Source organism: Varanus komodoensis, unplaced genomic scaffold (assembly GCF_004798865.1).
Source record: "Varanus komodoensis strain SLA01 unplaced genomic scaffold, ASM479886v1 scaffold1, whole genome shotgun sequence".
NCBI classification, from domain to species: domain Eukaryota; kingdom Metazoa; phylum Chordata; class Lepidosauria; order Squamata; family Varanidae; genus Varanus; species Varanus komodoensis.
Window position 1 is genome coordinate 37,508,875 of NW_025335268.1, and position 144,179 is coordinate 37,653,053.

General features: G+C 42.7%; 3 protein-coding genes and 1 long non-coding RNA gene across 6 annotated transcripts; 3 read left to right on the forward strand and 1 right to left on the reverse strand.

Annotated features, from left to right (window-relative positions):
* The first annotated feature begins 42,099 nt into the window (after window positions 1–42,099).
* Window positions 42,100–66,133, forward strand: RGS17 (regulator of G protein signaling 17). Of its 2 annotated transcripts, none has more exons than XM_044448802.1 (4): window positions 42,100–42,230; window positions 60,653–60,742; window positions 64,594–64,828; window positions 65,945–66,133. In XM_044448802.1, the coding sequence occupies exons 1-4, from the start codon at window positions 42,112–42,114 to the stop codon at window positions 66,131–66,133; spliced, it is 633 nt and encodes a 210-aa protein (XP_044304737.1). In that variant the 5' UTR covers window positions 42,100–42,111. The 2 variants fall into 2 exon arrangements, with proteins under 2 accessions (XP_044304737.1, XP_044304729.1); XM_044448794.1 differs by having other exon boundaries at window positions 42,112–42,230; window positions 60,665–60,742.
* A 6,777-nt stretch (window positions 66,134–72,910) lies between these two features.
* Window positions 72,911–76,745, reverse strand: LOC123019562. Of its 2 annotated transcripts, XR_006413938.1 has the most exons (3): window positions 75,210–76,745; window positions 74,182–74,258; window positions 72,911–73,142 (listed from the first exon to the last, which is right to left on the reverse strand). It is a non-coding gene; the product is annotated as an uncharacterized LOC123019562 (long non-coding RNA). The 2 variants fall into 2 exon arrangements; XR_006413937.1 differs by lacking the exon at window positions 75,210–76,745 and having other exon boundaries at window positions 74,182–74,515.
* A 262-nt stretch (window positions 76,746–77,007) lies between these two features.
* MTRF1L (mitochondrial translation release factor 1 like) lies at window positions 77,008–85,794 on the forward strand. Its single transcript, XM_044422538.1, has 7 exons — window positions 77,008–77,312; window positions 80,269–80,348; window positions 81,491–81,674; window positions 82,674–82,837; window positions 83,068–83,185; window positions 83,950–84,086; window positions 85,579–85,794. The coding sequence occupies exons 1-7, from the start codon at window positions 77,021–77,023 to the stop codon at window positions 85,792–85,794; spliced, it is 1,191 nt and encodes a 396-aa protein (XP_044278473.1). The 5' UTR covers window positions 77,008–77,020.
* Window positions 85,795–95,493: 9,699 nt separating this feature from the next.
* On the forward strand, window positions 95,494–100,755 carry FBXO5 (F-box protein 5). The gene is made up of 4 exons (XM_044422550.1): window positions 95,494–96,131; window positions 97,030–97,120; window positions 99,393–99,581; window positions 99,900–100,755. The coding sequence occupies exons 1-4, from the start codon at window positions 95,494–95,496 to the stop codon at window positions 100,149–100,151; spliced, it is 1,170 nt and encodes a 389-aa protein (XP_044278485.1). The 3' UTR covers window positions 100,152–100,755.
* Window positions 100,756–144,179: the final 43,424 nt, after the last annotated feature.

Consider the following 144,179-nt stretch of genomic DNA (forward strand, 5'->3'; position numbering starts at 1 on the left):
CCCAGTACTTGTTGCAATTGCTGCCAGCGGCAAGCTCCAGTTGTGTCTTTTTTTTCAGGTGCCAAAGGCAATGCAGAGCTTGAATTTTTGCCTCATTGGATGATTTCATAGTGCTGGCAGAAGCAATATCTTGTCACCACCCCCATTCCTGCAAAGCTAACAAACATCAGGCAATCAGTCTCAGTTAGAGGAAGATGGTGTAGGAAGAACCAGCCTCATCGCCTGGTCCCTGTGGCAGCCCTGTGGGCTGTTGCAGAAGTACTAGGACAAGCCTGTGGGAGAACCTGGTCGTGGGGTTCCCCCATCGTGCCTCATGTGACCCCCCTGCCAGCCCTGACATGCAACCACCCGGCCAGCTCAGCGCAGTTAGGGTCAGTTCTCTTAATTGCTTCTGGGGTTTATGTACTCTAAAATAAACTGTCGAGGGCCCAGCCATTCTTCCCTGGCTGCTCCCCTCTTTAAATTTGCTGCAGCACAAGAGGAGGGAGGGAGAGAAAGAAGTCTTCCTTGGCCCCAGTTCTTACAGTGCAGATGGGCAGGAGCTGAGGTTGAGAAGAGGCGTCTCTAGCCCAGGGCGGCTCCCAAGTTTCCGAAACCCTTTGGGCAAGACTGCCCTGGCTACCCCTCCATCTGTGGGCCTGCCTCCTCCTCAGCTCTGTCAGCGCCTGCCTTTCTTATCATGGCTGCCACTTGAACAGACAGTGAGGCAGGAGCAAGCCGGCAGTGGCTCTTCGCCTCCTCCTTACCTGGGCAGGTGGAGAAGTAGGTTGCAGTGGTGAAGAGGAAAAGCAACTCCGGGCTCTTGTCCTTCGACACCAGCTTACTTCAGCCCCATCTTACGCATGCATTCACATCAACCCCCCAGCCCTGCCACCGTGGCCACCAGGTTCATTGAACCTTAAAAGTGGTTAAATGTGCAGCCTTAACCCTTTCAGTAAAGCACAGCACACTGCGTGTGTGTATGAAAAGAGGAAAGCTCTTGTTATGAATGTGGGAAAAGGAGAAAGCACGGCCAGTGGAATGGAGATGCATGGGGTCCATCATAGGCCTCTGCCTCCTTTTGTCGTAACCTCCAAATTGTATCTAGGTAAAAAGACATTTATCGTTGAATGTAGCTATTATTCATGTATTTTTTAAAAAATAAGACTGGAGCTCAACTGCTGTCTTATACATCTGGCTGGTCAAACATGGGCTGTGTTTAAGAACAAAGGCCAGTGCAGACCTCCCTCATGTACTTACCTAGGAGTAACTTCGTTCAAGACAGCAGCCCTCTCCTAATTCCACTAGGATTGTCTCAAATAATTCATTTCATATGAAGCTATTCATAGCTGGGGAGTGAGAGATCGGATAACAACAAAATACAAATGAAGACCACCAGAGGTGGAACACATGTGTGGTAAGAGATCCCACCCATTTTGCACCACTGGAATGTCCCCTTGAATGGTTTTTGGAAGTCAGCTTTTAGGCTGAAGGAGGCTCAGTGCCTTGCTCTAAAGTAAGGCCCGGGGCCTGCTCTAATTTGGTTGCCAGCATGGTTTTAATCCTTTGTCCCATCACTTGTCTTACTGCGATCATAGTTAGGGAAGAGGCCCTCTGCATCTCTGCTTCACTGCCCGCATGCGATCCACTGCTTTCAATGTGCACTTCTTTGGAAGAAGAATTACCAGGATACATCCTGTAGAGCCCACCTCATAGTCATTTTGATTCTAGTAGAACATGGTCCTACTGGATAAGAGGATACTCTATTTTCCATTTCAGATATCAAAGTATTATGCAGTTTGGGCTTCTTTTCACACTGGTGCCTTTCCAGTATGAGCCATAGGGCAGAGTTGTGAAATGGACTACTTCTAGGAAATCGTGTTACTACTATTCTTTTTGGCAGAAACTTCTACTTTTGCAAATGAAATGCTTCTTAAAATTAACTTGTAACATAATGAATCTGCACAGTGCAGGTCAAACTGGGAAACTGGAATGGATGCAATACTAATGAAAATCAAAATCATCATTTTAATTAACTGTTCATGTGATTATTCTAAGGAAGCACATTTCTGCACACTGCTAAAATCACTGTTTCCAGTTTTCTGTGCTTCTATTTTTTCTTTAACATATAAATGGTGTAAATATAGATTAAGTGTATGCTGTTGAGTTGTCTTTAAAAATAAATTTGTATGAATTTGAATTCATACAAATTATTATTGTTACATAATTTACTGAATCATTTTTCCACTCATCAAATATTTCAGTTCAACTAATTTTTTCTATTGGAGTAACTTTTCAGAGATCCATAAACTGCAAAATGAGATGACATTTTCTTTGCTAAATGTAACTGAACTCTAATTAAACAAATCCAATTGATTTTAAAGTGATGCATAAAAATCCTATTCAAAATATTCTAGCAAACCCACATCTCTGTCACAGGATGGAAGCCCCCCTGTTCGGGTCCTGAAATCCATACAGATGGTTTCCCATGATGATGTTGATGTGAATTTTCCAAAGGAATTACTAGCCTTTTCCCAACTCTTTATCGAGGGTATATCAGCCCTCAGAATTCAGTGGAGAAAGTGCCCATTTTAATTCTCTGAAAATGCCCCACTCATGAAATAACGTATACTGCATCAGTGTTGTACACCAGATAAACTTCTTGAAGATCAGGCTGCCATAAAAACCAAGTAAGCCTCAGGAATTATAAACCTGGGTCCTGAAGCTCTGCTTTACACAGTAGTGTTGCGTCAAAGTGTTGTGTTGTCTCCAAACTTTGGAAGGCCCAGGGCAAGATGGCCACCCACCTTGGACTCCTCCTTCATTTCCACTTTCCACTGCCATTGTCTCAAACTATTAGGTTGTCCCCATCCTCTTTGTCACCATTGCTGCCACTTGCTTGTTTGACAGGAAGACAACCAGTGAGCATAGACAGAAGACCTGATTCAGACAACCCTAAAGCCCACTGCAGATTAATTAACCCTTGAGGAGCCACTTTACATACCATCCACCATTAGGAATATGGCTTGTTGTTCATTGTAAATCTAGCCAGAGAGAATTATTGGAGGATTAAAGAGTGCTTGCTTAATCCTGGAACAGACTGTGGATTATAAGGCGGTTCAGCAACCCTTCACAGAATGCTTGGCACAATCTCCAGCTCTGTCTTGTATATTTGTAATGGGAGATGGCTCCTAAAAGATTAATTAACCCAAGATGGTCTGTGGGGTCATTTGAACTGGCCCAGTGGGCATCTCCTTGTTTGCACCACCACCGTGCTCTGGGCCCTGGCAAGATGTAAATGGACAAGGAGGCCGCAATGGTGAATGGAAGGGCGCAAATCCAGGAAGCTCTTGCCAGTGAGCTTCTGCTGTGGTGTGAGCCCTTGGCATGTGCCCAGCCATGATTACCCTTGGCGCCAGCTCTGCCTTGGTGTTTTGCACTTAAAAAGATATGAGGGGTCCCGCAGGCACAGTGTGAGTGCAACAGCACCTTCCTGCCCAAGTTCCCCGGCAAGTGCTGTACAAGGGTATACTTCCCGGTTGGGTCTCGCCAACCCGCAAGCATTCTAGCCTGGAATTGGCATTGTTGTCTCCTGGAAAAAGAGGCAGATGAGAAGATGCGGGCTGTAATTCCTGTGCATAAATGGATAGATGAATCAATGCCTGATTGATGGGCTGGGGAGTGAATGAAAAAAAAAGTGGTGAGCATCCTTGCGGTGATGCTGCATCTTGGTCTCAGGAACACTTCACGTAGCGGTTTGCATTTCTCTTCCTGGCAAGACCATCACAGGCTTCCTGATAATTCTCTCCTCCAGCAGACATTGGCCTGATGTGATATTTGCCTGATTTGAAGAGCAGGTTCACTGCCTGATGTTTTTCTCCATTTGTGTCAAACACAAGCTGAGTAGCAAATTTAGTTCAGTTTATTTAGCACATGTGTTAAGTAGTTCCTAGGGAAAATCAGTCATTTGAATTCGTTTCAGGAACTGCAAAATGCTGTATTAGCTGGCAGTTCCTTGAAAAGTGAGACTGCATTTTAATATGTTACTAAAAAAGCCATGTTATAGTATTGTTTTGTTCACCCATTTCATAGAATGATTTCAAATTATTATATTCCCTGCTTAGCACTGGTAAAGCAATTTAGTGTGTTCAAAGCACTTTACATACATTTTCCGTAGTGCAGTGTCCGATTGCCACATAAACAACGAGGCGCAACCTTGTTGTGGGTAATAGCTGAACTCAAGCCTGTAACATTCACAACAAAGCCCAGACAAAACTGTGCAGATGTACCCTCTAAGCCTGAGTCCTCTACTCACAATCAAAGTGATGTTCCAACACAAAGCAGCAGAAGAACTTTGGGTCTTCTTGGATGGAGACAGCTATTTGGATATAGCTGTGTATTTCGATCCTCGTTTTTGGCCTAGTTTTGAAACTGAACCAGGCACTAATGGGAGGACAACAACCCTGTAGATTCTTCCTGGTCCTCCCAGTGGCTTTCAACATCACTGGCCATTTGTAGCTGTCTAAGCCATATAGCTGAGAAGAGGACTTGCACGTACCATTTTGAGATATCTCCAGAAATGTGGTCACTGATGAATGATGAGTAGGTCCCCGCTGAGTAGATTCCAAAAAGTAATGCTTGTAAAAGTGTTGTTTCTCCACCGCATTAACTTTGGCATACAGGGTGCCTTGGAGGCCCATCTTCATCCCATATTTAACATATACATGAAACTACTAGGGGCAGTGAGGGCTTGGGCATCACCAGTATGCAGGTGACACCCAGCTGTTTCTTTCATTTTCAACTTATGATTCTAGGGAGACAGTGGAAGTCTTGAACTGAAGTCTGGCAGCTGTTTTGGACTGGATGAAGCTGAACAAGCTGAAGCTTAATCCAGGCAAGGCTAAGGTACTGTTGGCTAAAGGTTCTCGTTGCCTTGGTGTAGATGTGCAAGTGTACTGTTCTTAGTGGGGCTGATTCTTCTTGAAGCTATCAGCTCACAGTTTGGGGAGCCTATTCCTGGATCTGTCCAGGAGTGCTTTAGACCAGCTTAATTTTATACAGCAGCTGTGCCTTTTCCTTGAGAAATCCATTCTTCTAGGTTAAATTACTCTAATACACTGTATGAAAACAAGTTTCTATTGATTTCGAATGTGGCTTCTACTTTGTTGCTGTTTTTTATATAGAATAGAGTTAATGGAGGTCACTTAGGCCATCAAGTCCAACTCCCTGTGCAGGAATCTCAGCTAAAGCATCCCTGACTGATGATAGTCCAGTTTCTCCACTGATGGAGAGCCCACCACCTCTGTAAGGAGTTGGTTACAATGTCTGACTGCTCTGACATTAGGATAGTGTTCCTGAGCTTGGACTTCAATGATAGAGAACTGGTTGCAGCCCTCTTCTGCTTGGTAACACTTTAAGTATTTGAAAAGTGCTATCATATCCCTTCCCTTCCCTTCCCTTCCCTTCCCTTCCCTTCCCTTGGGTAAATACAGTGGTACCTTGGCTCATGAACTTAATCCGTTACACGACTCTGGTTGTGACTCAAATTGTTTGTGAGCCAAGTCAAATTTCCCCATAAGATTCAATGTAAATAAGGTTAATCCATTCTGGCCCCTCCGAATGTGGTTGTGAGTCAATTTTTGGTCACGACCCATGTCAAATTTCCCCATAAGGTTCAATGTAAATAAGGTTAATCAGTTCTGTAACTTTTTTTTAATCAGAAAAATTTGAAACAAAGTGACAAAGAACAACAAAGTAACAAAGTACTGTACAGTACAGTGGAGAACACTAACCTAGGTGGGAGGAAGGTTATTGTTTTGAGGGACAGTCTCCCCCTCCATAAGGACATTATGGAGATCCCTTTCAGGGGTTTTCTCTCTTCTTTGTCTCTTAGCTGCAGGGTCAATTTTGGTGAAAAATCAGTCTATAGTCACTTGTTTTTTCCTGTGCTGCATAACCCTCCGGAAATGAGAGACCACGTTATCATTCATCAGATTCAACACTCTGTTTGTTTCAGTTAAGTTGGGGTGGTGCTTCTCAAAGAAATCCTGGCACTCATTCCATTTTTTCATAATGGATTGTGTCACATCACAGCTAACCTCCTCCCTGCCTTCCTCTTCCTCAGTGGAATCCCCCTCAGCAAGTGCTTTCTGCTGCTCACTCTGGAGTCCAGCAAGTTCTTCTGCCATCAGCTCCTCTGTGTCTTCCCTGCACAAACACAACTGCGATAGTGGCCATCTCCCCACTCGGAGCGGTGGGGGGTGGGGAGATGGCCACGATCGTGCTGGTTGGGAGAGGAGATGGCCAAGATTGCGCCCGACTTCCCTGCACAAATGCAACTGCGATCGTGGCCATCTCCCCACTTGGGGGACGGGGAGAGATGGCCGTGATCTTGGTTGCCACCCAATGCGGAGTTTGTGACCCAAGTAAACATTTTCATGAAATTTTTGTCCGTGACCCGATTTGGTTGTGAACCAAGACGTTCATGAGCTGAGGCACCACTGTATATATGTTGCTATGCCATGCATTAGTTTTACCTTAAGTGTTTTAGGTTGTCTTTCATTGTTACATTAGTTTTATTGTTTTTTGTTATCTAAATATGATTATTGTATTGTTTTTACATGTTTTAAATTTGTAAACCATCCAGAGAGCCCAGTGGGCTATGGGACAATATAGAAATATAATAAATAAATAAATATACCCAGTTCTCTCCATTTTTCCTCAGTTTCCACTCCATTTTTCCTCAGTTTCCACTCCATTTTTCCTCAGTTTCCACTCCATTTTTCCTCAGTTTCCTCAGTAGTCTCAGCTTATCTATGTTGACCTTTACTGAACTTGTTCTAGTTCATCTGAAGTCTCCTTAAACAGGACAAAGTATTTAAAATGAGGTCTAAACAGTACAGAATTATCACATCCCCACTTTTTTGAAATTCTACTTTTGTTGATACAACCTAAAATCGCATTTGCCTTTTTTTCTCAGACACAACACAACATTGACTTATATTCAGCTTGTGGTCAACTACAACTCCAAAATCCTTTGTACGTGTACTGCCAAAGCATTCCTTGACATCCTGGTTAGCAAACTAGCAAAAAGTGGGCTAGATGGATCCACAGTTAGTTACAGAATCAGACTCAAGGAGTGGTACTTTCTCAAACTGGGGAAAAGTAACAGGTGAGTAACAGGGGGCTCAGTCCTGAGTCAGTGCTCTTTAAATAACATTTTTATTAATGACTTGGATGAGGGGGTGCAGGGAATGCTGAACAGATTTGCAGATGACACAAAATCTGGTGCTGGTACCCTGGAAGGCAAAAACAAATTCAAAGTGATAGACTGGAGCTTAAGTTTAATAGGGACAGATCCCAAGGTCTACACCTGGGAAAAGAGTACCAAATGCATGGTTACAAGATGTGGGATATTTGCTCAACAATACTACAAGTGAGAAGGACCTTGGCATTGTTGTAGATCACAAGCCGAATTTGAGTCAACAGTATGCTATGCCTGTGTTGTTTTGGGCTTCATCAATATAAGTATAGCTTCCAAATCGCATGAGGTAGTGGCACCCCTCTATTCGGCAACATCTGGAGTGTTACATCCAGTTCTGGACACCACACTGCAAGAAGGATGTCAAAAAGCTGGAGGGAGTTCAGAGGAGAGTGTCAAGTATGATCAGGGGTCTGGAAATAGATCCCAGGGGAAAACAATGAAGAAAATGTCGTGTTTCGACCGGAGAAGAGTAGACTGAGGAAAGCGCTGATGGAACTTTTGAAATACTTGAAAGGCTGCCACACAGAGGAGGGCCAGGGTCTCTTCTTGATCATGCCAAGCTCCAGAATGCAGAACAATGGGCTCAAGGTACAGGAAACGAGATTCTGGCTGGATGTCAGGAAAAATGTCCTGACTGGTGGAGCAGTATGGGAATGGAAGCTATTACCTAGGGAGGTCATGAGCTCTGGAAGTGTCCAAGAAGCAGTTAGATGGCCGTCTGTCAGAGATGCTTTAACTTGGCATCCTGCATTGAGCAGAGGGTTGGAGTCAGACTTATAGGCCTCTTCCAATTCTACTATTTCCCCCATCTCATACATGTACTTTAGATTTCTTTTATCTCAATAAGAACTTCCAGTTTTTACGCCAGTTTGGGCTTCTAAGATATTAGCTCTCCAGCCCAGTTTTGCATCATCTGCAAATCTGATAAGCATTCCCCTGACCTCTTCCTCCAACCTTTTAATAGAAATACTGGAGTACAGAGTGCAGAACTGTGCCCTGTGACCCCCTACCCCAGTTTAATGAGGAACCAGTAAGTCATGAGTATTCTCCAGCTTGCTGTGGATCTACCTAGCAGTACTCCCATTCAGCCTACCCTAACTTGCTATTCAGGATCACATGGGACATGTTGTCAAATACCTTGCTGAAGTCAAGATATATTATCTGCACAGCATTTCTGTGATCTAATAAGAAAGTTTCCTTACTAAAAATGCTATAAGATTAGGAGAAGAGTTAAGGTGCCTACAGAATTTTCCCAGGTATTGATGTCAGACTGACCAGCCTATAATTCCTCAGATCTTCCTTGTTGTCCTCTTTAAAATTAGGGGCATTTGTACTTCTACAGTCCTGTGGTACTTCCCATGTTCTCCAGGATGTCCCAAGGAAGATTGTTAGATGTTCAGTAAGTCCATCCATTGGCCCTTTCAACACCCTTAGATGCAATTCATTATTTAAGGTGCTTAGATATTCAAGCGGCACTGTTATGTTCTCTGCACATTTCTCACATATGCCAGATGGGGGAAGACTAAGTGTTTGGGGGAAGACTAAGTGAAAATAGGAGTTGAGCGCTTCTTCCTTTCCAGTGTCACCTGCTGGCATTTTGCCATCTTTGTGGAGTAGCTGCTCTGTCGTTATGAGAGTCCCTTATTACTATTCTTGGCTTTCCTCATTCTGTGCTTTAGCTTTCCTGACAGAATCACTGCAATTCTAGACTATCTGTTGTGGGTTCTTATTGGCTGGTTCCCTTCTGTATCTGTTAGAGGTGTCCTTTTCCAGTCATTGCTAAGCCTCTCGTGTAGCCACACTAGCTTCTTGTATAGCCATTTTATCTTCATTATGATTGCTTGACTACACCATTAACACTGTCTTTTTTAGGAACTCCAACACTCTTGAACCCCTCATCCTGTTAGGTTCTTCTGGCATGGAATTGTTGCTCTGAGTTGATTAAATATCAGTTTTCCAGAACTCCAAAGTATATATTGGACTGCATTCTGATTTCTTGTTTCTTAAAATCAAGAAATCAGGTGTACTTTTTCCTGAAGTTTCCCCTACTTTCACCTCATCAGCCAAGTTTTCCTTACTGGTCAGGATCAATTCAAGGATGGCTGACGCACTTCTTCCTTCTTCTACCCTACTCTTGCTACTCTTGGAAGCAAGGCAAGAATTTCCTGTAGAGCTCATGCCTGGCCGAATTTGCTTCCCATAAGATAGCAGGGTAATTAAAGTCCCCCATTACTACTATTTCATGCTTCTCTGATAGACCCCACACACTTTCCACAGGGTGGTCCTGTTCATTCTGCGAAAATGGATAAATTTTTCACATATGGAACAACTCCACCCCACTTTCTATGTTCGCTGTTCTTTTTGAACAAGTTATATCCTTCCATTGCTATAGTCCAGTCAGGGGAGTCATCCCACCCAATCATATCATTAAATCATATTTAATTTCTGGAATGAAGACTTCAAGCTTGTCCGGCTTCTTTCTGATATTCCGAGCATCACTATGAAGAAATGGAAAGCCACAAACTTTATGCCTCTCCTAAGATTTAGTTCCCGGGAGTAAAAGCTTTGCGCTAAAATAGGCTGGCGTTTTTGCCGCTGCCCCTTTTGACACCCCCTCGCCTTACCTTCTGCCCACTGGAATGCAGCCCCTGTGAGCTTCTGGGAAATGTCGTTTCACCCTTGGACTGAGCAGGGTTCTGCAGCCTTGAATCAAGACACTGCATATTTTACAGCTTGCCGCTTCACACACGGCATTTGCTGTATATTTTGAACTGTTGAAAACATATTCTAGGGCATTAAAATATATAATGTAACTTTAACCCAAAGATTAAGTGTCCTCTTTGCTTTCAAATTAGCATGGAACAGAATCTTAGCAAATACAGCACACCGGAAGCCAAAAGAGCCTACAGCAACTCGTTATAAAAGGAGGAGGGTGCTCTGGTTGTGATCCGTGGTATAAGAATGGGGGAAGGTTAAATTCAAGTTCCTGTTTTCAACTATGAGATATTGGAGGTTCTATGAATCAAATCCTGCTGTTTCTGACACTTAAAAATAGAACAATTATCCAGTTTAGCAGCATAATTATGAATTGTCCTGCTAACCTCAGATGTATTTGCAATCCTTCCCGTTTAGCACTGTGTGCTGACCTGATGAGCACATTCTCTATTTGGAGGCCCAGTCATTAGCGGAAACAATGAGCCCATCCTGGCCTGGGACTGATTCAAAGGGAATGTTCACATTTGCAATCTTACGCCCTCAATAAGAAATCAGATTGCTAGATTGCAATTGGGGTGGGGTGGGCTCTTCAGACAGGAATGTCAGGTTTCTGCGATCATGATGTGCCCAGCTTAACTTCTAACCAAGAGCAAGAAAAGGGGGTGCAGCCCTTTTCAGTGAAAGATATAAGCAGGACCCATTGACAAGTTGCGCCTTGCTACATATGAACCTATGCACTTTTGAGGGATGGCTTGTAGCCACTTAACAAAGTTCTAGGGAAGGTGGACTTCAGGTTAGCATGGCTATAGCTGTGTTGAGAAATGAGACTATGAATTGTTTACCCTTGGAATTATACTCTGCTGCATATCTGTGCCTATTTAGGCAACTGAGGAATATCTCTAAACTTTTGACATATCATTTATTTAAAATTCTCAAAGAGCAGACACAAAGTTGATTCCTACCAGATTATGAAAAAAATAACCAGGAGTGAGGCATTATGCAAACCACTAAACCAACAGTTTAGGGGGGAAATGCTTACAAATCAATTAAATTGGATTACGGAAAGCCGAGTTGTGCTGCTTACTGGAAAATGATGGTATTTTGCAACTGGCATTATTCATAACCGATATTTAGGCAGTTCAGCTTGTGGTTCCTGTGTCTACGAGTGTTTTGTTTGATTCTGAAAGGTATCTTGTAGGGGATTGTGTAATTTTTCCTCTCTCTCCCTTCCTCCTGCATGTGCCTCCTTTCATCCATTTTCTCAAGCCATAGACAGGGGCACTGGCATGTGCATGCATGCACATGTGTGTTGACTCTCGGGCCCATAGGCCAAATCTGGCCCAGCTGATCAGGATCCTGGTCTTGTCCTCTAGGGCTCCCCAGGTGGCCACAGTCCTTCTCCCTTCCCTAACGCTTCCCTTAGCTTGCAACCATTTAGTGGCTTCCTGGCTTTTGTGTGAACATTTCCCCTGTTCTCAATGTGGAAATTATTATTATTATTATTATTATTATTATTATTATTAGAACATTTCTATGCTGCCCCTTGCCGAAGCCTCGGGGCAGCTTACAAACACAATAAAATACAATAAAATACAAAAATAACAATATAAAATTAAAATTAACAATATAAAATAAATAAAAATATAAAATATAAAAGAAATGCCTCTTCTATGGCTCAGATCCTGGCAGGAGGAACCCTATGCCAAGATATGGCTTTATTTTGTCTCCCCCCGCCACGCACACACACAGAGACACTTCGGCTTTGGGCCTGATTACTACTGGAACTACTACTGGAACTACTACTGGACTACTACTACTACTACTTTGCAGCCTTTGCAAAGCTCCCTGAAACTCAGAACAGCCCTTGCGTAGCGCTCCCTGAATAATGATATGACATGTTTGTGGATGTACAAAATCTGATGAACATTCACATATGGTTGTTGAGAAATGCAAATGGACATTGTGAATGTCCATCAATAGGCTCTCCTTGTCTTAGATGTTCACCTTAATGCAAGCACAACTCCAGGACTTTTTTCAAGCAGGACTCATGATGTCATCTGCCAGCCCAGGGGAAATACATTTACTTGGCAGGGACCTTTCTGTGTTATTTAAAAGACAGAAGTGACGCTAAACATATGTTAGAATCTAACACAGTTGTCCTACAATCGGTTTTCAGCAGTTGGAAATGAGACTCCTAGGCTTGTGAAACAGCACACAGTGGGCTTGCGTTGTAGTGCTTTCATCATGTTCATATTTGTACTCCTCCTGTCCTCCACTGAGATCAGAGTCATATACTTCAGTGTGGGTTATCCCATGTTGTCCTCATAATAACCCTGCAAGGTAGGCTAGCCTCAGTGACTTGCTCATGGTTCCCAAGGGGGATCTATACTGGACATTTTCTCGGCGTTGCCAGGCCTGACTCCCAAGCATGTCACATGATGCACACCCCAAAATGACCTCCTCACATGGTTTCTCCACTGTATCTTGGATTTCCGCAGGCCAGTTCTCTCACCACTTTTTAAATATGTTGTGTTTTCCACAGTATGTATCACAGCATGTGTTAAACTTTTGGTGCCATTCTGGTGGAGTGGCTTTAGCAGGGCGATGGGCTGGGTGAGAGTCACGTTGCAACCAGGAAGTGTCCTTTTGGGCTTTTAAAAAACAAAAAAACAAAGCAGTGTTTGCTAATTTGTACATGCCAAGGTGTGAATCTGTGAAAACACAAATCATTCAAATTGCTTCAAGTGCTAGGTGAGGAACAACTCACTGTAAGCATTCTATATGTGTGTCCATTCCAGATTCAATCACACTGCCTGCATTGGTTCTTAGTCCTGCAAAAGCCAGCATGGGGCAGAGTAATGTTTTGGCTTTGGGAAGAAGCTGCAAATTACTTTAAAAGAATCCTCTGCTCCTTCACACCATAAAACTTGCGCATAATGGAACTAGAAAAATAAAAATCAAATGCAACTTAAAGGGCCATTTCCCAGCATGCACCACCTTCCCCTATTTTCCCTACAATTCCATTTTTCCTGTGACACACAACACAATACTGCACTGCATGTATTACCATATACAGGAGAGCCAGTGTGGTGTAGTGGGTAAGAGCCTGGGACTGGGACTCAGGCGATCTGGGTTCGAGTCCCCACTCAGCCATGGAGCCAACTGGGTGACTTTGGGCCAGTCACAGACTTTCAGCCCAGCCTACCTCACAGGGTTGTTGTTGTGGGGATAAGATGGAGGAGGAGAATGATGTAAGCTGCCCTGAGCCCTTTGTAGGAGAAAGGCAGGATATAAATCGATAAATAAATAAACAAACAAACTCCAACAATACCATTTACCTTCAGTGGCATTTGCAGTGGCAAATGAGTTTTCCATAAATGAGCTCCCTGAGCAATGGAAAGGGCACTCTCTAGTGACCCCCAGTGAACCTGATGCGTGGTGAGGCTTGTCAGCACCAATATAGGATCCGCAGCTCAGAATCCTATGGCTGCCAGCTAACCCTAATGGTTTGGGTATTTCACTGCTCATCGCTACTTTCTGTGAGTACAGATATAGTGATAACCTTCCTCCATGTGATGCCCTCCAGATATTCCAGGCCAGTGCTTCCCAAACTTTTCTAAGTCCTGCACCCCTAGAAAATGTTTGATTTATGTTCACACATTCTACAAAAGTAGTATCTCATTTGAAGATAAGAGTTCAAATTTCTAACTTTTGAACCACAAATTGAACCACATACAGTACTGTGGGTGAACAGATTGAACTAAAAAAAAAAAGCTTTTAACTCAGTGTATAAAATTCAAATATAAATTGAGCAATCAGAAAAAGGATAAACAGTAAAATAAATCCCAGCTGTGGACATTAAATTCAATGACTTCTTTCTTCCTGCTTCTCATTCATGATTTTGTCAAAACATAGAACTTCCTTGCTGACTGAGATCCTCAAGTCTGCCTGTGGATTCAGGCGATTCCTAGATTTAGTCTTGATTGACAAAAGAACTGAATCTTTGCAAACAAAATAATAATAAATAATTTTATTATTTGGGTTAATTTTTGGTGAAAAAGTAACAATTCGCCAGTTTTGGCAAATCACGACACAGCCTTCCTCTTTGTCACATGCCCTGAAATCCCATCTCACACCACAGTGTTTGGGGTGGCACACCATGTTTGGAACCCCTGCTTTAAACTGTAACTCCCAGAATTCCTAAACATTTTCCATGCTGGAGGCCACATGGACGTATTCAGAGTATTGCAGTGAATTGCAGCTGATAGTGTGAGCTCTGTGTAACCTCCCCACCCCATTCGATCTGAGCATATTCCTCCAAGAGAAACTTTATCTACATGATTGATCCCAGTTGTGGCTCCTCAGCTGCTTCCCAGGCCTCTGTATTGATGACTTCTCAGGTTCTCTGCTCACCTGCCTGCTTTCGGTTTACCCAGTGGCACTGGGAAGTGACCACAAGCTGTCGCCATGGTTTTCATTACCACAATGCCATAGAGTGATGCCGAATCTGATGCTAAAGTGGCCCATGTCCCTCAGCCACCCCTCACAAAGCCGGAGTTGCTGCTTTTAAGCCCACTGGGTGGGCAATGAGGTTGAGGAGTGATCATGCCAGCAAAGCGGAGGGGAGGGGGGGTCAAACAATTAATCACTTCATTGTAGCCCTGAGTGCTACGATGAAGGAAGAAATGGCTGCATACTTGTGCAAATCTGCCTGTGATCCATTCCCAGCAAGCACATGTTAATTTGTTTTGTTCCATTTTATGTCTTTGCTGCCCATTTGGTAGACTCTCAGTTTGAGAGAACTGTCTAAAGTAGACAGACAGGAGGGACAAAGCACAATCAGGCATTCCGATTGAAGGATGGGGCCCAAACATACCCATAAGGGAAGTTCCTAGAAGTAAATACTGGATTGGGTTCAGTGAACTGCTCTGTGCGTGCTCAGCAATTCCTTCTGGGTGTTTGTGCTTCTGGAAAATGCTTTGGGCAATAAAGAACATTTTGCAAGAAAGGTCTGTGGCTTTGAATGTGCGAAGGGAGGAGACCTATCCCATGGCACTGATGACTTTCTTGAGGATTGGCTTGCATCCACAGAAGCTATATGAAGAAACGCTTTTCCTCCTGGTCAGGGGAACAGAATTTGCTTATTCACCAGCACTTAGCAAGGAACTGCATATTTTGAAAGAACAGTTTGGATCCAAAGTTTTCGCTTTTTCCATTCATGGAACAAAAGTATAGAACCTGAGCTATGAACAGGCAGTCTGATTTGCCATCCAGTTAATTAATTTCAGCTGATTTTTAGAGCTGCAAGCAAGCTAGCTTCGCTATGATAAAATTGACTCCAGTCCAAATATGTCATCTTAATTGTGTTATTGTTGCCATTACTATTAACCATAGAAACCATTAACATCCATTGTCACCCTGATTTTTGTGAGATACTCATTTTTGTTTGCATATTCTATGAAAATTAATGTATTGCCCATTACATTTTATGAAAAGATCTTATTTATGCTTTTTATTACTTAGCATGTTTTATAAGGCAATATGATGGGTACGGTGGAAAGGAACTAATCCTATCAAAATTATATTTTGTCCATTTTTTTCTTTTATGAAAGGAGCATCGCTGTAATTCTTCTAGCACTTTATCTATACATTGTTATTCTCCTGCAGAATGAATGTATTAACTGACTGCCACATGTGAATACACTATTGGAAATAAGAGATATTGTGGTGTATTTAATACAATTAAATACATAAAATATTTGAATTAATGCAAAATCAGACTGGTTTTGCTTGATTGATTAGTATCCCTCCCTTTTTGACTAAAAATAGCAGTCAAGACAGCTAACAACATCATTCTCCCTGTTCAAGATCTCCTCAGATTTTGCAGTTTTGCTCCAAGAGCCATCATTCTGCTTTTGCATTCTGAATGTTGTAGAGAGCATTGTGCTTGTATGCATTTTTCTGCAACTTTCCATTCCCATAGTTTATTTTGCACCCCTTTTATATCACCAATATGCTTATGTCGTTGAAACACTGGAGAATTACCATTTTAATCTGACTGTACTTAAGGGTCATACCAAGTGTCTGTCTGTGTGGTGCGTTACCCGTGAAGAGGGCTGCATGTGCATATTAGGGAACTACTGCTCAGAGAGACAAGATTGTACCAAGACTGCCTTTGTGGGGGGTGTATACTGTGGGGTGGGGAAAGAATATGCAGGAAGTGAAAAATGCAGGAAACGGTACCTGGCCCAATCCCAGAATTAGTTTTTGAAAGTCCCCTGATTCAACCAGAATTCAGGGGTGAAGCTGGAACGCAGGGCTGATATCACAGTAAAGCAGGAACAGGAAAATTCCAGACCTCTGGATATTGTTGGGCTACAGCTTCATCCCTGACCATTGGCCAACGAACCCTTGCTGGCTGGATCAGATGGGAGTCTGACTACATCTGAAGGGCAGAAGTTCTAGTGCTGGTAGTGAAGGAACAAATTGCAAGAAATTGTCCCACGCTGAGCAAATGTTTTCAATTATGTGAATATATGCACATTAATATATCCAGCTGCTGCAATAGTGGTGGTGGTGGTGGTGGTGGTGGTGGTGGTAGTAATAATAATAATAACAGAAGATCATGAAGATGGCTTATTTCTGTCCCACACTTTCTCAGGAGGGGAAGCCAGCAAGTCATGTTCTCTGAACTGATTGTTCAAGCCTAGCGCTACATGTTGCAACCGATCTAGCCCTCCACCGTCTCAGGAACGGCTCCTTCTAGCCCTGTTTCCTGGAATGTTATGTCCTCTGCCACTGAGCTATTGTCACTCCAAATCTGCAGATCGCTGGGCGATTGCTGGCACACCTGACTGGCCCCTGCAGGCTCCAGCACATTCCGTCAAAGGCGGTGTGCACGGTGGCCGTCCGAGCGTTGCGAAGGGGAGCCGCTGCTGGTGCCTCGGCGGTGTTTTCCCCAGCGCAGAACTGATACGATGCCAGCACCCCACACGCCTTTCCTCCTCTTTAAGCAAATCCATGCTGTCATCGTGTTTTCCTTCCACTCTGGCACTGGCTCAGTTTGCCTGCCTTTGCATCTTTGGCAAAGGCCATTGTATCTGCAGCTACTTTGTATCCTGAAGGTCCTTTGCCGTTTATCATGGGTTGCGGGGCATGCATGGGAGCCCTGTCAGAGAGGAACATCCAGCTGAAAACAGCAGTGCCATGTGGGAAGGGTAGCTCCAAATCATATGCCTGTCTACTGTGAACAAAGGCTGTGATCACTGTTTCGCCCTGCTCAGAAATGAACTAAGAAGCTGCAGTCCATTCATATGATCTGTCAAGCATGCATTGCACTGAACTGAGATCCAGATGCCTGGATGTAAAATGGCAACTGGGAAGAAAGGGAGAGAGAGATTTAGAATTCCATTTCCACTTTTCTGTTGTTGTGAAGCTGACTTGAGCAAGCCAGTGTGGTTTAGTGCGTAGAGTGTTGAACTGGTGATCCGGAAGTCCCAGGTTCTGGTCCCCATTTGGCCAGGAAGCTTATTGAGTAACTTTGGGCCAGTCACCGATTCTCAGCCTAACGTGCATCCCAGGGTGTTGTGATTCCAAAATGGAGCTATGTAGATTGCCATGCGTTCGTCACAAGAGGAAACCAGGCAGAATATAAATGCAGTGCTATAGCAATGATAATAGTATGTGGAAGTGCTAGATGTGGACAGGGGAGATTCGTGTTTCTATCACTAATGCACTGGAGCTTTCTAGACAAACCTCGAATAGCTACAGTCTCGGCCTAAGCAGCCAGGTTTGATGATAAAACAGGTTAATTCTGTTATATAACACAATGAGTTTCTTGGAGGCGCAGCAGGATACAAATGTGCCAGATCATCATTATCCTCTGAGTGTCATGGTCTCGTGTGTTTGTTTGTGCCTGCAGGAACTGTTCATTGTAAAATCCCTTCCATCTGGTCTTTAACTGGGGTCATTAGTTTGTTGTGGTGTTGCAAAATGCCAAAATCTTTGCGGGATAAGTTGGGTGTATTGCATTGCACTACATAAATAACAGTTACAAAATTATCTCAATTTGGCAGTGTCTTGACTGCTTTCCTTCTTTCTGTCTCAGCCATGTCTGCAAATGATAAAAGCATAGACACAGATTTAGCTGAGCAATATCTGCCCTGGATATGCCCTCTCAAACAGTTTGCTTCACAGTCCAAGTAGTTTAAAAAATCAGGAAAAAACGTTTTGGGTTGAAGAAAGAAGTCTGAGGGCCAACACAGTCATTCCTTTACATGTGTGTCCAGCAGTCATGTCTTACTGACTTTTTTACTAGAAAGTGGCACAGGGCCTTGATTCAAATCCACTGCACTGGTATCCTAATCTAGATTGGCGCCTGTGCCCCTACTCCAGATTAAAAATGAAAGGAGACTTAGCTGCTGGGCATACATGTAAAGTAATGACTGTTGTGGCCTCGATGCCGCATGTTTTGAACACGAGGCCGTAGCACATGGTTTCTTGTGAAATGCCACCTGTGCACATGGAGAATCATGCAAAATCTCATTTTACTTTCCAGCTTGGAGAATGTCTTTTGAGGAAAATGCTATGCAATGTGTGATCCATTTAAGCATCAGTAGCTAGATAACTTTACATTCTGAATGTCAACAACATCATTAGTGTGAGCTAGCAGAACTTTGATGCAGCCCACTGAAATTTCTGAGATCACGTAGGACTTTCCAGCTCTCGTGCTTATGGAAATCTCATCCGGTGGTACCATTTACCATGAGACATATGGCGTCGAATATTTCACAGATAAAAATTGGGGCATGCCAATTTTCGCACATCAAATCATCATACTGTCTAATCCGCTCCTTCCCACTATGGTTTCTAAAATTTCATATTTTCTGCTGTTCAGTTATGCAGCAAAAAGGTATGCTGCACTGGAATCTGATTATGCATGTCCCTGTGCTGAAAGTTTCCTTTTTATAGTTAACAAAATTTCATATACTGTTCACTCTAGATTAGCTATAGTCTAAACACATTTGGCACAAATTGATTGATTTATGGTTATGGGAGAAAGGGAAAGAAAGCCATGCACTGGCACTTTGTATTGATGTTTATGCATTAAAATCCTATGCACATATACCAAGTAATCCCCACCTGTACCCTCATACACATGGAACAATTGTCGATAGGAGCTTGTTATTCCAGTATTTCTACCTTTGGTTTTGTTGCAGAACTGAGATCCAAACTCTACACCTTTTCCTTTTGTGTTATTATGTATATATGTATGTATTTATCACATTCACACCCTGCCTTTTTCCTGCAAGAAACCCAAGTCAGATTATATCATCCTTTTCCTCCTCTCTATTTTATCCTCACAACAGCCCTGTTAGGCTGCGAGTCTGTGACTGGCAAAAGTCACCCAGGGAGCTTCATAGCTAAGTTATAGTCTAGAACTCATATCTCCTGAGTCCCAGTCATATAGTCTAGCCACGGTGCCATGCTGGCTCTTTTCCATTACATAATTTCTAGATTACACTTTGCTGTAAAGGAACAACACCATTACACCAGTAGGAAAATGCTTTCTTTCTCTACTTTCACAAATGCTATCCCTGACCGCTGCTCTAAAAAAGGGGGGAAATGCTCTTAAAAAGCAAAACTGGAGAGTCACCTGGAAACAACAATAATTAAGCATTGATGAACATACAATAAATGTCTCGTGTGGAAACACTCACACTCAAGATTAATTTGTAGAGACCCTAGGCTGGGTTTAAAACCTTTTCAAAATAGAAACTTCAACAATTTTTTTTAAAATTTAAAAATCCTTAAAACCTCTCCAAAACCAATATGGAGAGGTAAATTGCCAAGAGCAGGTACAGAAAAAATGAGGATGTGCGCAGTAAAGATTGAATACTGCCCTTTTTGTACCTGGGGATGATGGGAAATTCTCACACACAGGGAATAGTTGTCCTAAGCTTTCTCTGTGTGGGCTATATGATTTAGGCTCAAGGAAAGTCCTTTCTTTGTTGCTATTTTAAACAAGGGGGATTCAGAAATCTTTGCAGAAATCCACTGCAAATCAGCCAGTCCTGATCTGCCTTCTGTCTACCCGTGTTGTAAACAAACTGCAAGGACAGTGAAATTCTGAGGGCATGATAGGTGGATGACATAGAGGTTTCATGACCCCTATTAAATCAAATTGTATAGAAGCAGCTTTGATTCCTGTCCCCCTTTGATCATGCAATAAAAGGTATGGTTATGCCCATGCAAGCAACTGAAGAGGCCTAGTCAAGATAAGAAGGCAACCTGTTGAAACTGATAGGCTGGGCACCAAAGCTTTTCCAAATGAGTTACAATTTTATTGATAGACTTGTTATGAAAACCAGTTCCTGGGTACTGCAAAGAAAGAACCCCTTCCGTCTGTGTCTGAAAGAGCATCAGATGAGCTTAGTGTTCGTGCAACCATGACTCACACATGTTGTTGCATCTTCCTTTTGTCTTGCCATGGGTTCGGAGATCCTCTCCAAACAAGTCAGAATCACTCAGTCTCGCTGACGTATGCAAAGATGATGTTAGTCAGCTTGATCAGGAAGCTGAAATCCAGATAAGAAGTGCACAAATCTTGTTGTTGGGATATGTGGCATGAGGTCTGTGGAATGAACAGCACACGTCACTGGAGGGTCCTGCCAGCTGTATGACACCCTTCCCCAGTGCCAAACCTCGGGCATTGGCCATGATGCCTGGGAATGATGGGAGTTATCATCCCAGACATCTGAAGGACACTGGTTTGGGGAAGGCTGTTGTAGGATCATTGAAGAGATGTGTTGCATACTCAAACTGCCCCAGCACTGGCAACTCTGGGTTGGTTTGCGAATCACAGTTAGCCACCCTGAGAACAAACCACCATGGCTGATCACAAACCTGCGAGTATAACAGCAGCTAATGGCTACGTTCACATGTGCGAACAACCCATGCTGAGCCACGGTAGACAGTTGGGTTCATAGTGGGCTGTCAGCTCCTTCCTTGCCGCTTGGACCTCTGGTGGGTGCCCCAGGGAGCACTGCAGGGGGAATCCGCCTGCCCCCGCCCCCTGCCCAACACCACTGCAAGGCATCTGGGGCTCTCTGGTGCTTTATTCCCTTTAGACCTGTTTTCCTTTCCTGGGAAGCGCTCAGCCTGGCTTTCAGACTCCCTCCCTGCACAGCTTTGAGCAGTCCCTTCAATGTGCCTCAGCAGCATGCTGGAGGGGTGACCCATGGCCTCCCAGGTTATTATTATTTTTTTACATTGTGCACAAATATGTATGCAAAAGCATTATTTAATAATGTGCATGCATAATAGTTCCCCAAAGCTTATTTGAAAACAATCGCAGGCTTTCCATGACCACAGAAATTTCTAGCCTCCACTGGTGCAGGGTCTCGTCAACGTGCAGAAGGTTCAGCAGATCTGCTCCCGGTGGGTATTACTCCACCCAAGGCTTGAAATCCCCAAAGTTGTGCTGCTTTGAAAGATCCCAGCTGCACTGTTGCAATAGCAACTTTTAAAAATAATGTTTGTGCACAGTCACTTGTGCAATTCTTTTTGCATGCAAGTTTGTGCCTATTTTTGAAAGTTCATGGGGGTCCATGAGCAGCTCTTCTGTTGTGTTATTTGGGCCCTTTGAAAGACTGCATATAGTTGTCCAAATAGCTCTTGCAAAAGCCGGGTTGATAACCACCTTCTGTGATCACACAGGAAAGAGGATTCAAAAGGAGCTCTTGAATACGGAGGGACAGCGAAGCCATCGCCAGCTGCCCCGCAAGTGCCACTTCAGCCGCATGACGAGAGTGGCAGGAGCACTTTGCCTGGCTTGCTGTGGGATTTGTTCTGGCCTGCAGCCAACACACAAGCCACCCTGGGGAAATTGGTGTGGGTTTGCACAACAGAACAGCCCACAGAGGGTTCTCATGTCATGCAAATGCAGTCTATCAGCATCACCGAGGCTTGCCGTGGCTGGTTTCCAATTTACTCCTTCCACCCACTCCTTGCCTCTGCCTCAGGAGCTTTGCTGCACAGCTCCTCTAGGCTCCTGCTGAGACATCCACCCGCCTTTCTTCCCTTGCCTAGCACCTGTTTTCACATACACATGCCGTATCTTCAGAATGGCGCGGGGGACTAACCTTACATTTTAGGATAAGGTGGCTGATGATTTTCTTTCTTTTCTTTCTTTAACACTGGAAAAGTAAAAGCCTGCTTCATGGCTGCTTGCGGCCTCTTCTTCCTAGCACGGCTATGCATGTATGCATGATTGAGTTACCTCTGGGTAAGTTCTTGTGCTCCCGGTCTGAGTCCATGGTGACTCGGAAGAGGTGATTTCAGCTGTTTTCATGCCAAAGTTCTTTCCTGACAGATCTTTCTTTTTAACCATGAGGGTTTTATCATGAAAACAAGAGGGGTTAAGCTGAAATCCCCCTTCCTATTGGCATGGACACACATTGGAGGCACACACGCCGAGGCAGGGCAGGTCAGTCGGACATCCATGCACAACTATGCTAGCTCAGGTCACAAGCGAAGGAAGTTGATTGCTGTCTCACGAAGCACCAAGCAGCAGCAGGAGGAAGCTGCAAGGAATGGTTAGCTCTCCGTTGTTGCCAAGTGCATCCGTAGACAAGCCATGAAGAACCCACACTGCCAGGGTCACCCATCCCAACAAGCTTCCCTGAAAACAAGCCACCCCAAACAACCCAGTGCCAATCCATGAGTTCTCATTTCGCATGTCAGTCCAGCCCAAACTAGAGATGAGCCACTGAGGTGGGTTGTTTGCTGGACATGCCATGCTGTGTCCAGCAGATGGTCTGGCTTGCCATGGACTCTTGACCCCATTCCCCTCTGCTTCACTTTGGTCTTCCTGAAGGTACACCAGAGAATCCCATGGTAGGACTGATTTTTCTCCCTTCTCTCTACCAGAATCACAAATGGCTTTTAGCTTGCCAGGGCTTTTTCATACTTTCTTTTTTTCCCTGTAGAATTCAGTCCATAAAAGCCCTGGCTAACTAGCTGTCAAGACGATTAAAGCTGCTTTCTCCCAGAAAAAGAGGCAGGGACCACCTTTGCGCTTCCCTGAGTGTCTGGAGTCTTGAGCAAAAGTGCAAATTGTGCCTCACCCTGAGAATGTCAGGGTGAAAAGAAGTATGATCTTGCCATCAAGGGGCATAAATCACACAACCTCTTTTTCATAAGTAGATTATTCACACTTTCAGTTTCTTTTGATCGCTTACTTTTTGACAGCTCTCAAGGGAAACTAGTGCAGGGGGGCAATTTGGAGCCTCTTTGCGGTTATATCTAGGGTTGGTTGCCACACCCAGAACATTAGCCCAGCCGAGCTTTCTCATTCTCACAACTGCAGACATCTGCACTTGCACACGTGCAGCCTTTCTTGTTCTTTTTCCTACGTGCAGTCAAGCTGTCTCCAACTTATAGCAATAATTGTTCTCCAGAATGTCCTGTCTTTCACAGTCCTGCCCAGGTCTTATAAACTCAAGGTTGTGGCTTCTTTCATGGAATTAGAAACATAGAAACAGAGCAAGTCAGAAGGGGTCTCCCAGGCCATCTAGTCTGACCCCTGGCTCCAGCCAGCTCCACTCATGACATGCCCACCATGTGCATGTCCAGCCTATCCTTGAGTACCCTCACCGATGGGGCCTCAGCCACCTCCTGTGGAAGCCCATTCCATACCCTTGGGGTCCTAGCTGTCAGGAAGTGCTTCCTGGCATCTAAATGGAAGCTTGGTTCCCTGAGTTTTGGTCCATCAGAGCGCATCCTGCCTTCCTCTGCAGGGGAGAACAGGTCTCTACCCATCCATGTGACATCCCCTCACATACCTGTATGTCATCAACATATCCCCTCTGAGTCTCCTCTTCTCCAGGCTGAAGAGACCCAGTTCCCTCAGTCTTGCCTCATACTCCATCCCCTGCAAACCGGCCACCAACCTTGTGGCCCTACGCTGTACTGACTCTAACCTGGCTATATCCTTCCTGTAATGAGGTGCCCAAGACTGAACACAATACTCCAGTTGCGGGCACACCAGAGTCTTATACAGTGGCAGTAATACCTCTATTGATCTCGAAGCCACACTTCTGGCTATGCAACCAAGGGTGGCGTTTGCCCTCTTGACCACTGCATCACACTGGTGACTCATGTTCAGCCTGCAGTCAACCAGCACCTTGAGGTCCCTTTCACAAGTGCTGCTTTCCAGCCACTTGTCCCCTTACCTGTACTTATGACACATATTCCTATGCCCCAATTGCAAGACCTTGCACTTATCCACATTGAACGCCATCCTGTTGTCTCCGGCCCACTTCCATAGTCTGTCCAGATGCTTTTGGATCTGGAGTACCTGCTCCTCAGTTGTGGCCACTGCCCCAGTTTTAGTATCATCTGCAAATGTGTCATTGATGAAAAGATTAAACAGGATCTGTCCTGGGGACCCCGCTTGTCACTGGCTGCCATCCCGATGATTCCCCACTAACGGTTACCCTGATTTGGTTAAGGACCCACTTGTTCATCTTTCTGTTGGCTCAGGGCATTTTCAAAGCTCTCCTCTAGCACCATGTTTTGAATGCATCTTTTTTCAAAAGAGAAGAAACCTAGGTGAGAAAAAGAAAGAAAGAAAGTCTGCCAGCCACTGACAAGGTGCCACTTTAAAAGGGCTGTTAACTGGCTGCCAAGAGAGATCACAAAATTCAGCTGTCAAGGGGTTTTTGTGACTTGCAATCAAGATCAACTCTTAGTAGCCAATCTCTTGTAAGCATGATGGGATCAATTGCCTTCATTAAGATGACATGGGTACAGCAATCCCTAGAACAACCCAAAGGTTGTCAGAGTGGTTTGTTGCCCTCAAACAAGCCACCCTGTAGGACTTGGTCTAGGTTTGTGCAACATGGCAACTCACTGTGGGTAGCAGTGCATGATGGGTGATGGGTTGTCATGTTATGCAACCCCAACTGAAATGTTGTTTGTGAAAACTGAGCCTCCCGGAGGAATCATGCTGAGTTCAAACATCATGAGAAGCAACTGCCAGTGATAACCCAGGGTGCTATATGTTGCGATGTTGTATGAAGCAGGTTGTTGGCCTGTTCTAACTAAACAGCAGATGCAGCAGTAAAATTGTTCTTCTGCAGTAGTAGTCCAGCTTGCAACAGAGACAGCGTCTGTTTAAATGTTCCCCAACATTAATAGCTGCCCAAAAGTGAGAGGAGAGAGGAGTGCTCCAGTTTAGGCAGTGGCCCAACTTTGATTGGGTATGGAACATTTTCAAAAACTTGACGATTCTGAGAGTCTCAAAGACGTGTTATTCCCAGTCCTCTTTGCTTGAAAGTGAAGCTGCTGCAGGACTAAAGAAAGTCTTAGTGAATCAATTGAATGAGGTTTATTCAATTTATCAACCTCAAGTGCTAGTTGGGACATGCTGGACATTCTGGGGCATATTTCTGTCTAAACTTGAGTGGGACTGCACCCTTAATGGAGCAGTTCAGCTAGCACATGCTGGAAACACTCATTTTGAAGTGAAACACATGCATAGTTGGTTTCTGTTTTATTTACTGAAAATAATTAAGCCCTGTGGTTCAGCCGGAAAGGATCCCATGGTGGCTTGCACTTCAGACAAGACAGTTTCTGTCCCCAGGTTGACCTACTGAAAAGACAGGACACATAAGCATACGAATGGGGAGGGGAGATGGAAAAAAACCACACACACACACACAAACAGGCACTGATTCTTCATGCTATCTTCAATCTGTGCTGAGAAAGCAACAAGAAAGACTTCTAGAAAGCAGTTTGGAAGTGCCCCTCCTCCTGAAGAAGCCTTTCAGCAGCTCATGGGGACCTCCCAGAGCAGAACTGGGCAGAGGCACCTTGTGTAAGTGGAGCTTAAAAGGGCAAGGTTTGGAGGAGGGGGCTCCATTCCTTGCAGCATCTAGACACAGTCCTATGCAAGGACCCCCCACCCTGTGCAGCAGCTATGGGGTGCCTGCAGAGAACGGCGTGGGGAGAAGCAGTGTAGAAGCCTTGTGGTGTGCACAGCCTTTTGCACACCCATCTTGGTTCCCATCCACAGTTGGTGCCAAAATGCTGATTTTTGTTTGTTTATAGTATTCTCTTTGGGTATTAGAGAGAAAAGCATAGTTTGGCAGCCTGAAGCATAACAAGCCTGTCAGATCTATGAAACTGGCTGCTCCTTGAAAGGTTTCTAAAGCTTGCTGGTCACTGGATTTCATTGCTATAAGTCTAATAGGGAAAAGGAAAAAATGGCAAAGCTAGTAATAATCAAATCTGTATATTATTAGCTGCCCACTGGGGTTTGATGGCTGTGTCTGGGGTTGCCTGATATTTAGGGTCTCCAAATCCTAGAATTTCTAAAGAAGTCTGGAAGGAAATGAAATATGATTGTCCAAGTTTTTAGCAGTCTAAAGAACTATTTGTAAAAGTACTATATGTGTGCTTATTTGCATGACCAATCTGACCATATTTGGACTGCAGGTGTGCTTTCAATGTACTGTGCTTTCTGTATAGAAATGTCACTAATAAACATTCCTGGAATGTCAAGGAATGATAAAATATGTGTTTCACCTGGATGACACTTCTTCAGTTTTCTCCAATTTTGTCTGAAATTGCACCACAGGTGAAATTTGTTGACAACTCAAGGGAAGGCCTTCTTGTTCTAGTAGATCTTGTAGCCCTTGCGATGCAAGCAGGTTAAGACAAGAGGCAAATTTACAGCCAAGTCTCATGCTTACTTAAATCAAGAGCTACTGCTACTGTTTTCAGTGACTCTTATAAATAATTGTTTGTTATATATCCTTCAGAAAGCAAGCCCAGGGGCTGGCTACGTAAAATAAAATCTCATTCCTGTCATTTTTTCTTAATACCATGTTTTGTTTTCTTTCAAGATGGATTGGGGGGTTTTTCTTGTCGGAGTTTGACTTAAGAGTGATCACATGAAAGGGTTTGTCTTTCAGTAAATGGGTATTCCAAGAGGTTTTCGTTTACCTAGGGGACCATAGCACACAGCCAGTCACAGGACTGATCCTAGCCAGAAAAAATCCCCTTCACTAGGGGGAAAAATGGGATAGTCTCTTCTCTTCATTAAATGTTCCTCATTATCTGATAAGAAAGAAAATGACAATTCCATAGCTGTAAAGCAGCACAAAGTAAAATTCCTAGGCATGCAACCGTCATCATTTGTTCAGTCTATTCCGGAACATTTTTTAAGCATGCTTTGTTACGTTCTCTGTAGTATATTTAGGTGTGCAATTTATTTCTAACTGTGATATGTCAACTTAACTTTTGTGAGTAAGCTAAGCATTTTGCATACTTCAGTACAAATAACTTGTACTGGGAGCTTTTATTTATATTATCATGTTTATATAATACAATATTGATGGTTTACTATTCCATATGAGCTTGGCTGGGATTAAAATCTTAGTGGGGATGTAAAAACTCAAGGAGAGCCCTGCTGGATCAGGCCCAGGCTGCATCTAGTCCAACATTCTGTTCACACGGTGGCCAGCAGGGATCTCACAGAGAATATGAACTTGGAAGCAGCCTCTTGCCCAGGCTCCCAGGAACAGTGGCCACGAACTTGTCAGTTGTCCCTTCAAAGTCATCCAAATTGGTGGCCATCACTGCAACTTGTGGAGGTGGCTTCCATAGCTTCGACCCTTCCTGTGATTGGTCCTGAATCTTCCGCCAGGCAGCCCCACAGGATGGCCACGGGTTCTAAGATTCTGAAAGCCGGAGAACATTCTTTCCCATTCACTTTCATCACACGGGAAGAATTTTGTATACCTCTGTCATGCCTAGAATTATGTGTGGAATCTGTTTTGGGGGTGTCTGTCCAACAGATGACCCGGACTGGACACCCTGGACTCTGGCCTGCTTGAGGAGACTCTGAACCTGAGTGCCAGGCAAGCTCACCCAGCACTTGTGTGGCACTCGCCAGGAACTGAGCCCCACACAAACACAACGCCAGCAGTGTCCCTCTTCCTCTGTTTTTCCTGATGCATGTGACACAGAAGAAGTTTGCCGGATGTGCGACTTTTTTTTCTGTGTGCATTCGCAGACTTTTTTTTTTTAGTTTGGCTTACCTACAAGGACCAGGATCAACAGGAATTCAGGACATCCCATTTTTATAACTGGAACCCTTTTTTTTTTTTGAAGGGGACAGAAAGTGGCAATCTGGGGGGGCTCACCTACGCATTGACACTTGCAAGCATTCCATTTGGGGCTCCTGCAAAGGCATCTGCAGGGGTGACCCTAAGAGAGGCCCACTGCGTTTTGCAAACTTTATCCCCCCTTCACAACCTACACCCCTTCTTAGAGTGATTTCTCATACACCCCTCTTGGGAATGGATGCAAAACTCTTTGCCAGGAGAGAAAAGGGGATGCACTTTTGTTGTGGAAGCAACTGGTCAATGTCTGTTCTGCCCAAAATTCAGCTGACTAGTTGAGAAACAGTGTGGGTGAAGATGGGAATGTCCATCCTATGAAAGTAATGCAGTGTAAGCAGATAATAGCTGTGTGTTGTACTCCCTGGGATGCAGATCTGCACTGGATTGCAGTTATTGGCCATTCTGTCTGCAAAACTGGCGCTGGGATGTGTATGTAGGTGTTCTAGATTGATCTAGATTGAAGTCAAGTATTATCAAGAACTGGTAGGCAGCCAAGGTGTGTGCGAATTCCTTCCCCTCAACAGTCCACTTTTCCTATGGAACTGCAGACCTCATGAAAATCTACAACAGCACTATATTCAGTTGCTAAATTATGTCAGCTGATTTTAAAATGTCAGATTCACCTCACTATGGTGGAGCTATATTCCTGTGATCAAACTAAAGTGGTCAGAGTCTATCATATAAAAATATAGCAATTTAAATAACAGTAAAACAGTGAGAACAAAAATCTTCTAATAAAGGCAAGACTTTCTCAATTATATATTTTTAAAGGACACTATAGACCTGCTGTGTTTGTTCTACTTAAATTTAGTGTTTTAAAATACTGGACATGCAGTATATTCTACATAGCTACAATGTCCAGGAAAAACAGGAAATACTTCACAAGACCCATTAGAAGAAGGAATATTTGGCAAGTTGAATTCAGAGTGTAATCTATCTTGTTCCTGCCACCAGGGTTGATTGGAGCTATCATTTATACTTTAGCTGTCATCTTTGGGATTCAAAGGATCCTCTGAAAGCTGACTTTCTCCTTATTGCTATACTCATTCTCACCCTAGCTGGGTATTCATAACACAATTGCAAGTTCAAAGATAGCAACCAGCCTTACAACAGGTGAGAGGATTCATCCAACTAGTCCAGGACTATCTGCTCTGATTGTCAGTGGTGCCCTGAGTTGCCGTCTGTACTTTTACCTTTACCTTTACCCTCTTCTCTCCTCTCCTCTCCTCTCCTCTCCTGCCCCACAGCCAAAGATCTCTGGGCAGTTTACAACATGTAAAACAATACAATACCATAAAAACCACAATGTTAAAATGAACTTTTAAATGAACTTAAAATGGCTTTTAAAATGTAGTTTAAAAAAAGACCCTGCAAAGAAAAAGTATCAACTGGATAATCCCCTCAGGCCCCTGAATAACCAAGGATATCTTTAGAGGCCTCCATATAAAGGGCTGTCTTGACCTGGTACTAAACAGCTGGCAAGTTTGGCAGCAGGTGGACCACCTCAGGGAGGTTGTTCCAAAGTGGGGGGCCAGCACAGAAAAGGCCCTTCCCCTTGTTGCCACCCTTCAAGTCTTCATGAGACTTTTGATCTCCTCTTCACCAACTTTGTTGCTTCCAGGTTCTTTGCAGGAATGAGATAGGCTAATTGTGTCTTCCAACCCAGGAGGTTTTCTTTCTCTGCCCTTCCATATGTTCCTTTATCCAAGCACAAGGTGCTGCTGTATTTTAGTGCCCACAGTGGAAATAACAAGGATCTCATGCTGTTTCATTCCTCCTTTTTCAGATAATACCACACTTTCCTCAATCTTTAAAAAAAAAAAAAAAAGTAAACAATTGCAAAGCACATGAGAAACCCTGGAGGGCAACCACATCATGTAAAGCACCCGCAAACCTCTTTGGGTGAGCAGTTATGAGTGCAAAATACAGTGAGTTACAGAGATATTTGCTTTGACTTTTCTCTCATTTTATTGTGTTACAGCCTGCAACCATAATGGATTTCACTGGTATTGATACCATTTGATGTATACAAGGTGCTCAACAATGGAGAGCTATAAAATATGTTTATTGTGGCACAAAAGTTAAACAAAAACAGACAGACACTTGTTCTTTGTGTAAGGGATCACTCCCCTTTGCTGTGGCACGCTTAAATAAGCTCTGGTACAACCTACTGTCTCCAAAATAACAAACTGGAAGTAGTTGAATGGATTCCATCTGTTTGCAACCACAGCACCACATGATCTCAAATTAAATGCCCCTGTTTCTGGGAGGCCTCAGAATTTGTGGGAGGGCATATCAACAACAACAACAACACCAACAACAGCATCATGGTGACCAATAAACTGTCAAATCTGTTCTGAGATAAAGTTATGCAGAAGCACCAATCCGGGTTTGTTCATGAAAAAATCCTGGAATATGAACATCCCCTGGAGCAATGCTACTTTAATTATTATGGCCAAGCTGCAACTCTGCCTAGAAAAGAGTGTCCACCAAAACACAGTGACTGGGAAAGGAGGAGGATGTCTGAGTTTCTGAGAAGCAACCAAGAGGCCAAGGCTAATTCTGAAGGAGCTGGAGAGACTAGAGAAACTTCCGTGGAGCAACTATTACCAGGACTCCCTGCAAAGCTGGGCTTGACGGAAGAGTGGCGATAAGAAAGGCATTGCTGAAACAACGCACCTCAGAGCCTGTTGGAGTTTGTGGAAAGGCATGTGGGAGGCACAGGAAAGAGCCTCTGGTCTGATGAGACCAAGACTGAACTTCTTGGTCTTGCTACAAAATGCTCCATGTGGCACAATGCCAATAGTGCTCATGGAGCTAAGAATGCCAACTCCACAGAGAAGCAGGGGGGTGGCAGCGTCATGCTGTAGGGGTGCTTTTCCTCCTAAGGACTGGGAAACTGGTCAGGAGCGAGGGTAAGATGGACGCAGGACAATCCTAGAGGTAAACTGGCTCTGTGTGCAAGTGACGTAGATGGGGATGGGGGTTCATCTTTCAGCAGGACAGTGATCCTAACCACACAGCCAGACAAGAACCTGATTGCCTTAGAATGGCTCAGTGGAAGCCCAGACCTCCATCCGATACTGAGAATCTGTGGCGAGACCAGCAGTCCCCATCCAGCCTGCCAGCTGCAACGGTTTTTCCGGAACGGGGAAACATTGCAGGATCCAGTCGTACCAAACTGATAAGACTTACCCAAGAAGACTCACAGCTGCAACTGTTGCCAAAGGTGCTTCTACCAAGTATTGAATACCTATCACCAGCAAGTGTCACCTTACTTAATTCTTGTGCCACAATAAAAAGAATTTTTACCCTCATAGTATTGAGTAGCTTCTATGCATTGCAGGACAACAATCTCAATGCAATCCATTTCAAATCCGGGTTGCAGCACAACAAAATGTGGAAAGGTCAAGGGGTGGCGAATGCTTCTGCAAGGCACTGCAAGGCTTGGACACGAAGGTCCTGACCAGAGACTCCATGGTAGGACCTGAGACCGTCTGTACACACCCTGTATGTGTACTCTGGCCCTTTCCCAAGTAAAGGCTCTAAATGAGAGGACTCTTATAATGAAAGTAAGTGGCCCAGCTATGTGTGTGTGTGTGTGTGTGTGTGTGTGTGTGTGTGTGTGTAGGGCGGGAGAGCATGGATAGTTATCGTTTGGTTGGCTGTGCCTTTGTTCTGTTTCAGGAACTGGGCGCCTCTTTTGGCTCAAGGATGATTCTGTTTTGGAGAAGCTCCTGGTGGGGTGGGGCATTCTAGGGCCAAAACAAACATGCATACGAAGCTTCTTACTGTAACTTAAAGCCCTTCCCGGCCAGTAAGTTAGCACATTTTAACCTTATGGAATAAGATTTTTAAAAAACTGTTTAAAAGCTGGGAAACCACTTGACAATCAGTGGTAAGGGGAGAAGGGGTGAGGCCGGGGAAAGTGAGCGTTGTCCTCTGAGAAATCTTCGAATACCAGATTGGTGCCACCTGGCTTGAGGGTCTCCCTCCGGTTGTGCCTAAATAACAGCAACAGCACAGATGTGCAGTTTTGTGCTGGAAAGTGGAAGTGTGCAGGCTTAGGGCAGTGTCATGTGTGCACATGGGCCACATTGCAGTAGGGGCTCCACGGCCTTAACGAGAAACCCCGGAGTTTCCCCCACCCTCCAGCCCTGCGACCTGCTCTTCTTGACTGGTCAGACAAGAATGGTGGGGAAATGGAGCAGTCAGCTGCTGCTTCCCACTTGCTCGCTGGACCCCTGCTGATCGAGCCACCAAGTGATAGCAACAGTGTGAAGGGCAGCACGGAGCAATCGCAGCTGGTAACGAGGCAGGGCCTGCACCGAGAGAGGGTCCTGCTGGGATGCCTTGCCAAGGGCCCTCCAGAGCCTGGTGCTGCTGAGACTGGAAGGAACACGCACAAACAGTTTATTGCAGGAAAGCGCTGATCATGTTTGCCACGTGTTCTCAACTTGGTTGGTATTGACAGAGAACATACATCTTTTAAATATGTGAAAAATAATAAAGTTTAATAATAAATTAAACTTCCCCAGGTCATCCAGTTGCCAGTTGTGAAAGGGAGGAGGTGGGATTTCATTTCTCAGCTCTTGTGATTCCACAGGGACTGTCCATTACACTCCCCAGCTCATGGCCTCTTAGCCACTTTCAAGCTTCTAATGTTACATGGTTCATCGTAAATGTGCTTTTACCATTGCATTATCACCATGTCACTCTGCCCCCTGGGGCTCTTTAATATAGATTCATCCTTGGTAAATATGCCATATTTCATTTGCTTGCAGAATTATCCCCGCTCTATTTTGAGCACGACAACCAATGTGTTACATTTTAAAATGCTGACTTCTGTACACAATGGTACATTTGGGGCCCACTTTCCCTGCTGCACTGGAGGTCTCTCCAATGCCCCTCCAACCACTGAAGCTGATTTATAGGAACATCTGTGAGACAATTGACACTCTTGTCATAGTTTGTTCAGCAATCTATGAAGCCAGCATTCTAAAAGGGCTCATCTCCTGATCTTGAGGGTCCTATTCATCAAAATTAAGTGGATTCACTGTCTCCCACTGCATTTGCAATTGAAGGAAGTTCTTAATAGCTTGCTGTATGATAACACAGCTAAGGGATTGTAAATTTACTAATACTCGGGGTAAGATTAGAGAGCTGGGAATTGCATAGATCTGACAAGGCACAATATTTATATGCTGTGATCTGAATGTGCCCACAGGATTTAAAGGACGAAGTTTTGAATTTGGGTAGAGTGTTACTAATCTGTGTCTTTTGAATATGAGATTACTCAGTTGTGGTGCAATAAATAGAAACAAGTTAGAATTAGTCATTGAATTACCTCATTGGAAAGCAGCTTTAGAGTGTCATCATTTCCTGACATGTTTCTAAAGCAAAAAAGACATGACGTATTTTTAAACTATGTGTAAAGACACTCTAAAGCACCTCTGCTATCTCCAACAGGCTTCTGCAAAACTTTTTATTTGAACAATTTGAGGAAAGCTGAATGTGTCTACCAGAGCAAAGAGGGGACTTCATGAGTCTCCATATTAAAGCCGTGGAGCTGATTAGAGCACAGCGCGACTGGATCACTGGTTGGAGATGAAGGCTCTGCTTTTGGAGCTTTCTTCCCATCCTACGGGTCTGTTGGCAACAGCCTGGGAGGGCAGGAACAACAACAGAGGGATTTTGTCCCCAGTTCCTCCTAAAATATATTTATTATTAGACATGCCACGGAACCTGTCAACTCACTTACCGTGCCATGTCAGGAATGGGAGCTGAGAGGCCTTTGAAGAAGGGAGGGAAGAGAAGTCAGAGAAAGTGAGGAGCAGAAAGAGGAACCAGAATGTGTGTGTGTGTGAGGCAGGGAGGGAGAGATCAGCCAGAGAGAAGATGAAAACACAGTGAAAAGCACTCGCATATGGTGCGCATCCATGCACCCACAAACACATGCAGACATGGTAGGAGCTCCCAGTATTTTTGAGACTGCATCCCTCCCTTTCATTTCCAATGGCATCCATGGGCCAATCAGAAATAAAATGCCAAATATGCTCATGTGTCAAGAAGTTTGGAGAATCCTAGTCTAGGCCATAGGATTGCTCTGTAAAACTGCAGTCCTAGAACCACTTATCTGAGAGTAAGTTTCTCCCCAAATCAATGGGATTTACTTCTTAATAAACTTTTATAGGATTGCCCTATATGCAATAGGATGTCCTCCCCGAATCAATGGGATTTACTTCTTAAATCCCATTCATACCCCTTGAAACTTTTATAGGATTGCCCTATACACAATAGGATTGCCCTGCATGAGAGGATAAGAGGGCACCATCACAAGTAGGGGCACCTCTTCCTTGTAGCCAGCTCGGAAAGAATCACACCAACCTCAGAAAGGAGGAGGAGGCAGCAGGTGAGACCTGGATATGAGGTCTCCTGAAGCCTCTCCAACCTCTTCCACTGTCCAAGACGATCCAGCTAGATGGACAATCAATAAAGAGCAGAAAGAGAAATAGGTGAAGATCATCTCTGCCGCTCCTCCCAATGGGCCTTGGATGGCCATAGGAGTGTGCCCTATGTTTGTGTAACTCTGCACCTGGCACTGTCCTCACATAGTCTCAGCAGTGGCCTTGTGAGGAAACAAAAGTGCTTTTACCTGTCAAGCGTCTAAAGCTTCTAATTCAAAAGGGAAATTCTTTTTCACACACGTGTGAGAATTGTACATCTCATGTACATAAACTTGAAGGATCAGACACAAGGAGGCCAAGCTCATCTCATTAAAAACATTTTCATGGCTGGTTCTCCACCCCCTTTTTTCTGTCTTGTGCAATGTATATGCTCTCTGAGGCTCTCAGGGTATAAATTAAAATGATAAAAACGGATTTTATTCATTCATGGCTCCATTTATACATTATAGATATCATATAGATGAAGGTAGCCAAGCAATAAAAACACATTAAAACCCACAGAAACAATAAAAGCAGATTAAAAACCAAATGGTTTCATTGTAATAGAAATTATTAAATTTCTATAAATAGGAAGGGCTTTGCCTGGTGTGGGAGGAACATAACATTCAGCATCAGGGCCCCCTTCCAGGGCAAAGCATTCCAAATATGGGTTACCACTAGAAGGTCCTCTCTGGTCACCCAGAGAAAGGTGGAAGAACTTGGAGAGAATGTTTGGTGAATGCAAAACTGATGTGTGGGTCTACCTGTCTTAGGATCTGTCACTACATCTGATGAAACAATAAGTGCATAAGAAAAGCCATGCTGGGTCAGAACAAGGTTCAGCATTCTGTCCACAGTGGCCTACCAGCTGTCCAGGGGATCTCACAAGGGGGTATAAGTACCACAGCACCCCTCTGCCCAAGTTCCCCAGGAATTGGTGCCCACAGGCATCCTGCCATCATTACAGCCTTCATCAGAACTAGTAGCCTGAGCCTCCTGCTTCATGAATTTGTCTAGTCCCTAATTTCTCTAAAGCTGCACATCTAGCCAGAAGACAGTCCCAATGAGTCTCATGGGACTTACTCCCAGATTAAATGGGTTCGCCTAAATAATAAGGTAGACTTTTCTGACGGATTTTGTTAGGTCTGGATGGTAGGTAGGAAATCTCTGCTGTGTTTTGCATGTTCCTGGCTCTACACCAGCCTTCCACGACCTGCCATGTTGGATGTCAGTGCCCAGACAGCCTCAGCCAGCAAGGCCAGTGCTCAGGAATCCTGGGAATTGTAGTCTAAAGCATCTGAAGAACATCAAAATCTGTTATGCCCTGACCTTGGACACTTAGCATATGACTATTACATAGCGTACATTAAATAGGATGCTATTTTCTGTTTCTTTTTATATGTCTATCATTTATAGTCTGCTTTTCTAAATAAATATTAAACAGGAACTCCCACACACATTATTCTGTGTATGGTTCTGGCCTCCTGTGTTACTTAGCAAACTTAATCACAGTTTCTAGATCAGATGAGACAGGAAACTGGATTAGACAGAGCAAGCTAGAAGCGCTGAACCCAGCATACAGCATGAGAAGAGGAGCAACTAGAAGAGAATCCGTGGACTTGGCTTTGTAACTCCTGTTTACCATGGCTGATGGCTGGAATGGGACCTTTCTGCATGGCTAAAGAAAACCATGATTTCCATCCACATGGATGCTGATTAGTATTACAAGCAGGGACATGCGCTGTATCTTGTTCTGGCTCAGATTCTGATCAACTTGGAAAAGCGCTCATTCGTTCTTTGATTGATATGGAGTAGAAAGCAGTCCTCAAGGCAAATACAAGCCATGTATTCAGTAGCATACTGAATACCCAGTAGCATGAACAAACTAGCTGAGCTACTTCCAATAAACTGCCATGACACTGGACTGGAAGCCCTTGAGATGTTTAATGAAGGACACTTCTTCCCGCAAAGCACATTGATTGGCTCCACTGTTAAAATGTGTGTAAAGATAAGAAGATGGAGCTGTCAGTAACCCAACCCCATTCCCTCATCCATCTTACCAAGTTTAGAGAATTGAAACCATTTTTAAACAACAACAACACTGTTTTATATTTATTTTGGGAGACAAGAAGTCTGTGCAGTGTGCACATGTATCCAAAACACAAGTCACCCTTGAAGGCTTGCTCAGTCTGGGCTGGGGCTTATTCCTATGGCTTTGCAGGCAGCCTTGCTTCGGCTCAGGACCCTGCAGAAAGAGACCAAAGCGTCCTGTGTTTTGGGGTCCCTCCAAATCCTTTCCATACCCCTTGAAACTGTTCTGGGCTTACTTTTGACGAGCAACAAGCATGTGGGTTACACAGTCCAGTCTTTGGAGCTGTGACAGGCATGCCTTCTGTATATTATCCTGAAAGCTTTGAACCTGAAGAGAATAAAGACCTATGGCAGGGATAAGGACAACAAATTCCGTACTCCTTCATATTCAGAAGCTTCAAAGAAAGCCAAATCATAAGAATTGTTTTATTTGAGGTACTCCTTTCAATCTTCAAATTGTTTGGCAAAGCAATAATAATATATTTTTAAAGCAAATAGGCTTCTACTTGAACCTGTCATTCACTGTAAACCAAACGCTGGTCATGAGGAAAATACGTTCAGAGAAAAGTATGGGAATGCACATGAGGCCCATACACAGGCAGTCACATCAAGATTGAGAGATGGTTGTATCATTGTCCGAATATATCTAGTTGCTGTTTGCATTGTTCTATGAATGCATATCAGTTTCACAGAGAGGGAAAGAAGCAAAGTCACTGAAAGACCTGCAAGATGAAGTTCAGGACCAGTAGAGAGAAGGGCAGAATGAAACAGAAGCAAAAGATTGGAATGGGAACAAAGCCAGATCCAACTCTGAAAGGCCCCAGCAAAATGCCCTCTGCTGGACCACCATATATCCGGACAGGTCCACTCATGCTTATATGGCAGTGGGGAGGTAGCAGAACACCAAGGACGGCTGAGAACTGCCATTTTAATTTCCCATCAAGCCCTGGGGTGTCCAGTTTACTGTCACTCTAGAGCATTTGTGGGAAATCAAAATGAGAACTTGAAGACTCAGGTAACTGATGTTGAGGGCCTGCGCAGATGTCAACATTGGCAGATGTTTCTGGGGTGGCAGGAGCCAGAAATTGCCCTAGAATTCCCAATGCTGACACCAGACCTGAGAGGAAAAAATCATTCCCTTTTGTAGCATATCATAATGCCTTTATATAATTCTGTGGTTACCTTTGCACAGAATTACCTACATTAGGTACAGTTCTAATTACTCCTTCTCAACAATAGTATAAGTCAAATTGAAAGGTTACAAAAAGTGCTGCCCAAATTGTTCTGCTTTGAAAAGCAGGCACTCTGTTGCAGTCCTACAGTTGACCAGTGAAATGATCCACGGGCTGACACTCCTTACCTATGTGGGGCAGATAATGTTGCTTAATTTGGAGGGGTCTGTATGGTATGCCGCACCTGAAGAAGGCAAAACTCGCTGGAGAAGGCCATCACGCTAGGGAGAGTTGCAGGCAGAAAAATAAAAGGGAGACCAAATATGATATAGATCGGCTCCCTAAAGGAAGCCACAGCCTGGAATTTTCATGAGCTGAACACAAAATGCGTAGGACACTTTCATTCATAGGTTCGGCATAAGCTGGAGACAACTTGATGACACATAACAACCACAACAGCATGTCATATGCATGGTGAAGAGAAAGCAGGCACAGAAAATGTTAGCCCTCACAATTCTAGTTCCCAGGATTACCCAGAAAAATTAATTGGAAACACGTTTGGGACTGAAGAAAGAAAGTGTTTCCTCGCACCTGAATTCACTGGGAGTTTGTTTTCCCACTTGTTTTCCTGACATTGTTCCAGTGCTGACTGCATTCATTCTGGGCTATTTTCCTCCACAATAGTTTACTCCTCAGTAGTTTGAGGAAAGTCCATGGCATGCAATTCTATTATGTTCGATGCCAGTGGCCAAGGTTGGGACTTGCTATTGTCAGCAGCAGGCAAACAACGGGTTATTTGAGAAGGAGAGTAATAAACTGCACCCTGGGAAGAAATAAATAGATTGGCCTGTGTTTAAACTTGTGGCCACTCCCAGGACATTTTTGTGATATTTGAATTGTCCTCTTTGAAGAAAGCCCTGATCAAAGCAAGTTTCCAGTGGTCTAAGGGAAAATCTTCTGGGGATAATCAGTTGACATCCTCCTTTTTGTCACCTTGAAGTTTAAGCATTATTAACAGAAAGTGACAGGCAATGAAAAAAGCAGACCTAAATGAGAGAGGGAGGCGTTCTGTCAAGGCCAACAAATACTCCTACTCACTCCTGTCACGACCTTTTTTTACCTGCATTGTGTATGCAAATTCAATACTGGCAGGCCTTGCCGAGGTGAGAGAAAAGTGCAGTCTGGACTGTTTAAAATTGGAAAACTGCAGCCAAGCCCGAAGGAAAACCATTGTGGTGGAATATTTATGCCAGCTGTCTTTAAACACATCTAGTATTTTTACTGACAGTGTTTCTGTTGGTCTGCTTGCTAACAATGGCTACTCGTCTTGATGAACATCTGTTACCTGGAGTATCAGTGCCACTTGCTGGGGAACATGGTCAGGATGTGCTATTCATGGGCTCCCCATTGGAACATCTGGTTGGCCGCCCTGCAAGCAAAAGCCGGGGCTAGACGGCCTTTGGACTGGTCCAGCTGGGCTCTTTTCATGTTCTTTAGTGTGAGGCTTCTTGGAGCTTGTTGGAAAAAGAGTGAGGCATGAGAATAAATCACTGTAAGCAGGGTAGAAGCTAATGAAAGGAAAGTCTATTTTTTGTGTCCTGTTTCAGTGTTCAGAATATATTATGCAGCAGGGGAAATGCTCCCACCCTGGATTTATAAAATGGAAACACGCTGAAAGTACATCACTTGATAGGATTGCTCTCTAGTGCAGGGGCAGCACCTCAGGTCCCTGACCCAAATCTGTCCCTCCTGCCCATCCCTTTTTTCAAGCCAGGGATTGTTCATTGCCTTCCCAACTTTTATACAGTGTATCCCATTCTAAAAGGTTGAAATGTTTCTCCTGAGGCTTAGGAACTGACAGTAAGAGCTTTACTCTGAAATATGTTGGTATTTTGGCTCTGTCCCCTTCAGCCCCACCTACCGCTGGGCATGTCTCCAAGTTAGAATTCAATCCTCCAGCCTGAAAGAGCTTCAGCACCTTCTGAAGTTGTGGGGGTGATCCATACTGGGACCAGACTCGTGTACATTTTCCTGGTCATGGAACTGTATGTGCTTATGTGAAAGCGTGAGAGCGTTTGTATATGTGTGAGCAAGGAAGAGAAACTAGTATTCCTGGTTCCAGTTACAAATCCCTCCAGATTCTCTCCAAAGGCATTGTCACATCCAGGGAGGGTTGTTTTTTTTTTTTTTTTTTTTTTTTTTGGGACTAATTACTTCTGTGGACAGAGTGCTGGCTGTGGTAATTAATTATTCCTAAATACGGCAGAAGGCTTCTGTGGGGCTTCACAGCCTTACACAGTTTACGCTAAATCAAGCCTTATGGGGTAACTTGTTGTTTAATTATGAAAGATCACAGGACACCCTTGGCTTATAAATTAAAAAAAAAACACCTTTTCTCCAGCCTGCTTCTGTTTAATGCTGTCCATCCATGGCTCAGCTGAATGATTGCTTCTCTAAGCAAATATGACCGCACAATATTTACCGGTTACTAATGGAGGGCGTTGCTGGAATAAATGGTTTGGGAACTTGTGTTTCTCTGAGAAACAGAAGTACTTAGCTGTTCAAGGATTAATGCACCATAAGGAAGTAGTTGATCTGTGTCTTCGACCCCACACATTCAAGACAGAGATCCTATTAAATGTATTCAGATGCAAAACCCATTGAATGAATTTGTTACACATGGGGTTTGGCTGAATGGGGTTGTTTTCACCTGTGTCTTACTGCTGCATTTTGTAAATTTCCTGTATCAAGTTGCATAAGGTTCCAGATTGCAAAATGTAAATGACAGGGGAAAAAATAGCTCTTTCTTCCTCTAGGAGCATCTCACTTTCTTAGACACAGTGGCACTGGCAAGGCATAACAGTAGGTGACAATGATGTCTTAGACATAGATATTGGTATATTTCTGCTGAAATAAACTAAGGGCTGAAATGAAGCTAAACACATCCTTTAAACTAATCTTATTCTGGTTATGGGTTCCTCCAAATACATGAGAGAATGTATTTGGAGGAACCCAAATGAGGATCGTTTTTCCTCATGAAATGAAGAATTTATTGCTGAAGATCTCTAATATGCAACCACAGTAGCCATACTTCCTTGTCAGTAAAACTTGAGAATGGATGAATTCCAACTCTGTTGTACAGGCCTGTGGTGCTTGAGACCTGTCTACCTTACTTCCAGCCACCAGCAAAATATGGTAGTCTTCCCAAACAGGGATAAATGTTGTCTTCTGCCTGAACTACCAAAAAACAGCAAAGCTTTCAACCTAGCTGGCCACAATGCGCTCTGCGGTATGTGTCACAAATTGTGCAGATCTCATAACTGAGCGCAGTATCTGACTTTGTCATTCTGTTGGCACAACTAACATCACACTAGCTGAAACTCAACTTTTGTTAGTTGCGAAGTCGCGACTTGCATTAAACTTGCTCAACCCTATTGAGCAACCTCTTGTGCAACAGAAAGATTTGGTGGCACCCTGCCAGCACTATTTGAGTTTATACAATGTTGGATACTGCCCTGAGTTGTGAACATGGCATTTTCTTATGTTGCCTGGGGAGTAGATTTAGCTTTACACATTAGTGAATGCAGTTTGGTCTAAACAGGGGCTGTTCTCATCTTTCTTCAATGGCATTCTTTCTCTGCGTAGAAAACAGAAAAGCTGTTGCTGCTGACACTTTAAATGCTCCGAAGTGCTATACAAACTGTGAGATGCACCCTGGTGATCATGGATTGTGGATAAGGAAAAGAGCTTCCTGAGCCAGAACAATATGGATTAACAAGAGGGGACCTGGGAAGGGTTAAACCAAGGGACATGCAACCTCAAAGCGCAAGCTCACCACTCCTGCATTTCAGTTCCCTGCTGGCAGTGAAGAAAGCCTCTTCTCCCATCACTGCCAAAAATGGTATTTGCAGTGGGAAGGAATGAGGCAGAGTTCTGCATGTTTCTCTGGAGGGCAAGGGGATCTGTGTCCCTTGTAGATAGACCCTCCCCTCCTGCCTGCCTTGTATTCAGGGTCCCCCAAAGGAAACCCCACTTTACTAACTTCAGGAGAGTGATACTGCTCGGAGGTCATGTCACCGGCAGCGTGACAGAGCAATGTTAAGTGAGCCTTGCTATTGGGGTTCAGTAGGGCTTGATGTTTCGAGCTTGAAGTGCGCCTGAACCGCTTGAGAAAGAGCAGAATGCAGTTGCATCTCCTTTACGTTCTCTTCTGTCTGTGTTCTTGTAGCCACGGGGGTACTGACGTAGCTGAAATGAGAAAAAGGCAACAGGCACAAAATGAAGAAACATCTGCTGTGTCTCAAGCACCTGGAAACCAAAGGCCCAATAACACGTGTTGCTTCTGCTGGTGTTGTTGTTGCAGCTGCTCATGGTATGTCACGGAGTCAGTTCAGTTCTGTGTCCAGCACAAGTAAATTACTACCAAAAATGAACAGTTGCCAGGCAGACATAAACCAGTCTGGGACTTTTTCTGTCTGATCAGGTTATTGCATGATGAATACTCATTTGGTGCTCATTGGTGGTTCATAACCCACATGTCTTCCCTCACTTTTATTATGTTTATGTTGCTCCTTTTTGGAACCACTAACAATTGTATTTTGAACCTGGTAAAATGTGATTTTCAGACCTACCAACCCCTTGATATGTGGGAGAGGAGGATATTTTTGTGCATGTTGGAGGATTTTGTTTTCACTTAATTTGGCCATCTTTGAATTTGTTACAAGAAAATGGACATTCTTATAACAGCTTTTATAAGATAGATGTTTGGACAGACTTCTTCATATGTGACCTTTCTAATACTACTTGTTCTTTTACAAAGAGAATGTGAAGACTGTAACTAAAAAAGAACAGAAAAGTTTATAATTAGCCTAGCAAATATGTCCCAGAAATTAGTTTTGTGAGTCTTTGGCAGGGGTGAAGGGAGAGATGAAAAGAGTGAAGGTCAGTGCACATTGCATGAATAACAAATATGAGCAAAACCATCCTGTTTATTGCTATCTGATAATTTGATGAATAACCTACAGAATATATTTATAGTTTGGACGCGTTCAGATTCCACTGAGATCCTTCAACTGGCAAAGAGCCGTCATCTTATGGGGATCAAGCCAGGAAATGGTTGCTTCTCAGTTCTTCCTAAAGGAATCATCAGTGCAGGAAATCTGAGACTGAAATCAGTGTTTATTTTCTGTTTTTAAAATAACCTCAGATAATCACGTGATCTTTCTGTCCCGGGCATGTCCATGGTGCCTGTCACAAAGGCATATAAACCTTTTAATATAACAAGATTTATATGCATGTGAACAGTCCAGTGACATCAGCAGAGCTGTGTGAATTTACACAGCCATTTCCTTTCCATCATACTATTATCTCTCTAAAAAGGCCACTTCCCCAAATCCCTTTACACTCCAGAGCAAGGGTGCCCTACTTTACAGAGAGGAGCCCTCTATTTCATGGCATCCTCTAATTGAAGGGCTGTCCAGTCCTGGTCCAAGTTAAAAATAAAGAACCCTAAGAGAGGCAAGCAGGAGATCTTCAATAGTTGATTAGCTGTGAGCCCCTGGGCAGCAGTCTGAACACAGCTCACCTGGTCACAGTTATTCTGGTGAGATGTCTTGTAGTTCTACTTAAATGACAGTAATTAGTGTTGTATTTGCATTTATACATGCAAATTAGCACATTGTATTCATTAATTCACACATGCATGCATACGTGTATGAGTCAACTTTTTCTCCTAAGAGAGACCTCAAGAAAACTTACAGTTAAAACTTGCAGCAGTGTAAACACTTTAAAAAACTTTACATCATTTTGAAAACTGTAAAAACAGTTTATATTCTCAAAAAGATATGAGCATTTTATGAACATCTATGTGTTCATAAGATGCCCCTGTGGTGGACCACATGTGATACACAGTCTACCTTCATGCCCCACCTGGCCAAATTTCAGAAGTCCTCTGCACAACCAGTTCAGACCTTTGGAAGCTTCTCCTTCCCTAAACAGAGATGGAGATAAAAGAATGGGACGGAATGCAGTGGTCCTGCCTGCTGCTGGCATGTCCACCATACTGGTTTCCACCATCACATGTCGAAGGGGGAGCTGTCCCTCGTTGCCTGGACTGCCACAGGGACATCCAATGTCTATACCCCTCTCCCAGAGTACTTGGAATCTGCAAGCCCTCCTTCCACATCCTGCCCATCAAAGCGGCAATCAGCTTGCCTGCCACTGAAGAATATGAATAAACTGAGGATGAAGTTTTGCTTTCCCTTCTGTTCCATTTTTAACTATCAAGTTTGCATCCTGCTTGACTATTTGATAGCTATATGAGTTAAAGGCAAGCATGGGGTTAAGAACCCTGTCCGTTGTAGTTGTTTTCTTCAGGTCCTGGGAATAGTTGCAAACTGAAATCATGATAGGCTCTCACTCATTAACGTGTTCCCAGAAGTGCACTAAAACATAGATTGCTGGCTTGTGAGCCAAGTGTTAGCGCTTCGTACGGCAGTCCTATCATGTAAGGGCCTCACCATGCAGTGCTTCTGGACAGCTTTTTCCCCATCCCGCTACAGACTCAAACTTGGGAGGCTGTGCAGCGACAGAGTGCCAAAGATCAAACATTCCCTCAAGGATTAGAACTTGGGTGGGGCAGATTTACACAAGGCTGGTAGGCCATACCTGCCAGTATGTGATTTTACAAGCATATATTTTATGTGGAGCAGTACATAAATACATTCCCACACAATGGAAAAGGCCTCTGGATACATATTTATTTATTACAAGCATTTACATCCCGTCTTTCCGACAAGCGCTCAGGACAGCTTACACAATAATTACGCAATATTTCCATCCAACACAGTGGATGGAGGTCCTGTTTGGTGGCAGGTCCAGCGGCTGCCCTTATCACTATTCACGTGTGAACTAGGAGCTGGAGTGGTGGTGAAGCGATCACAATCATGACCGAACTCAATCCACATACCAGGAGCACTGGATGTTTTTCAGCTCAAGGACCAAACTGAATTTTGGAGGAACTCACAGGGTGGGTGGAAATGAAGGTGAAGCTGGTAGGATCAAAGGCCAAAGGATGAAGCCAAAATGCCTACATAGTTTAGCTTAAGCTCTTTCTGCCAGTAATTAAGGCTTAGGAGAGGGAAACTACTGTGCAAATGTGGTGGTCAGTGGAAAGGTGGAATGATCTAGAAAAGGAGAGATGCCCATTGGGAACTGTAGGGGCCAGACTGGGATGCTGGATTTGCCCACAAGCTTGAGGTTCAACTCCCCTGTTGCACAGAATCTGTCAACTCCTATTTAAGTGCAGTTTGAGGACCACAGTCGGTTGGCTGCCTGCTTTTCTGAGGAGGTGCTGGGAAAATTTCAAAAGCAGGTACATGTGAATGAGAAGAACTACACATCTCCTGCTGTGTGTTATACAAGAGATACTGCCTGCTATAGGTACAACGATGATGATTCCACTGCTCCTCAAAAGCAAACTTAATTTATTTTCATTAATAATGTTTCTCTGGGAAACTTTTAAGCATACGGTTTTTCTCAGATGGTCTTCAAAAACTATGTTTCCCTTGGCCAGTCTCCAAAGTAGTACAGTACCCATGTATTAGCTTAAAAATGTCCAGAGGCTACAGCTCAGTGTCCATTACCTTCTAGTTCTCAAATGTATTTGTCAATTTATGAACAGTATTTGCAATACAGTTTGTCGATACTGATGAGGCACAGTTTGTTGCAAAAAAATTCTTCTGTGGGTTTGGGCAGACCTATCCAGCTAAACGACAGCCGCCTGCTTTAAAAATAATAATGCTGGCAAGTTAGAGTCAAGGTTGGGGTGGAAATGCCATTGCTGATGATTCTTAGAATTAGACTGGACAAAAGTATGGAAAAAGAATGTAAGGAGAAGCAGACCGGATGGCTTAATAACTTTCTCTTCCATTGCTAACATTTGAGATTGAAGGGTGTTGTTCTTAGGGGGGGGGGGTTCAAATGTTTTAAGGACACAGTAGACAGGGAATGATGCATCACAAACTGTGTGAGTCAAAATATGGAAAGCTGTTCCTAAAGGCTGATTAAATTACTGCAGCTCATCCAACTATGGCAACTGAGGCAATTATGAAGCTCTACCTCACACGCTATGAAAATGGACAAATCTTACTTAGGGGCATAAAACCTTGAACCTCCAGATGATTAAACTAAAACCAATTTTACAGATAGAAAGCAATGGCTAGGAGGAAATGCCTGTGGCTGAGTATGGGTTGGACATGGGTTCCTATTGAACCATGTGTGTTGACAGACCAAGCTGAGATAACAGACCACCCACAACCCAGCAACAAACTATGGGTTATCTTCATGGGTTCTCCATGGTTAACAAACTATGGCTTGTTAGTGCAACTGGGTTCAGACAGCAAACTAACCCACATTGCAACAGCAGCCCACAGTTGAACAACCCAGTCATCCCATACTCAACACTTCAGTATGGGTCATTGTGTTGCCTGAGAATGTAAGCAGGCACTGGAAGCTGGCCATCTAATGTAATCTGCCCTAACATGAAGCTCTCTAGATGTTTTGGACTACAACTCCCCATATGCCCCAGTCCGGAGAGAACTGACTTCTAATGTACATAGTCCAACACTTATTTATTTATTTATTTATTTATCGATTTATATTCTGACTTTTTCCTACAAAGGGCTCAAGGCAGCTTATATCTCCTCCTCCATCTTATCCGCACAACAACAACCCTGTGAGGTAGGTTGGGCTGAGAGTCTGTGACTGGCCCAAAGTCACCCAGTTGGCTCCATGGCTGAGCGGGAACTAAAACCCAGATTTTCTGAGTCCCAGTCCCATGCTCTTAACCACTACACCACACTGGCTTATCCACTGGATCATATTGTAGTTCCATTACTTGGAGGGGAGGAAGAAATGTATATTCTCAGCAAAGTTTTGTATGATTTTTGTACCATCCTGTGATGCGTAGTTTTCTCGTTTACCACATCCAGGCTTTGAATAGGAATGTGGATTAAATCTTCTGTTTACACAGTAACTGATAGTGAAATATTCACACCTTTGTTTAGTGGATAGTAGATTTATGAGATCAACAGAAGCATTAGATATCGCATGAGAACAATTAGTTATTTAAGAGAATTTCTGTCCTCTTAGCTGGCAGTATAGAGCTAGTAATGGAAGGGAAGGACTAAGCAAAAATGTCATTTCTTAAAAAGATAAATATCCCTGCTCATTAACTTGCTTCCTGCTGGGAAAAGTCAATCACGCCACTGAATCAAGGTTCTTAAATTTTATTATAGCAAACCTTCTCAAGTAAGGAAAGATCAGTCTGAGCCTTTCGAAGTGGAACTAAGTGCCATCTACCCATTTGAAAAATGCACAGAGTACAATTATCCTGGAGATTGTAACATCTCAGGATGCACGTGGAGGGGTGGTGTGACTGAACGCTCTTCTCCCAAAGGAGAGTTCCTCAACACCTGGAAAGAATAACCATCTTCCCTCAGAGTCCTTTGGTCCAGAACAGCCTTCCCTAACCTAGTGCCTTTCAGATGCATTGGTCCAGGACCCCCATCTTCCCAGTCTGCATAACCAGGTCTAGATGCTGAGAAGCTTGCATTCCGGGAACGTCATAGCAGGCCCTCACAGCTGCCCTCAAGGGCACAGCTAACCCACTTACTGCCTCCACCCTCCCTGAGCCTGGGAGGAATACAGCAATCTTCTCAAGAGGAGCAGCCTTTCTAATTCTGCGTCAGTATAGCCTGCCATCCCTTCTAGCCTATTTCAGCCTCCTAAAGGGTGGCCAACGCCCCCGGTTCTACCACAGCAGTGAATAGGTTTCCTCAGTGACTGCCAATCTTAGCATCAGAGAGCTAGAATCACGTCCACTGCCAATCTCCTTGGCAGTAAGGGCTTGGCACACCTTCCTAAAGTTTGGAGGTGATCAGAGGTGTTTCCAGATGAGGCTGTGCTCACACCACCATCTGTTTCATGCACAGGATTTAGATGATCTTGGTTTCCTCCGTGTTTCATAGCCCTCCATCATTTCACAAGCTTCCATCTTTTTTCTTACCAGATTTTTGAAGATAGCTGGGCTCCCTTCCACACTCTAAACATGCCTTTTGCAAATTAGACTAGATCGCCCATCTTGAAGCCAAATCCAAGTTCAAGTGCTTTCTTTTCCTGTCCCACAATAAGGCATTGCAAGGAGTCCTAATTTCTTAGTTTGAGAAGAGGAATCATACAGGTATGCCAGAAGGATTGCAGATACGCTGCCTTTACTTCCATTTGTCTCTGCAGGAAAGAAAAGAAAAGGGAAGCTCTGCATGCAAACTTACATAGACTTTATGAAGCAAAGTGCTTTGTGAGGTCTTAATTTTTCAGAATTTCCGGTGGGCATTTTGGCCTTCATAGTAGGTGCTAGCTTTGCATTGTCTGGAGCAGACATGGTTCTGGAGCCCATAAGGCTGTGCATCTGGGTCTAGGTGATCTCAAAGATGTATACAGCTCTTGGAGTCAGCAAGAGTCACAACTGGCAGGAAACCCATCTCTCTGGTTTTGCAATTTTCTTCATGCTGCAGCACTAGTCTGAAAACACTTCTGACCATGCTGCACAAATATTTCTTTTTATTAAAAGGAATAGTTCCCTTGTATGGGTTTAACAGCTGATAGGGTTATGAAAAGGTACATTATCCATGTTTTTGTCCTCATTTTTACAGCTCGTTTGCGAGATGTGTGGCAGCCATTCACGTTGTTAAAAGCTACATACTTTTAAAAGACTTTTTCAAAAAAGGAGAAAGCAATAGTTTTGTTATCCATCCCACTTTAAGAGTCAGATTTCTCCACTTCTTTTATTTGAACATAACTGTCGCTATTAAATTTGAGGCTGTAGATCATTTGTAAAGCTGGCCTGTATATACTCTATTCTATACTACATTATCAATAAAAAAGTTTTTTCTAGGGGTTTTCCCCAGCATTTTGAAAGCGGGATTGACGTTCACAGTATAGACAATCACCCCTTTCTCCTTCTGCTAAGCAGATGTTGAAAATTTTTGTACTGTTTCAGAAAAACCTGCAAAATTTTTCTAAATAAAGGCAACAGAAGGGGAAAGGCAGACAGGGGAAGTAATGTTTCTCCTAACCCAGTTTAACTCCCTTAAAAACTATTGTCTGCCCTCAGCCTGTTACCACATTCCACACCTATAGAACTAAACAGAGACCGACATGGTGTGTGACCCATTAAGTGGAATGTAATCCACCAGTTACCTCTAGCACCCTATATATTTATGCCTCCTATTTAGCTGTCCTGGACCATGATAGGCAGCATCACCTGTTTCCATCTCAGTGAGCAACTCTTCTGTAAAAACTCTTTTTTGGGCCCCATCTATTGAAAGACCCTTCTCAGCCAGCATCTTGTCTGAGGAGTCCAGTAAAACCTGCCACATTCTCAGCTCTAAGCAAGGGGATTTTCTGAGTCTGCAGCTGCTTCAGAAAGGAAAGCCATGAACCCTCCCCACTGTATTTCAGATCGGTTGCTGCAGGTACACACATTATACACTGGCAAGCTTCCCAGCCATTGTTTGCATGTATTTCTGCATTTTTTCAGAAGCCATTGAACCACAGTAACCACAGCAGGAAGTGCTCTGAAAAGAACCACATAAGGTATCTGGGAGGTGATATCTCCTCTTTCTGGAGTAGCTGGAAAGCAAAGAGATGAAGGGCAGCGAGAACAGTCAGCTGAACAATTAAAATGGAGAGAATTGTGCAGCTAAGGGGGTGATGATGTACTTCTTTGTGGTGCCCCTCCATTCTCCGTTCCCCATCCCTTTTACTGGGGTTCTTCACTTGACGGCTGGGGAAATGACAGCTGGCAACTGCAAGCGAATGAGCCCATCTGCAGTGTCACTTTGTCTTCCCATTGACAGCTGAAACAGACAAGAAGATGGACGGGGAACAAGGACAGATACCAAACGGCCATAAATGCAGACTCCCATATGTTTAAGGACCAATATTTTTTAAGTGCACTGGTCAAGGGCCCAGAAATGAAATAACCTGCAGTGATTTTTTAAGGCCCTAAAAAGAAAACCTGGAGACAAGAGGAAAGGAGCAGGGAGGGGATGACATGATGCCATTAATGGCACTGGGGTGTGTGCCAGAATTGGCTGGAGGACTAAGAGGGAATGTAGGGGGAATATGCCAGAGCAAGCGTGACTGTCTGCTGTAGTGATGTGAGGTCTGGGGATGAGAATCTGATGGATTTCCTCAGCTTGGCTCTGGCGTGCTTTCTTTCTGCCCTAAGTCCGCCTTCCAGGAGGCATTTGCATGGGTGTCTGGTGAAAAGCCAGACCAAACAAGTCTGTGAAGCACCCATTTTGCAGTCAGCTTTTACAGAGTTCTGCTGTGCAGGCTAGCGCACTGTGCCCACTTTGCACGAAGACTTACATAATTTGCATAAAAATTTGCGTACTTTGTGTACTCAGCACAAAGGAGCCACTAGCATTCCCAAGCATTTGTGGGCTTGATCCAAGCTTGGCTTGCTTCTTGGCCAGGGCCAAGTGTGGGAATGAAGTCCAGCAAGTGCAAGAAAGCTGGAGCCTGCTCTGATCTTTGCAGCCCGAGTCTGTCAGGCACACTTCAGAGAACAACTGACTTACTGTGGGTTTGTCACGGAGTCCCCACCACCCCCAGGTGTAACACCACCGATCTGCTGCCCCTGAGAGGAGCAGAGGGGTGTTCCTAATGGTAAAGCAACAACCTGTCTACCTGCACAGATCATACCCCGAAAGGAGGGCAACCTTTCATCCAGCTGGCAGCCTGCCATGGCTGAGCATGATGCGCTGGGTGCAGCCCCTCAGCTAATCCTTCCTTAATCCTGCCTGGATTGTGTCAAAAGCTGTTTTGAGGTGTTTGTGGTGGCACAGTGAGGATCGTGCTGTGGAGACCCTGGAGCTGGGAGCATGAAAATGAATGACTGAATGTGCGCCACAGAGAAGCCACAGCTCCTCTTCAGAAGGCAAAATTCCCAAAGGGCTGTAACTTGCTCTCCATGTGCCTGGGAATGCAGCTTTCCAAGGGTCTCCTTGGGCACACGTAGCATCCCTTATAGCGCTGTTTGCCATAAGATGTTCTGATCTGTCCAAAGGCACTTTCCAAATGTTAAACATCAGTTGAGATACTTCCCTACAAAATTGTTTAAGATGGGGAGGGGGAAAAGAAAGGAGCCCCCAGTATGCTTTCTGTATGTTAAACTGGACCACAGGATATTATTTTCTTTCCCTCCTTTGCCAAGTGATTTGGCAAAGAAAGACTTAAGATTGAGAGTGAATGAAACCTGGAGGTCCGCTCTGAAATTAGATCAATCCACCTTAAGAATGAAAAACTGCACAACAGCCTTAAAGCCAAATGAGGGAAGAGGAAGCAGGGACCGAGTTGCGAGAGTAAAGGTTGTGAATCCATGTGTAGCTTATCACTGAACAACCAGAAAAGCAAGTGTTCCTACTCAAGGAACTTCAGAGTCTGGCCAACCATGGGAGATATCATGCCCTTAATAACTTTGGCCTCACTCATGTCTTTTACGGGAGATTATAATTATTCAGCTTAGGAAATCCCTCTGGTTCCCACCTTGGCTTCTTCGCAGGTGGCAAAAAGGCAGGATATAACAGTACCATCGATCATCATCATCATCGAAGTGGCTAAACCACTCAGACAAAAATCAGCACAAATACCTTTAAACGAGTTCCAGCTACAGTTTCCGCTCAAATGCCAATTCTGGAGTTACATGAATTCATGCCCTGCCCTGCTTGCAATGTCGTAAATGTCATGTTCATTTGGAGTGGCATAGTTAAATCAATCTGCTGAGGTTAAACTACTGGACAGATGCTGCAGTGACACAATTTTCCTGCTTTTTCAAAAAATCCAAGAACTCTTAACATTTTATAAGGTCTGGGCTTGCACAACTGGAGAAGGAAGAGAAGCCACAGTAGCTGCGGCTTTTTTACTGCCCTGTTTGTGCCAGTCATGCACAAATTCATTTCCATACTTGCTCATTCTGGTTGCAAGTTGCCACGTCCTCAGCCCAGCAAGGAAGGGCAATGCAGGTGGCTTCCAAACCTTCCCAGAACCCTGGAACAAGCCACGGGTTGAAGGATGGTTTGGAAGCCACCCGCACTAGCTGCCTCGGGGGGTTTGGACAATACAGCAACCTGCAGCTAGCATGAATAATTATGAAAATGAGGTGGTGCCCAATTATCACATGTAAAACAGAGATTAATTCTTTTCCTTCCCCAGTAGTGTGAACCTGGCCAATGTGTCAGTGCAAAATGGTCAAGAAATAACGTCTCATTTGGTTCCTAACAAATGGCTTTCTCCAGGCAGGAGTAGCATCACTTTCCTACATTCTCTGTTCAGGCATCCCGCAAAGCACCTATATACAAAGAATATTCTTTTGATGCTTAAGTCAGTGGTGTGTTCTCAGGTACAAATCAGGTTTATTGCATTTAGAGCCAATTTAGCTCTCATTTCAGCACCTTGGGTGTGCTGTGCTAATTGATGGGCTCCAACTCACCCCTCCTATCAAATATTTACTCTTCAAATATACGATGATTGTGGTTGAGAAACTGTTCTCAGGGAGCGCTTTTGAAATGGAATAATTAGTCTTCCTGAAAATAAAGAAAATATTAGTCTCTTTTGTCTCATGGGAGCAGTTGAATTTTGGCCTTAGGTCTTTCAAGAAAGCTTGTAGTGGTTTCAAACTGTAGTTTTAGTTAAGCTGCTTGGTTAATGACCAAGAAGACCTGGCAGTTTTTAAGACTAAAAGGAGACAAGGAAAAAAATGTTTATTTAGCTAGCTGAAGAGGCACTGGAAGGACATTTTCCTCAGTACATAAGCAGCCCCTAAGAAAAGAACGGAGATTTTCTGAAACATGTTGGGCTAAATAAACATTCCTAATAGGTACCTGAGATCCCTTCCCCCACTTGTTTCTCTCTCATTGGTTTTTGCAATACACTGGTGCCTTCTTCTAGAAACTAGTTATTAAGTAATATGAAATGTTTGATTAGGAAGCCCCTCACTGGTTTCCATACTTGTGCCTTTATATGCAGGGTGATTTGCAGAAATGAGCAGCTAGGGTCTGAAGCACATCATTATTATTATTACTGTTATTATTATTTACACAGATTTATATCTGTTCTTTCAGAACACAATGTTACCAAAGTGGCTTACAAGTTCTACAAAAGTGCATTGATCAAAACAGTATAAAACAATATTGGAAAAGGCTGCATGAGGGTCCATTCCCAGGGCATTGCATAACAGAAAGCTCAGTGATGAAAGAGCGTGGATTTGGCTGGAGCAGGGGCTGCTTGCCTGCTTTGCTCCTGGGATACTTCTCACAAAGCAGCTGGAGGAAATAACACTGGGATGGTGGGAGCACAGAGGGAGAGTACCTGAGGTGCTCTTTGCCTATCTCTTTGATCCTTCTCACATGATTAAAGGGGGACTTTCTAAGCTAAGCAGGCCTGGGTATAGTCAGGACCTGGATGGAAGATGCTACAGAAGAGAGATGGGATATAAATTAAACAATGGACCAGTACGTAGGAAAAGCACCCGCTGTTCTGTTAGATACGGGGGGCTGGGGGAGTGTGTGGCACTCCAGGTATTGTGGGACTACAATTCTCACAAATCTCCACTATTGGCTTTGCTGCATAGGTAGATAGTTTCCTAACAATTCCACTCATTCCACACCTTGTGTTCAAGGTATGGATGCCCCAGAAGAGGCTTTTTTTAGTCAACTGGCAAAGAGTCTAACATTGGTTGAGAGTCCAATGGACTTTTTTAGTTCTTTAAGCTACCTTCCACTCTGAGGAAACGATATATATTTTTTAAAAAGTCAAAATATGAGTATAGAGGAATTGAGAATATTTCCAAGGATCAAAATAAGCATTTGTCTTGAGGTTCTAGGGGTTTTATCGAATCATTTTTCTGACCTTATTTAGTGGCAGATCACAGTTCAGTCTTTTGAGAACTAAATTATCAAAAATTCTCATCCACTGCCTAGAGTGGAGGATGAAAGATGTAACTTCTGGCTGGTTTATTAGCTCACAGCATGATTTCCTACTTGGAAACGGTTTATCTTCCAGCAATGTATCATCCCAAATCAGCTTAAAATGTCAGTTAGACTAGGAATAACTGTCCAGAATGTTTAAACAGAACTCAGCAACTATCTGTGGACCTTGCAGAATTAAGCACATCTTTTAAGACTGTCTCCTTGCTTAAAAGCAAAAAGACATGGAATCCTTCAACTAAAAAACAGCCATACTCACTCTCAAGACAGAAGGCAAAGCAGATAAAACTGCCATTACTCTACTTAGAAATCTGGTGGAACAGAAATACTCATCCAGATGGAGGCTCTACCGATGTGCTTAAAGGCGCATTCATAGGATATGCTGGAATTGCTTCCTGGTTCCTGCTCCTTTCCACCAAACCCCATCCCTCCCTCTTGTTTTCACTTTTCACCTTCAAGGGATCCCATATATGCCCTCTTCATAGTTGCTTCTCCTGAATGGTGTGGTTTGCATTTCCAGATGTTTTGTGATTTCAACATGTCCCCCACCAGTACTGTTAAGATTCTAGTTGATCCTACTTGATATTAGCCAGAACAAGCACCATATTCAGGCCTTTAGCCCTACTCCAATGGCGACTGCTGTTTTTACATCTGACCAGACTGCAAAATGCAGTGGAATAGGCACATTCTTCCTGCTTGCTTGAGGCTGCGGCACACTGCCTGGTCTGCTAGGTGAAGAACAAGCCCCAACAGATGCTACCACCAAGTGCTTTCCATCAGCAGCAGCCTCCAGGAATGAAAATATTCATCCAGTGGAACCCTAGCCCTAAAATCTAGCCCAGTGTATGTGCCGCTGAGATGCTCACAGTACCAGGTGATGGCTGCCATCCATACTCCTCTGATCCAGCTCAGCACCCAGGTGTCATCAGCACCATGCTGGCTGGACTGCAGAATGTTGCTGGCAGCTCATGTTCCCTTCAGATCGAAGAGCAGCACCCAGCACACTTCAGAGAAAAGAGTTGTCCCGAAAGACTTAGCCAAGTCTAATGAGACTTCACCATAGGTGGTGCTGAGGTTTCCTGAGATGTAGCTCAATAGCTTCTGTGTGGGCACAGGAAACTCAGCAATGCGGCCACCCAGAGGGCAGATGCTATTTTGGGATTGACAGAAGTATTATTTCCAAATCATGAGCAGTAGTAGTTCTTCTATACTCCTCACTAGTCAGACCTCACCTGGAATACTGTGTCCTGTTCTGGGCACCAAGATTTAAGAAAGATGCAGGTAAATTAGAAAGGGTCCAGAGAAGGACCAAAAATGATCCAGGGTTTGGAAACACTGCCCTATAAGGACAGACTGAGAGAACTGCACATGTTCAGCCTTGAAAAGAGTGAGCGGGGACATGATATTCCTCTAGAAGTACCTCAACAGCTGTCACAAAGAGAAAGGTCAAGATCTCTTCTTGCTGATGCCAGAGTGTAGGACACAGAATAATCAAGACAAGCTGTGACTGTCCAGATTCAGGCTGGACATCAGGAAAAGCTTCCTCAATTTACAACAGTGGAACCAGCTGCCTAGAGAGGTGGTGGGCTCTCCCATACTACAGACCTTCAAAAAGAAACTGGATGGCCATTTGGTGGGATGGTGTAATGTGGTGTCCTGCAACAGCAGCGGGTTGGACTCGATGGCCCCTTCCAACTCTACTATTCGATGGTTCTATGAGACCAAGCAAATAACAGCAGTGGGAGTGTGGAAGGACAGACTGCCACTGACTCGGATGGTGCAATTTCTTGAGCTGGCCATGTTTTAGGTGCAATAGTTTCATTAATGTAATGATGCTGCATCAAGAGTTCCTAGAATAGTAACCACAGGTTGGATTAAAAATGGAGAGAGTCACCCAGTGGCACTGCAACCCTAATATTTGGCCCAGGGTACACGCCTCTAGCACACCTGCAGAGCCAAGGTGACAGCTGCTCAGGGCTGGCCTGGATTCCCAACATTTGGTGCAGGGCTTGCCTATTTAGACCCGGCTGTGGGATAAGAAAGCAAGAGCAGTGCCTCGCACATTAGCACCACTGTCTGCTTCTTCTCAAACAGGCAATCAGCTCATTTATTAGATATTATACATAGCACTGCAAACACACACACAGATCTCTCTCACACACACATTTGTCTCACATGCATAATATAGAGAAGGTTTATAGAAATATAAATCATATGCATTTCCTATTTAAAATAACATTTCCAGAGAAACTGCCTGTAATTTATATTTACAGAAACCTACCCATGCTATATTAAAGTTCAGTCTTTATTTTTTTAAAATAACCCAGAGGGATGGAGTCTCTCAGGGAAAATCAATCAAAACATACAACTCTGTCCTAGGACACAACTACTTCCCATGCATTGTAAAAGCTTCTGTGTAGAAAACAAGGTTAGTGCTGCTGCTGCCTCTTCTGGGATTCCAGCTGAACCCCTGCTGCCAAAGGCACTGTCACTGCGCACTGGGAGGATGAGGACCACCTTGTGGGGCAGCAGCATCGTGGTCCATGGGTAGGAGCCATGTTTCTGCCAGATATTGGGCACATCATGCCAAGGATGACCACTGCTTAACTGTTAAAAATGTCCACACGTTAAGCAAGTCCTCATATTCGTTCCAATGCAACGTATGGGCGTGGATTAGTATTCCTAGCTTACCTGCTCACAGCTTAGGTGCCTGGACGAACCCAAGTTCATCTGATGGCCTTGTAAATTATGTGGCATCTTGGTGAGAGGATGCTGTGACGGTGGAATGGGTGCACCATGCTACTAATCTACTTAATACTCTCACAAGTGGCCTGTTCATGAAGCCCTGAACAAGTTTGTTCACAATGAATGAAGTCAGATGCTGAGCAGTAGGCCTGTTTCCCCGAGAATCAGGCGCATGTGCTCTACCAGGAAAGATGGTTATCTTGCATTCATATTGGTATTCGTTATATTTATTTATTTATTTAACATTTTTGTATCTCACCCTTTACAGTGTCTCATGGCAGCAGTAACATGATTAATTAATAAGATGCAGAATTGCAAGAATATATAAAATCAACATTAAAAACAATACTAATTTTTAAAATGCTGGGAAAATAAAAAGGTTTTAGCCTGGTGCCGAAATGAAAAATCACATGAAAATTTTTGCTAGTGTTGCTGAAACATAAGGATTCAGTAAGCAATTGTTATTATAAAGCAAAGGGATTATTTCTGTTGGGGAGCTGGGGTTGGTTTCTTGGCAGGAAGGAAAAAACCTATTGCTCTGCATTTAACTTTATAGATTATAGAAATGGACCTTTGGGCAAAGAATTTCATAGTGCTTTCAGCAACTGTTAATTGGAAGGAGATTTCTCTTCTTCCTTTTCCTCCTTCTCTCCTCCTTTCTTTTTTTTTGCTAGAAAGCAAACTTATTTTTATTGATGTGAAGAGATTGCGTGCCAATGTGTCCATTTATCATAGTGTTAATATTGAACACACAGTCAAGAAATCCTCACACCTTAATATTAAAGAAAAAAGGATCCCTGCAGGCTAGATACAAATATTTTATTCATTTAAGATGATACATAGCTTGGATTAACTCTCAGGACAGTATCATCAGTCACTGCATGACAAGCTCAGAGAATGGGAAGGGCATTTTATCGTTCATTTTCTCTGTCCTTCCTATTTTGCCAATAATAATCTGACTGTTAAAGATCCATGCTGAACATTAATGACTCCAACTGAAATAAACTAAGATTGCCCAACAGAATATGTTGGATTGTCCCCTAAAACCTGATACGGTTTAGTCCAGAGATGGCGTACCTTAGACTCAATATCACTATCTTGACCCAGCCATATCGTTCTGGTATCTCACAAATGTCCTATCATCTCTATTAATTAGTTGTACTGTTTCTGCTTCCTGCAGAAAGACCTCTCTGTTTAGGGCTTTCACCTTCTTTGATGACTGCTCATATGGGAACCAAAGCACAATGTAGATTTATTATTATTATTATTATTATTATTATTATTATTATTATTAGATTTATATTCCACATGTTTCTTACAACAAACTTTAAATGACTGACATCATTCCCCTGCTGTTATCCACTCTTATCCACACAATAACACCAACGTGAAGTGGGTTGAGGCTGAGTCTACACCTGGCCTAAAGTCACCCAGTTGGCTCCATGGCTGGGCGGGGACTAGAACCCGGATCGCCTGAGTCCCAGTCTCACTCTCTTAACCACCACACCATCCTGGCTATCAAATGCGAAATGAGTCTATCAGACGACTTGGGAACATAAGACGAGACATGACGAATCGGACTGGTCCAGCACTCTGTTCTTGTGTTGCCAACTAGCTGTCCACAGGATCTCACAAGCAGAATAGGAGCACAGTGGCATCCTCCTACCCAAGTTCCCCAGCAACTGGTACACATAGGTACATTGTCTCTGATCTTGGACTCAGCTCAAGAAAGATACTTTGGAACTGAGTCCAGACAATACAATAAACCACACTCAGGCATTGCGTACAGGTTGGCTGGGGGCTGTTGTTGAAATGTAGGCTTGTTGCCGGGAATGGAGGCTGCGAGACCGAAGGAAGGACGGCACGTCAGCTCACAGCCCAACCTTGCGCAAGGTAACACACTGTACACACACTGACCTAGTTCAGCCCCCTGAAACTTGTTGCTGGGTTGTGAACGATGGGTTGTTCATCATGGTTTTTTCATCTAAGCTGGGTTCAGACAATATGATAAACCACATTTCAACAACTCACAGTTCAACAACTATCCATACTCAACCTATACTCCATCCCAGAGTAGCATTTTGTCTGAACTTGGCAGGGCTTTTTTTTGTCATAGAATGCACCGGAACGGCGTTCTGGCACCTTTTTTTCAATGGATTTTACGAAGTGATTTTGACATAGGCACTATGTTAATGATGTAGTAGATCAGCAGCAAACATCATTAACATAGTGCCTGCAGGCTGCTATTGTGTCTGCTATATAGCTGCTTGGGACGCTGCTCCGCTGCTCGGCTTGGGATTGGTGTGTGTGCTACTGCCGGTGGGGACATGAGTTCCGGCATCTTTTTCTTTTTTTTTTTCTTTTTTTTACAAAAAAAGCACTGGAACTTGGTCCTACTCTAGGTCAGGAAGCTTACAAGTGGGTGGCAAAAGAGGACAGAAGTGAGGCAAGGCATTACTCCGTGGGATCTTCTCTTTGCAAGTAAATTAGCATGCACTTACAATAGAAAGGCCCACTTCACAGGACAGCATAGCCCCCTGTGGGTTAATTTACCTGCAGGGAGCTTCCGTATGCCGGAGTGTAGCTTATGCAATGTTTGTTTAATCCTCCAAAAAACCCCACACCCTGAGTTTGGATGACCAAGTTACTGCAGGCTCTTGCAGATTCATAGTGGTGGACAGCGCCTGCCCCAGCAGCCCAAGAGTTAACCTTCAGGGGGCTGAACCAGGTCAGTGTGTGTACAGTGTGTTACCTTGTGCAAGGTTGGGCTGTGAGCTGATGTGCCGTCCTTCAGTCTCGCAGCCTCCATTCCCGGCAACAAGCCTGGGTTCTTTTCAAGGGTTATTTGTGGATAACAAATCATGGGAGGTTAGCACTGCTGGGTTTGGACTACACAATAGCCTACATTTCAACAACAAAGTAATGACCCTGAGACAGCATGAGGAGGAGAAAGAGCACTCTCCCAACAACAAGAGACTTGTTGTTTGCAAGACAAGGGTGCCACTGAATGCAACACATTTGCTCAACAACTGAAGGGACCAGAGTTGTCTGGCCCCTGCCTCTAAGTCCTGCGCATGGCCAGGAGGGACCAGCAGGCAGCGTAAGGGAGGAACAAGCTCCAGAAGGAGAGTCCATGGCTGAAGGGCCAAGACCAGTTGGAGCTCGTGCTGCTGATCGTACTTGCAGGTCCCGGGTCAAATGGGAAAAGGGATGCAATGTGCTGCTGGCTGGGGATTGCTTGGAGTCACAGGATTTTTCAGTCTAAGTATGCATAGAGTTGTACCCTAAAATGTTAGGCCTCTTGGTCCCCGGTGTGCCCGAGCAGGCTGACACTACGTCCCAGCAGGGTGAGGGTTCAAATATTTGCTCACACTGACTGGCAGGAACGGCGGCAGATTAAGCCAAAGGAACCGTACAACAGGACACAAGTCCAGCATCTTGTTCCCCCAATAAGGCCGATTCGTCTTCCCAGCAGGAAGGAGGCCAGGCTTACAAGTCTATGTCCCTGTGTGTAAAACTGTGAACTATCAAGTGGTTGGTATCTTTACTAAGCATGAGCCATGAAACAATCCTGCAAGTAATGCCTAGTTCAGCATTTATAAGATCAGAAAAGAAACCTCAATCTGTGGTTTAGCTTTAGACTGTGACTTTTTCATTTAGCATACTTGTAGATATTCAATTTGATCATTGAAATATTACAGAATCAGTTCACAGCGATAATATCATCACCATAGGACAAGAAAATGACAACAGATACAATTTCAGTGTTTACATTAAATTATGTATTTTGCTTTTCTTAACTTTGGTGGGTGGAGTTTTAAAGCTCAAGGAAAAGGTTTTTGGGGGTATTTGAGTGTTGGCCTGCATTTAATGAAAAGCAAATAGCACCTTAAGTGTGCAGGTTTACTTTAAATCTCAGTGTTGTTTTTTATATTATACATTCATTATTTTAAATTAATTTTCTCTAGACAAAATAAAGTGTTGTACTACATTGCAGCCTCACTGTTAGGAATGAAGATAGAGGGGACAGTACAGGAAGGCCAACACACACAACGAAAATGGAGAGTATCCAAGTCATAGAAGAGTGGTAAGTTTGTGATTTATCTCCTCCACTTATTACAAACGGCTCAAGCTGCAATCCTGAACACATTTACTGGGGGAAAAGTCCCACTGAAGTCCCTGCAACTTACTTTTTAGTAGACGTGGGCAGGACTGCACTAACAGTCAGTAATTCATGTAAACGGAATTGCTTAGCTTGTATAAATTCTGCAAATTGAACAAATATTGTGCAAAGTGTCTTTCATATCATTTATTCTTGTTTTGCTGGTCATGGGGAAATGCAAAGACCCATGTGGAATCTTGAAGCTTTTCTACCAAATATGGAAATTCTCACACAGCTATCACTGAATAAGATGTCAGTAGGAATTGCCCTTACATTTGCCAACATATCTCCAGAACTGTAGCAAGGCAAGGTCAAGCATATTCTGTACTTTTCCTGCATCCTCACAGCATGGCCAGTTTAAATGACTGGGAACAAGATGCCACAGGCCATGGGCACATGCCTGCCTCCCTCCCGTTTCCTTCTTGCATGGGTGAGGAGAGTGAGACATCAGCCTCCCTTTAGATCAGACTGCAGTCCCGTGATATGTAAGATCTGACGAATTATAGACCGGTCAAACTAAAGTGAGCCGAAACAAACTGGGATCAATCCATGATTTGATAGCCTGCTTTGTTAAGATCTGGTTGTGAAGAAATGCTGGGGAGTGTGTGACGTAGTGAGCATGTTACTGTAAGCTCACGGAGGCTTGTCCACAGTCATCTAAGCCATGGCCCAGATGACAATTCCTGGCCTGGGCCTTTCAGATGTACCATTCGCAGAGCGCTTACCCCACCGAGTGCACTCAGCTGAGATTCTGAGAACATGAGGAAAACTGCCACCTGGCTCTAAGACAGATTACGCACTGAAACCACAAACCTTGTGGAGCAACGAACATCTCTTGTAGGCACTTCCAACACCTCTTATCTCACTCTTAGGCAGATGATTCTCTGGACTGAATGATGAGTTTTGCCTTTGTTGCATTTACTTTTCACATACTAGTTTACTGGTATTTTTGTTGCATCTAGTAACATTGCTTACCTGACTTTACTGAAGGCTATAAATGTGCATGCTGAGAAGGGTTATTCTGTGTGCTTATTTATTGCATCAATAAAGGAATCGCCACTTTACCTTCATGCTTTTAAAACCCTTTTCTTAGCTTCGCACTTCAAGAGAGTGCCATCTTGTGGACAAAGCCATGTACCTTTCTATTCAAAGCATCCATTTCATTTCTGAGAGCAGTTACCAATTATCTGTGGCCAAAGGCCCACACAATTGCTATTTATAAACTGGGAAAATGTTTTAACAAGCTATTTAGCAGCCCTTCTTGTTCACAGAAATATAACTTACTCTGTTTTTTAGAGTTAATTCACATGCATGCCTCATGGTCTATTTCTAGCTAACTTGGGTCATAAAGTGAAGTTTTCTTAGAAAGGGACGCATGTAAGAAAGATATTCCTCCAGTACACTACACACCGTTCTAAGAACATAAGAAGAGCTGTTTTGGATGAGACCAAAAACCTATCTAGTCCATTGACCCGTTTTCCAGTGACTAGCTAGTTGCTCGTGAGAAGGCCACAAACAGCAAATGAGGGCAATACCTGCCTCTCACTGTTGTATGCCAACAACTGGTACTGAGAGCTAATTTTGCTTTTGAACATAGATATGGCATACAGGCACCATGCCTTAAAGCCATTGCTTGCTCTCTCTTCCATACCTTTGTCCAATCCCATGTTAAAGGCACCCAAGTTGATGGCCATCACCAGCCCTTGTGACAGTAACAGCTGCTCCCTACTGCTGGCCTGTATCTCCCCCCCCCCCCCCCCGCACCACCACCGTAGTTTGGCTCTTTTCCTTTAGAAGTGGAAAGTTGTTCACATAGAGAGTACCTTAAAACATATACTGTGCAAAAAACAACCCCCCCACTCACACACAAAGCTGGTGGCCCTCAGGATAGGGAAACTGAAGGTGAATTTCTGGCTGATGAATAACTGAGATGTTTCCTGTGATGTTTATGATTTGTTTGGTATGAATTCTTTGTATGCTTCAAATTTTACTCTTCAAATAGCCAATAGTTACTTTTTAAGCATTTATGGCATGACTTTTGTCAAAGCAAGTGAAATTTGAATATACACAGACCTTAGCATGAAAAAAGGCATAGGGATATTAGAAATAAAAACAAAACTCCATAATATCATAATTTGTTTTTGAAGTGCGTGTTTTTCAACATAATAACCTCTTGATACAACCCTTAGAAAAAGAAAATACACAGGAAACACAAAATTGGATGGCAGCCCTCATTGTTACTTACTTTGTAGAGATAACAATATATTACTATGTAGAAGAGCAGTGTAGAAACCTTGCCCTCTGTACATGCAGCAAAGTGTTTGAAGGCACCTATATATATGCAAACCGTACATGTATGCTCTGTCCATCACCACACAAAGTATATCTGCTTACGGCTTGCCCATGCAAAGGTCCCTTCAGACATTCTGTGGAATGCATGCAGAGCACAATCTCACTGCCCCTCCCCGCATGTGTCCATACAAACATTTGAGTAGGGCTTGCATATTTCATTTGCCTGTCGTACAGTGCCAATTTTAGTCCTAATATCTTAGGCCTAGCTCAAATTGGAAGCCATGTCCTTCTTAAACTTGGAATGGTTGGTTTTGCCCTCCACTGGCCTCTCTTCAGTTTTCTGCTGCTATCTTGGATTCTGCCAGAAATCTCATGCTAATTGAGCATCATTCAGATCAGTTGCGCCAAACAAAGAGAACCCTGGCAGCTCTGGAGATAATACAGAATAGAAACATGTGAACATCAAAATCTTCTAATGAGTATTTCTCTGGGTCTCATTAGCATGCTGGTTGGCTTGTCCTTCTACCACATGCTTTCGCCGAGAAGAATTAAAAAACAGTGTAGGAAGCCAAATGCCAGCAAATGCGAGCAGCCACATTAAGATTTCATCTGTGCCATTCTTGAACAAGAATCTGTCATCAGACTCGAAACGTCTCATCTTTGCACAACCCACAGTTCCATGCAGAACTGGAGATTACATTCTGTACTGTATCAGTTTTGTGCAAATAAATTGTGTTGGGCTTCATGACTAATAAATGTAAGTCGCACAGAAGAGGAAGAGCCATTATCATATCTTTTGAATCTAAGTGAAACTTTCTCAGGCTACAGAGATTGTCATTGCCTTAGAACAGTGAGGAGATAGGCACCATGTGTAATATTGAGAAACAAGTTCAGACACATCATGTCTCAGATGCTTCTAGCTGACTTTCATGTTGCAGTCATTTGACTAGGCTTGATTTACCTGTCTATAATGTTTGTCCCAATACTGGACTGCTGACATAGCACATTCCCACAAATAAGGACCACTTGTGACTGAAAAACGTAATGGAACGCCTCTCCCAGTCAGTCTGCCAGGCTTTATGCTCAGCCTCTGAAGCCTTTTTGTAAAAGCCACATCTGGGGGAGACTCAGCTGGTGGCAACACAGAAGAGAGCCTTCTCTGCGGTAGCCCTCCAGATAGTTTTGTTCTTGGTTTCCTGTTTCTTGTAAGCCATCCAGAGACATTTTTAGTAATGGACGGCATAGGATATTTATAAATAAATAAATATATAAATAATGCAATCCCATACATACTTGGAGTCCCACTGGACTCAGTAAGGCTTTCTTCTGAGTAGAAATTCATAGGATCCCACTGTGAAGCTAATTTTCTCTTGATGAAGCTAATGTGTATGAGGAGCCAATATAGGAACCAACCAACAAAAAAATATTGATCTGAAATCATCATTTTTTGTTGTTCTTCTTCTTGTTGTTGGTTTATTTTGCAGCCAGAACCCTACTGCAGATGAAATTCTGTCTTGGGCTCAAAATTTTGACAAGATGATGAAAACACCAGCTGGTAGGAATATTTTCAGAGAGTTTCTTCGAACAGAGTATAGTGAAGAAAACCTGCTGTTCTGGCTAGCATGTGAAGACCTGAAGAAGGAACAGAATAAGGAAGCTATTGAGGAAAAAGCAAGGCTCATATACGAAGACTACATTTCAATACTATCCCCAAAAGAGGTAATGCTCTGAATCCGAAATTTGCATTTGTAGCATCATAGCTATAAATATAGCTATATTTATGGTTATGTTGGTAACCCAAAAGCCGCATACTTGTTGATGCTTTACAAACACCAAACTGCAGTGACAATCAGTTTGGAGAGTTAAAAGGACAAATTTACCTTGACTCCATGGTGACTGGCCATAAAATTTGGCCCTAGGTCACAACCAACCTATTGGATGATGCCATATGACTTGCCTACTATTGTCCCTCCACAAATACAATAAATAAGATGTTAAGAAGCAGCATATGGGATGTCAGGAGAGTATAGAAGGGTGTAGGGCTTTGTCCCTCCAGTCTCCACACCATAGTCAAGGCAGCCCTCCTGATAAACCAGTTGCTGGTCTGGACTTTGCTCCTGGACAAGGAGCCAGGTTGAGAAGTCATGTGGGGCTGCATAGCTTTTCTACAGCAAATATTTCATTAAGCTGCTTAGAGAAGACTTTACTGAAGTTCATTGTATTATGATACGATTTTTGGTAAGACATTGTTGGAGAACCTGGGTGCTATCCATAAATTGATTGATTGAAGTACAGTTGCACCAGGACAAACAAATTCCCACTTTAGCACACCTGAATGGGGGAAAACACAAACACACAAAACTAGAATAGTCAGCTACAAAGATCTTCCAAATTCAATGTTGTCCAAATTCAACATCCCAACAAAAATTCCCATACGCTTGGATGTTATGATAGAGTTCAGTGGTAAGCGGGTTGGGGAACCAGTTGGCTGGGAAGCAATGCATGTAACAAAGAAATGAATACCTGAAATTGCTATTTCTATGCTTCCAAGCAGATGAATACCCCAGTTGTTCAGGCATACAAAATAGACTTCTATTCTTAAATTTAGTTGCATTATTTGAAGAAGCACCAGATGCTTCCTATCTATGATACGACTCATAAAAATGCCAAGAGGTTTATGAATAGCCTTCTTCATATGAAAAGGTTCCATTGAGTGCAGTGATACTTACTCTCAAGTAAGTGTACATAAGAAAGCAGTCTTTGAGTAATAGAAATAGATTCATATACCATACTCAGGTCATGGCTTAATCAATATCTCTTCCCCCTTTTCTTTAGGTTAGTTTAGATTCACGGGTACGAGAAGTAATCAACAGAAATTTATTGGATCCCAATCCTCATATGTACGAAGATGCTCAACTTCAGATCTACACATTAATGCACAGAGACTCTTTCCCTAGGTTTTTGAACTCTCAGATTTATAAGTCTCTTATTGAAAGTACTACGGGGTCTACTTCTGAAACTTAGGTCTACTTTCTGGGGCTGAAGTCTTGATTTAGCTTTTTGGGGGTGGGTGGGGGAAGGACTATTAGGATGAAGACAGACGTAACATTTTTAGAGCAGTGGGGCTGTTCTGGAAGCACTCCCACTGCGTTCAGTCCAAGATGTACCTTTCCTCTCCAGGGTCCAGCTCTGGAAAAACCGGTTCTGCCCCTTTGTAGCAGAAGCCGGCTGCACACGGTGCTGATTTGCTGAGCCCCCCCCCCATGATGTCAACAAAAAACCTCCCCCAGAAAGATAGCTGGAGCAGCAATTTTGCACTTTATGGAAGTTGTCCTTTTCAAATGGGTAAGGCGATGAACGAACAGAGAAGTGCATGAATGTTCATGCAACATGCTTTTTTTTATTTAATGGTGGACAGCCAACCTGAAGCAATGGAGCAGGGGAAAGAGGCAAGACTGGCAGAGGAGTCGGTGCACAGTTTGCTGGCATGCATGGCTCTCATTTCGTTCTAAAAAACTGAGAGGAAGCTGGGCTCACCCCGTATCTGAGGGATGTGCTGTAAACTCTCTTTGGATATTACATCTGTCTTCACCTTAGTAGTTTAATAACATCTGGAACTGAGTTCCTGGAGAACTACAGTTTAGCACTACTCAGGCTACTGTGAAGAAAACAAATACACAAAATGGTCTTTGTCTACATTTTACCAAGGTCCTTCATGCTTGAGTTTGGAAAGGGGAAGAGTAGATTTGCCAAATCACATTTGTTTCATACAACTACAGTTATGATTGCAATGACGTACTTGTCGTTTTATGAAGTTTCCTTGTGTACCCTCACACTGCATGTGCAAAGCAAAACTGCTTCACTTACCACTTAGTTGTTGCAATATTTAATCCAACAACATAAATTATATATATATTTAAGAACATTTTGTGCAATATGGTCCTACAGTTCACACAGAAATAGTGGAGAAAGCCAGAAAGCAATGCGCATTTTTTTAAAAAAAATGCTAACACTGGAGGAAATGAATCCTAAAGTGTAGCGACAGTAGTCCAAGTATTCTATGGAGAAAAATCCATTGCTGTGTAAGACAGACAACCTTTCTGTAGAAGAAAGAGAATGAGAGTATGGGTGATTTATTATCATTTATTTAAAATTCAAAGCAGGGGATTCCTCTGTTTGTTGACTGCCAAAACTGTGGCATTTTCATGACAGAATTTGAAATGTCAAAACAAACAAACAACAACAAAGCACAAATTACATGAATGGATCCATGTGGGGTGGCACAGTCTATGCGCTGACATTGTTTTTAATTGTTTTAAGAACAGATAATGTACATTTCGAATGTCAGATATTGTAATGGATTTATTAAAGACTGGCTACCCAGTTATCTAACACTGCTGTGTAATGTCATGTAATTCATCAAAATGAAACAAAAAGAAACAAAAAAAGTCCTTACATACACATGACCAAGGATGATTTTTAATGAAAATGTTTAATTAAAACACACACACACACACACATACATGTAGCATCAGTCCATGCTGAGGACTAGCATGTGCTAAACAGTCTATCATGTGAAAGGGAATGTTTGTATATTTTTCAGAAATTGAAATAATTTTGTTTTGGTTTTTCAAGGAAAGGGTGAAGAAGACAAAATATCTTCTGGCCTTCCTAATTTAGAAGGACTCATTGTGGGCTGTAAAAATGTTTCAGAAAGTGGAAGCACAATCCTATGCACGTTTAGGCAGAAAAAATCCTCTTTCTGTCTTGACCTTCATAGAATTGTGCCCTTAGTTGATGCTAAGCTCAAAACCTGTTGGCCCATGAATAATGTCAATAGGTATATGATCTTCTTTTTTCTTGCTTTCAATAGAAGACTTCTTTCCAAGTGCTAGAATGAAGAAGGGAACACAGTACTCCAGCCACTCTGCACTCTAGGGATGTAGTTTGCACAAGCCATCCTGGAATGAATGTGGGTTTGTGCAAGAACATTTATATTCTTGTGGAACACCCATTCATTGCAAATGTGCAATAGTGTTTCCTTGAGAAATACACCCTTGGCTGTTAGTTGAGGACTGAAGGTAGCTGCTTATTTTTGTGGTTTTTTTTAAAACTTTCCCGACTTCAAAATGTGCTTTGAACTTAAGAGTAACTAACTTCTAAAAAACCAAGACCACACATACCATCGTCACACCTTTGCAAACCAATACCAAATGTCAACATTTCTTTTGAGGGACTTCTAAAATTAGGCCACAGAACAGGTGCATGTTGAAGAGTTTCTTACAACTGAAAGCACTGGAACGTATCCTAGGAGAGATGATACAAGCTCAGTTCCTCTCTCTTATGTCAACCTGTTGATGTGAGTGGACCTGATTTAAAAACAAACAGATACGGCTGTGGTAACTGGAGTAGAATCTAGTTCTCAACTGTTACCCCTTTTCTGCAAATTACTTCTGAAGGGTGACCCCTGAGCAATCCAACAAGTGCAGTCAGCTAATCAGACTGATGTACAAAGCCCAGTACATTTAAATAGAATTTGTGCTGGAGCAGTTTTGAGTAGGCATCCCCAAAGGCTCTTTTGCAGGGGCCTAAAGGACTCTGTACCCGTGTAGCTATTTGTTGGTACAGAATCGCTTTTATAATGGAATTGCTTCACCCAGATCCTAAACACGTGACTCTGATGTGGTGGTGTAGAGAGCTCTGTATATCCTCTACTGATTAGACCATTCGTTTGTTTGGGGAAGGGTTCTTTCTTTTTGTTCTTGCTTTTTTCTTTCTCTACCTCTTCATAATTAATTTATTGAACATGTGTCAAAGGGCAGACGTTGGGGAAAATTTACTTCTTATTTTACTTATACTTGAAATATGTATGCTTTTAGGTGGGGAGGGAGGGAGAAGCGGACAATTTAGCAAACTGTTTCTTAAGCTCATTTGATTTTGTAATTTATACAGAATTCAGGAGATACAACTTAAAAGGGCTATTCTTAATTCCCTATGCAACTCTTTTAACTGTTGTAGTGTTTGACAAAATGGGGTTTAAAGAGAGAGAAAGAGAGAGAGAATTCTGCAAAGCAGGAAACATACAAAGTCTGTTTACACTGGCGTTGCTGACTATCCTATCATACTCAGCACTTTTAAATATTGTTGTTTATGAAACTGTAGTTTAAAAATGCAAGACAAATTATTTATAAAGGACATTCTTTTAATAAATACCTGTTTTGTCTGAAAAGTGTTACTGTGTTATGATATACCTTATTCATGTTGGTTAGTTATTTACCATTATGAATAAATTTTAAAGATATATTGATAGAACAATACGTTGAAAGATGTTTACAAAAGCAGATTTTTTTTCCTAAAGGAGGAGGTAGGAGGAAAAATCAGCAAAGAATTGCCTCCTCCTACTGTGAAAATTCTCATGATGACATTTGATTCATTTTATCCTACACAGAATTGAATTAACTGTGGAATTATGTCTCTACCGCACCTCGGTGTAGATCACACTTACCATGGTACTCTGCATATATAGCACTCTGTATATATTTATCTGGTGTTAATTCAGGTTTGTTATAGTGTTTGAGACACAAATATCTCTGGTGCACACCACTAGGTACTATGTAATTAGAAAATTATCGCATGCGTACAACTTTCAATATCTAGACTTCATATTTTTGATGTTACTATTTGATGGTGACCTGTTAACCAGAAGCTATCTTTATAAGATACTTTTAATACAGTAGCAGTGAGTTATCAGTTGGACAGAATATCTTTTCTGAGGTAACTTAATAAATCTAAATATAAGGTCCTGAAAATGCTACCCTGAATTTCTAGCATCCTTTTTTCTGTATTAGGGGTGGGGAGATACTGCATTTGAACCATTTCAGAAATTTCTTAGTGTGTTACTGCAATGAGACTATGTTATCCTTCCAGTCTGAATCCTTATTCTTTGGGGATTTGTAGACTGACCATATGACACTCTGTGTTTGATATGTTTTTCCTAGGAATTAATGTATATTTTAAGTCCATAAAATTTAAGTCTTGTGCCATTTTTAAGGAAGTTGTTAATGTTAGAATTCTGTGAGTACAAGAACAGTCAGATTTGTTTCCTGGCAGTTTTGCATACCTCAAACAAATCTGTTTTCTGAAATTTATATTGGAAGTGTTTTAGATCGTAACATTCTTGTTCTAATGTCATGAACTGCCCAGAGAGCTTTGGCTATTGGGCAGTACCGAAATGTGATGAATGAATGATGAATGAAAGAATGAACGAATGAACATAATCTCATTGCTCTCACTATATTTGCAAACTGGGAGCAGCCAGTGATTGAACTTCTGAAAAGATGATTGTGCATGTGATATACAATAACAAAGAAATGCCGAACTATAGTTATAACATATAGGCAGAACTAGATTAAAATGTATTTACTTCTCGTTTTTGGATTTTCATGAGACCGCTCATATACACAATAAATATAATTCTTTTGATTAAAAAATGTGACTAAATTATCTATACAATCTGGTCAGACAAATGCCCAGACATGTCTCTCATTCATCAAACTGCTCTTGCTGTTTTCTAGTCCTGCTAATCTTTTTACTGAATGTTCATAATTGCATTTTCTAAGCACTGTGGTTTATAACGTTAACTTAAGCAATGCCCTTACACATTTGGGATTGCAGGCTTGAATCCAAAGGTGCTATTTTGTTAGTTGAAGGCACATATGCTCGCTCAAGAAGGGTTTCGTCATTCTTTTTCTGATTCTGGCTTCCCACTGGGGCCCACTTCTCCTTCCCGTGCCCCAGGATGGCTTTTAAGGGGCTCAAAGGACTACAGTGGGAAGAGGCAATGCCCATTTCTGCATCCATGGATCTTGGGATGCAAGCTATGATTCTCACGCCACCCCATTTGTGTCACTCCAGGCTCCATTCATACTGCAATTCTGTGCATGTTTAGATATAAAAGAAGTCCTACAATGATCACATAGTCATGCCCATGTTGGTTGTGAGTTGCTGAGAGTTGTAGCCCTTTTTTTTAAATTGTTTGGTCTAAACATAACTAGGATTGCGCCTTCTTCTCTTACTATAAAGGAGTTGACTGGTGTGTGGTGTTCAGTCACCCACCCTGTTTCCATGTGTGTGGCAGTAGTTTTTTAAATTGCGTATCAGAATTGATACACCCAATGAGGCACTGGGGTGAATACAGACTTCTGTCTCTGTGTAGTTGTACCCCTGTATTATAAACAAAAAACAAAACTTAATAAAAGTTTATATTTTATACATTAAATAGGAGTCATTGTCAAATACATCTTTTTTTTCCTCCCTTCGCTGACTTAATCAGGGTGTCTGACCACTCCGTCAGACAGAAAAGGGGTATTTAAAAGGACAAGCGGATAACTCAGAGAATACTCTTTTTAGAATACACGGTTGTGTTTGCATCATTCAGTCACACAGAAATTCAGAGGTCAGTACTGCCAGACAAAAATAAACCTAACGCATTGGGCAAACAATTTCTAGAAGAATCACTGTCTTACACTCTGCTGCAAGAAATAACAATGTTGTGGTTAACAGATTTATCATGGCATCAGCCTCCATGGGTTGCAGTCCATTTCATCGTATCCATGAACTGTTATCCTAAGATAGCGAGTTTCCTCTACTCGAGAGAAAAATGAAAACGGTAGGGAGATAGGCAGGGGAGAAAAAAGCTAGGCAAATATTTGTAAAATAAACACTTTACACCATTCACAAAGCTGTATTAATACTGCTTCAGGTGAGATCCTTGTACATACTGGTACTGTCTTCATGGCAGCAGCTGTACAGCCTGATGTTCCTTTTGTGTTAATATGAACTGGGGATTATTTCTTACTATTAACATAGCTACATTTGGGAAAAAGATTGGAAGGGATAATCAGCGTCATCCAATACTGCCTGGAGCTGACATGCTATCATCCATTCTAAGACTTGGCTCAGGTAGGATAGCTGTGAAACATGCCAGAAAACAGAGACTGGAGTGGCCAAGCTGTGCCTCTTCAGACATTCTGGTCTACTTTTGATTGATTTACAACCCCCCGTTTTTGCCATTGGCTATGCCAGCTAGGGCTTGTGGGAGCTGAAGGCCAAAACATCAAGATCACAAGCTTCCCACCCACTGTAGATCTTGTCTTTTCCTTTTTTTCCGTCCACCAGTGGCACTTGTGGTATCAAATAGCTACTCATAATGTGACAACCTGTGCTTGTGGTACCTTATCAATGGATCAGAAATTATTAGACAAATCAATGGAGGATGAATCGGTGTATCATAGTTTGAATATAATCACTAGAGTTGGAATCCTGTACTCCCTTAATGGGAGTATGTCCCAATGAAACTCATACATGTGCACAGTAAACGTGTGCAAGATCCCATTGTAAACACAGCATCCAACTTCAGATTTTCCAAAGTATCAGACCTGAGGACAGGTAGAATAGGATGCCCTACTTGGTGAGTTTTGGATGGCTGCCATGGGAAAGTGAATGACAGATCTGATACAACTTTGGCTTGATCCAGCCCGACAAGTTATGGCTTTGTAAAAGGATTCCAAATTCATTAACAGGGCGCAGGAGGCCCCTTTAGTGAAGGTGAGTACAAAACAAAAAAACCCACCACCACCACGGTTCCTCTGTTATAAGCCTCAAAATCCCACTGCTTATAAAGATTATACCATTGAGCAAACTACCAGAAACATATCCTCCATAAACTGAGATTCTACAGTTGTGCAAAATTTCAAGCACTCTGAATTCCTATTAGGAGATAAATTTCCAAGTTAAAAATTATACATTTGTACTTTTTATTCAAAATTGCAGACTGGTGCTTTTGTGAAATTCTGTGCAGTGGTTCAAAAGTTAAACACTTTTTTCTGGCCCATGAAAGCTTGTGGTGGCAGCTGCTGAGACATTCAGGCAAGTCTAGCTTCATTCTAAGATTAGCATGCTGCTGGTACTCCATGCTTTGAGAGAAATCCCAGAATTCCTGTTGTTCTGACAGTAGGGACCAGCAGGCAGAAAACTGTCAACAAAGATAAGAGTGAGGTACATGTGAATATGGAGGGAATTGCTTTCACTGCTCAAAGGATCATTGCTGATGAGAGGGAGGAAGATTAAAAAACTATGCTGGAATCTGTGCAAGCTCACTCAGAAGTAAACTATTCAGAAAGACAAGGATGTTTCTATTCATTTGTACACATCTGTTCGGTTAATGACTTGTCTCTGTTTTGATTTTTAGCTGTTTTGTTCAGAACACTGATAAGCTTCCTTTTAACAAACCAGGGAAGTTGAGAGAATTGAACTTGGTTGGTTTAGGATCAGAGTTAAAGCTGTCATGTGTTGGCTCCAATCCGCAAAGCTGGAAAACTGGAAACTAAGGCTAGTGCCTGAAGAGATGTGCCCCATGCTCAGTAATGTTCTGTAATGCCACAAAATGTGCTCACTTCTAAGTGAGAAGCAAGCATAGATCAACTCATAGGAGGATTCCTTTAGCCACACAGCAAGAGTCAACTGCTTCATGAAGCAACACAAAACCAGGACAAGGTGGAGCACCTTTGCTGGTCTCAGCCACTCCAACTTCTCCATCTGGATTTGGGTCTCGATGACCCAGGTCAAGTCAGTTTCCAGGGCAGGCAAGTTATAAGCAAGCACAATCTGTGACACTGCACAACATCATTACTGATCTGTCAGAGTATCAGCCTTAGCTTCCAATTTCTTGGCTTTCCAAAGAAAAGAAAACACGAGAGAGCCTTAACTCTGGTCCTAAACCAGTAGGGTTTTTGCTCACTACAGTACTTCTTAGCCAGCACTATTAAATGATTATTTATGACCAGTAGAACAATTTATTGAACATATTCTTTCTATAAATTGAAAGTTGATGGTAAGGAAGAAAAAAATAGGTTTTTGATATATTTATAGAACTAGGCACCTAAAGCTTGGAAAACACAACTTTTAGAAACAAGCAGGATAGATTTGATTTAAATTACAATTTAGATCACTGCTCAGTAAGACTAGATTTATATCACAGTTTTCTACATAATTTGCACACATGTCTGCCTTACCCATAGGTGGAGGAACTTCATTAGAATATTGGGCCTCTTTGATGCCCTGCTGCCATTATAGGTTTATAGGTTTTCTCCTCCAGGGAAAGAAATAATAGGATAAATTAAAAAAAGATTCAAAGATGTGTGGCACATTCCACTCAGAAGGGTTTACTTTCATTTTTACTGCTTGCCTCTCCCTCCTCACACATAGCTTCTTATTCAGATCAGTTCTACTCCCAACAATCCTATTCATTGATTTTTTTAAAACTTACTACTTGTAAGGGTTAGGGTTGATTCCGTGTACACAGATTTGCAAAGGAACAATGGGATTAAGGTCTCTCTCCCAACTCTATGTTCATTTTATAACATTTTTGCTGTGAAGAAGAGGCATGGCATTGTGAATGGATTAACAGAAGTCATTTACCAAAAAAATTAAACACTACATGAATATACAGCTTCATGTTTTATGATTAAACAATAATCCTTATTTGATTATGAATAACCTTTGGACTATAATGTATCATAAATAGAAAAGTATCTTTAGATAACTTATTCCTCAAAAAGCATTTTTTTAAAATCCAATTTAAATAAAAATCGGATGTTTAATTTCTTTTAAATACTGATTTTTATTCACCCTGGAAACAAGCAACATATTGAATATTATACAAATACTTTATTTTATGCTTAACATCAAATATAAGCATTGTTAAGGGCAATGCCAAGCACAGCATTTTGAATTCCAAGGGGTTTTAAAAAAAAATCTTGAAAGCCTGTTCCAATGCGTTTTTTAAAAAGCTACTGCAATCCCACTGGTTTAAGTTATCTGCAAAGTGTGTATAAAACATTAAGTTGTTGATTCATAGGGAAGGAAGTGGTAAACCCTAGATTAGACTTAACTCCTTCCGGTAATGCTAATACATACTTATTGCCTAACACAAATCTTAAGTGCCCTCTTTCAGAGCATAATAAATTTTATAATACTCAAGGCTGCAAACCTGCCCTCTTTGTGACAAAAGGCACATAACAACAAAAATTAACATACTTACATGATAATTGCCTTTCTTAAATTCACTGAGACTTGCTTCCAAGTCAACATGCACAGGATAACATGATTAATGGTTTATGCTTTCAGAGTACGCTAACACTTCACTACAAAGCTTCCCATTTTAGTTTCTTACAAGCAAAGTCACCTTGGAACAGGTGTGTGATTATTCCCAAGAAGCAGCCATTTTCATTTTTATTATAAGATATTAAAATGTACTGATGATTCTCTTCTTGATAAGCAGATAGTCAGAACCATGGATACATGCGTTCATCATGACCATTTCTTAACTGAACCATATTTCTGGACCCTGTCTTACCAACTGTGGACACTGTCTGATTCACTCCTTAGGCTCTGACCTCCAACTTAACACTGTGTCTAATGACTTCCAGAGCCTATCAGTGTAAGATTATCAAGCTAGTTCAATTAAAAAGTAAGTCAGGTTGTCGGTCACCCCAGTGACTTTTGAATCAATTGCTTAGAACATGGGCAGGTGGAGGCCTTGTAGCCATTTTGGTTTGGCAACCCACCCTGTGCTGTTCTGCATAAAAACTTTTATAATCTACTTGTTCTTCAAGTTTTATGTGAAACTTGTTTTGTGTCTCATTTTAAATATTGCCCCTGAATTTTGCTTCTATTAAGTTTCTCATTGAAAGTCCTGGCTACGGCCCCCCGCTGGGCATGCTGCGAGCTGCAACACTTCGTGGGGGCACCCAGTGGGAAAGGCTGGCAGAGGGGCTGCCCGGGGCAGGTCTAGAGTTGCTGAGGCCCACAATCTTGCAGTGAGAAGCCATCAGCCCAGCATCTTGCTGCCCACGGACACTCGTTGAAATAAAGGGACGGGGCCTGATTATCTCTGTTGCACCCGATCCTGCTGGATTAGCAGGCTTTCTGGCCACCTGAGCTTCACCTCCTCCTGCCCTCCCCATCTTTTTTTCCTGAAATCAAGTGCCTTCTCTCCCGTGCCCACGCCTGTTATCTCCCTTTCCACAGACAGAGCTGTCCTGAAGAACCAGGTCCTTTAAAGAGGCTCTGGAGCATTAAATTAAATTTATCTAGAGCATTAAATTAGCACATGCGATTGTGGGTTTTGTCCTTTGGGCCTGAGCCCCGGCACCTCTCGGCACCTAACACCGCCCCGAGGGCTGCGATGGTTGACAGGCACGCCGGCCCGCGAGGATGGCGACACCGCAGCAAAGACACCGAACTCCGCCGTGGATGTAGGCGAAAGGCCTCATATTGAACCCGCCGCGTCTGCCGCTCCTTGCCCGCCCGCCAGAGCACCCCTTCCCGAAGCACGCCGCACCCCGGGGCCCCGCCAGTCCCAGCGCCCCGGAGCCGCAGCCCGCGCTCGCCGCGCCGCCTCGTTCCGCCCGAGCAGACCGCGGGGGTCGATAGGCGGCGATCGACTTCGGCTACTTTCGCGAGGGCACAGCCCTTGCTCGGGGCCAACCACTTCCACACTCCGCATGCGCAGCCCCTCGCGACCTGATCCCTTTCGAAGGTTTCCGGAAAAGCGGAAAAAGCGAACGGGAACGGGCCATGAGAGACCAAAGAGACTCACACCACGATGAAACTTCCGGTTCCTATCCGCTAACCCTCGAAGAAAACAAATAGGAAGTAGAAGCGAACGCAGGTTCCTCATTTTGCTGGGCGGTTCTGCCCCGCATATTGCCACCGTTCAGAAGCCCGAAGTGAGGATAATTAGTCATTTTCTATTTCTATGTGCACTGAGATCTGAGTCCCTACCTCTTTGTTTCCGGAAGCGTCCGGCCTCGTGACCGGAAGCGGCCGTGTTTCTGAGCAGGCACGAGCATGTGGTGGTGCCTGGCGCGGAGTCCGCTGAGGCAGCGGGGACTCGGCGTCGCCTTCTCTTCGCTCTCCGTCGCCTTCGCGCGATGTCGCAAACAGGCGCCCGCCCGACGCTCGCTCAGCAGCCAGCCCGGCTTGCACGAGGTGTTCTCGATGCCGGCGCTTCAGCGCTTCCTGGAGCAGCGGCAGCGGGAAGGGCTCCGCGGGGGCTCCTGGCCCGAGTTGGCCGCGCGGATTCGCCTCCTGCGAGACAAGGAGCAGGAGCTGCGCGACACGGAGCGCTTGGCCCGGGAAGGTGAGGCTCCTCGGCGGTGTCCGTGGCGCAGTCGCCGCCTTGCGCTCACAGGAGCAGGACGCAAGGAGCGCCCTGCTGGGTGAGACCCGAGGCTTCTCTAGTCTCGTCGCGGGCCGACCTGCGACAGGACCCGAGCGCGAGTGCAAACCTCCCGCGGTTTTTTCCGGTAGCTGCGAGTTGGAGGCCTGCTTGCTTGAATGGAGCTCCGTCGCATTCTTGGCAAGCGTAGTTCCCCGTGCCTTCATGTCGGCCGGAATCCCTGCCTGTTCAGTTTCTGGCAGGCATTGGTAGTTGAAGACTTCTTAGTTGGTCTGCTTAGCAGCACAGGCGGATGTTTATTCGGAAGTGTTCGGCTCAGTGGGCTTACACCTTGATAAGACGGCCCAGAACTGCAGCCATGGATTGGCCAGGCATTTTCCAGCGTTCTCATTTGAGTAGTAACCCGCCAGTCATTTGGGGAAAGCTAAAGGGCAAGGCGAAAGAACCCTGTTGGGAATAAAGTTGCCGTTCACCATCCTTTAGATAAGGGTAGGCAGCATGGCTCTTCCAAGCAGCCGTGCACGCTTCACAAACTTCTTGGCGCCCCACTTTTTCTTAAGATTAATGCATTTTGCAACAAGCAGCTGGGTTGCTGTGAAATAGGTCTCTGCTGGTGCTAAAAACTATATTCTCAGACACTTGTTTGGACCCACTGTTTAGTGTGCTGGAGCTCAGTCCCCACTTCTGGCTCATGCTTAGTCTCCCAAGGGATGATGCCTACAACAAGTTTTCAAATTCCCCCCAAAATTTCCTCTTCCTGCAGTAGATTCCAATGCATGCAATGGAGAGTAGAGGCTATTTCAAGCAGAGAAGATGTGCCAGCAGGTGTGGTGGGTGGTTTTTGGCGAGAGGAACAACACACTGCAAGAAACGGTGACAGATTAGCGGCAGATCAAGAGTTGGTCTTAGGAGAAAAAGGATTGTTTATCCTACATTCTCATGAAGAATTAAGGAGGCAAAAAAGGTCTGACCTTAAAAATAAAACCTTGCTATTTGGTTATCAGCATTAAAAAATATTTCTATTACAGTGTATTTGTATCTTACATTTTTTCCTCTTTTGGCTTACATAGCTCAATTTTATCCTCATGACAACTACCCTGTGAGGTTTGTTTGGTTGAAAATGAGTTACTGGTCCAAAGTCACCCAGTCAGCTACATGGAGGACTGGGGACTAGAACCCAGATTTCGTAGGTCTCCGTTCCAGCACTCTTAACTACTGCACAACACTGGTTCTTTAGGAAAGATGCAACAAAAGACCTTTCACCCCCAATTAATTTGCTTTGAAGTCAACCTTATTTATTGAAGGGGGAGTGAAGCAACTGTTCTATGAGGAAAGGGCTAGTAACCCACAACAGTAACTAAATTCTGTGTGACTTACTTCCAAGTATACAGGCTTAACGTGAGAGCCATAAAACACCACATTCTTAGAGTGTTCTTAGTAGCATGTACTTTAAGCAGAGTAGGGCATTTAAGAACTTAGGGAGACCTCTGCCAGATAGTCTGGGATTCTGTTGCCAGAGTGGTCAACCAGATCAACATGGAAGCCCACAAGCTACGCATGAGATGTTGTTTTTCCATCAACTGTGCAGAAGCATGTTGCTTCTTATCCTTGAGGGTGACATGCAACCATTATGACAGTCATCTAAAGCATATTCTCTGGGAACAGTAACCCACACACTAGTAACCTCCCATGTGGACTTTTGTAACATGCTTTAAATAGGGCTACCCTTAAAAACAATCTGGATACTTGGTACAGAATAGAGCAGCCAGGCTACTGACAGGGACTGGCAGATGGATGGCACCATATAATGCTGGTTCTGTACTATTTGCACTTGCTACGGATTGAAGTCTGGGTCCAATTTAAGGTATTGACAATGACATATAAAGCTCTAAATGGTTTGGGCCTGGTTATCTTAAGGAACACATCCTTCAGTATACACCTGCCTGGTCAAGAACTTCTACAGAGGTCCTCCTCTGAAAGCTCTCCATGAAGGAAGTGAGAAGGGCCTTCTCAGTGGTGGCACACCAACTGTGGAATATGCTTTCCAGAGAGGTTCATCTGTCACCAACTCTTTATTCCTTCCAGTGGCAGACCAAGACCTCTCTATTTAACCAGTATTTGAGATTTAATTCTATTTTAAACAAGTACTATAAATTGTTCTGATGTTTTTATTATTTTCTATGGAAATACAAACAGTATAGAAAATAAACCTAAACCTGTCCAAAGAAATGCCTTTTTGCAAGCCTTCACTCCATCAAATTGATCTATCTTCCTCTTTCTTTCCTTATGTGTGTTTTGTGTTACTCTTTTTAGTTTGCAAGCCTTTATTTTCTTTTTTATTGATGTGAACTACACTGGGAGACAATATTTGGCTGAAAAGTAGGGTCTAAAATCATTGAAATGAAAGACAGACAGAGGATATGCTTTTAGATGACTGTCATAATGGTTGTATGTTACCCTCAAGGATAAGAAACAACATGCTTCTGAAGAGTTGATGGAAAAACAACATGATCTCATGCCTAACTTACGGGCTTCCATGTTGATCTAGTTGACCACTCTGGCAACAGACTATCTGACCTGATCTGGCAGAGCTCTCCGTAAGTTCTTAAATGCCCAACACTGCTTAAAGAACATGCTACTAAGAACACTCTAAGAATGTGGTGTGTTATGACTCTCATGTTAAGCCCATATACTTGGAAGTAAGTCACACAGAATTTAGTGGCTTAGGCAGTCAATTCACATAGTTTTCACTGTTTTGCTGGGTCAAAAGGAAATGAGCAGATAGACATGTTTCAGTCTAAAAAAATGAACTGCTATAAATTTTTTGAATAAGACTTCAATAGAGAGGTTACACTATCTGCAGAGTTCTAGGTATTGTATTAAGTGTGATAGATAATACTATACTGTATTGTTTTAGATGAAAATGAAGACTTACGGATGCTTGCAGAAAAGGAAGTTGTTTCCTGTCAGGAAGAGATATCTGAGTTAAAACGACAGGTATATTTAAGTGCATTTTTTACTCCTGCTTTGAGAAGTTTGTCTTTTTAAAGGCAACCTAAACATCATTTTAGATACATGCATATAAACATTGTGGAAGCACACAGTTTAAATTTAAACCTCATTTAGATCTTAGATCTCACTGTTAGTAGCCAAAGGAATGTGAAACACTTTGCTGGCATACTTTTCCTGCCCCAGTGCACCCATGCAGGCTGCTGCTCTTTTAGTTAACAAGTGACTTTGATTTCTCCTTTGCCACATGAAATGTTGCTACCTTCAGACTATTTATTCTGCCAGTTCCAGAGAGCTGTGAGTTTTATCTGAATGGATGTAGTGTATCCTTGCTATTGCTAGTCGCATGCAACATGCCATCATGGAGAGGGGAGAGAAAGAAAGAAGGTTGATGTGGGAAATTACTCCTTCTCTTATAGCTTACCATGGGAGAGTCACTGTGTGAGAACTCCTTTAGCCAGTTTCAAGGTGACTAGAGTAATTTGTAAACGTTTTAAATGTTTTATATTTTCTTATATCTGGTCTTTCTGCAAATACTGATGTCGTCTTAATGGAAACTAAAATTTCGTATTTAGTCTTTTTAATGTACATCTGAGCTACCTAAACTATCATTGTGACTACTTCTATACTCAGGAGAAAGTCTTTGTAATTGGCTTAAAATGTGCTTTTCAAGACTGTCTGGTTAAATGTAGGACACTATCTCTAAAGCCTGCACACAATCTGAAATTTCTGTCTTAACAAGGGCTTTAGGTTAAAACATCTGTGAATAATGGAGCTGGAGCATTATCAGACAGTCTTCCACCATCAAAGTTAAAAGGTGTAGAATCTATTCATGTAGACTTGATCCCAATTAAACTGAATTGGCAGTCAGTTTAATCAAAAGAATGGACAGAACTGGTAGCTTTGAAGTTTTAATTCTATATATTCCTGCTTTGCCACTTGATGTCTGTTCTTCATCTTTTCTCCAGCCCTCAAAAGGTTACTGGATATAAAAGGTAGAATTGAATGCTGAACAGAAGGGGAAATTTCACATGTGTGCTTAGCTTTGGGAATGAATACCAGAAAAATACATGATAGAATAATGTTAACTGAAGGAATTTTACAGAAATTTTCCTTTTTGTGTGTTGCAGATAGTTTTGCTTTTGATACCTTCAGAAGAAACTGACAAAAGTGATCTTATTATGGAAGTGACTGCTGGGGTTGGAGGGCAAGAAGCAATGCTATTTACAGCAGAGATGTTTGATATGTATCAACAGTATGCGGCATATAAAAATTGGAATTTTGAAATTCTGGAATATACTCCTAGTGATGTAGGTAAGTAACCAAGACACCATTATAAAAGATACTTAGGGCAGGCAGACATACTACAATTGCTGCAAAACAACCATTGTTCAACTGATTCTTTCCACACCTAATATGGCTGTTGCGCCCAATCATGTTTAAACAGCAGTATATATACATCTAGGAAATGTGATCTGATCAGATTTCTCAGATGTATAGCTGATGTTTAAAAATGTGTTCTGCTTATTTGCATGCCTGAGTAAGACTTGCACATATTTTTTGCTTAATAAGTGAAGATATAATTGTATAAGTTCAACCAGTGTAATAATAACATATATACAAGTAAAACTGTCAACAAATGTGCTGTAGGTTTTTTCTTGTTCAGGGTACTAGCCATTCATGTCTTTTAAAAAAAATATACTTCAGTTCCCTTTCATTCTCTTGGTTTTCTGCCCCGCCCCCACAATAGCATTGGCCTATTTTCCTGGTAGGCTGGCCCCTTAGGATTTTTTCCCTAAACATTTTTCTAATTTTCTAAAACTTGGGAGTCCCTCAGGCATGTCGGTATCCACTTTTTGCTTCTCAGTTCAGTTATATAGCCTTATTTTGGCTATATAACTGAACATTAGTGTTTGCTCTTAATATATATTGGGGTGCACAACCCACTGGCTATGTGCAGCCCTGGACTACTTCTGGCAAGGCCCATGGCACTGTGGAGACTCATCAAGAACTTACCTACTTAGTACTAGCTTGGAAAACTAGGATTTCCCTCTCCAGCACAAGGGAAGCACCATAACCCTATCCCTCAGGAATGATCAGAAGTAAAGGAACTGTTTCTTTTGCTGACACTTGCAAGGGAAAGGTCTGTCGGGGCGGGGGGCGGGGGGACCTCTTGCCAACAGGCATCCACCACTGTCCTTAGATATTAAAAAGGCATCACCTGCTTAGAAGTCATTAGTCACAAAATACATCTTTCAACGACCCATTTCGGTAGGATTATACTGTGTTTTTTTTCTTTTTTAAAAATTTAAGGTGGTTTGAGACACGCATCTGCCAATATAGCGGGTCATGAAGCTTATCAGCATATGAAATTCGAAGGAGGAGTACATCGTGTACAGCGAGTACCTGATACAGAGAAAAAAGGCCGCATTCATACCAGCACAATGACTGTTGCAGTATTACCACAACCAAATGAGGTATAAATATTCTGCTTGCCTATTCAAATTCAGTTAGACTCTTTCTGTTCACACCATGTTTAGAGGATGAAAGCTGATTGTTTCAGAAGAATTAGAGGGTTAAATAAGTTGTCAGATCTCTCAAGGAAACATGTATCATGCAGTTTGCTGAAATAAAAACAATCTGTAAACAAACATAGCTATTCTTAGTAAACAAAGAATAAGCACAGAGTGTCACTCTCTCCTTGCAGATAAATCTGATAATAAAACCTAAAGAGCTGCGTATTGAAACTAAACGAGCCAGTGGAGCTGGTGGTCAGCATGTAAATAAAACTGACAGTGCTGTACGGATAGTCCATATTCCAACGGGTAAATAAGAACATTATTTCCATTTGGGTAAAATCTGTTGTTGAAAGTCTCTTCTCACCTAAAAGCTGAGGGGGCTTGGCTCAGTAGCGGGACAGATGCCTCACATGCAGAATGGCCCTCTATCTCCAGCTTAAGGGAAAGAGGGCTGGGTGGAGAGAAAAGTGGCTTATAGTATGCAGGAGCAATGAAGGCCAAGAGCACAGGGAGCTCATGCAGCATGTACCACCACTGGATTCCCCTTAAGAGCTTGAGCAGCAGGCTGAGTTTGCTTCTTGAATAATTTGCCTGTAGTTGAACATAAGCAAATAGCTGCTTTCTCAGAACTGACTTTAGATACAGCTTTTTCTAATCTCACTCCCTTTCTTTAGTTGTAACAGAGCAGACCTTATTGTAAATTTGTTCTCAGAGTTAGAAGTTTCTTGCTTCAGAACAAGATACTTCAGAATGAGAAGTGTCTCCAAACTGCTTATAAGCCCCTGAGAAGGATGTTCAATGGATCTTCTATTTCAGTGTTACTCAGATGATGTACCTGTCATTCTAGTGGTCACCAGACTTAACACTGCTACAGCTTCAGTAGTAGCCCATCCTAACATCCCAGTCTGGGGGCTTAATTATTTAAAAAATAGCAGTAATGGGGTGGGGGGGAGAGACTATTTTTTCAATGTATATGTCAAATCTCATGTTTCCTCAATTTTTCCCCTATATCCATTCTTTATTGCTTTCCATTTTATTTTTGTCTGGTAATTACTTTTTTGCTGCTATAGGTGTAGTGTCTGAATGTCAACAAGAAAGATCCCAAATCAAAAATAAGGAAAAAGCTCTTCAGATCCTTCGTGCCAGAATATATAGTATCAAACTTGAGGAGGAGTCAAGGAAGAGACAAACTGTCAGAAAGATTCAGGTAATATTTAGTTTATTCTTCATCCATAGTGTGTGTGTGTGAATTCTAGCATAGCAAGAAGGTGCTTGTTGATGTGTATTTAGGATGGAGGAGTGGTTGAGGTATAACAAAGATATTAAGACCCTGAAACTTTGAATATCTATATCTATTTAGTAGATGTATGCCTCAGTTGTATTGTATGCAAACAGCCCTACAGTATTTACAGAATGTATATCCCCTGCCCCCACCTCTGCAAATAAATTGAACAACACAACTAGTCCCACCTGAGCAGGAGTCAGCACCTGATGCTCCTTCTTACAGAGCAATTGATGTCAGTTGTTCCTGGGGAGGCAGGGACAGTCCAAGTGAACAGGTCCTAATGATCCTTTTGCTTGCATTGTGAGGGGAAGAAAATGAGGTTCTTAAAGGCACAACAGTGTGGAATAACTGGTAAATTATGAGCTAGAGCTGAAGTCCTACAGGATGTACCTGTTGCTGAGCTGTGCTATTTTGGAATCTTGAGGGAAATACTCCATTTACTTGGTATGCTAGTTTTGCAAGATTAAGGAGTGTTTCTGTGGAGCAGATTAAAACATTTGATCTCTCTTTGAATTCTGATATGTCCAGCAAAGACTATATCATCTGAAGCATCTATTCATATTTTTGTTCTGTGTGCTTATGGAATATTTCATGGAGAAAGATGTTGCCTGTAGTGCTTATCTTGTTAACTCTTACATCTATGCTTTTGTATAGTCATTGGTTGCATCCCACTTTTTACATTAGTCTAAGCTGTTGCTTATGCTGCAGTATCCCTGTCAGTCTGCAAAGAACCAGCACATCATATTGGCTTGGTTTTTATGTAAGATTAAATTTGGGTAAATTCTGGATTATCGTTTATAAGCAGACTGTTCATGCATACTACCTTCATTGCTTCCACCGAAGCAAAAGTAGCCGAATGAACCACATACCCTCCTTCCATGGTTTGTTTATTGTGGCATGTAAACTACAAATTCCAGCTTTTCTCTCCCACAATGAGTCAGAGTCATGGCTGGGGGTGAGGGGAGGCGGGGAATAGAGTCTCTACATTTTAACAAGTTGCTCCTGAGTAGCTTAGGGATATCCAGGTATATGTCCCCATCCTCATTATTTAGATTGTCTGAGTGAAGTGATGGCTCAGTTTGTCAGAAGGTGAAAATTAAAAAGAAATGCAATATATTCTGTGTCTCTTATTTATAATAGTTGACATTGAGTAGTAGACACAATGCCTTTCCTCCCACATTTTCCTTCTACATGTTCTTCTATTTTATTCAGGCAGTACAGATTTCTGTATTCAGGGTCCTTTTTTCTTATGTTACTTGTATAAAGGATTGTATACATTGATGCTGTATCAATTGCTTTCCTGAAAAACAAAATATGCTTCTCTTGTGGAAAGAAAAAAATGAAAAATACCTAAACATTCAGCATTCATGGAGCAACATGTGAATAAAGTACTGATTGGATTCTTCTTATTTAGATTGGGAGCAAAGGAAGATCTGAAAAAATCAGAACCTACAACTTTCCTCAGGATCGGGTTACTGACCACAGAATAAGCAAATCGGTGCATCACATTGCAAGGTTCATGTTGGGGGAGAAACTGCTAGATGAAATGATACAGTCCCTAAAAGAATATGCTGACTATGAGATTCTTATGGAACTTGTTTCAGAAAATGACCCAACCAGGCTGAGGTGATCTTCACCACAGGTATGCAAATACATACAAAGTAGTTTGTTGAATGTCTGCTTGCTTGGGCTCAGCTGGTTCAGAAATATCTCTCTACTTATGGAAAAGGGCTTCATCAACTAGACTGCATTTTTGAGGTAGAAGCTAAAATGCTTCTATAAGAAATGTAATTACTTCATTGTTTACACTTAGGGGAGTCTAGTTTCTAATCTTGACTGGATACTAGAATTCTACACTTCAGAGATGTGCAAAGAACTGATTATGTGCCAACTCTCAAGTACTTGTTCACAGCTAGAAAAATGGAGTTGGAATTAGGCTTCTGCCCTTAGGACACCCTTATTCTAGCAAAGAGACAGAAGTGGCTAAAATGGAGGAGGAAACTTTAATTATTTTCCTTTCCTTCCTAACACTAGATGGCCTCTGGCAAGAATAAGGTCTAGATCAGGGATCGGCAACCCATGGCTCCAGAGCTGCACGTGGCTCTTGAACTCCATCACTCAAAATGTGCACCTGCACAGCTGCTGATCTGCTTGATGCTCCATTCAGGAATTAAGCCCTAGCTATTTAAGTAAATCAGCTAGTTAAGTAAATCACTACATTCCTCTGCTAAACAAACTTCCTGCAGGCTCTCATGTTACAGGAAACTCTGCTGAAGATTCTCTGTTCCAATGCAATCTCCTTCATCTGAATGTTAAAAGCTGCGCTTGGGACCTGTCACAATTCACAGCACTTGACTGTTTTATCTGTTAATCAGTCACTAAACACACCTATATCTCCAGCAGTCACAGACCTCCGCTGATTTACTGAGCTCCCCCCACCCCCAGGCCAACCATGGATAAATCGAAGAAAAGTTTCTGAAGAAAACCAAATGTTTAATGGGATGTGGATAGATCCATTTGCTTTTACAGCTGACAAACTTATGGGGTTTGCTGTTTAATACATGCAGCCCTTTAGCACTGACTTTGACTCTTCAGGAGGCTGTTCTCCTATTCAAGATATATGAAAGGAGTCCTACTAGTTTATAATGTAAGATTAAAAATAACAGTTTTTAGTGACTGAACAAGAGCTGCAGCTAAATCATAATGAAGATATACATAGCATTAAGGTAAAAAACAATATATGCAGTGTTATCTTCATTTTAGATGTCAAAAGGGGTTTGTGGCTCCCGGTGTTTTCTTTTGTGTGGGAAACGGGTCCAAATGGCTCTTTGAGTGTTAAAGGTTGCCGACCCCTGGCCTAGATCAATGCCATATTCTAAGTTAATGTTATGATTTAGATTTAACTTAATTGAAAACCCAAAAGCAACAGCCATTTTCAGTTGGACTTCAAAATTAATTATGCTAATGAATACAATTTCTGCATTGGAATCACATTTTTAATCTTCTGCCTGCTGCTTTAGTCAAAGGATGGGTTGTTAATGGTTGCCTCTTTATTTTGTGTTCATGAAGCCTACTCCACAATTTAAGGCTATGTGTTTGGAATCATAGCATAGTTTTGCACTAAAGAATAATGAAAGCAGTGTTCTTACTCACATACCTGTGTCATAGTGTGCTGCTCCTTGACCCACGTTTCCTTACTACATAGAAATTGAGCCACTATGCACTATCAAATAAGTCATTGTGGCATGTGCTTAAGCCCATTATGAATACTCAACCTGCACTTGTCATGTCATCTAAACCCAGGTCAGCTCTTACATAAAGCACAGCTTGTTCTAGCTTCATGCAATTTCTGGCCCCCCGAGTTCAGACAACATAATAAGCAACAGTCATTATTGAATACTCAAAAGCCGCACTGGACACACTGCAGCTTGCAGGTGGCATTGGGCAGCAGTGATAATGCACAGCTTGAGTGCAGAGTGTGCTACCACTCTCAGAATAGACTCTGAAAAAAAAAGTCTATGCCTAGCCCATGAGCAGAGCTATGGTGTAAGCTACATATTTTAAAGCTTAAAAATGAGAACCATGAATTTGTTTAGTGGAATCATTGTACCACATACGTTCATTTGTGAATGCCTTTTGGCTAGTCTAAAGGAGAATAAATATTCTGAAGTTATACTTCACATAGGAGGTAATTAAACAACCAGAGTCAACAATTTCCTTCTGTTCCTAGACACAAAGATAAAGATTATCCTAAAATTTTGGCGATTTGGGTCAGTTATATAAATTTAATTTACATGTTAACTAACCCTCTATGACATATTTCCATTTAAAGGTAGATTTTTATTATTGTGACCTCCATTTCTGCAAATAAGGATGCAATATTATTAATGCCTTTCATATGATTTCACAAGGTGTTAAAATGGTCAATGATAGAACAACAGTGATTCTGAGATTGGAATTACCCTATTCGAATGAGACAAGAAAAGTGAATGGTAGTATATAATTTGCAATTCCCACAGTACTCTCATTATAAGAACTTGTCTATTTCCTCATGAACTTGTCCAGTTATTAAGATTGCTAGGACAGGTGCCTTTGAAGGTATTATTACCCACAAAGGTCGGTTTGCTGAGCATGTGTGAATGTGCTGTCTACAGCATCAATCCTAATTTGTAGAATTATGAGAGCCATTGTGCCATAATGGTTAGAGTGTTGGACTGAGGATTTGGGATCTCTGGGTCCCCGCTCATCCCTGGAGCTCACTGGGTGACTTTGGGCCAGTCACATCTTTTCAACCTAACCTACCTCACAGGGTTTTTGTTGTGAGTATAAAATGGAGAGAAGGGTAACCTTAGAAGCTGCCTTTAGTTCCTTGCAAGAGGAAGAAACTTAAGGTATACATATAATGAAATAATAATAGTGATAATAATTAAAGAATGTGCTTGGTCAGGATCTGCTCTTATACCTGACATTCATGCCTTTTAGAAAGGTGGAAAGATGCATCTTTTCATTTTAGCTTTTTAAATTATTTAATTTTAAATATTTTACCCTCTTTACTGTTCTTGTTTGTTTATAAGGTTTTTAAAAAAGAAATCTTGTGTATATCTTTATTGGGCTTTTAGCAAATAAGGCAATATATAATGTTAATAAATAATATCATTACAAATAAAGTTACTATGCCACTTATTTAAATGCAAGTTTGGCTTAGTTTGCCATATAATAATTTGTTTGCCTACACATTAAGCTTGCTTATGCTTTTTCATCAACAGTAACTGAAAAAAACTGATCAAATCAGCTTTCTAAGCACATACATTCTTTTTCTGTGCACTTTGAAGCTGTTGATTATCCAGTGAAAAGAACTCCACCAAATAATAAATTTTAAGGTTCAATTTAAGCTGGGTAGTCATAAATTTGTTAAATAAAAAATTAAAGAGGGAATTTTTACACGCACGTGCATGCACAAAACTGGCACTTAAGCATATTTTGCCAGTAATCAGTATCTATGATTTCTAGTTGTAAAACCCTTCTGGATACCATAACAGCAGTCAAGTGTTTTGGAAGAGAGAAATGTGCAAGGACATTATAATGGTTTACAAACCCAACCTGGAAAAGTGTTGAGAACAAGTTTAAAAAAGCTTATACCAACAGAGAGCATTGTATTGCTGGTATTAACAAATTATTTAATACAAACATGCAGCATCTTGTAGCAGAGAAAGCAGGTGATAAATTCTGTATAAAATTGTGTGTGTGTGTGTGTGTGTGTGTGCGCACGCGTGCACATATACACACAAATGTATTTGACAAGAACTATATGAGAGTTCTAGATGGGCCTATCATCTTTTTTTACACTAGCTGACCTTGCTGAGATGACGTGACTTAGGTCAGGAAACTTGCCATCCATGGTAATTGCTATAGGTGATTGGTTGTAACTGTAGTTGATCCAGGAACTGTAGCTTGCAGCAGAAATGTAGAAGGGTGTAAAATAACCTATTTTTTGTCATGCTGCCCTTTTTGCAACACTGCTTCCATGATTTCTCATAATTACTTGAAAGATGAGGTAAAGCCATGGTATTTCCTGTTGTAGCAGTATCCATTTTTCCCTTTAAAAGAGGTTTTCTGAGTGGTCACAAGACTTTTTTTATTCTAAACTTTGGGAAAGAGGGAAAACTACCTCAGATTTCTTCTCAAATTCTTTTACCTACATATGGGATCACCAGAACTAAATGACTGACATGTATTTACTTGGAAGAGTTAACTGTCTCCCTTTTTCAAGGAAAGATGCATCCATGCACCAAGATTTGCAGTCTCTTGTAGAAGTACTCACTTCCCTTGGACTTTTCCACATGTTACTTTGTTACAGCCTGAAAAGAGATTTCATTGGTATCATTACCACTTGATGTACACAAACACCTCAACACTGTGCAGGTACAAAGCGCATTTAGTGTGGCAAAAAGCTAAATAAAAACAAACTGGTATATATTGGTTGCAGAAATGCTCACGCCTTTTATTTTGGCATGCTTAAATAAGTTCTGGTGTAAACCCCGTGCCTCCAGAAGAGATCTAGTGTAAGTAGTTGAACTGAGTCCCATTTGTTTGCAACTTTAGTTCCACATGATCTGAGATAAAATGTTCCTCTTTTTGGAAGGTTCCAGAATTTGTGGCAGAGCTTATTTGAACAAACAGTATCACAAAAACCAAGGAGCTACCAAAAACAACTCCAGGATTGAATTGTGCAGAAGCACAAATCAGAGGGAGTATAAGGAATAAACAAGATGTGATTAAATCCATTGTTACAGATTGACTCAGATGCAACTCTGACTAAAGAAGGCCATCCACCAGAATTTGGTGAACAGCAGAGGAGGTCATTAGTCAAAGAAGCAACGAAGAGGCAAATGGCAACTCCGAAGAAGCTGTAGAGAACTATGGCTGAGCTGGGAGAAACTACCCATGTGAAAACTATTGTTCATACATTCCACAAACCTGAGCTTTATGGAAAAGTTGTGATAAGGAAGCCATTGATGAAACAAATCCATATTAAAGTCCATTGGAAATTGTAAAAAGGCATGTAGGAATATGTTCTTTGGTCTGATGAGACCCAAATGGAATTTTTGTCCTTGCTACAAAATGCTGCATGGGTCTTAAAACCAACAGTGCTTATTGACTGGAGAATACCATTTCCACAGTGAAGCACACTGGTGGTAGCATCATGTGGAGATGGCTTCCTCGTCTGAGACTGGGAAATTGGTCAGGAATGAGGGCAGGATCGATGGAGAGAAATATGGGGCAATTCTACAGGATAAATTGGTTTGGTTTGCAAAGAACTCAGGACTTGGGTAGAAGTTCATCTTTCAGCAGGACAATAACTGTGATCATAGGTACTGAAGTGGTTTAAAAACAAGAACATGAATGTTTTATGATGTTTTGCCAAATCCTATTCTTCAGTTGAGGATATGTTGCAACAATTGAAAGTTGCTGTTCACGACAACATAGTCCCTATGTTGACAGAGTCGAAGTGATTTTGCCCAGAAGAATGAGCAAGCATTGCAGGATGCAGATATGCAAAGCTGAAAGAGACTAACCCAAGAAAATTCATGGCTATAATTGCTGCCACAGATGTTTTCCCAATTATTAACATGGGGGGGGGTGAATACTTTTGCAACCAACAAGTGTCAGTTTGTTTTTGTTTACTTAACACTTGTGCTACAATAAAAAAATAATTTGCAGCTTCACAGCATTGAGTAGTTTGTATGATTTACGTGGTCATACCGATGCAATCCATTCCCAGTCCAGGTTGTAGCACAACAAAACATGGAAAAGTCAAGGGGTGGCAAATACTTCTGAAAGGCACTGTAAGGGGCTTGCATATGGAAGCCCTAAATAGGTTGAACTTTCAGAGCTACTTGGATCTAAAGGCAAGGTCAGATTTCTTCCATTTTGGGAAGGGTTTATGATTCAGAATGGGATCATGCTGGTGGAATTGGGGAAGGCGCTGTTACTGATTCAATTCCAGTGCTGCCTTCCACATTGTTAGAGACATCTCCCCAACACTCTGGAACAGATTTTTGCAAGACAAATGGTGCTGGGGAGAAGAGAAAGTAGTGGCAAAACAATTATAACATTTCAGGGAAGTTACTTGTTAAGTATAGTGATAGAATTTCATGGGGTATGTCCCACTGAGTAGACAGTAGGTTTGCCCTTTAAGTAAAGTACTTTATCCACAATTATATATAGGTTGCCTTATCTTTATGCACAGAGGGAGAAGCAGAAGGGAAGTACTTATCTGAATAGTTGGAACATCCCTATCTTAACATTTGTGGCAGAAAGATTTCTGCTTGCCATGGTTTAGTACGACAATATCCCATCTGAATGTAACAGATGACCCTCTTTGAGGGGCAGTATCATCCTTGTTTGATAGTTACACTTGCCCACACTACGAAGTTGTTACTAATGGACGCACATCTAGCATTTTGGCAGCACCACTCATGGAATCATTTAGTACTGCTTCTGGCACTGGTGTACTTGAGGGTAAATAAATTTATGAAAGATCAGCCTTTCAATTGGTATTTCTAGCCGTGACAGCTGCATCCTGCCTCCAGTAGCAGGGCCAGGATTTTTCTTAAGTTGCTAGAAAACACTAGTGAGGGAGTCCTTGTGGACACTGCTTTGCTGCTGTAGGAACAGAATACTGAGCAGCCACAAAATTTCCTGTGTTGTGGAAAAATATATATATATATAACAAATACTCACTTGAGCTATCTCTTTTAGCACTGTGCACTATAAATTGATGGGGAAGAGCGTTGCAAGATAAGCACAACCAACTTTCAGTAAAACCAGTAAGAAAATTTTGTATTTAAGATGGGGGGCTTGCTGTAGTTTTCATACTCTATTGCTTAAACTGAACTTTATTGCCATGGCTTGTCTGATCCCTAATAGTTATGATGGTTTTGGTATGATTGTACCAACTGGGCCTTGAAGAGGAAACTAGGGTATGTAAAATGGTGCTAACTAGCCAGCACAGTGTCAGAAGAAAACTTTATATAACACTGAACCATAGCTTGGGAATTTTCCCCAGTTCAGTGTGCGAGACCAAACCCTAGACTAGACCAGGGATTCTATGCAAATATGCTCAGATTGCTTATACATAACTTGTATGCACAAGAAGCCATGAGGATGTCATATGTAGAAGTTCAAGCTAAAGAGGCAACACCTCTTGTTAAGTGCTTGTAGGTGATCACTTCCTGGGGAACATAGAAGGGTGACATTGAACTCACATCCTGCTCTTGGGTTTCTCATGGGCAGCTGGTTGGTCATGGTATTAAACAGATGCTGAACTAGACAGCCCTCTGGTTTGATCCAGCAGAGCGTTTGTGTTTAGTTGGGACAATGGGGTTCACACCTGGCGGGCAGGAGCCTTACTTAGAAGGGCGACCTACAGGAAACCACCACCCACCCCCATTCGCTGGATATTAATAAGGAAAGCACTCACTGACCAAGCGCTATTTTGTAAACACTAGCCCTGTTTTTTGTTTTAAGTTAAGTGCCAAATTATTTCGGCTTCCACAGGAGCTTTGGTTGAAGTTGCCCAGGACCGCAAAGGCTTAAGTCAAGGGGCTTTACTATAGCACCCTCTTTCACCTAAGCTACTCCCCCCCCCCCAAAAAAAGACCCCTCTAATCTAATAGGATTGGGAGCGCTCGGGGACAGGCCGCCAGTAACCTAACCTGGCCGTGGGTGCTCAGACAGCCTGGCAAGAGCCCTCAGAAGGGCGAGGCGAGCGCAGGCCCCCCGCACGGCAGCCCGCGCCCCGCGGATGCTTCTCGAGTGCGCAGAAGCCTGGGATGAGGCAGCGGAGGCCCCGTCCAATAAAATGACCCTAGCGAGGAGCGCGCGAGCCTTTCCCACTCCTGGGCAAGCGCCGCGCAGCATCTCCCGCGTTCTAGGAGGCACTGCTGCTCCTCCCTCCCTCCCTCCCTCACAAGAGCGCGCGCGCGCGCCGGCCGCCTGGTTCCCCGCGCGGCGCCTCGCGCTCTTAACCTTTAAATCTCTTGGCTGACGAAGAGAGCCGGCGGCAGAAGGAGTGGAAGAAAAAGTCCTCGCCCGCAACGAGAGCCCCACCTCTCGCGAGCGGGCATTGGACGCCGCCTCTCGCCTCCTCTTGATTGGTTGCCGGCTCGTAACAGCTCCTTCCAACTGGCTCTCTGGTTTTGGATACCAGATTCAAAAGTTTTACGAAGCACCCGGAAAAAGGAGTCCGCCCAGAGTAGAGTGAAGTGCAGTGCTGCAGTAGAAGGCAAAGGGGAAGCAGCGCCGGCTGACCAGGAAGTCGTTCCAGGTACCGCGCCCGCGTTGGCATGAATCTGGAGGATGGGAGCGAAACGCACCTGCATGGGCTTGTATGGTATTCTTAGGAGATGCGGGGGCAAGTGTGGCTTGGATCTCCCCTAGAAAAGTTGGGGGGGGGGGGAAGGATGGCTAGTGTGGGAAAGGCGACCTAACTTCGCGATGGCTGGGGTTGGTGGGGGTCCTAAAAGAAAAAAAAATCCACCCTCCCAGAAAAAAGGCTTTTCTCTAAATTCCTGTAGTAGGAAAGTCGCTGGAGGGAAGTCCCGCCGGCGGGAGAAGTCCCACGGCTCTCCCGCGTAATGACGGCGGCAGAAAATAATGGCTCATTCCCCCGCCTCTGGTCGACCCCTGGAACTCGTGCAGGACTGCATACTCTTCCTCTCCCCCTCTTCTCATCACACACAGGAGAAACACCTCTGAGGGAGGTTTTCCCCTCAGCACCCGTATCTCCAGCGCTGTCTTGCGAAGCACGTGTGTGCGTGTAAGGAAGGGCTGTGCGGGAGGCTCTCCCCGCCAGTTCCCACCCTCCTACCCTTTTCTGCACCGACCCTTTCTCTGGGGGCGCCTCAAGGTGGGCTGCACGCCCGAAAGGCGCGCGGGCGGCTTCGTGGCTCCCCCGCTCCCTCTACCTGGAGCCCGCCAGTTTTGCTGGGGAGGGGGCGCCTCTGGGCGGTCGAGCACGCGCGAGCGCGCGCCGTGCTTGGGGGGGCAGCGCGGGGCAGGGATCCGTTTCACCTCTCTGGGGAAAAAAAGGCCCCGCGTTGATGGGGTTGACCCGAAAGAAAGAAATTAGCGCCGACTCTGCTCTCTGCTCTCCCGCGCTCCTTTCCAGGCCGCCCTTGGCTGCCCTCTGTCAAGCTTGCAGGTCCCATATGGGAGAAGAGGCTGGGCTGAATGAGCCCGCCAAGCCCTGCGGAACAGAGTCTGTAAAGCATCACACAACCCCAGTGAAAGAAACATCAAAGACAACAGCCTGTAGTCTAACCATAGAGTTGGAAGTGACCTCAACTGTCCTGCTCGTGCAGGAAATCTGCCAGCTAGGGAATGCCTCACCTCACAAGCCCCTAAAGGTTAACTGCTTAGCAGGTTACATGAACTTTCAGCCCAAACCAAGCTAGCTTGATGATGGTCAGACTGCCCATAGCTGTTGTCATTTTGAATGGTTTCCAACAGAAAATGAAACAAATCTGCCTTCATAGGGATATTCTGATACTCCTTGTGACTACACAGAGTGATCATTTTTAATTTGGTAGTTTATCCTTGTATCAGATGATAGATATCTTACAATTTTATTTTATAGACTTGTTTAATTTGTTTTCCACGTATTTACACACTATCTTGAAGCAGTGTTCCTAGGCCTGTTTACAAAATTATGAACACAATAATTAAAGGTTAACAGTCATTGTACTAATATTGTGACTAATGGGTTATCTTTGTTTTTAGGATACTAATCAGCAGCATACTTTAGAAGCAATCTTAACCACCAAAAATGAAGCGTGATATTAATTGTTCCCATGTTCACTGTGGACTTACACCATTGAAATCAACTGGGACAGAGAAAAGATCAGAAGATCCATCTATCGCTAATCACAATGAAGAGTTTTGTAAAGAGTGCACTAAAGAAAGGCTAGTACATAGTGACCTGCAGCACGAAAGTCCCAAAAATGTCAGCATCAAAAGTGAAGGGAAGACCATACATAACAAAGAAAACCACCGACTATTGTGGAGGCATATGAATACCATTGAAATGGACATTGGAAATGAGGACAGTGGATATTCTTCTCTGTTGGGCAATCAGCCTGAATCCAGTGAACATGATGTTATATTGGCAGGAAACATTAATGATACACCAAATCACAGTTTTAGTCAAAGAAAGAATTTGCTTCCAGTCCTCCATTTTGAGGAACTTGTCTGTTCAACTTTGAAGAAAACATCAAAAAGGAATCAAAAGACATGGGCTCATGTATTAGACAAGATAGCTTCCAGACATAGCATGGACTTTATTAATCTTATTGGGAAAAAAGTGGGACTAGATAAGCTGGACATACTTAGTGAACTATTCCATGGGAAATTCAGACATCTATTAGCAAACATCTTAAGACATCTCAGTTGCATGGACTTGATAAAGTGAGTTTTGTGTTTGGAGAAGTGTTGCTTAACCTATTATTAACTATACAGGTTTTGTTTGTTTGTTTATTTATAGCATTTTTATGCCGCCCCCATCACAGAAAGCCTCAGGGCGGCTTACAAGGCCTATTCACCTGTGCAGTAGCCAAGGTTTTTTCATGTAAAACTACTGCATGAGGAAAATTAGTCAAGCTGTATTTGGAGAACTGGCCTCACAAATGAAAGCTAATTATGAACATAGCTTATATGACAGCTTAAGGAATTGCATCTGCATTCATTTTTTCTCAGTGTTTTTGCAGCAGATCTTGCAATCAGCACTGAAATTCCATCCTATATAGAACTTGGACCTTCACTAATACACTAATACATCACAATGAGCTGCATTAAATTTAACTTGTGAAGGCATCAGTGGAAAAAAGCTGCTATTCTGGATATTAAGCAACGCACCATCTATCCTCTCCCTTTTCTGTGTTATTTATTTAAACTGAAACTAATTTAGGATAGGCTCGGAATGTGTTCCATGAAGCAAATAGACATTCTGAATTTTTTTTCTCTTTAAGGAGTCACAACCTATCATTTCCAAGAAGTAGTGGACTGGGTGTGGGGGGAGGGGGAAAAGGGGAAAGAGAATATAGATACTTTTATGTTAATTTAGCCTGTTTCTTGTGTTTTTGTTGTTAGTTGGCCATCAAGTCATCTCTGACTTAGGGCAACTATTATTGAAGGCACTGTAAAATGTCCAGTCCTTAACAGCCCTGTTCAACTTTTTAAAACTCAGTTATTTGTATTACAACAATGCAATGACATACAAATTGTCCCTTGAAACTGTCATTGGACAGAACTGTACTTGATATTTGCTTTTGTTTCTGAATATAAGTGTCATTTGTTTTCATAACAGTGTGGCAAAAGTGAGCACAACATGGAAGAAAATTCTACAGGATGACAAGTGGGCTTTCCAGATGTATAATAAAGCACTAGAATTAACTTTGGTAAGCTTCTGTATTTTTCCCCTTTGTCTGGAAGTCTGTACTTTGTTTTTATTCTTGAAGCAAAGGTAAAAAGAAAAGTTTCTGCTTACAAGTTTTATTAATCTATAATGTAAATGTAAAATGAAATTTGTTCATTATTCTTTGATCTGCATAGTTTGACTAAAATTATTTACTAGTTCCTAGCCTGGGTTTCCATTAATCTATCCCAGAGTCCTTTGCATTTCATAGTGCAAGGACTTTCACAGTGAAAGGACTTTTAACTTCACAAGAGCTTTTGCAAATGGAAGTGGCACAAGGTTTTTTGGGAAGAAGTTAACACCTGGAGAAAAAATAGGGCAAACCCCTGTGTTTTCCCCTCAACCCTGGCCTTGTTTTCAGCTTTTCAAATGGAAATTTTGAGGAATACTCAAAAGTTTGTAGTCCTCTATCTGAGGATAAGTCCCTTAGGATTGCACTGTTCAATAAGCCAACATGTTTCTTTTGTCCATAGGCCATGTTTAATTTGAGGCATAAGATGCAGTTCATACAAAAGCAAATCTGAAACTACAGATCTTATAGGAAAAGCAAACAGCTAATTAGAGTTCCCAGGGTTCCCCATGACTTGGTTTGTTTGTTTGTTTATTTATTTAAGGGATAGATTTCTTTTAGAAAAGGCATTGCAAAACCTTCTCTTCAAGGCAACTCCCACTATACTTTTTAGCTTTTGGCTCCTCTCCAGGACAATACTTGTTTAGGAGCTGTACCATTAGTACATCAGTTTCTCCCTAATTCAGTTAACAGCCTGTTCTGTGGCTGATTTAGGCATTTAATCTATGACTTAGACTTTTTTTCTCTCCTTAATCTATATTTTGTGGAAAACCTATAAATTCTTAACCTTACTTTCTCGGTGAAGTCCATGCATGTTTATTTTATTTATTTATTTATTAAAACATTTTTATGCCGCCCCATTCGCCGAAGCCTCGGGGCGGCTTACAACATAGATAAGCAACATAGATGTTTGCATTGCTCACAAGTTTAATGCGTCACCCATATTTCTCGCTTTTCTAATTTTAATATTGGGAACTTCTGTTTGCACTAGCCTTGTGAGTAGAAGTTGTTGTCAGGTTGCCTCTGTTTTATCTGTATGTAACCTGGAAAGGCCAGCTATTGAAGGCAATGACACTTTACTGTTTGTACTGGCTTCTACCTAGAAATGGACAGAAAAGGAATCCTCCTAATTCTGAGATTAGCCTTAGCATGTAACCCCTTTTTTCTTGCATAAAACATCCTTTGGTCCCAATTTTATTTATTTTAAAGTACCCAATCTTATTTATTATATTGAGACCCTACCCTTTTGCCTCCAGGGAACCCAGGGTTGCTTACACAATCCTCTCCCATTTCTACTCAACAACCCTGTGGTGTAGGTTAGGCTGCAGAGTCCGTGACTGACCCAAAGTCGCTCAGTGAACTGCATGGCCAAGTAGAGACCAGAGCCTGGATTTCCTAAGTCCCACTCTAGCCTCTGTGCCACACTGGCTCATACCATTTCCTACAGGGTCCTGTTGAGCTTCTGAAAGTGAGCCCTCTGACTCCTGGCTTAGCACCACTTCATCCTGTCTTTAGTCATCACTGGCTATGTTGGCTATAGCTGATGGGAACTGCAACCTGATAACCTGTTCACCATTTCTCTTCTAAATCAAAGGTTCTAAGTTACTCACCCAAATTCTGTTAATTTGGCGAAACTGCACTGAACTATATAAGGGAAGGCAGAATGTAACTGTTTTAAATCATTAACTAACATGCTGCAGGTTTCTGAGATAATTCCACGAGACAGATAGTAGACTCTCCAGAGGGGACACAGTTAGGGATGGTAGAAGAAAGACATTACCCCAACACCAGCTAAACTCCCCTATTGATATGCAGCGCCTGTGGTGTTCACTCTAGTTATGAAGTAAGTCCAGAGATGTGTCCCAACCAAGTGTGATAACTAAGAGTTTAGTATAAAAGAAAAAGAACTTGTGAGGTGTGTAAGGCTCACTCTCAGAAGCAGGTATAGGGGGTATAGTGTTGGAATGGGGAGACCTGGTTCAAGTCCTCAGTCAGCCTTAAAGCTCACTGGATGACTTGGGGGCAGTCACTGACTCTTAGCCTCACCTGTCTTACAAGGTTGTTGTCAAGATAACAAGGTCAGGAGGAGGGTCACATATTTCACCTTGGGGTCTTTGGGGTAAAGGTAGGATATAAATGTAACAAATAAATAGAACCTCTTGCTAAAATCCTCTTCTCTTGGCAGACTAACAACGCAAAATCCTCTGAACAGGCCGATACGAGGGAATATGCTCTACACCGAGAAGCTTTGGCTCCCATTCAGAAAGTTGAAATTGCATCTATCAGTTATTCTAAAAAAGGATCCAGAATTAAGGCTAACAACCAGAGTAAACAGAACTCTTCCTCTTTCAGCCGACACACACTGTTTTCTGAGGTAAACCCCATTTTGCTTTTGAGAGATGGCCAGATACTGCAACATTATTGGTATCAATTTCATATAAAATTGTATCATATTCAATGCCAATTAGATTTGTTCAAATTTTGTGAAGTTAGATTAAGTGGGCCACATACTTAGCTGTTTATACCAGGCTGTGCTTCTGTTTGTGTACTTGCATAGCTCTTGAAGTGCAAGAAGCCTTAGCATTTCTATAGATGGGCAAGAAAACTGCAAAAGCATGATCTCAGTGTTCAGTTGCCTTAACTTTGATCCAGGGAAATGGATGAACACTTAAGTATGTGTGTGTTTTAACAGGTTGCAAAGACTCTGAAAAATACCGAAAGCCTGAAAATTTGCCATCACTGTGGTTCCCCTGCAAAGTATGATTCACATCTGCAAAGGGCAACATGCATCCGTGAAGGCTGTGGCTTTGACTTCTGTACTAAATGCTTATGCAGCTACCATACTGCCAAGGACTGCACAAGTGCAAAGGCTGTGAAACCGTCCTCCAAACTAGGAGCCCTTCCTGGTACCAAAAGAAGTAAGCAGAATTTACGGAGACTGTAATCTGTTCCAAAGGTTATGACTAGTGTAACTTATAGCTTGTTTTTAGACCTAGAAAAATGAATGTCAACTTGGTCAAAGCCATTTTTAAAAAACCCAAATATATCGTTAAGGTTTGGGGAGTTATTTTATTAAAAATGCTTTTCCGAGATGTTTTATCAGCCCTTCTAAGAAAGATAGCTAAATTTTTACCTATGTGTTACCTGGGGAAGTAGGAGGTAAGCTTGTCATTTTGGAAAGTAAACTGTTAGTGAAATTTTATTCGGTTGGAGAAGAGAGGGTAAACTAGGTTTGTTTAAACGTATTCCCAACTCTTCCTTGCAATTTTAATGACTTTCTACATTGAGAAGCCACAACAGATATGGAATCTATTTTGCCATTTACACAATTTGCAGTTTGTCTTTACAGTTCAAAATACTTACTAATAGAGCTTCATCTGATTGTTTTCAAAGCACAGAATGGGATTGGTCTTACAGCTAGTTTACCGCTTGCTTTTTTAATTTACTTTTTAAACAAAATCCTCCCTTGGCATGTATATATTTGTAAATATTTAAATATTTGTATGTCTGTTTATGCTGAAAAATAAATAAATTTACAAATTATATCACTGCTGGTATTGTGTGATGTAATGCTATGCCACACAAATTGCTTCAGGTAGGGAACCTATAAAAATACAGACTTCTTGAGTAAAAGAAGAATAACCCTGTAAACAGCACTTGGCATGGTAATCCCCTCAAGCCTTCAGATATCCAAGTAAAGGTAAAGCAAAACCTGGTACCAAAAGGATGACAAAGTTGGCACCGAGCAGGCCACAGTGGGGTGATTGTCCATAAACCTTGTTGTCAACTTCCAAGCTTCCCTCAGATTTGGCACATGGAGGGAGAACCAAGATTTTGAGCAAAGTGTTAGATAAAGGTTGGGAACAGTGCTCTGTTCCAAACCATGTAAGGCCTTGTAGGTTAAAAGCAGCACCTTAACTGGGCTTAGAAGCACTCGGGCAGCCAGTGCAAGTGGACTGGAACTGGTTTGGTATGTTCAGACTTGTGGGTCCCTGTTCATCCGGTTGTTGCATTCTGCATGAGCTGCAGTTTCTGAGTAGCGTTCAAGGGCAGCTCTGCATAGAGTGCATTGCAGTAATCTAATTGAGTGATTACAAGGACACAGGTTTCTGAAATCAGATTATCTACACAGGGGTGTAACTGGACCACCAGCTGAAACTGGTGAAAAGAACTCTGCTGTGAGGCCACCTGATCCTCAAGTGACAAAGTTGGATCAGGGCAAATCCCCAAGCTATAAGCCTGCTTATTCATTAGGAGTGGAGCCCATCCAGAGCAGGTTGAGCACCTTCCATCTGATCAGAAGAACCACCCACTAACATCATCTCAGTCTTGTCTGTACTGAGCTTCAGTTTCTTAGCTTTCATCCAGTCCATTACTGTAATCCAGCACTGGTTTATTTTACCTGTGTAGATTGGTAGAATGAAAACAACATAGAAATGGGAAAAATCAACTAAAGATTAAATTATTTCACCCAAAAAATCATCCATTTTTTCATGGTTTATAAAAGACCATGCATTGGCTTGGTTCTTTTGGCAAATTTAAATCTTACGAGATATTAAACTAGAAGTAGGCAACTTTATTGGCCCAGTAGGCATATTTGAAAGTCTGAGAAATGGTTCTGGGTGTCCACACAAAATGGCTGCCAAAGGAGATATAATTAGTCACACTTGCAGACTTCATAAAAAATAATAATTGGCTTCCTGGAGTACCTCACTTTGCTTTTAAGGATTCTATCTGTCAAGAAGAAAATTTTGTTCGTTTAAAAATTATAATGATTGGGGCACCTTAGCAGATACTAAAAAGACTTGAAGGTATACCATTGTCTACATTGAATTATTATAAATGCAAACATGGCTGCTTTAGGCAATTGTTAATGATGGTACAGAAGTGGGGCTATAAAGCTGTTGGCTGCTATTAAGCTGATGTTTTAGATAGGGCCAGTATGTTTTACTGGATTCTTGAATCAACCTTCCTGTCATTACTGATGCTTCCCAAGGATTCTGCTGTATTATTTCATGTGCTCTGAGGGGGGAAAACCACACGATGGTGCTGTTGCAGCATTACACAAGATGTCCAAGCAAAAACATTCACTGACTCCTAAATCAACTGACAAGTCTTACATCATGATATAAAGCCTGATCTACTTTCTTGGTGACTTCATTGCACTATCCTGCTGAACCATAGCATATGCCTGCAAAGTTGTGGAAGTCCCCGGTCCTGCAGCTTCCTTACTTTCAACTCACCACAAAGTATGACTTGCTGGGGTGGTGGGAGAAGGCAGCAGAACTCTGGCATATTTTCTGCACTTGACTGAAGGATCATCAGACACTGAGAGCAACTTGGAGATTGTGCCTAAACTTATTTAGAAGTCCAGTGATGCTTTTGGAGAGAAATAGTTGGAGTTCTATTTAAAAAGTGTCAGGAGTTTGTGATAGAGGTTGTAATACTTTTTCTTTGAACAACCTGTAATCTTTCCATTTTCCTACAAGTGGCTGCACTAAGAATAATTAAATGCAATTATTTAATTGCAATTAAAAATACGCCTCCTTGATAAGTAGTAGCTAAAAAACTGGAAAATAAGAAAAATAAAGTTTAATGTCATATTCCTCCCATTTGCCTTTCCTCTACAATTCTCTATAGCAGTTTTCCCCAACATGATGCCCTCCAGATGTTTTGGACTTCAACTCCCATAAATCTTAGCCAACCTGGCCAATGATGGAGGATGTAGGGAGTTGTAGTTCAAAATATCTGGAGGGCACCACATTGGGAAAGGCTCATCTATAGGACTATTAGGTGCCAAAATATCAAGTTTTCCTTTCCTCTTTGAGATCTAGTATGTTGTAGTAAAGTATATGAGCTGTGACTTGTACATCATTTTCTGGCTAAAATGTCAGTTCAGTTATCTCACCTTCAGCTCTCTGTTTAAACCATGGATATAAAAATACTTGCCTGTCCAGTACTGGCCATATAAAATCATATAGGGTGCAATCCAATGTCTGTTTAGACAGAAAAAGCGCTACAAGTCTCAACATTACCGACACAGCACCTGTTCAAACAACGCAAGCCACACTTAGGGTTGAATATGGGTTGTCATGGAACCATGAGGCTGTTGCTGAAATGTAGGTTATTGTGTTGTCTGAATCCTATTCAGCCATGAACAACCTATGAAGAGAGTTTGGTTTATTGTGGCATAAACCAAACTTTGTTATCTCGGTTGAGTTCAAACAATATGATAGTCCATGTTTTAACCCCAGTTCGTTAACTTTTCCTCCCATACGCATTTTGTCTAGGCTTTGACAGATCTCAACACCTTTTACTGACTGGTGCCCACAAGAGTGTACAAGCACCAGAACTGCTGAATGTTTTTGCATTCACCTTCTGATGGCTCTTCTAGCAGAGGTCTAGATCACATAGGGAACCCACAGGCCTGCAAAAAGTTGCCCAACGTAGAACACTTGGTGGGTAGTAATGCAGGGGTAATGGCACTAGTATATTCACCAGACTACCCCACCCTCATGCATTAATGCCTGGATTGGGCTTTTAAACAGTGCCATAGTGGAACATTTGGAAGCGTAGGAACTTATTCTGCAAGCTTCTAGCCAAGTAGAGACCGCAAATGTGGGCAGCTGTGTTTGTCTCAACAAAATAAGTTTTAGCCATGCTATCTCCACTAGGAGCAAGAGCTGTATAAGCTAATGGTTCTTCAATTGCCCAATCTAATCTAAACTACCCCAAAATACTTTGCATTACCAAAGTGGGCATCATATTGCTGCTGAGAAAGTGCACCCTCTCCACCCCAGCCAGGTCTCTGTGAGGATTACTAAGTTCAGAGGAAACAGAGCCTTCCCTTCCCTGCTGATGAAAGGCACCAGCACTGGAGCCCTGTGAGCCCCGACTCTGCTTGTTGCTATGTGTCGTCAAGTCATCTCTGACTTAGGGTGACCCTGTAAATAACAGCCTTCCAGACTCTCCTGTTCCTGACAGCCCTGCCCAGAATGGCTCTGGCTTCCTTTATGGTGTCAGTTCATCTCATATTTGGGCTTCCTGTTCTTCTTCTGCCTTCAACTTTCTCTAGTTTGATTGTCTTTTCCAGGAAGACCTGCCTTCTCGTGATGTGTCCCAAGTATGACAGCCTCAGTTTTGTCATCTATGCTTCTAGGGAAAGCTCTGATAAAGGACCCACTCATTCATCTTTCTGTCCATCCAGGATATTCACAAAGCTCCTCCAGCACCATGTTTCAAATACATCAATGACTCCACTACGCTAGAGCCTTTCATTGAAACTGCACTTCTGTTCCTGGATGTTTGCAAATGCATCATGTGGTCTTACTTGTTGGCAAGACTGAGAAACCTCATGGCCTTTTTTTCAGCCTGTGCCCCTCACTGTGCCCATGAAAGTGGCAGTGCTGTAAGGGCAAAAAGAGGCAATTTGAAGAGAAAACAGCCCTTGTACCTACTACAGCTGCACTGCCAAATCTCAGCTTTCAAAGGCAAGCTATTTTCCCTTGCTGCAGCATCACTGGATTTGAACAGCAGAGTGATCAGCCTCCAATAGTGTCCTGGGAGCCTCCAGTAGTGTCCTGTGACACCAATCTCCAGAAATTGCTCCTACATGCTTTACAGTGTAATGTCATGTTTACTTGAGAGTAAGTGCTCATATATTTGGGCTCACTCCTCAATGAGCATGTTTAGGCTACAGCCTAAGACACAATCCTGTGGCCTCTAGGTATGCTACAGATGGCCATAGGAAAATTCTGAGCCCCAACTCCACTCTTGGAAAAGTGCTCTGAGGTCAGAGCGGAGGCTCCAAATTCAAAGTGTCCTCCCCCTGCCCCTGCTGCTGGTGCAGTTCTTTCCATGCTACCTGTGGCTCCAAAGTTGCAAGTGCTACTTTAGAGCCAGTCCTGGGAGAGCTGGGAAGGGGGGTAGGGAGAGGTCGAACAGGGCTCTGCAGTCCTACCAGAAATCCTGGCTTTGCTTCTAGCCTCTTTTCGCACCATCCTCAGTGCTTTAGAGAGTGAGAGAAAAGCGGGCACTGTTCTCGCCTCCAGGATCCAATCTTCCCATGTTCAGAACATTGCTGGTGGTCCCATTGGATGAAGTCCTTACTTGCCTGTAACCATCTGCTTTGGAAGAGCCTTAAGCATGCATCTTTATTCTCCTGCCATCCAGCAATTTGTCACACTGAAATCTGGATTATGTAAATTCATCCAAAGAGAGCCCAATGAACTAATTAACTCTTGGGAAAAAGAGATAGAATTAAGAGGTTTTGATCTCTTCTTTTTCTGTATGTCCTTGGGAGTATGGACTATAAGCACGAGCTATAAACAGCTTCACCACTTTGCATGTGCTTTTTCTCTCTTTCCACTAGAGGACATCCTATATCTTTTATTTTTCAAGAAACTCAATGAGTAATGCATTCCAATTCAAGATTATTTTACTGGTAGCTAGCAAGCCATGAATCATAAGGTGAACAGCAACTTGTTAGGTACCCATTTTATGTTTATTATTATTTTATGAAGATTCACCCGAGTTTAGCTTATTGTATTGTAAATGCAGGTATGTCTCTGGATGTTAACTAACTAGAAAAAAGGTCGGTTGCAATAGTCTTGTAAATAAATTTTCAACAGCAACAGCTTGAAATAAGATGTGCTTATAACCTTAAGGTAGAATGCTATTCACTGTCTCAGCTGACAAAAACATTTAGATTGCAGGAAGCAATGTCCATATTAAAAACAGGCAAGGCTCTGTATCATGTGGACTTTTTTAATCCCAAAGAGCTGATTCCTTTGGTCAGTATAAATAAATGCATCTTCATATATTGTCTAATTTATTTATGTTTATCATTTTAATGGTACTCTTCAGATGAAAATGCTCCCAGACACTAAAAGGACAATCTTTCCCCCAAGGCTTACACTCTAAAAGAGATGGCAAAAGACTGGAAGAAGATTAGGAGACCAGAGAAAGAAAAGCTAACCTACACTGCAATTGTAAAAATATTTACTCAGAAGTAAGTCCCATTGTGGGGCTTGCTCTCAAGAAAGTTCTTAATTCTTATTATAAGATCCTGCTGGAATGGTTGCAGTTCAAGAAGAGAAGGAACCAAAAGTCTTTCTGGGCTCTCAACTGAGCCAAGAGAACAACCTGATGGAGCTGGTATCTCAGCAGAGCTGGTGGAGTGGCCCTGCCTTATGTGGTCCTCCCTCATTGCAAGCTTATTTTGCATATTTTCTTCCTTCGAGTGATAGGTACTGGCTGCTCACCAAAGTTATGCCTGGGTAAGGAACCCCACTGACCACTTCTTGGTCTTCAGAAATTAACTGGGCATTGGGCACATTTGTTTCTCCCCAAATATCTTCCCAGATACAAGAAAACACTTTTTAAAATAAATGAAATCTAAGATTCTCAGCAGTTGAAGTCTATACCTAATAAGAATTTCTGCAGGATCATGGATATAGTAGTCTGTTGGATATATTGGATGGTGCTGATCCGGAGTATTGCTAGGCACTTAGGAGAGCTGGGGTACAGGTCCAAGACAAATTTACTTCTTGGGTGTGTGCACCCCTATATACAAAGAAAATTAGAATTAGTAGAATTTATTTAAATTTCAGCAGTGTTGTCACAAAAAACAACAACATTGAAACAAAGAGTGAATAGAGAATGCCTCTGAGCTTATATAGAATTATTTTCTTTCACCACTGAGATACAATACCCCCACCTTCCAACACAGTAATAATGGACTATATCCTACACAGATTGGAATCTCAGCATCCTTTTCTGAGATTCAGAATGGATGGGACCTGTTGCAGTAAAACTGCATCCTGATTGCATGCAGTCTATTTCCCTTCATACTACAATCCTTCCTCATTTTCCCTTCCTTCAGCAATTCTTCATAAAAACGAAAGTTTTGCCTTTTTGTGTCTCTCTCCCAGTTCTGTGCTTGCTGGCATTTCTGTGAGTCCCTCCAGCCACAGCCTTCCTGGAACATGACTTCATATAGTCCTAACTTTCCTTTTGATATAATCTGCTACCAGCAGAGGTGTGCTTGCCACTGACACATTATTCATTTCAACACCAGGCTAAAACCTTTTTATTTACCCAACATTTTAAGGTTTAATGTTATTTTAATGATAGGATTTTATTATACGTGTATATTCTATTTATTTGTGCTGCTCTACTATAACACCATCTTGAAACTTTTGGTATAGATAGGGTATAAATGTTTTAAATAAATAAATAAATGGAGTTAAATGTATGTGAGGGGTGGAGATTTGTTGAGGCTAATCAAACCTTTTGCTGAGTTGGAGCCATGAAGCTGCAGAAGGGAAAAATCCAGTTTGCTATGGCAAAATCAGACACTGTGTGAAATACCAATATTTCATAGGCGCTCTTTCTGTCCTTCTCCCTCCTCCTTTATTTATTGCAAGCAAGATCCCAGCACTGGCCATTTAAGGATAAAAAGGTGAGGAATGGGAAAAACTAAAGTGCCAGCTGTGCAAGGAAAGATGGCAGCGCCTGCTTTCAGAGGTGCAGGAACGCACATTCACAACTGTTCCTTCTGTGTAGCCTTGCCTTGTCAATGGTCTTGCAAGTTTCACCTGTCAAAGGGAGCAATAGACCAGGTAGCTTTCATAGAACATGACACAGAAAGATTGCATATAGGCTGACATGGGCACAGTTGCCAGCTCTTAATTGCTGAGTTGTCAATTGACAAGTAAAAGAGAAAAAGCAGTAAGAGTGCCTTCAACTTATCAGTTTATTACCCCTCACCCAGCTGATTGGCCATCATTTCCCTGGTTTATTGGCCTTTATTCATCATAGACATATTGATGACACTTCAGATCTTTGGATGACCTCGCAAACAACTTCATATGGATGTTAAAAAGCATAGGGGATAAGATGAAACTTCATAGGATCTCACAGCTCAAGTGCTTTGGAACTGAGCAACAATCTCCCAGTGCTATTTTCTTCTAATCTTATGATTAGAAGAACAGCACGCAATCTGTTCTTCTAATCATAAACATTTAATGCTTGCAAATTTGTCTTGCCTACAATGCCTTTTCAGCACAGCTGCAACATCAGCAAGATGTCACATTTGATTTTCAGTTATTTCAGATATTCCTGTCATATGGCTTGCTACTATCAGATAGTCAATTCTGGGGATGTACTGCTAAGTGACTGGGGATACTGGATACGGGGTGAAGGGGCTGATAGGTATGACTGCCCTCACCTTCATGCATTCAGAGTAGGATGTGCCTTGAGGGATATAAACATCTATGCATACCTGATTTGTAAGATGCTTCTTTTGGAAAAAAAAGCGAAAAGTTCATACAAATTAGAACAGTAAATTTTTAATCAAGAAAATAGTATGTGACAATTAACCTTTTTACTGTAAAGCAGGGAAAGGAAACACTGTTGATGGTATTAGGAAAGCACATTAGCTTCTGGTTGACTATTTTAAGTTAGGAAATTAAGATACCAGAGTGAAAGTTACTGCTACATAATTTTTTCACCTACCTGCACGCCTTGTTAGTGATTACATTCAATTTCAAATTTTGCATAATTCAAATACCTACATTTAATCCCTACATTTCATTCACTTTATGCTTCAGATATGACAAGGCTTAAACCTTTCTAGAAACTTCCTTAAGCCTTCAAGTTAAGACTCTCTGAATCAGCAGATTTGACCTCTGGAAAGGTCTTCCTACTCAAAGCAGTCACAAGGGGTTGAACTCGAAAAAGAGAAAATGACTTCAGTCTTTTCTAACCCTACCTGTTTTCCTGAGCATCCACTCCTTGGTAGTCAAAGATGAAACAGACACTAAAAGATATGTATGGTCTCCACCTCCAGGTGGACTGGAGGTTACACATAGATGCCTTTGGATAACAACAAGCCACCTATTCTCACCAAGGACAGTCCTGAACCACCTTAGAAAGGTTACATGATTCAAAATTGGCATAAAAATAATACAAAAGATTATTTAAAATAAAGCATTAACATTAAAGAGAGAATTGTGTCATTACAGGGATCTGAATTAAGGTACACTACATTAATTTAAGCTACAGAGCAAAGAATTAATTTGGGATGTGGTACAATACACACAAAAAAAGTATTTTGTGTGTGTGCTCGTGGCTTAATTTAGGTTCTGAAGGTGCTTGCACTGACCTGTAAGTATTACTAATCAACTATGTTTAGTAGTCAATTGATCACAGTGCAAAAATAAAAATAAAAATAAAACAAAATGTATCTGAAGGAATTCCTTCTTCTTTACTGCCTGATCTCAGCCAGAGAAGAATTGCATCAAGAATGCAATGCTGTCCATGGCAGCAGGCACTCAAGTAGATTGGACTTTGTGAGGATGCCCCTGAAACACCGCCCCATCATCATCCTCACTCTGAACCGGAAATGGGGAGGAAGCATATCCCCACGGTTCAGGTGATACTGCCAGTGTTGCCTTGCTTGTACTGGTGATTTCATTGCCCATCCCCACTTGGTTGCAGGTAAGGACAGGTGACTCTAGTTGAGGTGAGGTGGCCACAGGCTCAGAACTTGCGTATCCATCTTCGTATTCTACTCTAGTAAGTCAATGAGATGGTGGAAGACAGAAGGAAGGAGTGTGATCCTGCTTTCCTTAACAGTGGGGCACGTTCTAACATATCCTTAAGGCAGTGCAAAATGGTGACATGATGGGTCTTGTTTCTTTAGGGTATTGCTATCAAAATGTCTCCCTTATTTTAATTCTGCACTAATTTTCATAGGCTAGAGGCATGGTACAATTTTCCTCCCACAAGCAAAGAAGACTACAACAAAGGTATGCATTGAATTTTCCTGTTGACAGGCGATGTTAGGATTTTTGAAGAGACTTGTTTGAAAGATGCAGCCACCTCTTACCTTGTATCCCCTTGTTGGTTCAATTTAATACATGAAAGGGCACAATCCAGCCTGAGGGGCATCTTCTCAACTCCACAGTATCAATAGGAAGTTCCTGCAGCTGAACCTCTCATCCTCATAGCAACAACTGGAAACTTTTGGTGGCTTTAGTAATTTAGCAACTTAAAAATCATGGTACCATTGCAAACGCATCATTGCCAGGAATGCAAATGGAAGAATTCTTTTGTCGTTGCCTGAACCCTACCTAACCTCCTCCTCCTACAGGGATGCATTACACAAGGCTGGGGGTGGCTTCGTTTATTGAAGCATTGCTCTCTAATAGCAGTTTCTTCAATGAGTCGTCTTAGGATCTCACCCTCTCTCAAACACAAATGTACCCTTAATGAGATCTTTAGCAGAAGAAGAGAAATCAGCCCGGGGCAAACATGTACATTTAGTTATTCACCCAGTACGTTGAATAATACAACAAACAGTAGCAGAATAATTTGTATAATTATTTTCAAAAGTTGTTCTTAAGAAATTCAGAATATTGCTAGAATCTTCAACAGTTCAAATAATCATGACATCATGTGATAATTATAATAGCCACCTGAAAAATATGGTGGTATGAATCCATCTTCAGTAGAGGTATCCAAAAAGGCCCTGCATAAAACTTCAGGTAAATACCTGAATGTGTAAATATTTAGATCTGTTTAATAGGATATCATAAGGGAAGGATTTTTTGAGAGTTGATGTGGTGCAGATGTGGCTACTATATTCAGGGAGGCTGCAAAGGCACCACCTTTCGTGGCCAGGCAGCCAATTAACTCTGACCTTGATCTTTCTCAAAGGAATGGCTTCGAAGGGGGATGCCGGGCACAGGCTGCCTTCACTGGGTTCTCCTTTGCTAGGCGATGTCGACCCTCTCCTCCCAGCCCAGGGCAGAGGTGGGCACAGCAATCTGGGGGGACCCCAGAGAGGACAACTAACTCTCTCTCTCTCTCTCTGTGCGTGTGTGTGTGTGGGGAGATGGGGGGGGGATTTACTTAAGCAAGGGAGCCTCTTGCAGAGTTCAATATTGTAAGCCGTCCAGTGACATTCTGCAGGGGACAGGATGGAGAAGATTTTAATAAGTAAGTAAGAAAGAAAGATGTTCCATCTCTGCCTGGGATTGCATGTGTTTATGGGAAGACCATTTAAAGCCTCTCTGTAAAAGAATAACTACCTGATCTTGCACCTCTGCCTCAGGCTTACGAGGCAGGGTGGGCAACCATTTCAGATCTTTCTGACTCGGCCTCATACGCTGCTGCATTGGCCATTGGGAGTGGGTGGGAACCTTTCTTGCCTGCTTGGCTCTGCTGCTGCCCCTCCAAACACAGGAGCCCCATCTGCCCCAGAATAAGCAGCAGCAGCAACTTGTGTCTGGCAAAACTTTTATTTAATAGCACATGGCAAAAAGATGTCACTACCCTCATCTGGGTAACAGAGGATATTACTACCCTCCTCTGTTACTACCCACAGAGGAGTTTAGTGTTTTTTCACATGAGGTGTATAGAGCTCAGCTTAGTGGGATTCTGTCCAAAAAGTTGGCAATGATGCAGCAATGCCTGTCTTGCAATATGAATGTGGTTTCTGCAGTGTGAGGCCCAGGACAATTGCCCCCAGTGACAAGCTTAAGAACAGCCTACTTGCCTGTAATAAGACCATAATCTAATAGTGTACCAAAGGCATGATAGGCCAAAGGAATTCCCAGATTTTCCTTCTCTTTCCTCATTACCAACCTTACCAATCTTGAGACATCTGAGGAAACTATGCAGTGAGCCTTTGGCCTGCCTGGCCCTCCTTCCCTTCTGGCTTCTTTTGTATGCCACTGAAAAAAGTAGAAGCCTCTATTTCCAGTTTTAAACTCATCACAGTTTCTCATTTCTGAAGGAACTGTGATTATAACTATGATTTGAAAATAAGCTAGGATTTGAAACCAGTGTTTGATCCTGGCTTGTTATTATTAACCATAGTTTAAATAAACCATGGTTCCTGGCTTGAGATGTCACATGGAACTGTAGTGTAATGTTGGAAGCAAAAGCTTACAGACTTCTTCTCAACAAAGAAAAAAGGAAGAATGTTCAAGCCGCTCTGTAGCTAAGACTACCAATATATTGTTTATAATGCTATAAAGAAAACAGGTGGAAAAACAAAATTACTTACATGAGGTTGCGCATGTGCAATTCTAGCTCACAGTGATCTGTGGCAGAACTGAAATATACGGGGCATCTTACTTGTAGTACAATCCTGTTGATATTCTAGAAAGGGTGAGCAGTGGTCTCTGAGATTATGGAACACTACTTAAAACTTGAGATTTTTATGGGAAGTGACATGTTTTACCAGGCAGAAGGAAACTGTGAGCGGATAAGTGTAATTTTGTATGTAATATTCTCAGGCCGTATCCTTTTGAATAATTCAGCAGAGAACTCTCACAGAACTGCAAAAGAGCATAATGAGGCTGACTTATAATGAGTCCTATTATGCTGGCATGTTCTTGCAAAGTAAATTTTACACAATATTAAACTATTAATAATGTTGCTACCACTCTGTATGCAAAGGGAGGACTGGGTGTTAGCTAAAAACAAGCAGGGTATGATCTGCTGGTGGTACGCGGCCACAGTTTTTAAAAGGTCTGCACATTAAGGTACACCCAGATTTGAACTTTGACATCTTAAAGAAATCCTACGTTCATGTATGCATCATTGAATCTTACTTTGGGGGAAATTTGCACCTCTATGATTTAATTAATATAACCCTTCCTCCAATTAGAATAGTATTTTCACCCCACAATGAGGTATGCTAGGTTAGGAAACAGTCTTCTGCTGCCCCAAGGCACCCATTGATCCTGTTGCTGAAACTTGCTCAGGTGTTCAGCTAAACATGTGAGACTTCTGTGTAGGGACACGTGTGCTGCCCAATTCTGCATCCTCACTTGTTCCTAACAGCACAGTGGCTCCATTTTAACCCCAGGGGTTTGATCCAGCTAAGGTACTGCACTTTAGGTTCGAGGATACATGGTCAAAAAGGAAATCACCTGTGAAAAACTTGATATACAATTCATTAAACATGATGGCAAAATATATATGTAGACTATAAATAAGCAACATAACCCTTATCTGTGGCCTCTTGGTTCCCTGAATAGGCTAGGGCAGTGGTGGCGAACCTATGGCACGTGTGCTGCAGCAGGCATGCAGAGCCCGCTCTGTCGATATGCAAGCCAAGTCGCCCCAGCATCGCCCCACCAGCCGAGCATCGGATAACAGTGCACATAGGGGCCATGCGCATGCTCGGAAAGGAGTAGCAGCGCCAGACAATGATGTCACAAGGTGCGACTCATTAGCCGCAACTTGTGTGAGCTTTCACATGCCCAGTCAGTGCACTGCCAAGAATATATATATATTTGCTTGGACTGGCTGTGAGCTGTTTTTTCTAAACTAAACCCTCAATTTTCAGGTTTTATTGCTGTGTTGGCACTTTGCGATAAATAAGTGGGTTTTGAGTTGCAGGTTGGGCACTCGGTCTCTAAAAGGTTTTCCATCACTGGGCTAGGGGGCACTCTTTGCCCCCAGAAGGTGCCTGGCTGAATGACACCTTCTCCCCAAGCCACAAACAAAGGACATCACCTCTTGCTATGCATTTTGGAAAGTTCTTCTCTCCCACCACTGCTGAGTCTGTAGATGCACTGCCCTCCCCCAGCATCGCAGCCACCAGCTTGCTAGTCCTCTTGGAAGCTTGTGGTCCCTGAAGCAACCAGGAACAAGCACAAACACGCCACACTCCAGTGTGTCAACGGCTTCTCTCTCTATGGCATGGTCCTGCTTCTAAGGCCCTCTGAGCAACCTGGTGCATTCATTTTCTGGGCCTTAGAACAAGCTATAATTCTTCCGCTCCTTAAACCATTTTTGACTGAACATCCATTGGGCAAGAGCGGGATGGATGACTTAGTTCCCCCAGTCAATCCTAAGGGGGCTCAAAGAACCACTTGCACCCTGGTGTCATCCTGCGGTTCCATGCTGCACTCAGGGCTGTCCCCCTTTCCTCTGGTACAATCTTTATTTTTTCTTTTTCATTTGGAGCTCAAGCCCCATCTTTGACTTTGACTTAGATCCTGGAGTAAGTCACTATTCTTCTATTTTGCCTTCTGGGAAATGACTATTTTGTGACAGTCCATGCCCACCAGGACAGCCATTTTATGTATGGGCAAAGCCCACTCCCATGGCAGCCATTTTGAGAGGGTGCCCACAACACTCTCTAAATCGTCTAAATGTGTTCACTAATGCAAAAAGTTGGGACCACAATTTTATTCAATGGGTGCATGCATACCAATGTCCATCCATGTGACAAATGTACGCAAAATACATGTGCATTTTTTTGTGAAAAAAACAGAACAAGAAATGGAATGCAACTGGCTTGCCAGTGTAAAAAACAAGATTATTAATGAAATCAAGCTTAGCAGATTCACCAACCGCTAACTGCAGGAGTAGCATTTTCAGGCTTCCAAGGAACTACAAGATAAATGACACTGCCAAAGCCACAGTGTGTATACGGGAAATGTGTACAGTCCTCCAGATCACAAGTTTAGATTTTATGCTCCCTCTCTCCTGCCCTGGCTACAAGAGGAAAAATGCAATTACTGGCATTTCTGAACTTCAGTGTCTTTCTAAAATTCAGCTCTTTGTTGAGAGTGTGCTGAGCACAGCTTGGTAATCTCAAACATCTATGATTTGATTTGTGTGGGACCAGATGTCAACAAATTGGAATTTAATGTTGTTGAAGCAGATGACAATGTAGGAAGTATAAAAGGCCTTCGTTGCCAGTAACAATCAGAAGAAAACATTTGCAACTTGTTGGCTAAATATTATATTCTCTGTAATTTAGGCGCATTACAAGAGTGAGAGAAAAGCAATCCACCCATATTTTTATTTCTTCCCAAGGAATAATATGAAGCCACCATGTTTTTGTTGCCTTGTAACATACATGACTAGTTCTCAAAAAACCTTAAGAAAATTCCATGTGGGCTTTCAAATTTCTGGTGTCTGTGTTTGTGTGTGGTGGGGCATTCTATTTGGCCATTTGGTTGAATTTGTACACCCTTTACACTACCAAGATCTGCTTGCTCCCCTGGATCCATTTTACAAATAACCTTGGGTTGCTGTTGCTAAACCCCTGAGTTGTATTGTATTTATATTTAAATTATAGTTGGTGATCCCGTGGCTCCAGTGTCAGTGCAGTGGTTTATTCAGTCTGGGTCACAGTCTGAACATTAAAGGAGCTATCCATGGTGCTGACACATAGCTCTCTTCTTCCCTTCCCAACCTAGAGTCAGTACTGCAGACATGCAGGTACATCACCGTCCCAGATGGCTCCCTCAGCCCCTGCTGTTCCCTGCTGTTCTCCCAGGCCCTCCCTGCAGCCCCTTCAGTGAGCTGGCTAGTTCACAGCTTCCTTTAAGCCTGCCCCTAGTCTGTCAGGCGTAAGGGATGGGACCCCCTTTGCCTTTCCCTTCCTCACTCCTTGGTGGAGACATACGAGGTGGAGGAGATCACTGTACTGCAACTAGCTGCCAACTTCCTTGCCTGTGCCCCATGGGCAGCCCAGAGGCGTTCATGGGAAATGGAGTTTGGCGGCCACTGAAAGCAATGCCAGCTACCCATAAATGTTGTCGTTACTGTTGTTTTTAAGTGGAAGGTATGACACCTCAAGAAAGGTGTGTGGCACACTCTTGCACTCTTTGCACACAATCTACTGTTTTGCTGGGGTAGCATAACTGTCTAAGCATGCAAATTCTGAAATCCCCCCTTTAAGACCCACACGAAAGACGTAGCCCTCGGCATCAGCCTCCACTGATGGTGCAACAGCACTTCTATGCTCCCGAAAAACTCTGAAATGTGTGGAAATGCTCATTCCTGGTGGAGCTTGCAAAGGGGAGTTTCTCCCAGAAACAAGTGACTGAGCACATTTGGGACTTCCCTTGGGAAGTGCAGCATCTCCCTTGCATAGGCATCACGTCCCGCTGCGTAACGGTCCACAGGACTCACAGGACTCACTGCTTGCTCCATGGAATCGGGGCAGAGAAGAATCAATGGGGAAGAAAGTGCTCTGTTGAACAATGCCATAGCCAAGCAGCAGAATGTGTAGTGTGGCCCTGAGAGTAGGAATAATGTTAAGCACTAGGAATGTTCTGCTTAAATGTTATATTGTTACTGTTAATTTACCTCCTTTTAATATTGTGCTTTGTTTTCCTGCTCAGCTGTGTCCCAATCCACCACACTTTTTTTCTCATTTGGCAGTAAATATTATCTTTTCAAGATTGTCTCTGTGATTCAGAGGTCTCAGGAGGCCTAATTTTCCCTTCTGCTCAGGGTAGAGCTAAGACTTGAAGCCGGCTACATTAATTGTGTTACATCTTTGCCCAAATTACTTTCTTAAGAACTAGGAAGTCCCTGAAAGAAGCCAGATGAGACAAGTAATCTTGCTTAAGCCCTCTGTTATTTTCACATTGAGGGCATTGCATGGTGTAATCATGCCTGTGAAATTATCTTCCACAGTTCAGATCTCATTACAGCTAATTGAAATTGTACTGTTGTCTGTGCCAATGTCACAAATCAGGAGCACCGATTCCACGAGCAAGAGGAAAAACAGGGAGCCCCACATTCCTTTTTGCCCTTCCCAGCATTGGCCTTTTTCCTTCTGGTTGCCTCCATCAAACCTGCCTTAAAATGCTTGGGGCTCAAAAGCCATGGTAAGTTGGTTGTTGGCCAGAAAACCCACAGATGAGTGTGTGCACTCTGGATTGTTTGTCCCCCATTTCCTACTTAGGGCTCCCAGGAGACACTGTGTCAAGAGCATCTTGCCTCCCCATTCCCTGCCGCGATTGTGAATCCCTCTAGACTCACTGCAGTTTTTTCAGTTTAGCTCCACTTTCCTCCTGGCACTGCAAAAGCTGGCTTCACAGCTGGGTTCACAATCCCCATTTTGACCAGGTATCTGGGCTGTGCTGGTGGCCAGAACCAGAGCAACCACCTCTGTATTCTCAGGATCAATCCCATGCCCTGTGGAGCTTTCAGTCTACTGAAGACGGCTACCTGGGCATCCCAGGGAAAGAGGTGGGGAAGAGCTTGCTCTTCCCTCCAGAACTGGCCTCAGGAACACAGGCCCTCCTGTTTGCTGTTGTGCCTGCACCTTGCTCCTGCATCCTGCGGTGGATTCTGAGTCTTGCCATGACTCCTGCACCTTGCTGTGCATCCCGCCTTGCCATGTTGCCTCAGCAACTCAGGTCCTCCTGCAGGTGTAGTGCTTGCACTTTGCTGGACTGTTCCTGCTGCCTTGTTGTCTCAGCAATGCAGGCTTGTCCGCTAGCTGTGGTTCAGCACTTGCATCTTGCCTGACCCTCGCTGCATCTGGTTCCTGTTCTCTCCTGCATCTTGCCATGTCTCCTGCCTCAAGCGCCTGCATCTTGCCTGAGGCTTGCCATGTCTCCTGCCTTGCCTGTCATCCTGGTCTGAACCCTTGGCTTGTTCCTGACCACATCCTTGTTCCACCTTGAGGCACACTTCTGATTCCTGGCCCTGGCCAGTTTGGTTACCACAGCTTGGACTCTTCATTAACGCTTACATTTGGACTCCGCCTCACCTCAAGTTCTGTTGCCCCAGTCCTGGTGGCCCTGCCTGGGCTTGGCCACCCACATCCTGGCCCGGGAGCCTGATACAGCCCCAAGAGCCCCTACAGAGTGCCGAAGAGCCACCTCGGCTGCTTTCAGTGACTGGCAGGCCTGTTCATTCGTCTTAGCCATGCTTGTGCAACTGCAGAAGCCAGTGCATGGTCCACATTACTTATGCTCTATCCATCTGTCCAGGGCAACGCATAAAGGCTGCAGAGGGGAAATAGTTTTCATTGAGAGCTTTCCAGAGTCAGGTGCTAGAGCTGGGAGCCAGGAGTTTGGTGAACAAATGTCAGCTCACACAGCATTCCCAGCCACTCCACCTCACCTGTGATCAATAAGCCATGGAAGAATATGCTCTCTGCATGAGCTCTCTACTTCCTTCTTCTCACCTACAGTCCTCACCTACAAGCACATTCTTGTCCCACTGCTCCTGTCCCAGATCCCACTTCCCACTTCTGCCCCCGAGCACAGCCCCACTATTTCTCCCTCCCTCCTGTCATCCTTCGTCTTGATCATTTGAGGTGGCATCTGGGATAGGAGCAGTGGGATCTGCCTGCCCTGGGGTGGACATGCACTAAAGCAAAAACGCGCACAGAGAACTCTGGTGTGCCATGGGAATTAGGATTGTATGGCTTGTATCTGCTCGGTGGGTCAAGTCTATATCCGCACACTCACCCAAACCGCACGTGCAGCAACGAGATGGTGTCAATCTCGTTTGCTAGGTCAGGACAGAAGACTCTCTGGATTCTTTGCTAAATCACTCTGATGATGGCACAACTTTTGTTCTGCAAGTCTAACTTCTTGTTCTAGTTGATACTAGAAAGGAAACAGAAAAACATAGGAAGGGAAAAAAAGAGAATAGGGAGGAAATGAAGCATGGGAAGGCTATAAATGGTCAGAATCATGCTTTATTATTTTAATAATTTTTAAAAGAACATTTATAGTATCATTGCACTATTATATACCACCTTTCCCCAATAAAGCTTGTCTGTTTTTCTTTCTTCCTCCCTTTTGTCCTTCCTTTCTTTCTCTGCAGCATCTGACCAACCATCTCTTCAGTAATTACCCTTTTTGTTTTGAACAGATGGAGGAGAAAAGGTAAGAATGTGTATCATTTTATACCACCTAAGCTTTCATCTTCAGACAGAAACTAAAACGACTCCAACTGTTCCTTTCTCACCCCCTTGCTGAACAATGAAAGTGAAGTAATAATTCCACTTCATCTTCCTGTCCCTTATTCAGTGTTGCTATAATTACATTATTAGACCTAACAAAAGCATCCTGTAGCCAGCCCTGGATAAAGAAAGCTTTAATCTTCATTTTCTGCCTCCTGAGTTTACTGATTTCAGGTTCACTCCATTCCAGATTTGACTCTACTTATCACTCTTGAAATAAAGACCCAAATCAGCTGAAAAGTGACTCTCTTTTGATCTCTCCACCTCATTCTCTATTTATTTTAGGATTGGTGGGGTTTTAATGTTTGTAAACCACCCAGAGAGCCCTCTGGGCTATCGGGGTGGTATATATATGCAATAAATAAAGTAAATAAATAAAAATAAAATTATCCAGGAATATTATCTCAGAAATGTAGATCCCAAATTTTAGGACCCACCAGAAGTGTTTCCATAGGTGTAATGCACTCTCATTCATCCAGGTAGTGACCCGATTTTAATGACTGGAGTGAAACAGCTGTCTTAACTATGAGAAAGAGCTGCATTCTGCCTGCACGATTATGGCTACAATCTTTTATACACTTACCTAGGAGTAACCTCTCTTGAATTTCATGAGGCTTCCCATCTAATCGGACAGAACTGAACATCCTGATGGCCCTTCAGCCTTTGACTCTTCCACGAACTTCCCTCCAAACTCTGGGAAAACCTGAAACTCCATCTCTGTCTTGGATTAGAATGTCTATTCATGGTGAAGAACTTTGAGAGCAAAGGAATTTGGTTTCCTGTAACTCCAGCCATTATTTCACGTCCTGCACTCTGGGATGATTGAGAAAAGCTTTCGGCCCTCCTCTGTGTGACAGCCTGCTGAATACTTGAAAAGGACCTATCCAGTCTTCTCCAGGCTCAATATGTCTATTTTATTAGCTGGTGCCAGAGTACTAGGATATGCCCTGCCTATAAGTAAAATTGCTATATGACAAATTATTGTTTTATGTGTGGAAGATCTTGCTGAAGTTAGTACAGTGAATGCAATAGCATGCATGACATGAAACTATTATACTGAATAGAATGCCGGTGAATAGAATTCCCTGCAGAAAGGAATTCCCAGGACATGGAGCTGATGTTAGATACAAGCTCAGCAGTCTCCATCTGGCCAATGTCTCTTTATGTCAGTTCATTTATTACTTTTCTCTATAGTCCAATTGCCAAAGGTTGCTATAAAGTTTACAAAGATTCAAAACCTTAAAATACAGTATTACACACAATATAAGAATGGTTTAACATGAACCATGTTTACAGAGTAAACGCATGCATACACACACGTAGCCCAACAATATTTCCAAAATATTGCTATGCAATACTTCAGCAGCTTGCAACTCAGAGCACCCAAAGTGTGTTTCGTAAGTTATTCAAGAAAGCCAATTCCATTTCTTGGTGTTTATCAGACCAAGTGTCATTTGAGGCAAATATTGTGCCAGCAGTGTTCAGTGTTGGGCCACAGGAAACCTTGATCCAGGGAAGAGATATTTTTGTTGCACTGCCTATGCAAATAGCTAGTGGGAACATCACCCAGCGATACAATGGTGCATGCATTGCTTGCTGCTATACTGACTCAAAGTACAAAACACAGTATGACTTGTGCATGCTCAAGCCATACTGCGTATATCCTTGGGTGGGCTCTATCATGTTGTCTGAACCCAGTCAATGTGGGTCAATGCAACAAAAATTATCATTGGCTGTGGGAGAGGCGATATCACAAGAGCCTCAAAAATAGTACAGAATAACATTGCTCTGGGGACTGATCAATGGGACTGAGTGGGTTTCCTCAGTGGCGGCGATCCAAAAGAGGACAGGAGATTTCCATCTTTGTGCGGACTTGGAGGAGCCAAAGAATGCCATGGCAGTAGATGGATGGCCACCCACACTTCTCACAGAAGCTTTTACTGATTTCTTTGAAACCGACTTACAAAGTGCTTATTGTCAAGACTTATTTCATGAGGATAGTGGCAACCGTGCAGCATTTATCACCTGCATTTGGTTATCCTGACTGACAACCTTTACTGGGATGAGGCGCAGGGGAGTGCAACCTTCTCAATTTTCTCTCATCTCTTAGCAGTGTTTGATACTCTCGCCCCAGGACATTCTTCTGCAGCTGTTCTGTGAGTTAGGACCGAGGCACCATATTAGAATAGTTCTGTTCTACCTCCACAGCTGGTTCCAGAGAGTACGGTGGATGTGGGGTTCTGCAGGGATCCATCTGAAGTGGTCCATTCATCTCATGCTGTTTAATATCTATATGAAATCAGTGAAGTGGCCATTGCAGTAATTGAAGAAAGGTGCCTCAGGATGCTGAAGACACCCAACTCCAACTCTCTTTTCCATCAGCATTGAGGAAACTATGCTTTGCTTGGAGAAGGTGATGGCCAATGTACTGAATTTCACAGCTTAACTTAAGGAATAGTTTGTTAATTTCTTAGATCTGCATTTCAGCATTTGTACATGGATGTTCTATATTTATAGGAACTTTCATTTGACCTCAGATGGATCTAATTCTATTTTTCAAAAAGAAGTGCAGTGAATTGTTAAGAGGGAAAACAAACCTCCAGGTGTGAACCTGCCTCCATGGGTGCTTTCATACTCCACCTCAGCCATCCAGGTAGCAACCTGCTGTTGTAATTGAAAGCCAGAGTGCTGGAGTAGTTAGGGGTGGGTTGGGGACCTGGGAGATCTGGCTTCTAGTCCCCATTCAGCCATGGAGCTCAATGGGTGACGTGGGCCAGTTGCTGACCCTCAGCCTCATGTACCTCACAGGAATGCTGTGAGGATAAAACAGAGAACAGGAGAACTTTGTAAGCTGCCTTGAGTTCCTTCTAAGAAGACGAAAGGCAGGGCAGAAATGTAATATATTAATAATGCTGCTTTGAGTTTACCTCTTGTACTATACAATACAGGACAGTTCATGCCAATGGCCTTCTATGAGCTGGAAAATTGTTGGGTTTAGGGTTTAGAATCCTTCCCCAGGTATCCTTTTAGGTTGTATCAGGTTGCCAAAATCACTGATAAATAAATCCACACAATATTAGTTCTTAGATTGTGAGTGATTGATGAGACAAACAAGATGTGTGCAGCTATCACACATCTGTGGCCAAGGGACAAGAACCATTTTGCAAGGATCCACGGCTTTTACCAGGGATGGTCCCAGATGAAGCTTTTGTTGTGTAGTGGCCCTACTGCATAGCTAGCTTTTCAGGGTAGGGGGCAATCCAGATAATCTTTCATTTGTAACCCTCCTATGTTTTCCCTCTGTTTGTTCCATCTCTTCTTCCCACAGCAACTTCGGTTATGGAGGGAAAGGCAGCCTAGCTGCGGCTAAGAGCTCACCTTCTGCAAGCACCTTGGGCACTATTTCCACACAAGGCATGTACTGCGCACTCAAGATTTCTCGCTCAAAGTAGTTTGTGGATGTTCTATGCAGAATCGTCCTGCTCCAGACCTATTCCGCTCTTTACAACCACTTTAGCTGGCCTTCTTCTCCTAACGGGGAAGCATGAAACCCTTCTGTACCTGTGCAATTCTGCTATACCACAGCATCACCTAATGGTTTTGCAAAGGAACATATAAAAAGGTGGAAAAGGGAAAAGCAACACGAAAAAATGTAAAGGAGCCAGTCTTAATCCCACAAAGCAGAAGCCTCAGCAAAATGACAAGTTAAAGGTGTTGTGTAGAAAAGAACTGATAAATGATAAAGCAGAGGAGGAGAAGGAGACGTTTTTTTCCATTGAAATGTGTTACTCACAGGGAATAAATCTTTGAAAAAAGAAAATGAAACTCATGACATGGATTTCAAAGAAGAAATCCAAGCGAGGCCTGCAGCCCCACATCAAGTAAGGCCACATCAGCCTTGCTCCTTTTCTTAGTTAGCAGAGGAGCAAAACCCAAATAATCTGTTTTGCTCTGTCAAAGACGAACTCTTCCCCACCTTGGCATTTTGCTTCAGCGCAAAGCACACCCCGAGCGCTGCTTACCATGTAAATGTCAGCGTAACCCTATTTCCTGAAACACTCCTGTAGGGTTCCTGATAATCTAACCAGCAAGGTTACTTCCCCGACACCTTTAGTCAAGCATGAATGCTGCTACTATATGTGACTTTGGCTCAAAAAAATTCCTTTGCTTCTCTCAGGTTAGTGACATCTGCTCCTTTAGCCAGTGTGAGGCAAAGATCAGCTATTTTGGAACTGTGAACTATCGGTAGCTGGAATGCCAGATTTGAGTGGTAGTCCTTAGTGCATGCCACAGAATTCATTAGAGGGCAGCCTCATGCAAGCTGTCCTTGCAGCAGTCTTCAAATTATTAGTTCCACTTTAAAAATGATCCATGAGTAATAGAGTACTGGGATAATGAACTCATTAAAAGCTCATGTTTGGAACTTTTGTCAGAAATACACACAAGATCAAGATGAACCTGCTGATTTGTTCCTGTCTTATGCATTCAAGGTTTCTTGGCAATTTCACCCCAAATATCTTATTAAAGGAGGATTTTAAGGTTAGGGTTAGGTGCAGCCCATCCTAGCTAGTTTAATTTGCCTCGTGGACCCTTGTTCTAACACACACACACACACACACACACACACACACACACAATCTCTATTTTGCAAAGCCTAATTTAAAAATGTATCCTTTCAAGTGCTTGGAAGGGGCGGTGAATGTCATTCTGCTAAGAAGGAAGGAAAGTTATTTATCACTGTGATGAAAGCGGCTTGCTCATTAGATTGAAATACCTGAAGGTAGAAGGGTTTTGCAGATGAATCCAGATGAATCTACCTTTGGCAACTTTCTGCACCAAATAAGGGTGGCATACTGAATCAGGCACATGCTGAAGTGATCAGACACATAACTACATCAGCTGGGAGAAATGTTGCATGGATTTAATATACACATCACATTCATTAGTATTTTAAAAAGAATATTCCAAGCAATGAATATAGCCTTTCTTGTGAATAATTAATATTAATTTCATCTTCTGTTTTCTATAAAATGTTAAATGAAAATGACATTTTAAATCTACTTTTTTTCTTGTCTTTTAATCTTCCATTTAAATTAAAGTTCTTTTAATACATTCAATCCTTTTATCCCACACAATGTCTTTCCTCTTATCTTTTATGGTCCATAAAAATGCATAGGCTACAGGCTATAAATATAAGTGATGATTCAGACATACAGCAATATTGGCATTGGGATCATTTTAAATACATGCATAGCAAATTAAAAGACAGTCATTGAAGAAATTAATGTACCATGAGCACCTGTCCAGTATCCTAGAGTGAGTCTTCAAGCTGATCTATCATCTGCCCATGTTAGAAAATGAAAGGTAGGTACTCAGGTGATGTGGAATGAGTCCAAGGAAAACATGGTATAGTACCACTAAATTTCTCAGACTAAATCCACTGTATGCTTCATCCCAGGCCCAGTCTTTTCATAGAACAGAATGAAGCAGTAGTGAATTTACCACTCATAATGGTGAGAAAGGCCATTTTTGAATGCTAACCCAGGAAAAAATTTTTCTTGCAAGTAGAAAACTGACAGAGTGGGAAGACTGTAAGGCTAGGTTTTGGGGTGCTTGTTTTTGACTTGTAATACTTTTGTTTGCTTGACTTACAAAACAACCAGACCATTCTTTGACAAAGCTCTTTATTCTCCAATGTACATCCAGCAAAATATTCTCAGCAAAGAAAGTGTCTCTGAGCATGAACAAAGTGGTTTGTTGAACCCACACTAGAAACTATTTCTGAGAAACCTCCTTTTGAGTAGCCCAGAGTCCCACCTCTCTGGAATGGCCCCTCTGGAGATGGGCCAACCTCTTAGCTGCATGCCGCCTCTCTAATTGGCTAGCCCTTCTCTCCTGATGCCACATCAGGGGATCAAGGATCATACCAGGCTCTCCTGGCTCTGGTGCCATGCCCTCTCCCAGCACTTGTGGTCTCTGACTGTTCTTAGGGCCTCCCCAACCCCTGGAGAGGGCCACTTGGTAATAAACTCTCCCACCTCTTCCACCTCAAAATCTGGAAGCCCTCTTTCCCAGGGATCCTTCTTCTCCCCCTCTGAAGAGTCAGACTCCCTGGCCTTGAAACACATGCCAAGAAAAACTGCCTCTTGCTTTGAAACTCTGATTGGACAGGTTATATAAATGCACACCTTACCCAGAGACCCGGTTAAGCCCTGTGCAGCTGCAACGGCTCAAGATCTGCTCCAGTCCTGCCCTGTGATTGGACTGCCACGGAGCCCACCGGAGTCCTCGCACTGCCTCACCCCAAGCAACTCACAGGCAGTATGGACTTGTGGCATCAGAATCAATGGGGCACTGTATCCCTCTAGGCTGCAGCCTGAATGGTTAAGGTGCTATCCATGGTGCTGATCTCTGGTCTTTTAAAGTTCAGGTCGATACGCTGCCCAACTGACATTGGAGCCACCAGCCTCCACCGTGTACAGGTGGGCACAAGCTGGTGAAAAATTGTACACAGCTTCCATTTACTCATACTCAAAGCATCACTGACTTGCCAAGCAGGGCCCCATGGAGGAAAGACAGTGCTGGTAAAGAAGAGGGGAGGCACACGTGGTCGGACTTGTCTTGCTGCATCTTGTACATTCTGTTAGAAAAACAAATAAATGGTCCCCTTGCCCTTCTGTGCTTTTGAGACATGCTGTAGGTATTGCATATCATCGCCTGTTCCAGCTGGGTAGTATTCTTCATGTAACAGATATATCTCAGAGAAACAGAGAGAAATTAATGAGCCTGGCAGACAGTCAGCTTCCAGCAAGAAAGCTTGCCAATTTTTGGATAGTCTTAGCAATGGTACTGCCAAACTGTGGAGTGTGGACCTTTGCGGCAAATGAATAAATAAATAGATGATACAACTCTGTGGCATAACATAATTTTCTTCTAAAATTAATCATACCCTGCCCTTTCTTAGAGTGATGAACTGTGACTGAAATTGCACATTCATTAGAACAATTAGATGATGAAAGAGCTTCATTTGGTTTAGGAAGTCATGTGACCCAATGCAGAACTTTACCTTTTCTTTTCAAACCTGCAAAAGGTTTTAAGAATCTGCACTGCAATGGCCCATCTTTCTTGATAGTCTACTAAAAATTCTGCTGTTTAGATTATTTCTCTGATGTTGTTGTGTAATTCAGCTGCTCTGATCTTCTCTTGCAATTTGTTCTATATTAGCTCTTACCATAAGCGCAAGTTTGTCGAGCATGTAAAATGGTTGTACTGTGATTATATGCATATTTAGTTCTACAGAGTTCAATGGGGCCTCCCCCCAAGTAAACTGTGGGTAGTATTACAACCTTAACCAGCTAGACAAAAATCCATTGATCTATTTTTATAATTTAGATTTTAAAGAGAACATCACATGTACTTGCCAGAACAACCAATTGTTCAAACATCATACATGGATATCCAAAATTAAATGATGCAACATAACTGATGCTCATAGAAAAATAGTTCAAATAATTTTGGCTTAATGCAATTCACATATCATATAGCAAAACTACCAATCAACTAACTTCTACATATATTCTAAAAATGAGACTAAAATCTATGGTACATGGGTCTGAGTTTATGGTGGATCATTTCTGCAGAAACATGTGGAGTTTTCCAGCCCTTCCTTCCTCGGAAGTGTGGTGGTCCATGAAAAGCAATACCTCGGCAATGTCAGTCGGTCCTAAGAATTCGGCTACACATCTCATTACTTTTAAGTGTTCTGTGAGGAAGGGTTTGCTAGAAAATGAATCTGGCAAGGATTGCTATAGAATTTAGGAAACCAAAAAGTTAGAAACCAAGAATTTGGGGGCAGAGGGAGAAAATAAAGTGTGGGAGACGCTCCAGGACTGCTCCAGAAATGATGAGACGCATTTGGCAGTGGTTCTGCCTAGCTGTGGGCTGGAGAGCAGAAGCAACAAAACACTGTCCTCCTGTTCCAGGGCCGCTCTCTGGTGCTGCCGCATTGGTCAGTGATGCGGGGCCAGCGGGCAGTTAGTGAGATTTTATTCAGATGAAAACCCCGCTATTTTTCGTGGGGATTATTTCCCAGTAATTCTGTAAGTCCTCAACCGAATGGCATGGGCTCCTGCAGTCTACATACATACCGCTAGGGTACCACACTGCCCCTAGCCAGTACAGCACATGCAAGAGCTTCATTAGCATGCCTTGTGTCAAATTTAAATTATAGCAATTGTTTCCAAGTACTTGCATATACTGTTGCACAGGTAGATTAGTATATGTAAATTTGTGTGATATTTTGCCTCATGGTTCTTTGGACATCACTTGACACATTGAATACATCTGCATCATATCCTGAAATCTGTATCAGAATTTTGGGTTTACATCTGGGAATTCTGAAAACGGAGCTGAGGATACTCGGATTCACCAATGGGGAAATCCATGGGACTATCACTTGGAAGTGGATTGTTCCCTATAGCTGTAAAGGCCTGCAGATGTATTTTTGAGTTAGCCCTGCTGAGCAGAGTGGGGTAGGTCTTGGCCTATTGCTTTGGTCAACTGAGGACATAGGCGGCACATTAATGCCCAAGCTGTACTGTGCATACACAATGCATGAGAACAATACAGTGCGTGCACTGGAAGATTTTACAAGGGCTTTTAGAGAGCAGAGCTATGCCATTGCTGAACTGCTGGAACATTTGAGCACCTCAGTCCGTTCTGAGTCCTGCCAGGCTCTTGTTGGCAACGTGAAAGTATAAGTGAGGGGGGGATTTTATAGATTTTCTCTCTCTTTTGGTACCAAAAGGAAAAAACAACAACACTCCTGCCCCTTTTGCAAGCAAAGCAAGCTCCAGGGCATGGCCAGGAGTAAGGAGGGCTCTCTGCACATGAGCATATCCCAAACACGCCCCTTCCCACGGCCTACCCAAGACATTTTGCTGCCCGAGTAGAGCAGCAAATGGCGGTGCTGTCTCCTCTCCAGCCAAGCTGCACAGCAGTACCCAGAGCCGGGCAAGAGGTTTCACTGTGTGACCTGCTGAGAGGACTTTGGCTACTGGGCAGCATTGCTGTTATGCGCTGTTGTCTCCAGCCTGTGCTGCCCCGATGAATGAGAGCCCTCTAGAATGGCCTATCATGGCAGCCCTGGTTTGTGCTTCTAAATTCAAGGCTGCGGCCTGCTTTATGGAGTAAGCCATCTCAGATTTGGTCTTCCTTTTCTTTTTCTGCCTTGGACTTTTCCTAGCATGATAGTCTTCTCTAGGGAGCTTTGTGTTCTCATGATGTGCCCAAAGTATGTCAGCCTCATTTTTTTCATATTTGCTTCTAGGGAAAGCTCTGGATTGATTTGATCAAGGGTAACAGGGGAAAATGACAGGGGAAAATGACAAAGCATGCATAGAATGGGGTGGAATGGGCAGTCAATTCTATAGACTGGACCTGGATGGGCACTTTATGAAGCCTGCAGATTCCTTCCTCTGTACCCATGAAAGTGGAAAAACGGCAAGTATCTCTAGCCCCACCCCATGCCCAACTCACCAGTGCCTCCTTTTTGCAACAAGGAAATGCTAGACAGATTTCCCTCTCCAGATGGGCAGGGTAGGAAGGTGTGCTTTGGAGGCTTCCCCCTCCTTCCTTTCACTTCCTCTCTCTCTCGCTAGGGTGATGCAGATTTTCCACAATATTTTTAAAAATTAATAGGCTTTATGGAAGTTCATTCATAAGTATGGGTTGTTTGTAACTCAAACATTCATAACTCAGGGACTGCCTGTATTGTGATACAAACAAGATAGCTAAGATCATAACAATACTTCTGTGGATTCAATTTCCATTTAAATTTGTAACAACTTGCCCCAAAGTAAGGGAGTTTAAGGACTGAAGGGTTAATCTCAGGAGAGATATTAAAACTGGGTGACTTGGTTGCAGCATCCTGGACATGCATTTTATCCATTTGTCTGTTGACAGAAGGTGTCAGGCTAGACTAAGCAGTTGTATTGACTGTCTGCGGCTAATGCTGTCGTCAGTGGCAGCTTCGGTCAAATGACAACAGTTTTATCTCCATCAGTTTCATCAGAATTGTGTGTCTCTGGACACCAGCTCCGAAAGCCGCACTGCCAGCAGCCTAAACCGAGAGCGGAAGTTCAGTGACATTTGAATGAGGGTGATTCAGACCATGCATTCTCTGAGGAGGGATTTATGCTAAGGCTCCTAAAATATTCAGGACTACATTTCAAATATTGTCTTGACAAAAATTAGATCATGCTATGGATGGGTGACTTTAAAAAATAGATCCGCATGTCTGAAAAACTAGCTTGCTCCAGAGATAACTTATATAAAGTACTTCTTCTGTGATGCTCCAGTGATTCTGAGGACAGCTTCCCGTCTATGAGCCTCACCTGCTTGCGCATGCCTGCACACACTTAGGTCACTGGGCAAGGACCAGCTCTGATTGCCAGTCTGGTCTGATGTTGGGTTGGCTGGCACAAGGGGAAGACATTCTCACTGGCAGTAACATCCATATTCTAGAACACCCTCCTAGAAAGATTCGCCAGACCTGCTTGGATTTCCCTTTGACTTGGCAAGATTTGTTTCTTGGGCATGTCGTGAGCGGAGCCGGCTGGAGCTGGGGGTCAGACTAGATGGCCCGGGAGGACCCTTCTGATTTGCTCTGTTTCTATGTTTCAGCTTCTGGCATACTGCTAAATATCCTGAATTTAAACAGTAGAAAATACTAAATGCACTAAAAACATTGCAAGATCAGTAAGATGAACCAGTGTGAAAGCAAGTTGAAGAAGGCCTGCATGCACAGATACATCTTCAAGTTTCTGCTTCTTAGGACATAAATGGGACAGCATCCCAAAGGATGGGAGCTGTGACTGAGAAGTCCTGCTTACAAATCCAGCTTACTTTTAGTCATGGAATGGCCAATGGCCTCCTTGGAGAATCTCAGCAGTCATGCAGGAGGAGGCTACTAGCTTTGCTGGCAATGGGCCACCTTTGCTAGAGGCAGCATGCCTGAGTACACCAGCTGCTAAAATGCTTGGGCAGGAGGCGGTCTTGTGCCCATCCTGCTTGAGGGAACCTGTAGGTAGCTAATTTGCTACTGTGCAAGCAGAGTGCTGGACTTGATGGACCCTTGGTCTGATCCGGCATGGCCTCATGCTTTTAATTAGATGTTTAGAGAGGAAGATAGTTGGCTTGTTTGGTTAAAGGACCGTATTCTTCCTTCAGCCTTTTAAGGAAAGATGATGCTTTCCTGAAGCCTTTTGTGATTACAGATTTCCAGTTCTGAAAGATGCTGTATGAAACTCAGCTAAGTTATGAGATCATATGTAGAATTCTGAGGCTCAAATACTTTGGCCACCTGATGAGAAGGAACAACTCACGGGAGAAGACCCTGATGCTGGGAACAATTGACGGCAAAAGGAGAAGGGGATGGCAGAGGATGAGGTGGCTAGATGTGGTCCCTGGGGCAGTGAGTGTGAGCTTGGGTGGACTCCAGGGGATGGTGGAGGACAGGAGAGCCTGGGGGAATGTTGTCCATGGGGTCCTGATGGGTCGGGCACAACTTTGTGACTAAACAAATAAAAAAAATGTACTTCTAATGAGACTCCTGCATTAATTTTTTAAAGACTGCCATCGTTTCATTTTTTTCATTTGAAAAAAATACATTTTCTGCCCTGCTTTTAACCAAAGTAATCAAAAAGGTTTACAAAAATATGGCTGAATAAATGTTTCAATGAGAATCTCAATAACAGAAAGCAAATAGGGCCAATCCAGAATGGGCCAACACGCTGGTGCCCATACTCACAGCTTCTGCTTGGCTTCTGCCAGTAGAAACAGATAAACTAACTAGGCTAAGCAAACTGTCCATGGTTTGTTTAGCATTATTCCTGGCTTGTTGCTTTCCTAGCAATCCAGAATGCTTCTAGCTTGTTAGGAGAGCAACAAGCCAGGGTGCTCCCAGTTTGGATGTGACACTAAACAAACCACTGAAGATTTCTTGGTTTCCTTGAATCCATCAGCCATCTCAATGTGAGCAAATGCACAGCCTCCACCAGCACACTCCCTCACTCCAGATAAACCAGAACTTTGAATAATTCTGGCTTACTATGATGTGTGAACCCACAGCCCACATTTTCCTGGTGGTTATTTATCTTTTACTTTCCTGAGGAAATTTTATTTATTTATGATGTCCTGAAATAGTGGCACTGTTGCTTAAGTATGGAGGTTTTCTACTGCTGCCCTTCCTCTGTGAGACAAAGAGCACAGTAGCCCTCACTCCACATCATGGGATAGCTGGCACCTTCCCAGCTTACATTCTGTACTCTATTTACACATAAGTAAACCTACCAACTAGTCCTAGTAATTATCACAAAATGCCTAGTCGAAAATATCCCCAAATTTCAGGTTCCTGCCTTTTACCTAAACATGCCAAGGGCATAAAACTACCCGAGAATAGTTTCATGGGTTTTGGTGTTATATCCCAAACAATAAACCTCAAACCAAGGAGCAAAAGAAGGCCCAGTACAGATCTTCTTGGTCTCTTTTTAAAACAGACCAGCTAAAATCTCCAGCAAATCAAATTAAAATCCATGGAGGGAAAGTTTTGCTATGATGTTTTAAAGTTAGTAGGCCAAACTATTACCATGCAGATAAAAGCTCCGTGCTATAGTTATGTAGATTTTCTGGTTTGGCATAGACTCAGGAAGGCTTAAACCTGAAATTACCTGTACTGGCTGATAACTAAAACCCATCCTTATTTTTGCTGAAACCTCCTGGGCAAAATTCCAGCAGAACAAAACCTTTTCATATTCAACATTTTTCTTGCCCTGGGTACTTTCATCTGAGGTCAAAAAATACCCCATGTGTGACTAGTACTAGTTTCTTGTTGAGGTGGGATCATCAAGAAATTCCTTTGCCTTCAAGAGAAACTTCAGGGAAGAAAAGCATGTTTTTGAACTTACGCAAGAATCCCTTTCCCCAAATTGAATGTATATTTAAGAGTTAGCTTGGAATCTCCAGTTCTGTATTTGTACCATTACACACACGGGCTCAGGAGCAATCACTATCATCTTTTAGGTTGAGGAAGGGGGTAGTTTTACTTGATGAAGCAGCATTACTTTGCTTTTTGGGAGGAAAGGTAGACTTTTGAACTTGCACAACAGTTATGCCTGGTCCACACAAAGGTTTCCATGCACATTGTCTTGCAGATAGACCTTTTCTGCATGAGATGTATGTTATGGGCTCATCATTCTCTACACACACTTATTTATGGGTTCTTTAGGCAATGGTATAACCTTTCAGCCTTGCTTTTTTTTTTTTCTTCCTAAAAGTGCCTTTGACAAGGTTTTTTGCAGCAGGGAAAATGGGGTATTATTTCTGATGGGGAAAGAAAATATGAATTCCTCTTGTGTGCTTGTGCTGTTTCACTACAGCGCCACCTGGAGGTTATGAAGCAGAAAAGCAGGAAAGAAAATGCTGCTCATGGAGGGCTTGGACCTCAGTTCTGCAGTGAAACCAAGTGCAGATGCATTGGGCTAGGACTCTCACATAGAAAAGCCATGCTCTGATGTATGTACAACTTCAGCAACTGCACATAAGGCATCATGCGGGAACTGTTGTGCAGTGAAGTATGATATGGCTGCAAATTGTCCAAGCATTGTTCAACCGCACCTCTGCACACGCCCACAGAGCTGCAAAGCAAATTATGATGCAAAAGCTAGTCTAGGAGGGATGAAATAGCAGCCTCATCTGGAAGCAACTCCTGTCTTTGCCCTTAATTTTCATTGGCAATGAATATCTTTATTTCTGCCCTGCAGGATATAGTTTCCTGTATATTTACTGCAGCTAATTATTTTCAAATGCTGTGTTTAGCTTCTCCATGCAAACCCTACGTAAGCATCCACCAGATGAAAAACCACCCAGAAATATCATCACCTCCCCAGCTTGATCTTAGTTTCTCACTAAGGTGTCCTCTCTCTAACACTCCCAAAAACTTTGATTATGCTAATTTCCACATTTTGTTTTGATAGCTGAACACACAGTGTGAATCTTGCCTTTCTACTGAAGAAAAATGAGTCCAAACAAAATCTGGAAGCCGTGAGTATGGCAGGGTGCGGTGAGGAAGAAGTCTGATTGTGTAAATCTCACAGATGATGCAAGAGTTGGATCCTACCTTAAAGTCAAACTCTGGAATTTCAGGCATAATCTGGAGGTGGGAGTTGATATGGTAAAAACAGAACAAATCGATTCCAGAGAAAGAGGGACTGAGAGAGCACAGGGTAACGGTGGGGAGTCAGCAGAAACAGCAGCTGGGGAGGAACAGGGAACAGTGACTACAGTACATGCTAGAGAAGAAGTGAACATAATTTTTCAGGAGAGGGAGAGAGAGAGAGATAGACTGGGGAGATATTTTGTCTCCTTTTCTCATAACACTTGAGTTCTCATAGAACTTGAGTTCCCATTTCTGCTAGGTTTAACACACACAGTGAAAGTACTGCCGCAGTCACAGAATCCCTTAAAGTTGTGTGTTGCCAAGCTTGTGATACTGTAGTTAATGCCACTTAGTCCGGCCTTTACGAGTTATGTCAAGAACTGCCTACCTCTTAATCTTGGGAAGGGTCATGGAGCCACAAGTTCAGTTCCATTCTCTTCCCCTCTGTCTTTCTCAACAGAACAAGAACGGATTTTGTCTGCTCCCTGACCTGGGCTTCTGTGCCCTTGTGCCCTTAGGCCCAGTGTTGTTCCTATTCCAACAGCTGATAGATTAGAGAGGAAGGAAGGAAGGAAGGAAGGAAGGAAGGAAGGAAGGAAGGAAGGAAGAGAGCCACCTTGTTGGAAAGAGAAGATAATCACAAGGCAGAAATTAATTCTGAGAATCAGGCTGGATTCCAGATGCTAGAGGCATCAGGGAAACAAAAATGAGAACTAGAAATGTATGCAAAAAAATGGGGATTGGTTCATTTGTGGCAGAAGATCCGCATGTAAATTGAGTTTCACCCTGCAGCAGAGGATTCGCATGGGAGGGAGACCATACCAATGCATGGAGTGTGGAAAGAACTTGATGGAGACCTCAAACCTTAGCAGTCATCAGAGGATGCACACAAGAAAGGAGTCATACAAATGCATAGAGTGTGGGGAAAGCTTCATCTGCGGTAAGCTCACTGGTGAAGGGAAACCATGCAAATGCATTTTGTGTGGAGAAAGCATCACAGATTAGCTTGTCATCCAAGAATACACAGCAGAGAATTTATAGCTGTACTGATTTGCAGCAGCTTTAGTATTTAAGCCCAGGGAAATCATCAAAGACCCTTTCGTAATGGCTTGCAACAGGACAATGCTACATGCATCCTTTGGCTTAGAATTAGGCATTTGCTTTTTTTTCTAGTATGGCTGAGCTTCTGCTTGTGTTTGGTGTTTCCAATCAGCATGTTTAGTTGAAAGGCAGTTTAGATTAAACAGCTGATACTTTTTTTCTTTTTGTGTAAGCAGTCCAGACTCATTCAAATGACTTAATTCAAGTTGTGCTATTTCTGGAAATGTGTAGATGATCCGTTCCACAGAAGGGCCTCATCCATTTTATTGAGTTCCTTTCTCTTTCTCAGCACCTTCTGCATAATTGCATGTTAAAATTAATTTTCCTGCTTTGTGGTTGTTGTTGTTGTTGTTTTTGAATAAGTTTTATTCTTAATAGATCTAACAAAAAAGGAACTAACAAGTCATCTACCATCAAAAACATCAGACCTACTGGGTCAGCCCCCCACATTTTTTCTTTTTATGTTAAACTATAAATATATTTAAATCTATGCAAAGTCCCATTTCTCTAGCTAATAATAAAAAGAGTCCCAGGTTTGATAGAAGTCTGTATCTTCTTTCTCCTTCAGAGACAAAGTCAATCTGTCGATTTCGGCACAGTCCAAGATCTTTTTTAGAATCAGTTCATTGGTAGCTGGCTCTTCACTCTTCCAATGTTGGGCAAATGCAATCCTCGCCACAGTAGTTACATGTAAAATCAAATACATTGCTTGTTTACCAACACCATCAGGTCCAATGCCTAATATGAAAACTTCAGGTTTAAATGTTAGAGGTTTTTGTAACATTTCCTCAAGCCATTTGTGAATTTTAATCCAGTACTTTTTTGCCTTATCACAGGTCCACCATAGGTTTATGTTTACATTTCCAACATCCATTAGACGTATTTGGAAGCATCTTAGGTAACCTATTTGGTGACAAATGCCATCTATAAAACATTTTATACAAGTTTTCTTTGTATGAGGTTGCTGATGTTACTTTAATATTTCTTTCCCACAGCTTTTGCCATTTCTGTAATTCAATATTATATCCAAAATTTTGTGCCCACATTATCATAGTTTCCTTAACCTGTTCATCTTCCATTCTCCTATCCAGGAGAAAGTTATACAATCTTTTAATCATCTTCTCATCTGATTTAAGAATCACATGGTCAAATGCTGTTAACTCCTTATAAAAGCTCCACATTCTATAATCTTTAGCATATCTCGATTGCATTTGAACTTTGTGCCACCAAGATATATTAGTTCCTTGTTCTTGTATTTCTTTCCCCCACCCCCCAGGAAGTTCCATGGAAAGAATGAAGTTGGGATAGTTGGCTTTGCTGATATATACAGCAGCAACTTATTTGACATGCTGAATTCCCAGGGATGATAAACAGCTAGGCAGAGAGTAGAAAGCACCTAAGGATCTCTCAGATGGATGGGAGGGTTAGCAGCATGGCAAACGGACATATTTCAAGTGTTCCCTAGCCACTGGGTTTGTATAGTAGCTTATTTTTTCAGAGCATGAGAGAGAATGTCAAATATTGCTGAACAGAACAGGGAAGATAATTGTGGGAATATGCTAGAGATTAATAAAATTATGAATGGATTAGAAAAATAATATTCTTGTCTCATAATACAAGAAACTGAGGTCACCCTGGTGCTGGACAAAAAGAAAGTAATACTCCATGCAATGCATAAATATGCGGCAGTCACAGTCTATGGGGTATTTGCTTGCAGCATTGCAACCCTCTGTGGTTGTGATCCAACACATGGGATTAGAACATAAGAAGAGCTGTGCTGAATCAGACCAAAGTCCATCTAGACCAGCAAGGTGCTCACACAATGGCCAAATAGCTGCCTGTGGGAAACAAAGAGGCAGAAAAAGAGTGCTCTTGGGATCACACCTCTTGATGAGTCTCTGATAAATATGTGAACTGCCTCCACTGAAAAGCACGGAGGGTCTACCCAAAATCTTTGACTGTGACTGGTTCATCCAAACAGAAAGAACATAAGAACATAAGAGCTATGCTGGATTGGATGACGCATTCTGTTCACACAATGGCAAACTGGCTGCCAGTGGGAAACAGACAAGCAGGAAATTGAGCCAAGAGCATCTAAGCTCCTCAACCACTGGTGTACAGCGGGATGCTACTACTGATACGGAGGAGCGTAGAGCCATCACGACTAGCAGCCATTGATACCCTTATCCTCCATGAATTGTCCAATCCTCTTTTAAAGCCATCTGAACTGGTGACAATCAGTCACCAAGTCTCGTGGAACTGAATTTCATAGTTAAATCATGTGTTGTATGGAGAAACCACGCCTAATTTTGAACACCTCTATCATGGGAGCAGCCTGGAGAAACGAGGAGGGCAACTCCAGGGGGGCGCTTGTGAGTGGTGGGCACTGATGAGAAGTGGGCCCTTGACAAATGTCCAGACAGGCCTGCTTTTGACACTGGCCCTGCCCACAGAGGCCAGTGCGAACTCATATGGCTTGGCTTAGGGTTTGAAGCAGGTCGACCCATGTTCTGCTTAGCCTTACTTGAAGACCGCAGGAACTTTCCCAAGGAAGAAACAAGCACCACCTGCTCATAACTGTGGTTCTTTTTGTTTTAATTGGATGGGAGCCAAATATTGCTGAGACAAGCAAAAAGCCTATCCACCTTTTTTTGGCAAGTAACAGGTACCTTTGTCAGCCCAGAGCACTACAGTCACTTCCCAGCGGAAGACATCAAGACCATCAAGTGCTGATGATCAGCAGCAGCCTTCCAAAATAGTGGAGTTTGATATGAATATATTTACCAAATGCCATCAGGACAAAGTCAGTTTCCAAAATTATTTTTAGGGCACACCAGAAGCACCCCAGGGGACTGAATATGCTGTTACTCCTCTCGTGATGTTGACTCAAGGATGCGAAGACAAGGATGTGCCGATGCCATCCAGGCTTTCCCCATTCCTTGCTATCAAGGATACATTCACAGAGGCAATGTTTGCAAAATACTTTTGTCTTCATTTGTAAATGAGGAGCAGATCATTCTTGAATGCCATCAAGTGATCCCATGAATGAGAGCCTTCCAAAATGTCTTGTCCTACACAGCCCTACTCAGCTCTTCACAGCACACATGATCATGCAGTCCTGCTTAAATCCCACTGGTCCAATGATACAATTCAGTGTGCACTTCTAACCTTCTCCCACTGAAATCAATTGGGCTGCATGCTCAGTGTGGGCCTGGTCATGGCCAAATCTTCCTGTTTGCTGGCAAGTACTGACAGCAGCCCTGTTGTCCCGCTGCATCAGACCAGTATACAAGGCCAGTTCTGAGCGTGCAGATTTCTTTCAAACATTGCAGCATGTATACACACCATGTTGGCTTTTTTTTCTTTGCACTGTTGATGCACAGAACAGACTGATCCCAGCCTATTTCTTTTGCTCCTCTACCTTCAGTTTCCTAGTAACAAGCAATAATAAATCTTCAAGAAAGAAAAGCAAGTGTTGCTTTTTCCACTTGTAATGAAAGCTTTATGAAAGCCCATACCTTGCTCCTGTAATCAGGGGTTTTTGCTTTCATTTTTTAAAAAGAAATCCTTACAAATCTCTGCATGTTCTAAATCTTTGCTGCCTCACTGGAAGCTATTGACCTTTATTCCAAACAAAATAATCTAAGGAGTTGCTGGGTCTGAATGAACAGCGTAAACTGTATTTTGCTCTTTAAAAGTGCTGTTATTGATACAGCATTATTAGCATGCATGATGCCTTAATGAATTTCATGGGCAAAAACAGACCCATGGCCCCAAGTTTACAACTGAAAATACATGATGGGAAGAGGATGAAAAGAAAATGACAGCAGATGATGATCATGTGAATATGCAGCCATATGTTCAAAGCTGAGAGATGTGCAGGGATGAATTTTAATCCTACCTAGCTGCTTTTACTGTAATGTAAGTGCATTAGATTCACAGGACTCTTTAAAGCTCTTTACCCCATATCCTGGGGTTCTGATCCAGATGGACACCCCTATGTCTTCTCTAGAGTAAAAATGGGGAGAATGACAAAGCTGCTAGATATGGATTGAAAATCATGCTATTTGGGCCCTGAGAATTAAGACAAAATTCCCCTAGAAAGGGGAGTTTTGACAGAGAATTGAAAGCAGTTGGAAGTGTCACTATATGGGGAGTTCCTCTCATTTGGGCAGCAAGGGAGAATGAACTGTGTCATGCTACAGAACCCTGAATTCTGTATGCCCTTACCTGAGATTAGATCCTGATGAACTCAGTCTCACGTACTTCTGAGTAAACATGCATAGGAATGGGCTGTTAGCAATGGTAGACTTCACAAAGTGAAGGCTACAGATGAGAGGGGGTGGAATATAATGAGAAACAGAAGGTGAAAGGAAGGCTTCCAAGTGCAGTTTCAGTTCTCGAGTAGAGGGGCCAGGTGCTTTGCTACATGACATGTTCCTTGCTCATGAAGCATTGGCATGCCTGATCAGATGCATGGGTGACCAAAGCATTTCAAGGAACAAAATGACAAGGAGGAGGAGACAATTACTGATGCGACACTTGTGATCTTAGCCGTCCTTCATAAAAGGTGTAAGCTGTATTCAGTCAATGACCTATCTTGACATTCACTGTGCAATTGTGAAAACTGAGTTTAGTACTATTGGTGATGGAGGGGAGGGGGCAGGTGACATTTTCTTAATAGTTGACTGGTTGTGATAGTGAAGCATTGCCTAAATTCACATATTCTTAACATCTACACAAAAAGTTAATTACCAGATCTTCTGATGACTTTCCAAGGAGTTTTATTGCTTCAAGGCACAGGTTCACATGGAAGGAAATGCTATTAGCTCCTTGGGCACAATATGCAATTCTGCCTGCACACCATCATTAAACTTCACTTGCATGGAAAAATGGATTTGTAGTTATGGCTCATGAGAAACTATCTAGATTACCTACTTACAAGTGTGAACATAATTTCTTAGTCTGATACTAATATTACAATATATTGGCAAAAGACATTTGACATCCAAAGCTTTTCTCCTGGATTATATTTTTCACCCAGATCTGAACCATCTGAACTTAAGAGTAATTTCCACAGGGAATTACTTTCAGCCTTACTTTCTACTCTGGAGTTCTTTAGTAACTTTATTACATCCTCATTACAATGCAGAGTTTATTACTTGCAGAGTTTGGGGAGAGTGCATGTAGAAACTGGGAATGAGGGGTTAATCTACCCTTTGGAGAACTAGTAGTTCCACTGTGAGCGGCCCCTGTAAGATCAGGATTGTGGTACAGGACAGCCCCTCAAGTAACACAATCATGTAGCTGATTTACACTGGCAGCAAATCCATTACATGCATTTCCCCTTGGCTTTTCCCACAATGAACACAAATGTGTATTTCAGCACCTCGTGAGTGAGGACAGCACCATGGCTCTTTCCCATCAGTGATGTTGCCCTCTTATTCAGGAAACACGTGAGAAGGAACCATGGCTTTGGTTAGCCATACCACCAGAATGGCCATAGCCTCATGGGAAGCACATGCTTTGCACACAAAAGATTGTAGGCTTGCTGCTCCTGGCTCCTCCCTGATCCTGCTAAGTGTAAAGGCCCAACTTTATATTGACTCAGTTCACAAGTAATAGCAAGCTTTGGGTAATTTAACCCATAGGTATAGCTGGAAGTTACTGATACCTGGTTTGCCATGTGTTTATCTTTCTTGCCTCTCCACACAACCCAGGAGCTGGATTGTAATTGTCATGTCTGAGCCCAAACCCATTTAGAGTCATTTAGCGGTCAAACAACCCAGGGGTAACCCAAAAGCAAACAATGGATCAACTCTGGGCTGTTTAGCCCCTAAACAACCCAGAGATTCCAAGTTTGGGTATAATGATAACCAGAATGAAAATGGATAGGATCCAGCATGCTTGCTTGATCACTCCCACGTGCTTATAACCAACTTGTGTTCTGTTGATCATCATTTGCTTGATGAGGTGAACCAGGTTCTTATTTACTCACATGTTCGCTTTTGTGTACAAGAGTGCTTTCTTTGACAAATATCTAGAATGGGTGCCCAAGCTGGAGCAGGACTGTAGCTCATGGGCTTTGCCTGTTGCTCTGTTTGTACTCTGGATGGTGTCCCCTGAAAGTTGCCGTTGCAGTGAATGAGAGCCTTTCCCAAGTTGAAGGCATGGGGGGGATTGATCTGGATTGTGCCTGCAGCAGGAGGAAAGGGATAAAATCCCTCTTCCTGTGCTATGATCTCCATCCAACTTTGTGCACACTGAGTAGCTGTGAAATAAAAACCTTTCATGCAATGACAAAACACATGAATGTCACTTCAGTTAGCCCATAGGACTAACACATGGTGTTACGAAAAGGGATTTCACACAAGCCCCCAAGCACTGAACAGATGTGAGGAGTATGAATTAAGGGTATGCAAGATAGCAACCTGTCCTGAGTCTTAGTCAAGCCAAGCTAACTCTTAAGAATTTTCCCATGTAGCAGTGGCATTATCAGATTCCTTATCAGATTCCAACAAATCCTGAAATTGCCAGACCTTATACCTGCTACAGTCTCGCTCTTCTGCACTGTCCATATTCAATAGCTACAGCTTTTCTTATTATGAAGAGGACCGGGTTGGACCTGCTTGCCACGTGCTGGTTAAGCATGAGAAACCTTTCAGGAAAAAGCAAGGACCTTCCCTAACTGGGCCCTAAGATGAAGTTGAATACACAAGGATTCAGACCCTGACATTTAACAGCAAAGCACCCATCCTCTGCATGGATGACAAATCCATCCATTTCATTTGCTTTCGCATTTGAGTTCTTAAAATCACAAGTCTTTCCATCCCATTGATGGAGGCATGCTGTTAGTTTCATTCAGTTCTTATCAAACAAAGCAAACACAAAAGTCTGCCAGCAAAGGCAGGAGGACAACCATGCCAGATCAGCACAACAGCCCATCCAGTGCAGCTTCCTGTTTCCCACAGCGTCCAAGCAGGTGCCTTTAATAAGCCCACAGACAGGACACGAAAGCCAGAGCTCCCTCCCATATTGCTTCCCAGGAGCAGGAAACCCAAAAGCATCCTACCACTGACCCTGGAGGCTGCATAGCAGCTGTCGTGACAGGTAACCATAGCCAGTGCTTTCCTTTCCTTTCCTTTCCTTTCCTTTCCTTTCCTTTCCTTTCCTTTCCTTTCCTTTCCTTGTATTTTTTATTTTCTTAACATAAAAAAGTACGCAAAAAGGAATGTGAAACAGAACAAACTAAAATGAACAAAACAAGCTAAAATGAACAAAGTTGCCAAGGAAATTCTATAGATATACAACCTCTACATTCATCGCCCCCTCCACCCCCCACTGCCCCACCACCATCGCCAGTGGTCTGTGGACAGGCACCAGTCCGCCAGAGGTTTCTGCTGGTCTGTTGAGGGGGGCACGTCCTGCTCACCGTGGACGGGCATGGGGGCTGGCTGTGCTCCAGCACCTCTTCCTTGGTTGGCGTCTCGTTCATGGGGGGTGCCCTGGTGCTGCCAGGGGGGCGGGGAGGGGAGAGGCTTTTTGTTTCTGCCTCAGTGGTCCTTGAAGTGGTTCTCCTGTTTTTGCTGGTCCCCAGCTTTGGGAAGGCTAAAAATCACTGACCACAGCTACCCTTCCCCTCTATGGAGTTCCTTAATCATCCTTTACAGCTGTCCAAGCTAGTTTTAGTTGCAACATCTTGTGGCTGAAGAATAGGGAGCACTCAATATATTTCACCCACGCACCCCCACACCATAGAGAAATGTTGCGGATGGGGGCACTTCAGAGCCCCAGGCAAATGCTGGAATTCCCTACTTGTGGGGTTGGGTGACCTTTTGATTAATCCCAATACCTCACAGTTGGGCCTAGATCTGTTTTCCCCAGCAAGGTGCCCTGCAGGAGTTTTGGACTTCAGTTCCCATCAACTCCAGCCACCATAGCTGAGAAATCTTAGGAACTATGGCCCAAAACATTTAGAGGACGCTAAGATGGGGAAGCCAAGGAAGTTTGAAAAGGTCCACTAGTATAAAAGGCAGGTGGGCAACTTGCTCTCTTCTGGATGCTTTGGCCTACAATGCCCAGCATCCCCAGCCAGCACATCAGTAGTGAGAGACCATAGGAGATGTAGGCCAGCAACCTCTAGAAGACCACAAGTTGCACACCCCTGATTTAAGAAACCAGTTAGGGTCAGCCACTGGTGTGCCAATGTTGTTACTCTGCTCTTTTGTAGCAATGCTTTGTCGGCACACACAGAAGCAGCTTTGTTCTTGCTCCTGGCTATGCCAAATCAGAATTTGCCACTTTGTGCCCTCACTACAGATGAGCATCTATGGACATCCATCGCAGGCAGAACAGCAAGAGACAGGATCCTGTTTTTACAGCTCCCTCAGCTACATTATCAATTTATCTACATTCTCCACCACATTACCTTTCTCACTCAAATGCATGAAGATTGGCTGCAAAGTGTTTTACAAAGCTTACCTTGCTCATAATACTGCAAGCTATCATAGCATGCTGGTCCAGGACTGAATGTCCCACACACCGAAGCAAATACCAGCTGCATGCTCAGGTTTGGGCTGAGTTGCCTTTACGTCAGGAAATGACAGAAGATAGTTCACATGTAATGGAATGCTGGAAAAGGGTTGCAAGACTGGAAGTTCCCATGGTTACCATCTGCACAGGCTGCCCGACCATGTCCAGGCCTGATTCAAGGTGCTGGTATTAGCATTCAAAGTGCTAAACGGCTTGGCACCAGGTGAAGACCTTATTTTTCCAGGTATTCTAGTTTCAGTCTGCTTTAAATTCTGCATTGTATTTTAATTCTTTGTACTGCTGCTAGGTTTTACTCTAGTTCTCATTTTTATTTTATATGGTAGTCTCAGCTATTTAAATTTTTAGACTGAATTCTATACAGCACCTTATGTTTTAAATTGTTGCAAACAGGCCAGGGAGCTTCAGTTATTGGGAAGTATAAAAATATAGTAAATAAGCTGGTCACTAACATACATATACATATATATTTATTCCATCCATATAAGTCTTAGGGAAACTGGACCATTTGTGATCCTTTCAGCTAAGGGCTGAGATCTCAGTTTATATCTGGAACCATGAAGTCTATAAACTTGCTTTATATAAAAGAAGAAACATTAGAGAGGAAGTTTTGTTGAAAAATAAATTTCATATTGCAGTCATGGATGTGCCATAAGCAAGTATTTCTGAACATACTTAAATGATAAAAGCAACAACACTAAGAATAGTAATTGTTCTGCTTAAAAGTCATCTTTTTACATAGTTTTTACTTAAAATTAACATTTCATTAAAGATGTTCTAGTGTTCTTGTGACTCATTGCCTATGATTCAGAACTTCTCAGGCCATTTAGTAAAGGGCATTATGCTAATGTTAGATTCATAAGGAGAGGGAAAAATAAAGAGGATAGAAGTAATTCAGTATTACTTCATGTCAGAAATTTTTTTGCCACAACACACAGCCTTCTTACTGATAATCTACTTCCCACTTGAACAATATTGCTTCCTGTAATCTCAAATTGATATACCAAACAAATTTGCTTTCAGGTTGGTGATTAGACTTATTCTTGTGGCTAAAATTAATGAGTACCAAAACACAGTAGGCTAATTCCAATTACCCCTTCATGCCAGGAATGCCAGAGAACTCAACCTCAGTTTTCCCATCTGTATAATAGGAACAAGATTTATAGAGCCTTACTGGACTATTCAAAGAGTTTTACATAAGCTATCAGATTAATTTTTCTGTATAGCGTGCTCTCTCTCTCTATATATATACACACACACACACACACACACACTGTATATATGTGTGTGTGTGTGTGTGTATTTATATATATATCTTCAGTCCGTTCAGATTGTATAGAGAAGCAACAAATGAG

What these genes read in the sequence shown, in the direction of transcription:
- FBXO5 (XM_044422550.1), top strand. Translation starts at nt 95,494, where the DNA reads ATGAAGCGTGATATTAATTGTTCCCATGTTCACTGTGGACTTACACCA. An exon ending in AAGCACTAGAATTAACTTTG is followed by an intron (nt 97,121 to 99,392) that starts GTAAGCTTCTGT and finishes TTCTCTTGGCAG; the next exon opens with ACTAACAACGCAAAATCCTC. An exon ending in GACACACACTGTTTTCTGAG is followed by an intron (nt 99,582 to 99,899) that starts GTAAACCCCATT and finishes GTGTTTTAACAG; the next exon opens with GTTGCAAAGACTCTGAAAAA.
- RGS17 (XM_044448802.1), top strand. Translation starts at nt 42,112, where the DNA reads ATGAGAAAAAGGCAACAGGCACAAAATGAAGAAACATCTGCTGTGTCT. An exon ending in ATCCAAGTCATAGAAGAGTG is followed by an intron (nt 60,743 to 64,593) that starts GTAAGTTTGTGA and finishes TTTATTTTGCAG; the next exon opens with CCAGAACCCTACTGCAGATG. An exon ending in CAATACTATCCCCAAAAGAG is followed by an intron (nt 64,829 to 65,944) that starts GTAATGCTCTGA and finishes CCTTTTCTTTAG; the next exon opens with GTTAGTTTAGATTCACGGGT.
- MTRF1L (XM_044422538.1), top strand. Translation starts at nt 77,021, where the DNA reads ATGTGGTGGTGCCTGGCGCGGAGTCCGCTGAGGCAGCGGGGACTCGGC. An exon ending in GGAGCGCTTGGCCCGGGAAG is followed by an intron (nt 77,313 to 80,268) that starts GTGAGGCTCCTC and finishes GTATTGTTTTAG; the next exon opens with ATGAAAATGAAGACTTACGG. An exon ending in ATATACTCCTAGTGATGTAG is followed by an intron (nt 81,675 to 82,673) that starts GTAAGTAACCAA and finishes TAAAAATTTAAG; the next exon opens with GTGGTTTGAGACACGCATCT.